General features: G+C 45.2%; 2 protein-coding genes across 3 annotated transcripts; both read left to right on the plus strand.

The window, feature by feature from the left end:
* Nucleotides 1-429: 429 nt before the first annotated feature.
* On the plus strand, nt 430-66,976 carry LOC8027684 (serine proteinase stubble). Of its 2 annotated transcripts, none has more exons than XM_029990641.4 (9): nt 430-471; nt 40,237-40,507; nt 42,938-43,056; nt 46,535-47,521; nt 49,394-49,464; nt 53,878-53,972; nt 57,443-57,711; nt 64,568-64,707; nt 66,616-66,976. In XM_029990641.4, exons 3-9 carry the CDS (start codon nt 42,948-42,950, stop codon nt 66,775-66,777), a joined length of 1,833 nt encoding a protein of 610 aa, XP_029846501.2. In that variant the 5' UTR covers nt 430-471; nt 40,237-40,507; nt 42,938-42,947; the 3' UTR covers nt 66,778-66,976. The 2 variants fall into 2 exon arrangements, with proteins under 2 accessions (XP_029846501.2, XP_002409227.3); XM_002409183.5 differs by having other exon boundaries at nt 46,574-47,521.
* Nucleotides 66,977-85,610: 18,634 nt separating this feature from the next.
* Nucleotides 85,611-133,606, plus strand: LOC8027683 (proclotting enzyme). The gene is made up of 8 exons (XM_040217836.3): nt 85,611-85,797; nt 94,934-95,337; nt 96,635-96,806; nt 101,355-101,428; nt 104,545-104,639; nt 113,054-113,319; nt 125,102-125,241; nt 133,242-133,606. Exons 1-8 carry the CDS (start codon nt 85,686-85,688, stop codon nt 133,407-133,409), a joined length of 1,431 nt encoding a protein of 476 aa, XP_040073770.1. The 5' UTR covers nt 85,611-85,685; the 3' UTR covers nt 133,410-133,606.
* The last annotated feature ends 10,573 nt before the right edge of the window (nt 133,607-144,179 follow it).

Genomic DNA, 144,179 nt, shown 5'->3' on the forward strand with positions numbered 1-144,179 from the left:
AATGCCGCCGAAATGCGTCTCCGGTCGTACTCAGCGAGTTCTGTCATCGACGGAGCCATTCGCCATGCTTGTGCATTTCACCAACACCAGAAAGGACGCCAATAACTAAGTGTCTGCGTGGAAACTAACGGGGAAAGTGGCGGACGCTGTTCATCAGCATGGCCGGGAACGTGGCTTACCGGAAGGGAGAAAGCGTTTTGGGAAGCCACCTATACTGGACGCTTTTTGTCCGGTGGTCTCGACACAAGATTGTTGAAATAAAGATGAAAGTTCAAATATTGATTCGTATCACGTGTGAAGAGTTAAGGCTGATTGCGCACACCGTCGGATATAATGACATCCTGTGGGTGTGCGGAAAACGTGGCGGAAGCACAACCCACAGCGATAAAGTTCGATGTCTCCAGACCGTGCCGTCGGTGCCCACTTTTCTCGTCGGCGCGGGAACCTCAGCTGAACACTTTGGAGTCGAAGGTATGATATTATTATGGGGTATTAGATAAGCTTTATAGTTCTCGTTGTGGCATTATGCGGGCCAATGTAATTTTCCGATGGAGCATTTTACTGGGCTCTCAGACGCCCAGATTTTAAGAGATCTTTCATTTCGTCCTCGTGCACAGTTAATTAGGTTAAACACCTCTAAGAGTAAGTTTTACTACTCTTCGTATTTAGAATATTGCGTATCCTTTATTTTAGAAAGGTACAGCGCTCTTCCGGAAATAAACACAGTGTATTCGACGGAAGGGGAAGGAGGGGGGGGGGGGGGCAAAATTTTCCCCCCGTATTGTTTACATAGAATTTTAAGCATTACTTCGGAAAAGGGAAACCCCCACTTTCGCCCCCCCCCCCCCCCCCCCCCCAAATCCACACACACACACACTTTTGCTCCTATGCTGCTGGCTTTTATTTTAAAAGAACTCAGTAAATTGTTGCATTGTCAAGGAACACCAAAGCAGTAATTTAAAGTTGCCCACGTAACAGTACATGTGCGCTGTAAATGTGTATTAAGAAGCGACATCAGTATTTTCAATCGGTAAGGTTTTCCGCGGCACCGAACAAACGAAGCTACATCTCTTTGCAATAAAAAGTGACGGGCGGGTATTTTGCGGAAAAAAGCTAAAACCACTTAAAATATATTTTAATATGCACCCAATGCTTTTGATAAGACGGTCATATTATCGTGTGTTTGTGTTTGAAGCAAAGGGAAGGTAAGCTCGAAGAGGCATGCATAAGCAGCCAATGCTTTGGAGACGGTGCGCGCATGTTCACGTTCGGACTGTTATTAGACAGTTTTAGTGGATCGTACGCTATAGCCTTGCGTACGCAATAAAATTGCGGGTCGGGAGTGCGCGTGCGCAGAACGCAATAGAAGAACTAGCGTATTGCGTACGCACGCAACGCTGGGGATTTTGCGTGGCGGGCTAGCGGGCTCTGCGGGACGTTCTCGAGAGATCTCGGACCCAACGAGAGCACCAGTTTCAAGATGGCGGTTACCTCGACTGGCGCAGCAAAGGCGACGTGGTGTTTTCGAAGTTCTGTGTTACGTGAAATTGCGTGGTGTTCGACCTACGGCGGTCGAATCAGATCGCCGTGCAGCTGAAGGAGTGCACAGTGAAAATGTTCGCCGCTCGGAATGTGCGTCAACGCTGCGATCTGCTCAACGCTAAGCCTATTCGCACAGTTCATCGCCGATGGACGAGCGACTCTAAAAGAAATCGCCAAAGTTCTCGCTATGTACTGGACATCAGTAGGTCATGAATTTCATTCCGCGATAGCATTGATAAAAGGTGCCGTTTCAAAGGGAAGATTGACGGAGGCTCCGTGATCGAATTTGGCTACGCACTCTTAAGCCTGGTTCAGAAAGTTGCGCTTGACTGCGTTTGACTGCGTTGCGGCAGCAAGAAACCAGGACATCCCTGCTACTTATCTCGCGTGCTAAGATGATTCTTTGAATTCGATTGCACGCTTCACACGAAGCACAGATGTGCCGGTGACTCTCTTTCGGTTCTCGACGCAACGCAGTCAAACGCACTCAAACTCAAGTGTCTGAACCGGCCTTTACTCGTATCCTCTGTACCCCTCAGAAAAGCGCGCTTGACGAGGCAGCCGCGGCTTGGTTTAATTTGAAATAAAATGATTGGACACGTTTTCATTTTCAATATTTCTTTCCAGGAGCATGGTTGCGCTATAAGCACGCGGAATTCTGCAGCTTTAGCAAATCTAACCAAGATCATGCGCGGTGTTCACTCGAAAACGTAACGCACAACTAAATTTGGTCCGAGCAGCTCATTTTTAGCGTACGCTATACTATTGCGTATTGCGTACGCAAGAGGCAGCAACGCTATACTAAAACTGTCTATTATCATGTTCCATACACAAAGTAAACTTAAGGCGCTGTTTAAAAATAATTACTTAAATTAAGCAGGTACGCAATAATTTCAGCCCCATGTATAAGCAAAAATAACTAATGCATGGATAATACACCTTTTACACAGGCACCTTTACCCGCAGTTTAGTCACCTCAAACTGCTAGCTGCTACACGTCACCACAGTTAACACACCATATACTCACGGATAGCTACTTTAGAAAAAGTTAGGGGTGCGTGAGCACAGCTTTGTTGAGTGCTCAAGTTGTTCAAGCGCCCGTTCAAGCGCCTGGACTGCATAGCCGCAGAATATTGTCTACAATTAATGTGTGGTGGTTCATGGTTGAAAAAACCCCGAGGCTGCGGGTAAACAACACAACACTAAAAAGTCTCTAAAATGTGTGGTAATTGTGGCTTAGCGTAACTGCAGTTAAGTGTGCCCTTGTAATTAGGATATAAAAAGTTTCACGCAAGAGAAAATGTTGAGCAGTATAGATGCGCCTTGTGCGCATACACGATTGACTCTCTCCTTCCCCCCTTTTCAACTACAACGCATACTACTACTACTACTTAAACTATTTTTTCTGGTCCTTTTCAAGGAAAGCACAGCTCCCGACTTCAAAGTCCATTCTCCGAATTTGGTCTCGTTAATTTTATATCATAAATTGATGCTTTGTCAACTCTAAAAAACATAATGGGATGGATATTCTTAGGTAGGCAACTCTCACCAGGAACGTGAGCAGGCGACGCATCGCTTCGTTTTTACGGGAAAAGAAGGGGGGAGATTAGAATCATTTTGAACTCTCGCTACTTCTCGCTTGGTCAGCGCAAGCGAGGGAGATAAATATATTAGGAGAGGATACTCTCCACGAGTGGATTGCTCGCCGAAGTTTCGGGGCTGACGTTATTCTTTCTTCTAGTACGCTTAACCTAGGGAGACTTTATGTGCGCTTTGCTACCTTAACCCCCTCGGGTCGAAGCCAGTACAAGCGGCACAAAAATCAAAAGTCGGAGGGACTCCTGAATTTGGCACCATTTCCGAAAATAACTACTTTGCGGCCACATAACCTGATTCAATATTCGCCGCCATTTCCGAAAATTACTGATGCAACCAGCATTGTATCACTTATCCCCAGGGGTACGCACCTTTGGGGCAATGCATACCAGCTAAAAAAGCCCACAGTAAAAAGAAATTGAAAAGGGCATCATAAAAAAAATGCGTTAAAAAGTACTTGTACTTGAATTTGAAAGTACATTGTATTTCTAATACTTTACTTCAAGTACACACTCACTGTACCCGGTGTAGTTACGACTTTCCTCGAAGTACATACCACTTGTTTACTTTGTACCTTACCTCAAGGATCTTTCTATGTGCACTTCACCCAACACTGTAATGCATGCACGTTATTTCTGAAGCGCGTCGAGGCACCCGTAAGCGTCCGTTCAGTTCACGTGAACATCTGTTTGAAATTCTACTCAAGAAAGCCGGTAATAGACCTATTGCTAAATTACCCAGGCATCAAGGAGAATGCAGGGATTGGTATTCCACGCGCAACACGTGCACGCCTTCCCCGTATTAAAGATTCGAAGGAAATAACCAAACTAAAGCGTTGACGAACGCGCGTGCAAGATGCAAATTGTTTTAGGTATTTCCTTTAGAAAATTTACTACTGCTGAGGCCAGCACGTGCGGCGCGTGGAACACCAATCCCTGCATTCTCCTTGATGCTTGGGCAATTTAGCAATAGGTCCACTGGAAGTGAACTCCTAATTATCCGCTCACTTATTTCAGTCGTCGGGAGCACCGCTAATAAACACGCAGCTTACAACAAAGCGCTTGCTCATAAAACGGTCTTCACCTGGTCTGGTTCCGAACATCTTTTCTCCGCAACCATTGAGACACCGATCAGGTCGCCGAAGCCACACCCTGCAAAAGGGCCCCTGAAAAGAAGTAAAATCTGTTTTTTAAACAATCTGGTTGGGACACGCGTGTCAAAAAACTAATTTTACGCGAAAAAAAAATATTTTAGAGCAATATTCAAGGGCGAGAGATTTATTTTAAATTATGCGCGCAAAGTCCATGACGTCACGGAGCTCTCTTTACCTCAACGTGATGGCCAAGCCGATCCACCTCTCCTCCACGCGCCCGAAATGCGGAGAGAGATAATAACTGGAAAGGAGGTGACTACCGACTAAATCGAGACTCACGCCGTCAATATTCAACTCTATTTTTTTTTCTCTCAAAATAATGTTTTTACACGCTTGTCCCAACCAGACTGTTTAAAGAAGACTTTATTTATTTTTTTTTCCTTTTTAGGGGCTTTTTAAACTCTCAGTGACGATAGCCCAAGATAAAAATGAAATGCGCACGTTCGCGCTGCTTGAATGGTTCCATCGGACCGCTGAGGTCTGATTTGGCGTAAAACGGAGATTTAGTCTCAGTTGGTGCATACAGTGAATTCCAATCATAAAGCAATTGCTCTTTATGCTTCATTGGTAAAAAAAAAAGTAAAATAAAAGAACAAGCGTAGAAACTACATGGAGTGTTATCTATGGAGTCGATAACATTTATCGTTGCACACAGGGGAACCTGAATTCGTCTGAATCATGCGAACCTGAATTTGTCTGTAGGTTCCTGGCGTAGTGCCCAACGCATCAATTTTCTCGCCGAATTTAGCGGGGAACCTGAATAAATGCATGGGTCGCCACGTCAGTTTTTACGCTAAATTTATCGGGGAAAATGAATTGGTGCATAGGTCGTGACGACAGTTTTTTCCGCTACATTAAGCGGGGAAACTGTTTCCGTGTCAAGGAAACAGGATACCCATATAGCTGAAATCATGAGTAGTAGTAGCCTAGGAAAGGAATATAGAGGGCATGGCCCCTCTGAAAGTAAGCATCACCCTTTAGTCGGTGACAGGTTAAAAGTGAAGTGGAAGCTCTTCCCACCTGTTTCCACTCTGGCAAAGCGAAAGCTTGAGAGGAGGCGACCTCCTTTCCAGCGTTCTCTCTGCTAAAGTGGAAAGAGGTGGAAGAAGCTTCCACTTCACTACTAGCCTGCAACTGACTATGGACCTTGAATACGACATTGAAAAGAATGCAAAACGTTTTCTGAACCGCGAAACAAAAGTGCACACATGACTGGGCAGTCACTGACCCGGGTGGTCCAATGCGTGGTGGCACAAGGCTGCCAAATTGCAAGGTGCGTTTTACTCTATTTCTCTTTCCTTCTGATGTTTTGGCGGAGAGGTACGTTTACCAGGAAATCGGGAGCGGCCACTTAGACGCTCGAAGAGCCCCGGTTTAGCCACACCCGGGTATACGTTTTCATTTGCTAGGAAGTATGGATCCTGCACATACAGGTTAATATACAACCAATACTGCACATGGTTATTAAAAAAACAGTTTACAGCATATTAAGTTATACATTTAATATTAAATACTATTTTAAATTGAGAGAACGACACGCTTTTATGACTGTTCACGGTGCGTATCTTGCTTATCCGTTTATTAGCCCGTATTTGAATAGCCACGATATGTGTCCATCTCTGATAGACTCCGATATCTTCCAGCTTTCAAACTGCGCCTCGAAGTTTTCTTGAGACGCGCCAAGCAAAAAGTTTTCTCATAAAAGAAAAAAAATTCTTGGGTTGTGTGTATGTTTATACAGCCTAGAGCTTAGTCTGCCTCAAGGGGTGACTTGTCTCAGCTGTGGATGAGGGATCCAGCCAGTGCGGTACAGCCGCTAGCCTGGGCCATTTAACGTGCACCGCGCAGTAGTGATACACGACCGCACGCCGGTACGATGCTCATCCAGATCAAAACAAGCAGGGGTGGGAATGGAACTTAGAATCCTTGGGTTCTGCAGAGCGAGCTTCCGCTCCATGTGCTCGGAGCTGGTGTGCGCTAGACCACTCGGCCACCGATCCCCCTTTTTTAAATTGTTGCCGGCATTGATATAGTGCAACCAAAAAGTACACTAATGTAAAAATGTCGTCAATCGCTTACCGACTGGCGGGGCATGGTTAAAAAATTAAATTTAACAGTTTTTTCATGGTTTGTAACCACTCCGGGACATTTGAACGAACCTTTCAAACTTCGACAATATAACGGACAGACTCGGAAAAGTATTCCTTCACAGGCCTCGTGTCAACACCTGCATGTCGAACCGCCATGCGACATCGCCATATGCTGTGAAGGCCTATAGCAACACGACAAAATGGAAAGGCACAATTCTCGTTTTCAACTTGTGGGATATCCCTTGCTGCTACCCGTCTCGGAGAATGACACAGCACGCCGGTTCAACAACACGTGAACATTTAATGAGCGCTATCGCCTGCGCCGCGATCCCAACAGCCCCCGCGCGTCCGCTGCGACGGCCTTTTATCAGCGGCGGAGCGCCGCTCGCGTGGCCAGTTGCCCTTGGCCTCCTCGTGGTCAAGATGACCACTTATGATTGTCGGAGGGGCAGCCTGGGCCAACCGCTTGGAATCGCCAGGTTGCCCACACATCTCCCTCCTTCCAAAAACGAAAACAGAGGACGTCTTTGATGGTCTTCGGGGGGGCCTTTTTTCTGGGTCAGCAAGGGTCTTCTCAGATGAGCGAGCATGGGTCCGACGTCAGTACTTCCGGACAGTACCGATGCAGCCGTGGGGGGTGGTCTGATGACGGGAGCTGCGTCGCCGCTGTCTGGCATGAGGAACTAGAAATTAAAAAAAAACATGAGGCCATGGCGCGGTAGGAAAAAGTAGCCGCGCACACGAAAGATGCCTGCCCCACTGTGCATGCGGGAGCGGGGACCCTTTCTCTTCGCCCCCGCCCCCGCCCCCACAGATTGCATAAGCACGCAATCTGTTTCACTATCAGACAAGGAATTCTTTTTTTTTGGACGGTCATGTTTAAACCTTATTTAACCGCAAACTGATTGCTGCTCTCATATATACTGTTGTGTCTGTGCCAAATAAACAGTTGGAAGTCTGCGCTCTGTGTGTCGCACTCGTTTCTACCTCTGTCCTCGTCCTTTGCGCAGTTCATTTATTTCTAAAAAAAATATGGCCAGAATTGCAGGAGCATCACTATAGGTTTACATCTCGCACAATAAATGCTGCTGATGGTCTGAATGAATTGGCAGGTTATGTATACTAGTTTTTTTGCATCTCTGTTTTTAAACAAGATCGCTGAAGCAGAAAAGCTGCATGCTGCTCGAGCAACAGGTTAAATACAGCCTGGGCCATGGGGAGAGAATCACAAGTAAGACAGCCCAAGTGAAGGGGCAAAGTAAAAAAAAAAAACAAAAAAAAAACAAGGAACATTTATTATATACATTTCTCGCATTTGACCTTTGCTGGATTCGGATAGTATTTCAATGGACTAAACTGGTGGTATCGGTGGACTTGTTTATATCAACCCTCAAGTAATGTATAACAAACATAAGCCAAGGTGTCTAGCTCGTTATTAGTCCCTTAAACCCTAAAATTGAGATTTTACTTAGATCGAATTGTCCTGAAGCTAAAATACCACAAGCTTTTCTCAGGCAGACTGTCGCTCTTCACAGGTTCCACATCTTCTGCTACTAGTGCTGCATCTACCACTGGACAGACGTTCGAATGCTTGCTTTTACTCCTGTTTTTTTCTGTTGTCAGAGAGTCCAGCTGTAGGCAGTTTGGAAGCTGAGGAAGCTTTTGGAGACCTGCAGCAGTATCTCTTTTAATTAGAAATGACAATTCAGACTAAACGGTGTATTTTCCGAATACCCAAGGCTGGAATAAAAATGTCAAGAAAAAGTATAAACATTCCAAATTACGGCACTATTGCTGTGCATACTTTGGGCAGTTCAATACATATCATACAGGCAACTGGGGCCAATTCGGCCGTTTTTGCTGCTACCATACAAACTAATTTTCAGTAATTGTGCATCTTGTAAGAAATATGCCTGCATACGTGTATAAACTATATAATTAATTCACGAAGAAGTTACATTATGTAAAACAACCCTGTTCCACGAGCACTTCAAAGATAATCAGACACAGGGCCTTTAAAACATCTGTGAACCAGCGCATGCAGAGTGGCAGCGCAAAGTCGGGGTCGCGAGCTAATTGGCCCTGTGATATAAATGCTGTGATATAAACTCAAAGGCCGATGATATAAATGCCACTTCAAATGCCTTGAAAGCGGGATGCAATATCGTACTAAATCATGAACATGAAAGGAACAGAATTCCAGCGTCTGAAACACTTACGCCACCACTTCACCGATCCCTCACAAAACTGCCTTGTGTCGTGTGGACGGACGGAGAGGTTCATCGGCGGAATTGCCTCCGCCGATAGCTTTCGGGATTTGTAACCTAATTTTAAAGGTAAAAGGGATAAGCAGGCTTATAAAATGTACTAAAGCACGTCAATATCGGCCTAACTCAACGTCTTGTACACCGGGTAAACGAAGTCCAGCTCCTCGAAGTGCTTGCGGCACACAACGCCAAACCAGGAAACCGGTGCTGGGAAGCGAGCCGATGCGAGATCGCGGAGCGGAGTCATCCCCCTGACGTCACGGTACACCTCAACTAGGGATGTCGCGAACCACCCTAGGTTCGATTTCGAAAGGTTTCGATATTTGCGAAGCGAACTGAGGTTCGATTTCGAAAAATTTCGATATTTTCGTACCGACCGAGGTTCGATTTCGAAAAATTCGCAACTTTTGACCACAGCGGTGTTTCGAATTCGAAAATTTCGAAGCTTTCACGGTTTCTAAAATTTCGAATTCGAATATTTCGAATATTTTTTTACTTCAGGTTCGATAAATTCGAAGATTTCAAAATTCTTTGTAAAAAAAATTCGAAAACTTCGAACGCTTCGAATTTTTATAGACATGAAGTTCGAACAACTCGAAGATTTCGAATTTCTTTTTGCATAAAGTTCGAAAAGTTCGAAGGTTCGATTCTTTTTTAACGTTAAATTAAAAAAAAAAAAAAAAAAAACTTTGAAGATTTGAATTTCTCTCTAATCCAAGTTTTCAAAGTTCGAAGTTCGATTTTCAAGTTTCTCCACAGTTTCAGTTTCAAATAACGTTTTCACGACTCACTGGTTTTCACAAAATCAAGTTTAGAAAAGTTAGGGTGTGATATCTAGATTCTGCGAAGTTGGTGAGGCAATTAAATGAGGCGACGAGTGTCCCGGCCGGACGTGCTAGAATATTTGCCAGTGCAGAATTGTGACCGCCAGCCCTGGGGGGGGGGGGGGGGGGGGGGGGGGGGGGGGGGGAATCTTTAACCTGCATTACGCAGTAGTGATTGCACGAACACACTGTTTTACGAGACTCATCCAGTTCGAAACGGCCAGGGGCGAGCAGGAGGTTGAGGCTCAGAAAAACCTTGATGCGACCTGGCAAACTACCTCGCCACCCCTTGCACGCTGGTAGTAATCCGATCCGGTGAAGTTTATAATTGTCCTGGAGGTTTATTTTCTGGGACGGAGGAATCGCCTCGCAAAAAGCACAAAAGCCGACACAACTCGAGGTCGAGGAGCGTTCTACCATACAAGTGGCGTCGAAAGAGGAAAAACGGGGGAAAGAGGGTAGCGAATGGGGAGGGGGGGGGGGGGGGGGGGGTGCTTCAGCCTTCTTCTTCCCCTTGCAGGTATTTCGGACTGTTAAAGAAAACAATACGGGGAAATAGGGCGTGGTCGAGCTTATTTTAATCTGAAATTATTTATGCATATGTATAGCTACTGTCGCTCTTCACTCCATAAAAGGTTGCGTAGATGTTCATTGTTAGAAACTCGTTGTCAGAAGGCACTGCTCGTCACATGCTTAGTGGTTCGGAAGTTCAAAGCTGTCTTTTCGACCTAAACACCTGTGCCGATAGTAACAAAAAAAAAGAAAAAAAAAAAGAATAAATGCGGGAATAAAAAGCAGGAAAAAAAAAACTATCGAGAATTCGTCGGAAGTGTTCTATTCTTGCATATTCAGAGGTTCAGAACTTCGAAACAAGTTTCTTTTACCAAAATGTGTACAGGCTAAAAGAAACACGTCCCAGGAACGTGAAGCGAAAAAAAAAAGTTTTCTTTTAATGACGTGCTGAACTTGAACATTATTAGAAATCTTCTGCCATGAGTTAATTTATTCCTTAACGGGAAAAAAACAATGAATATATTATTTTGTATTCTGCAGATGGCAATGATATGTACTGTCTGTGGTGTAAATTTAAATGCGGTACCTCAAACAACTTAGACGAAAATAAATATCAAGTTTAGGTCATAATTGCATGCAGATACATGTTTGGACATTTCTTCGAAACTCACGTTGAATAACAATAATCACATCTTAAGACGGCACTTACCTAGGCTATACATAGATCATTCTTAAAAAAGTATAACATATCTACCATAAATAGCTCCGGCTGCAGCGTGCTTCAAATCTGGCACAAGCGATAATCGTCAAAAACCCGTCGTCCTTCCTCGCCCCTTCGGGGATTTATTTCTTTAAACCTAAGCATGCCAGAACATTGAAATAAACGACATTGTCTTTCGTAAGGAACGCAGCACCGCGTGTAAAAGTTCGAGAAAAAAAAATTACGAATGTACACCACTACCTGAAATCAAATGAAACCGTCCGTCGGTCTTTCGAAGTTCGACGAACGTCGAACTTTTACCCTAAAAGTTCAAAGTTCGTCGAACCTCTGACTTTTCAGAATTCGAAAGTTCGAAACTTTTCGAATTCTCTTGATAAATAAGTTCGAAAGTTCGAAATTCATCGAATTTGTTGGTCAGTCAAGTTCGAAAGTTCGACAAGCATCGAACCTTGCAGCGCAATAAGTTCGAAAGTTCGAAAAAGATCGAATTTTTTTAGCGTAATAAGTTCGACGGTTTGAAAAGCGTCGAACTTCTTAGCTTAACAAGTTCGAAAATTCGACCTCCGTCGAATTTTACGATATAGAAAATTCGAAAAATCGAAATCTTTCGAACCTTTCGAACCGCTTGATTCGATCATCGAAACTTCGATTCGAAAAAAGTTCGCGGCATCCCTAACCTCAACCAATCAGGGCGCGGCGACCGCAGCGTCGTTTGTGTTCGCTCTCGGGGCTAATACAGGAACTCTAGTCAGCGCCAGTCAGCGCGCCAACACGCGTAGAGCAAGATTGATGCACATGCTTTCGCATTCAGAACTTTAAGAAGAGCTTAAATGTACCTCGACCTTTTTTTTCTTTCCGCGTGAAACAGTGAGATGATTTGAAGGATCTTATTTTTAAATTTACCCCGAAGCCGAAGGCGTGATGAAAATAATCCCTGGAGAAGGGGAACAAGAGGGACAAGGGACAAACATAAATCTCCAAACACAGCTAGGTGACTGGTGAGCGACCGAAAAAATCCGCCTGGTCCGGGTATCGAACCCGGGACCTCTCCATTACAAGTGGAGCGCTCTACCAACTGAGCTAACCAGGGGTTAGACGTCAGTAGAGCAAACGGGTTTTATCAGCTGCCACCAGTCTAACACCAACAAGGGTGAAGCTTGCAATTTAATGTTATAATTATAATGCAATTAAATGCAAAGGGGCAAGCGAGCTGGACAGTAATGATGAAAATAATCCCTGGAGAAGGGGAACAAGAGGGACAAGGGACAAACATAAATCTCCAAACACAGCTAGGTGACTGGTGAGCGACCGAAAAAATCCGCCTGGTCCGGGTATCGAACCCGGGACCTCTCCATTACAAGTGGAGCGCTCTACCAACTGAGCTAACCAGGGGTTAGACGTCAGTAGAGCAAACGGGTTTTATCAGCTGCCACCAGTCTAACACCAACAAGGGTGAAGCTTGCAATTTAATGTTATAATTATAATGCAATTAAATGCAAAGGGGCAAGCGAGCTGGACAGTAATGATGAAAATAATCCCTGGAGAAGGGGAACAAGAGGGACAAGGGACAAACATAAATCTCCAAACACAGCTAGGTGACTGGTGAGCGACCGAAAAAATCCGCCTGGTCCGGGTATCGAACCCGGGACCTCTCCATTACAAGTGGAGCGCTCTACCAACTGAGCTAACCAGGGGTTAGACGTCAGTAGAGCAAACGGGTTTTATCAGCTGCCACCAGTCTAACACCAACAAGGGTGAAGCTTGCAATTTAATGTTATAATTATAATGCAATTAAATGCAAAGGGGCAAGCGAGCTGGACAGTAATGATGAAAATAATCCCTGGAGAAGGGGAACAAGAGGGACAAGGGACAAACATAAATCTCCAAACACAGCTAGGTGACTGGTGAGCGACCGAAAAAATCCGCCTGGTCCGGGTATCGAACCCGGGACCTCTCCATTACAAGTGGAGCGCTCTACCAACTGAGCTAACCAGGGGTTAGACGTCAGTAGAGCAAACGGGTTTTATCAGCTGCCACCAGTCTAACACCAACACGGGTGAAGCTTGCAACCCGTTTGCTCTACTGACGTCTAACCCCTGGTTAGCTCAGTTGGTAGAGCGCTCCACTTGTAATGGAGAGGTCCCGGGTTCGATACCCGGACCAGGCGGATTTTTTCGGTCGCTCACCAGTCACCTAGCTGTGTTTGGAGATTTATGTTTGTCCCTTGTCCCTCTTGTTCCCCTTCTCCAGGGATTATTTTCATCATTACTGTCCAGCTCGCTTGCCCCTTTGCATTTAATTGCATTATAATTATAACATTAAATTGCAAGCTTCACCCTTGTTGGTGTTAGACTGGTGGCAGCTGATAAAACCCGTTTGCTCTACTGACGTCTAACCCCTGGTTAGCTCAGTTGGTAGAGCGCTCCACTTGTAATGGAGAGGTCCCGGGTTCGATACCCGGACCAGGCGGATTTTTTCGGTCGCTCACCAGTCACCTAGCTGTGTTTGGAGATTTATGTTTGTCCCTTGTCCCTCTTGTTCCCCTTCTCCAGGGATTATTTTCATCATTACTGTCCAGCTCGCTTGCCCCTTTGCATTTAATTGCATTATAATTATAACCGAAGGCGTCGTTTATTATTATTGTTTCGTGTCAGTATCTTTAATGCAGAAATGTAAACATGGGTATTTGGATGGCATCGCCCCAGCCATTTTTCCAGCCATTGTCCTGGCCATTGTCATAGTCACGGAACCATTCAAACAGTTCTTGAGCAGTAGCGGAAAACAAATAGAGGCGCCGCTGATGGCAGGAGATTGAGGACGATGATGTCTTCGAGGACGGCTGCTCCAGAGGGGACTCAGAGGGCGACCTCAATTGCTGTAGCTTGTGACTGAAAAATGTCGCGAATAATATATACTGGAACTAACTTGAAAAAGCGCGCAGAAAGTCCCGTCCTAAGTGACGTCAGAGGTCGCTGTGGAAGAGAGTAACGAACAGACACACCTCAATGTATATTTGTCGTCACAAAAAAGAAGAGAAAAAGAAAACAGTTTTGAGCGTTGTTCATACATACGCCGCGCGAAGTAGTTCGTACAAGATTTGGTTGTGTGAGGAAGAAGCGATGTTTTCGGCGTTTGAAGCGTGTACGTCGTCATAAAATCACATATCTAACCTAAAGTGCCCCTACATAGATATTTTGCCATGAAACGATTTTGAACAGATTTTTACTGATTACACATCGTTTATGGGATCAAACGAAAACTAGCACACGAGATTGGAAAAGCTAAATCCCAATTTTCGACATACAGTTTTGGAAAACAAAAGGTGGGCTATATCTTACACTCTCCCACTCAAACGCTCGCAAGGAAGCTGAATGTATGAATGGGTAGATTAAGAAAAGAGTTGTGGCGATTTTTTGTTGTTGTTGTAATGGGCGGTAGTCTGCACCACCTAGCAAAGTAACCGCAACATCCACAGTGTCGGAATCTTCTTTTCCCACTTATTTTTTTTTTCGAGCACTTCACTTGAATTTAGTTTCCGTATTGGATAAGAGTTTTGTGTCTTTTGAACTGCGCTAGCAAACAATAAAATTGTCGATGATTACCCTTAACGGAAATGCCCGAGTTCAATGTCCCGTTGCATAAGCCGCAGCCTCAACGAGAACACGAGAGGTTCCAAGAACAATTCCATTAGGAATTTATATTACTTCATTTCTAGCGTTTTGTGTTCGCAGCCGAAATGTACTAAGCGCGCTTCTTGTTGTGAAAACAAGTTATAGTAGCGGCCCGATTTCTTTGGGTGCTCGCTGCGAGGAAACCACGCCACAATACGTCAAACTCTGTTGTCACTTTTTAGGGGTGGGGCTTTCGCGCGCGGTATTGGCTCTAATGTTGGATATTAGCTTTGAGATGCTTTGGTGGTGCCCTCGTATGGTTCACATCCGTGACATCAGGATCTGGATTTGCCTTGCCATGACGCTGCAGTGTACTTGGACCGGCGCTGCTCGAACAATGGGAGCTCTTGAGGCTGCCCGTGTAGACAACGATCGCGGCGCTGCAGTCGACAGGGCAGCAGAAAATCGCTGCCCTGCCGACGTTTGTTGCCGCGATTGTTGTCCACACGTGCAACCTCACAAGCTCCCATTGTCGAGCAGCGCCGGTCCCAACCCTACCCCGTATTCTAGTGCACTGTAGTGACGCCACGAGTTGTGACCCCGGTTATTTATCATTAGTTGCGAATGACAAGTTGTATGATGTGTGTAAAAGACACGGTGGAAGCTTGTTATCACATTATCAAACACCGTCAAAGTTCATAGTCTGACACTGTTCCTATTTCCGCCGAATAATGCAGAATTAATCCAACTGAAGACGTCACACATATAGTGAAATTTTGGACAGAGCCGTATATATAGAGAGTTTGGCCATACATTGGGAATTATAGGAATCGCCATTGGTCGAAAGCGGGCTGGGCGTGTTCCAGGAGTTTCTCGCGACCAGCGCCAGGGTAAAAATACCCCGGCGGTAGTCGCGAGAAACAATATCAATAAGTGGGTTGAAGTAACTCTAGGTGACTGAAAATATGATGCACGTGATTTTTGATCACGGTCATGCAAAATCAAAATCTAGCGGAACGATCGACGTGGGCCGTACGCCAGGCTCCGAGGGCCGGGAATCTGCCGTCCGAGCGGTCAGACTCTGTCCGATCAAAGCAAAGTTCGAGCGGCACATTCGACCCTTACATCTTTTTGTATAATTATAATCGAAACATCACGTGCACCACAGTTTCAACCATGACGAGTTACTACATTTAGCTGTTACGTGCCTTTTAGAACTGTTTCTCGCTACCACCGCTAGGGGATTCTTTTCGGCTTCTGGTTGGCCAAGAGAGCGTGCCAAGCACTCTTTCTGCGTCTGGTGCACGCCCTGGCTCTGCCCGCTCTTTCCATTGATCAAACTCTCTCTATATACGGCTCTGCTTTCGGTCAGTCGTGCAAGGTGAAGCCCTTAATGTTTGTGTTCGTTTTGAAAGTAGCGTGAAATGCACCAAAGCACATGGCTCGTGACTCGTGCAGTCCTTGTAAGCGAACGGCGGCGCAGCCAGCGCAGCACTCGCTAAAGGCACGTGTTTTACGCGTTCGCAAAACAATGGCTGTCGGTATTTGGAAGAAACGCGAAGCGTGAATTTTATCAAAAGGCTTTAAAGGAAGTTGACCGCAGCGACGCTTTTCGCCTCGCTTATCGCCATAATCCATTTGGACAGCAGGGTTCGGAACTCTACTTGGGCCTAGTCTGCGTATAGACCTTTTCCACAAGGGCGCCGCCATCTTGAATTGTCGTCACTTCCAGTATGGGCGAAAGTATTACTTTGCCGTCACCACGCCAATAGAAGACATTTAGGATATAAGCCTAACCGTCACACATTCTCGTTTTGGCTCCCCTCTATTTTTTAACTAGTTACAGGTTGAAACGTTTTACTATTTTGTCGTCGCCCATACTGGAAGTGACGACAATTCAAGATGGCGGCGCTCCTGTGGAAATTGTCTATAAATACAGACCCTTTGCAGCAGCTGTGCATGGGCGCCGCCGTAGCCGACCTTCAGTTTTTGTTTCCTCCTATTCCGTTCACTTCACTTCATCATTATCATAGCAGGCCAAGTTATTTTCATCTCAGATTCTATTCTGTCTTTCTCCCCAGCATTGACCTTTGTGAAAGCTCGTCAACGCCCGTTTCGGTGGCGCGGTTACTCGGCAAGACTAGAGAAAGGTCAGCAATGGCGGCTGTAATCTGGCGCGTGTGCAAAGTGTCTATTATTTAGAAAGTCAATAGTGTTTTAGAATAGGGGTACCCCAACGCTTTGTCTCCTCCCCCGAGCAGCTTGGGGCGTTGCATTGCGCGAGTGCACAAGCTTTGCGCAAGTGCAGTGTGACGCACCAAGCTGTTTGGGGAACCCAAAGCTTGAGGGTACCCTATTTTAAAACTTACTATTTCGTAAATTTTAGTTGACCAGCTCGATAATCATCACGTTAGAATCGTGGTCCAAAGCACGCTGTGGCCTACTGGGTATTTCATTTGCTCCTTATTTCAGCGGCACATTTAACGTAGAACAGGTGACCACGCGACGTGACCACGGTGTTGACGTGGGAACTGCTAAACCCCGTTAAATCAGACGGGTGAGACATCGTCCTCGCGTGTGGCGTCCCACCTCAATCCCATGGGCTGGCGGAAGCGGTCACGTCACCACTGCTATTACCAATGGCGTTCTCGTTGGAAACCGCTGTATGACTCTTGGTGCATAAACGATTGCACCGAGATTTACCGACCCAGAAACGTATTCCGCGTATGACGTTTTTGTCAGGTATGACTAAAATGCTTCGGAATCTCTTATATGAGGAGAGTTGGCAGCCTTTAAAAAATAAAAAAGACGCTTCACCTTGCATACACCACACTCCCGGAAAACACACGTCTGTCGGATTGTTTATATCCCCGACGAAACAACCGGTTTCCAACTTGCGCCCATGAAAGAATCTGGGAAAGGCTGCTTCGCCTTGACGTCGTTGGGATGAATAAACCACGGTGGGTTTGTTTCGGCGTACAATCACGTCAGGAAAGACGAATTAATTTCTACCACGGACTTTTTTTCTCTCCCTAACTCGGAGGCAATGTCATCAGGGAGCAATGGGCTTTCCTAAATTGATATAATCAGCGAAAAACTCGCTACGTAGGCGACGATAAAAAATAAAATAATAGTGTGGTTATATTTGTATCGAAGATATACTGAAGAAGCAGCGACGTTCTTTTTGCCTCACCGCTTGTTACTACTTGTCCTGCTCAGGGGAATATCGTGCCGTAAAGTGCGCTCCGTTTCCTGGATCGAATAATGGCTCATTAAACCGAGAAAACTGCCTTGGCTCCATCGTGTTCCCTTTCATTATTTTACGTATATAGGTTTACGTACTGCTGGCAATACGAGGTTCCAACTTGCAGATAATCTGCTCAATATGACAATACAATCTGCTGGCATGGTCAGCGTGCTGTTTCGGAGTTTCCCTCAAGTGACTCATAATTACAACAAACATGCTTGCCGATCGCATGAACATGAACTTGGATATTGTTATTCTTTATTTACGAGCAAGAACTTTTAATAAATATTAGCGAAACCGAGTAACACTCATCTCAGCCGTCCTCAAATTCGCAGTCACAATTGGCGACTTGTGCGACCGAAAGCGTGGCTGTGGTCCACCTTACATGAATGGCCAAACGCTCAATATACGACATCTTGAGTAGCATTCCTTTTGATCTGGACGGAAATGAGGACTCACTTCAGACTGTCAGCTTTGACGGCGTTGGTGTAAGGAACGCGATGACCCGAAGCTTTCACATTGCTTCTTCGACACACCATCAAACTGGTCGTTCGAAACTCATAATGTCCATCATTATGCCATGGGTGGGAACCGTAAGAGAGATCCACCGAAACATCTCGTCACCAATAGACTCGCATTTATGTTTGTTTTTATTCCTCTACGTTTGGTGATGACCGATGGAACATTTGTTAGACATCCCTCCAAGCTAATCACGCATCAGGAGTTGGCAACGTGACCTTGGGATTGAACTCAGTCATACGGAGAACGCAATGCCGTGGTCACCATACGTAGGGAATGCTCCTCAGACAGATATAACCTAAATATTACTACGCTACCGTGAGCTTCTAGAAATCGCTTTTTTTCTTAGTAATGCATTGTTCTTTTTCGTTACAGTGCCCACACACGGTCAAAAAGGCTATTGATATTTGATTTTTGCCGTTAGCAAAAAAGTTACGCGTACATTGACCAACCTTTGCAAGCTGGGAAACGGGACTTATTATGCCACTGTTACATGGGCACCCTTGACCGCGGTTAACTCAGCTTAACTGCTGTTACACGGCACCACAGTTATCGCACTATGCTCTCGGACAGCTATTTGAGAAGTGAAGAGTTCGCGCGCACTGCTTTGATGCGTGCTCACGGTCAAGTTCACGTGCGCCCATAGTTTTGACTGCATAGCCGCAGAACGTTGTCCGCAACTATTGTGCGCTGACCGGGGCCGAGCGTAACTGCAGTTTAGTGTACCCATGTAATACCCTTGTTACACGGGCACACTTAACTGCAGTACGCTAAGCTTCAGTTAGCGCACAATATTTGCCGACAATATTCTGCGGCTATGCAGTCAAGGCTATGGGCGAACGTGTGCTTGAGCATCTTGATCACCCTTCGAAGCAGTCCACGCGCGCTCTTCACTTCTTATGGAATAGCTGTCAGAGGGTATAGTGAGTTATCAGTGGTGCCGCGTAACAGCGGTTAAGCTGAGTTAACCGCGGTTAAGTGTGCCCGTGTAACAGGAGTATAACAAAGGTAATATACTTGCGGACAACTTTGTGTGGCTATGCGGTCAAACTGCACGCGCATGCGCGGCTATAGGCGCGCGTGCGCTCGCACATTTTGGGCGCCCATCAAAGTTGCGCACGTGCATTCTTCAAAACTTCTGATATTCCACAGAAAGCTGTCCGCGAATATAGGCCTCCTGCGCTGAAGCTTTGAACAAACAGTAGCGCCCTCATTTTGGGTAGTACAAGCTCACCTGATTGAGCCTCGCACTACTTATGACACGTTGATTGAGCTTTTTTTTTAATTCTGTGTGGTGCTGAAAAAAAAAACACTTTTGTACGCCAGAAATCGAGCAAACTCAACGCCACAAGACAATGAAAAGTACCAAATTCATGACACCCCCGCTAGGGTACGCGTCTCTTATCTCTCGGTGGTGACGTCAGAACACCTGTGTCGTGACGCTTTCATTTTTCTTTATCTTTTTCATGTCTACTTTGGAACGCGTGAAACGGCATCTCTTGGCTCACGCTCTTAAGGGCCGCCCACACTAGCGAGAAAACGCGCCCGGCGCGCCGATAAATCGGTTAAGCGGGAAGATAAAGGGCGTATCTCTGCACGCGCTCGTGGCGCTGACTGTGCTTCGGCGACATTTTGTTACTTGCCGCGATCGGCGTGCCACGCGCGTTTTCTCGCTAGTGTGGGCGGCCCTTTAGCGTCTTAGCTTTGACGGCATTCGAATTTTGGTTGTTTCTTTGTATTTCCATCGTGATCTCGCGCTCCGCACCACAGCAGGCACGTTCTGCATGCGTGTCAGTTTGAGACGCGAAAGTTTGTACTACCCAAAACAAATCTTAACAGCGCCCCCTGGGCAACGCAGGAGGCCCATTGGGATCTGGATGAGCATCGTACCGGCGTGCGGTCGTGTATCACTACGGCGTGGTGCACGGTAAAGACCCTAGGCTAGCGGTTGTACTGCACTGGCTAAATTGCTCATCTACAGCGTGTGACTTGTCGCAACTTTAATGGCTGACCAACTACACGCTTTATAAATATCCCCATAACCCAATTTGCTTTTGCAGGAGATCGAACTATAGGGAGGCGCTTTATGGAGCTTGTTGTCCCAACAGCCCACCGCTTACTAACACAACATAATAAAGAAATTAAACCTTATTTGAGCACAATCTGGGCACAAGCACTTCGCTAAAAAAAAAAAAAAAATTGGGTGTGTGTATGCTTATCCTTAGAACTTAGTCTGCCTCGACGGGCGACTTGTCTCACGGTTGTAGATGAGAAATTTTGTCAGTGCGGTACAGCCGCTATAGCCTGGGGTCTTTAACGTGCACCACCAGGGTTGTAAAAGTTACTTAGAAAATGTACCTAAGATACAGTTACAGTTACTCATACAAAAAGGTACTTAGGTACGCACCTAGGTACTTGCTTAAAGATGTACGTAGGTACAGGTACAGTTACTTTAAAGATACTGTATTTATTTATTTTCCGTAAATTAGTCAAAATATATTAGAAGGAAAGCTTTTTATACTATGGAAACACTCAAAAAGGAGTTCGATTAATGTTCTTTATTAGTGTCAATGTGATGTCCACATCAGTGTTGAGTCCTCACGTGCCTTGTCCCCACGCTCCAATTGGTTCACCGAGGCCACATCTTCCACTCTTTACCATGTCACACCGAAACCGTCGAAACTCGCTTATTGACGTTCTTGCCCTCAGAGCCGGTGCTGACGCCGACGGGCCCAGAAGACGTCGGCCGCATGAAGAAACGCATTAGTCGAGTGCATATGCACCTAACCTTCGCGACGACGAGCGAAAGGCATTAAGCTTCCTACTTTTATATTTTCTTTCGTTAGTCAGAAGAAAAATGCGTTTTTTTTTTCTTTATGAACTTTCCCTGTTTTGATAACTGCAAAATTTGAGTCCGATTTTTTGAGTGGAAACTGTATTATATACGCAATGTTACATTGCTTTACGATTGTAATTGTAATTTATTTGCAATTATATTTTATATTGTATTTATGGCAGAGCAATAACACCACCAGGACAAGATACGGGCAGCAGAAACTGCGCGCATAGTTTAAGTTATCTCCTCCCTTGTATAGCTGTGAAGGAACTTCAAACACGCAATGAAGTCGATTTCAGTTTAAAATGAAGGAAGCAGGTCGCTAGTTTCCCTAAACGGAGTTCCGAAACGATTAAATAAATGGGTTCCGCTAGAACGGGATCGCTAATTCACCGTTCGCTCAAATGAACACCTACATTCACTAAAGTTTGTCGTTCGATGAAACATCATTGGCGGGGCTTCGTTCACCAAAACGTCGTTCGATCAAGTCAGTTCCTCCAATGCCGTACCCAACTCAACGTTAATCACGGCACATGGTAGTGTGTTAATACTTCTAGATTTATAGTTTCTACTATTTGAATAGAAAAGTACCTGTAAAAAGTAGCTTCACCTAGTTACAAGTTACTGGAAAATGTACCTAAGATACAAATACAGATACCGAGAAATTAAAGTACCTGGGTTTGTACCTCAGGGACAACAAAAGTACCTAGATACCGATTTCAAGTTACTTGTACCTACGTACTTTACAACCATGTGCACCACGCAGTAGTGATACACGACCGCAACCCGATACGATGCTCATCCAGATCGAAACGGGTAGGGGTGGGGATTGAGCCCATGATCCCTGGGTTCTGCAGCGCGAGCTTTCGCTCCACGAGCTCCGCGGTAGTGTGCGCTAGCCCACTCGGCCACCGATCCTTTTTTTTTTCAAGCAGTTGTTTATTTACAGGTTAAAAACATAAGTAGCAAGAATGAAAGAAATGAGGTATATACATATGTTAGAGCACAAAAAGAACGTTACATAAGTTAGACATTGCATTAAATGACCCAGGTGCAAAGTAAATCAGTTAAAGGTTACAACATTGTTAAAGAGTGCAGTAAACTCGGCTCTGGATGTATATTACACCCAAAGATGTTAAAAGTGTATTAGAGTGAGGCACGTGCGAAGGCGACGGATAGTCTTCCTCATGAAAATTTAGTGCTACCTTCTGACCTTTCACCGGAGTGTCTCTCAGATCCTTTTCTATTTCCACTGGTTCTAAAATTCTAATAGTCCATTCCAATTTGCTAGCAAAGTGTCGCCACGCAGGTTTAGGGTTCAGTGTGCACTCTGTCATGTCTACTCTTGACCGCCATAGCGCATGTAGGCCTAAAACCATGATTATCTCAGTCAGGTCAGTCAGCGTCCTTTGGTCGTGCCGCCGTAGGAATTTCAAAGTACACCAACTAATCTGCAAGTCCAGATCAAAGAAAGACCCAACATATTTCTGCATTGGAACAAAATATAAACACATGCTCGAGTGTTTCTTCTTTACCACATAAATCACAATTGTGTGACCATAGCACGAAGAAACCCTTGGCCTGCTGCCACACTTTGACGGAAAGCATTTCCGTGTGGAACTTGAAAAAGAAGTCTTTTGATGATGTGGCGACTGGCAAACGTTTTAGACGATGAAATACGTCATTGTCGGTTTTCTGGTTTGTCAAGGGCCTGTAAAGGGGAGGAGGAATCAGCGCGGAGACTGTAGCCCAATACAGTTGCTTACGGTTGCTTTTCATAAGAAAGTCCCACGAAAAAGTGTTTTGCAGCAGGCGGATTGACTGGGCGATCTTTTTGTAAAAGCACTCGAGAAAAGGGTGTAGGGGTAGCAGTGGTGACTTGCCATGCCAAAAGTTGCGACGCACCGAGGTGGTGAAATGCAGACAGTATGAAGGGGTCCTGCTGATCTCGGAAGAAGAGGAAACGATGAATGACGAGCTTTAGGCCGACATTGATGAGACCTAAGCCTCCTTTTGCAAGACTTAGAAAGAGGTTTTGACGTCGCATTCGCTCCATGGACGATTTCCATATAAATACAGCCCAGGAACGCTGAACTTTGTCTGCCGTGGTAGTAGAGAAAGGCATCACTTGCGCGGAATAGAGGATGGCTGGATATGATATGGCGTTGCACAGGTAGCTTCTTGTAAAAAAAGAAATGTGCCGGGATTTCCATGGAAATAGCTTCGCTCCTTGTGCTCCTATGCGCTTCTTCCATAAGGACGCCGCACCTCCACGAAGGTCTAAGTTGGTCCCCAAGTAGGTCGTCACTGATTCTGACCACTGAATACCTATAAACTTAGAAGGTTTGGTTCCCCAGTCTCCGAGCTAGGCACCGCAAGACTTTTTTCGATTCAAAGAAGAGCCGGAGTATTTGCTATTGCCCTCTACAAGTTCAAGAGCAATCTGCACTTCTTTCTTGGACGAACATATAAAGGTAATGTCATCGGCATATGCCAGAAACTTCAGGACGTGTTCGGAAAACTGGAATCCAGCGATCGAAGTATTGTGAAGTACAGTGCGACAGAGTGGTTCCAAATATAAAGAAAACAGAAGGGGCGAAAGCGGGCAGCCCTGCCGTACAGATCTGCGCACAAAAATAGAGGTTCCTACATTCCCATTGATGACGAGTTTCATTGTGATGTCTGTGTAAATTATTGAAATCCATTTCTCAATGTAATCTGCCAGTTCACAGTGTCGTATAAGGGAAAATAGAAACTTCCGGTCGACTCTGTCGAATGCTTTACTTAGGTCTAGCTGAAGCGCAGCTAGGTGTGCATAACCTTGTTCTGCAGCTTCGCACATGATGCGCATCCGGTGAAGGTTGTGTGTGATGGAACGACCTTTGAAGCCGTAGCTCTGGTGGTCTCCAACGATATGACGAAGTCCTATCTCGAGTCGTCGTGCCAGTATTCTTGTAAGAATTTTATAATCCGTACAAAGTAAGCTGATGGGACGAAAATCGGATACTTCTGGTGCTCCCTCATTAGGGGCTTTCTTGGGTATTAATACTACGTGACTTTTCCTCATTGACGGTGGCAGGAGCTCTCGTTTCCTGATGTCTTCAAATACGTGCACGAGAGAAGCGCCAACAATATCCGCAAATGTTTTATAAAATTCAGCACCAATGCCATCAGGACCAGGACTCTTGTTTGTAGGGAGCTCTTTTATCACACGCTGTATCTCTCTCGGTGTTATGGGAGAATTTATTATTTCTCTCGCTTCTTCTGGAACCTTAGGGAGTAAGGAGAGCACCTTCTCTGGAATATCCGACAAGGTTTCCGTCCTTGCAAAGAGGTCTTCGTAAAAACTTTCAAACGCAGCGCATATATCCGATTGTGTAGAGGCTATTGAATCTTTATGATGAACCACGGTGATAGCATTACGCTTGCGTCGTACTTTTTCGAATGTGTGAAAAACTTTAGATGACTGTTCCTCGTGTTCTAGTGTCAGCTCTCGACTTCGAATGAACGCTCCCCAGTGTCGCTGTTCAATAAGTTGTTGCAATTGTTTATTTATGTTCTTAATATCTTCAATAAATACGCCTGGGCGTCGTTCTTCTTCAGTGACAAGAGATCGTAAAGCATTTACGAGAGCTAGTTCTTTAAACTTTTTTCGTGCACTCTCCACAGAGCTTCGGATGACTGCTTGCACTTTCACATAAGATTTGAACGTTTCCCATTTGCAAGCGTCGATGGGCTCACTTTCGGCTAGAACGGTTAGCTCCTTACGAATTTGTTCGCGAAATACTTCATCTTCCAAAATTGTATTGTTCATCTTCCAAGATTCAATTCCTGAACTACGTATGGAGCGATTTGTCTCTCTTTTAAAAGAGATGGACACTAGCGCATGGTCTGAGAGGTGAGTGGGATTCGCAGTATATTGAATCTTGTCACTGGGGATTTCACCTGAGATGTAAATTCTATCAAGCCGCGCATGAGAAGCACCTTGCCAATGGGTGAATTTGGGATCAAAACATTTTATGTCTTCTGTCGCGTCCTTGAGGTCGAAGTCATGAAGAATGTTTATCAACTCCACTATGCTTCCATCACTTTTCCATCCAGAAGTTGTGCAATCGTTCCGCGACAGTACGCAATTGAAGTCACCCGCTAAGATAACTTTACTTGGGGTGTCTAAAGTTAAACGTAAGCTTTTGAAAAAAGTTAAACGATCAGAAGAGTTGTCTGGTGCGTAGATGGAAACTATTCTGACTAACTCTTCGCCAACCAAAACGTCTATGGCAGCTGTGCGACCATCTGCTGTTAGCTCACAATCAACGGAACTGCAGTGACGTGAGGCTTTTCGCAGAAAGATAGCGGTCCCAGCACTTAGGCCAGAGGATGGAGCGTGATAACAATAATATGTATCCTGGAAGTAGGTGACAAGATAAATTTCTTGCTCTCTAGTTGAGATTTTGGTTTCGTGTAGACATATTACATCAATTTTGTGTTGATAAAGAATCTCTTTTAGCCATATTTTACGGCGTTGACTTATAAGGCTGGCTACGTTAAAAGTCCCGATTGTAAAAGCACCATAAGGATCGTCGTTCATTGAACGTATTAGGTGATGGAGCAAAGCAAAGCGTCTCTTACTGACTCTTCAGGTCCTTGTGGCCGGACAGGATGGGATCCTGCTCGGTGATGGGAGATTTGGGAGATAGAGATTTTGTTCTCCTCTTTCTTCTCCTCTTTGACTCTGCCCGCTCCCATTGAGCTGTTGAGCCAGGATCTACGGTGCACAGAATTTCGTCTCCCTTTCTTTTCCCGAGCATTTCTTTGTCGCTGGTTTCGTCCATTTCGGATGCCTCTTCCTCTGGTTGCACTGACTCTTCAGCTTGGTCTTCAGGAACGAGAACACTGAACGAGTTGGTGATGACAATATTGCTCACTGTCTCCTTCGTTGCAGAGCATGACGACGCCGACCTGTCTTCGCACTTCTCAGTCCGTGAGGCTGCCTCGACGCAGGCTGTCCTGTGGGCGGTGCTGACTTCTGCCGAAACCTCTGTTTGTGCTGTTTCTTCTGCGTCCATCAAGTAGTCTGCAGGAATCTGGAGAGATGCAGTCGTTCGGTTGGCGTACGTTGGGAAGCAGTCTTCGAGATCATGGCCGAATTTTCGACATGCGCTACACCAGGGAGCGCGGCACTGGCCTCGGACGTGTCCGACTTGCCTGCATCGCAGACATTGCGGTGCTCTGCAAGGCACGGAGACAAGGACGGTTGTTCCCAAAATCCTGAGCTGATGCGGCAAGCTGTCCGCAGTCACACCTTCGTTCAATTCAATTGATAGTATTCTTGTGGTCGTCTCCACATCCTCGAAGCCGGAGTAGTGCCACTTGTCTGGAACGATGCTTTTTATTTTCCCAAACGTAGAGAAAGCGCTGGCCACGCTTGCATCTGGGATGGTAGTTGGAACCCAGTGCACCTTCATGGACAGCGCAGTCTTGCTCCCGTCTATTATCAAACATGTCTTGTTCTTTACATGGATCTCTCGGAGCTGCAGCAGTCTTTCTTTTTCCTTGGCAGAACGCACTGTGAGTAGCCACACATGATTGTATTGGAAGGTCCCAAGCGAAGCTAGCTCATTTGGGTTGATGATTTTCTTCAAAGCAGGACCGAAATCTTCGATGCGGTATGGCCGGGCTGATGGGTCCCCATGAAGAATCAGTGAATTTTCAAGCAGCTTACCGTTGGGAAGGGGTGGCAGTAAAATCTTGTATTCCGTTGTACTTGGTGCAGAGGGGGCAGAAGCAGAAATAGTTTCAGAATATTCCCGGCTAGGCTTAGCCGTTGAGATTTCCTTTACGGAGCCCATTTCCAACGCGGCCATTCAGCTTGTCGTCTTCTTCGAACTCCCTCGACCACCGATCCCCCATGAGCACTTCGCTTTTACCAGTGCTTTAGTCGCACGAGGAGTGGCCTTCGATTCGTCATTTTCGATTTCTCGAATCAAAAACAAACAAGAAAATACGGAATAGGTATAAGGTTTAAAAGCGAAAATAGACGGATACGAGAGGAAATAACGCAAACGACAGGGACAGGCGTCCCTGTTTGTTTGCTTTTTTAAACCTTATAGCTACCATGGACCAACTAGCCCCAACCAAAGTTTTAAAAAGGAAATACGATTTGTTGTCCACAGAGCTGAAGCGTACTGCTAGAGGTGTGACCTGTTTGATCTCCTCCCCACTATTATTCAAATGCTTTCTACGGAAATAGTAAAATATGCCTTGATTTTGGTTTCAATAATTGACATCACAAACTTGAAGAGTCAATGTCATCGTAGAAACACTTTTTTTTGTTGAAAATATATTTCTATAGTTACAGGAAAACTGCTTTTAATCCCTAAATCAGCTCATTAAAACTTAAAAAGGGATAAATTTTATCTTACGTACGTCGAAGGATGCTCCAGCTTTTAAACGAACTACCACGTTTCCGAAAAAAATACGCTTGTATTGCCTAGAAATTTATTGTACACGTATTTTGAATACTGAATGTTTTTGTATTTAGAAACAATAGGCAAATACATTCCCCAACATGCATTGTTGGGGAATGTATTTGCCAACATTGCTGAACGTACTTGAAATACGTATTCCAAATACTGCCTGCCCGTCTCTGACCCGTATGAATGTTCTGTGTAAAACCAGTTGTTTTTTATGACAAAGAGTCATTTAATTTTTTTATGGGGCTAGATGTCAGTTTCAATTCAAAATCATTAACAGTCCATTTATCTATATATATATATATATATGCATGCAATGGAGAAGAAGGGGTATTTACAAAATAGAAATAAGTTAGAACGCAAAAATAGACAGCGCTAATAAACAGTGTTTTGTTTTTATATACAACAGATACGAGTATGTCATATGTTTCGATTGTAAGGCACCTTGCCAAAATTAAACTCTCCAGCGTGTTACAATGAAAACTCAACACAATATAGAAAGATATCTAGAAAACTACAAAAATCAAACTGCCCCAAATAAATACTTATAGAGCTTCTTAAATTGCTTCATAATTTAAGTGGAACTTTTTGTCAAGTCCCAACTTCTATATATTTTTTTCCTTTCCTGGTTTTGCAAGCACCGTAGCTTAAAAAATTATCCCCTTTCTGCTGGAGGCTATACGCCATTCCTGAGCCCTTCAACTTTTTTTAGAATAGAATTTTATAATAAAACAACTATAATCAGTTACAAAGGTGAGAACGGGAGAGACGTCTTTCAGTTCTCTAGCCTCCAACGCCAGCACCTATCTTCGATAATACTTCGGCGCCTCGCTAGCTTCGAGTGTCCACGCGTAACCAAAGCACTGCAGAAGTCAGCAAACGCGTTACTGGGGGTTGGTCGTCGAAAGAGAGGGCCGGCTTTTTTTGTCCTGCCAAGAACCATAGTGCACCGAAGCTCGGAAAGCACGCGCTGCAGAACCCAGGGCTATGTCCAGGGATTTTGCGTTCCATCCCCATCACCCGTGCGCTTCAGTATATGGATGAGCTATTGGCCTGCTGTTTTGTATCACTATTGCATGATGCACGTTAAAGACCCCTGGCTAACGGTCGTACTGCACTAGCTAAAGCTCTCATCTACTGCGTGAATGAGTGTAGTTATTCTATGTCAGATCGACCTCGCGCTGTCAAGCTATTTTAGCGTGAAATTTGCTTGGTTGCTGAGTTATAGCTGTTCTACAAGTTAAATACACCTCTTAGGTCTCAAATACACCTCTTAGGTCTCAACAAAGTTACAAATGAGGTCGGCAACGCTCTTTCCACGCTATCAGAAAGGACTGAAATTAAATTGTATTGTTCAATAATATTTCTGACGCAAGTACCAGATAACGTCAGCTTTTAAATGAAAAAAAAAACCTCGTAGCGTATAATAATTTGGGTTGTGTGGGTATTTATACAGCGTGCAGTTGGTCAGCCATTTCAAAGTTGCGACGAGTCACTCGCTGTAGATGAGAAATTTAGCCAGTGCAGTACAACCGCTAACCTGGGGTCTTTAACGTGCACCACACATTAAGGATACACGACCGCACGCCGGTACAATGCTCATCCAGATCGAAACGGGCAGGGGTGGGGATTGAGCTCAGGATCCTTCCGCTTCACGTGCTCCGTGCACTAGCCCACTCGGGCACCGATCCCCCACGTCGTAACTTATGTGAACCCCCTCGATTGTCTTTTCGGTTTTACGAGAGTTTCTATCGCCGTTTGTCGCCGTACAAACGATTCACAACCTTATAAGAAGTTACAATATTGACGGTGCTATGAAGTCCTACGCGATATGCCGCGTCAGAGAGAGAGAAAGAGAGAGAGAGAGAGAGTGAGAGAAAAGTTTTGTTTGAGAATATAAAAACTACGCTAAAATATTGCTCATATTGTGATTGCATTTTGCTTGAACAAGACAAGGTATACGGCTTATCATAACAACACTCACACGTTCGTGATTGACTCGTCCTCGTTAGAGATTTCTAAGTAGACCGTTCCGATCATCCGATAGCAATACATTGCATCCGCATCGTTATCGGAGCCATCGGGACGGTCTACTATTAAAACTCTATATTGTTCCAATTGCAGCAGCTTTATACATGAACACGCTGTTTCCAAACAATCCTCCCACCCAGGGGGAAGACGACGAAGTGATCTCGGAGTGAGGTTTCCCCACTTCAAGCTCCGCGAGAATTCCTTGAAATTCTGGTCTAAAGACCAAATCCACCCTGAATTCACACTGAAGAACTTACCGGCACACCACCCGCAAGACCGCCGTCGAAATTCCGGCGAAAGAAGTGAGTCTCCTTGATTATTCGAACACTTTCCGCCCAGACCACGCAGTCCGCCGCTAAGACTACATTGAAGCACAGGCCCTCGCTGGCGCGGCGCGCGTTGCGCGCCGAGTTCGCCAACGTAGCTCGCCGCTAGGCACCCAGAAGCCTTCCAACTCAGGCTCCATCGACGACACTCGCCGATCGGAACCCCTTGAATTCACCCCGACCAACGTTTTTCTGCCGTCATGTCTCACTTCGCAAACGAGGACTCCCAAGCCCCGTGGAGCAGTCGCCTGCCCACCATGGCTGATTTACGCGACACCACGCCCTGGAAGAGAGCCCCATCAGCCCAGAAACGATTAAATCAATACGAGACCATTATAATCAAACCACAGACCGGAATTGACCTCCGTCAAGTACCCCAGACCGAACTCGGCTTAGCCGTTATCACGACCGCTAAGCTTACCACAGCCGAGCGCGGAGAAACCTACATCAAAGTGAGAAATCAACAAAACTTGATCGCCGTGGACACATACAAACCGAGTGCCCGGGACAAGATTCTATTGATTGAATCGCTCCCTATACAGGGCAGAGACCACGCGACCCGCACCTACTTGGCCATGAACAGGGACCATGCCCGCGGTGTAGTACATGGTGTTCAGGGATGGTCGAACGAGCGGCCACTCGAGAACATCGGATGCAACGGAAGAAAACTCATATCCGCCCATACCATCGGCAACAGCAATACCGCTCTACTTACCTTCGAAGGACTCTACCCCCCAAAATAGGTCACCATAAACTGGGTAGTTACACGCGTGTACCCCTATAGGCCTCGAAGCCTAATATGCGGCACGTGCTTGAGCATCGGACACAAATCCGAGGTCTGCCAGCAGAAGAACCACCTCAGGTGCTGCCAGAAATGCAGCAAGGAATTTCCACCCGACACCGAAACTGACGGGAACCACCAATGCACCCCATACTGCAAGAACTGCGACAAGGACCATTCTCCACTCGACCCCAGTTGCCCGGCCCGGGTCTACGCCGACGAACAACACAACCAAGGTATCTTATACCGCAAGAAAAGACAACTACTTGCCTCAAGGCCGATGCCCCGACGCCCAAATGCAAGGGCTCCTCCCCAATCGCGCCACTACCTAGAAATAGCCAACCGGTATGCAGTACTGGAAGACGAATACCCGATGCTACCGCAGAAACAGGCGCAAACCAACTCTCCCGGCACCGACCGCAACGCAGGCCAGGACAGGTCCAGAAGACCACCTACCCAGAAGCCGATCCACACGTTGGGGGACAAACTTCCAAGAACCAACAGACGCCCCAGGGCCCGGGCCAGGAGCCTGAGTCTGCCGAGGAGGAGTGACCCATTCCTTCCTCCTCAAGACGACCCCAAAAGCACGTTTACCAAAACACAGTCGTACAGGGAAGCCCTCATCAAAGCGCGCAAGAACCCCACTATTTGTAATCAAGCAAGAGCGATCGCTATGGGGATCCAACAGAGACACACACAGGCCCCCAAACCCCTAATAGCGCCACCATCACGAAATGAACATCACTCCATGAATCAGGAGAGCATGGAGGAAGCGGACTCGGTAACGACGCCGTCACAACCCCAGCCTGCTAGAGAGATAACCCTAACCGCACTTGTGCAAATGGTGCACCAACTAACAATTCAAAATCAACAAATGCAACTACAAATGAACCAAATGGAAACGAAGCTTAATCTTCTCATGAGCCGCAAAAGAGGCTACCAAGACCAAGAGCCACAAGAGGGGACCAAAGTGCATATACAAGAGACCACTACCCCACAAGAACGAGGACATGAATAAAACACAAAACAACAATAGCACCACAATATGGCAATGGAATTGTAGAGGCCTTCGAAGAAAAAAGCCGAACTCGCTCTTCGCCTACAACAGACACAACCCAAACCCGACATTATCCTCATACAGGAAGCGAACGGGGACCTCAACATCCCAGGTTACCAAAAGTTCACTCAACCCAGCATCTGCGTCACACCTAGGAAAAACAAAAAGCTACAACCGCCCAACAAAGTTATTGCCCCAATAACCACGACAGCTACCTACGTAGCGAAGCAAATTCCATCCAACCAAATCAACACCGATCACCTCAACGATCAAAACCAAGAAATAGTAGGCATCGAGTGCCAGCCACCAAACCAATCCCAACCAATTACATTATTCAACGTATATTGGCGACCAAATACCAAGATCGCGAAAACGCAGTGGATCCGAGACCTGGCTCAAAAAACAAAAGGTCATCGAATCATCATCGCAGGTGACTTCAATAGTCACCATCCACTCTGGGGATACGAGAATACAAATCACAACGGCAACACACTACACAATCAAACAGCACAACACAAATTTCACCTCATCAACAATGTCACTGCCACTACAAGAATCGGCAACAGCGTTGAGAAGGACACCAGCCCGGACCTCTGCTGGTCGAACAACCCCACCGGCATAACATGGTCAAATACCGAAGAAACCCTAGGTAGCGACCACTACATTCTCCAAATCGATGTCGCCCAACCCACGACCAATCGCAAGAAGTCTGACAAATCAAAACAAAACCTTCCCAAAGCGACCATCACCAAATGGGAGAAAGTCCGAAGTGACTTAGAAAAAAACGAACCCCCCGACAACTTTAGCGCGTCGGTCAAGGACATTGCAGAAAGCATCAAGAAACACACTGCCACACCTACCAAGACAGTGGAGTGACCCAGCATAGATAGACATTTACTCAATCTATGGGACACCAGACACAAGCTGGTTAAGAAATGGAAAAAGAAAAAAACAAATCGGAACCTCAAGAAGGTCATTCAGAAGATCACCGAGGAAGCTGAAAATTACGCCCAGAAAATCGCCGACGACCAGTGGATTGAACTAAGTAACGGATTCAACGGCCAACTCCACACCGCCAGAGTCTGGAGCATACTGAGCGCACTGCTCGACAAAAAGAAGCCAAAACACTCATTAGAAAAGATCAAACTTGAACAGGGCTACACAAATGAAGAGTTGGCGACCAAACTCCACACACTCTTCTACCCCTATTCTGTACCATACAACCCGGGACCAGGTCAAACCGCCCTCACTGATGACACGCGAATAACCGAAACGCAGGAAGGATCAGACAGCCCCTTTAGCAAAAACGAGCTGTTGACAGCCCTCTACTCCATCAAACGAAACACCACCCCCGGACCAGATAGCATAACGTATACGATGCTTAAGAACTTGCCTAAGAACTACATCGATGCCCTCCTTAATCAGATTAACCAAGCCTGGGAAAGTGGCAACATTCCCCATGAATGGAAGACCGCTGAAGTCATCCCCATCCCCAAACCAGGCAAGACACCCACCGAAATCACTAACCTAAGGCCCATCTCTCTCACATCTTGCGTCGGAAAACTTATGGAAAAGATGGTCCTCCGACGACTGGAGTGGCACCTGCACAACCAGGGAACCTTCCACCATACCATGACCGGATTCCGTAGACACGTGTCCACACAAGACACGATGCTTCGAATCAAACAAGACGTCCACGACTATCCAAGCACAGCTCAAACTCGCACGATAATTGGCATAGATATCCGCAAAGCATTTGACAACGTCAGTCACCAAGCCATTTTTGACAAAATCGCTGAAATCAGCCCAGGCAAACGATTAGAAGCCTACATCAGAAGCTTTCTTTCCAACCGCACCATACGGATCAAAATTGGATAATATAAAAGTGAAGAGAGAGTAGTTACCACCGGGGTACCACAAGGCGCCATACTATCACCCACGCTTTTCAACATTGCCATGAAGGACCTACCTCACAAACTTCACGATATCACGGACCTCCAATCAGCAGTATATGCGGATGACATCTCACTATGGTGCTGCAGCGGCTCCCCAGCACAACAAGAACATACATTACAAGAGGGCCTAGACGCTGTCCATAACTACATCCACACATTGGGACTGTCCTGCGCCCCAGAGAAAACCGAGTATGTCGTGGTCCTCAACTCCAACCAACCGCAGGCAGAAAAAACCCGCGACCTCATCCAACTGAATCTATCAGGACACACCATCCCAAGAAGGATAAAAATCAGAATATTAGGATTTTGGCTGGACCAGAATGGCAAAGCCCACGATTGGGTCCCCAAAACCCTAGTACAGATACACCAGATTACATATATGATCAGCAGAGTCACCCGAAAAAGGCACGGACTAAAAGAGCACGAAATCAAGAAAATCATAGAAGCCTTCATTATCTCCCGGGTAATGTATGGACTCCCATACTACACCCTCACTAAAACGCAATTTCGAAAATCGAAATAAGTATACGTAAGGCCATCAGGATCGCCTTAGGCGTTCCAAAATTCACCCCCCTTCACCTTCTACAAGCCACAGGACTAATGAACACGCTAGAAGAAAAGACGGAAATCCACAAAATTGGGCAGATACAAAGGCTCCAAACATCTCAGCACGGCAGAAAAATCCTTCAGGCACTGGGATATGACATCACCTCACTCCCCCCTATCCCACCGAAACCACCCCCATGGGACACCATACCAAACATCATGGTCAGACCCATTCCCAAAAATATGGACCCGGAGCGCCACCAAGAACGAAGACAAGAGAGGGTCCATATGCTCTGAAAACGACCAGAACCCACCAACTGCATTTACACCGATGCCGTCTACTTACACCACACTCAAGAAGGTGCGACGGCCACAGCCGGCCCTACGAAGAAAACTAAACGAAAACACCGCGAGGCCAAATCACCCACTAGCTTGGAAGTGCAAGCCATCGCGGAGGCCACTCAAGAAAACGCCCAGCTACAAAACATCACAATCCGCTCTGACAGTCAGGGCGCCCTGAGAACATTCAGAGAGAACAACCTACCACCTCATATAAAGACTAACCTCTCCAAGATCATGAAAGACCACCCAGACCTCCGAGTCACATTGGAATGGGTTCCAGGCCACACAGGAATCGAAGGCAACGAGCTGGCCCATCAGCTCGCCCGTGAAGCTATTACTGAACCGGGACTTTCCACTCCATGGCCACAAACATACGACCCTTACATACACAGGAAGACACTTCACACCAACAGAACCAACACACTGTTGGAATGGAGAGAGAACAGGGCCACCCTCCCATCCCCCTCACAATTTCTGACCCGACTGCACTCTACATTGGTACGAAGAGCCCAGACTGGCACCATCCTCACACCACACATAACGCATCATTTGTTGGGACGCGAAGGTCAACCGAAGTGCGTAAAGTGCCACAGATACCCTAATAATAAACATATCCTTTGGGACTGCCCTCACAACCAACAAGCACTACAAGAGACCCTCAAAACAATACCGAAAACACTTCACCCGAGCAGCTGGGAGGAATGGATCGCTCCCCCACCCGCACACAGCACTCTACTCTGGAGTTTGCTTGTTAAACATATAGTAAAATGCCGGGAGTTTATAGATGACGTCCTGGACTAATAAGGACCACAATAAATGTTTATTCTCTCTCTCTCTCCCACCCAGGGCGTGGGTACTGCGCGTGCGCAAAAACTGAATTCACGCGAGGGGGGGGCGACTGCGCATGTGCCATGCCGACAGCAGCGCCACCGCAGTGGGTGAAATCAGAGCCAATGGCGTGGCGTCAAAGCCCTGTGTTGGTCCATATACGCTAGGCACGTTCGATTTACCCGAACCTCCTGCACTGCTGCACCAAAGTGTAGCGCGCGGTGCACTTACGGTCGTATCTCATTACGACCGGAAGTCGTATTGAGATACGACTTCGCCCCGCTGGTCACGATATCACCCCGGCGCGCGCTTCAAAGCATGCTTCAAAGGCTCCGGTAGTGCGATACGCGGAACACGGTAACGGCTTGCCAAAAGTCCCTATTGGCGACGTGAGTGATCGAAAGCGTCGCTGTGATCGGTCTTCTACGATAGGCCGAATGCTGACTATGACTTCAGCAAAGGATTTCCCATCGACGGAAATAAGAGGAATGGAAGAACTTTAATTTGGAGGGTATTGACAGTGTTGGTTTGAGAGTGGGTTGATTTCAAGCTTCCACAATGCTCTTTACAAACACCTTCAAACGTGTTGTTCACAAGGTAATGAAGTCACAAAAGGTAACCATAGGAGGGCGCCACCAAAATCTCTCGCCGCCAATAAGTGCACACGGCTTGAGGATTCGATTTGGGCTGGTGATAAGCAATGCCTCGACCTGGATTCGAGTAGTGGCTCGTTCCAAATCGCTGCGATGACGGCAGGGGTTTCCCCAAGAATTGAATTTAGGGGGGGGGGGGGGGGGGGGGGGGGGGGGGGGGGGGGGAGGGGGGGTACCTAAATATTTAGGGGGGGAAGGGGGGAAGGGGTGCCTTTAGAAATACAAAGGGAGGGGGATGTACACACCTCCAAGGGGGTATGTAGCGAAATCACTGGATGGCGGTAATAGCCGAACCTTAACCATCTCTGAAACTCGGCGCGTGCCCTGTGCTTTGCAAAACTTATGAAGCGCGTAGTTACGATCAGAGCCGTGTATAGAGAGAGTTTGGTCAATGGGAGGCGCGGGAAGAGCTAGGACGTGCACCAGACTCAGGAAGACGGCTTGGCATAATCTCTTGACCAACCAGAAGCCGAAATGAATCCCCTAACGGTGGTAGCTAGAAACAGTTTTAACCATAAATATATGGTTTTAATAAGCGCATAAGAGTTAAATGTAGTAACCTTTCATAATTGAAAATAGGGTGCACATGATGTTTGGATCATGGTCATGCAGAAAGATTAAAGAAACGAATGTGCCGCTCGAACCCTGTTTTGCTCGGACAGAGTGTGACCGCTCGGACGGCAGATTCCCGGCCCTCGTCGCCTGGCGTACGGATGATGTCGATCGCTCCGCTAGTCGGGCCCTTCCACCATGGTTTCGGATGACCGTGATTGAAACATCACGCACACCATATTTTCAGTCACCGAGAGTTACTCCGACGCGCGTATTAATCTTGTTTCTCCCGACCACCGCCAGGTATTTTTTCTGGCTTCTGGTTGGCGACATTCGAATTTGTGAAGAGGTCCTTTAACACACCCAGCCCGCTTTCGGCCGATGGCGCCTCCTCATTTTTCTCCTATAGAAAGTATTCACTGGCGGCCATAGCTTTGTGCACGTCTGCTGAGCGCGTGCTGACGTCGAGCTTCCACAGTTCTTTTGTAACGTGCACTCCGCACCCTCAAGATTGCCGGTCTTAGCGGCTCGTTCTGAGCATGCGCTCTAACAGCACCCACAATTATGGCGCCCAGTGAACACTCCTTATACTTCCCAATGAATGCCAAACTCTCTACATATACGACTCTGATTACAATCAGCACTGGCGGCAAGAAAGGCAACTGACCGCTGCGACATCTTTGCTCGTGCGGACAAACCCGTGCAATGGCAAGCTTTTCAAACATATGTTCACGCTACAGTGTGGTTCACGCGCAAGCTGCACGCGCTTGCACGCGTGGGGCACCGGCCGGGGCGTCATGCTTGCAATTTCCAGATCACGTGACCACTTGTTCTGGCTGGGAGTTGAGAAGGTGAACGCTGCATGTATTTCTCAAATTTTTACGGCAACTTCCCTTACGTAGGAAACCAAAAAAATCAAACACGATATTTATAGGTTACGAACGTTGAAGAATAATTCTAAGCGGTATTTATTGAAAGTGCAAAACTTGCGTTCATCGCCTCGTTATTGGGGTCAGACCTCATTTTCATGAAGGCAACTTGAGTACAACATATCTCTACCGTGATTTTAAATTGAATAGCTACTTTTTAATGCGTTTTACTAGATGAGGCCTCAAGCAATGAATCTCACACACCAAAAAGCAATATTGGATTCTGGGATCCACTCATGCATAAGTGGCGTTCCTGTACGCCGTCACTGAAACCGTTAAGGACGCAGATGCATACGCACAGGAGAGACAGCATTGAGGGGAAATTCTGAGGCACAAGGCCGGCAAACTATGTCCCGGCGCGACCTGACCGAGCGCGCGCGTTTTAGGTCACATCGTTTCTGAAGAGCGGGCCATGATAACCCGCTCACGACCTTGCGTATTATACGCGTATGCCTTACCGAAAATACGCCCTGGCTGACTGGGCGCGCACGCCCCCGAGGCAATACCCGACCGTCTCAATGCGCCCGGTCTACGTGCCGCACAAAAGAAGCAGGATGGCCCCGCATTGGCACAGTTCCACGAACCGGTCTTTTCGGTGGCCGCGGCTTTGTGGGTGAAAAAGTTTATACGGAGCGGGCAACAATGGAGAGTTTGTGATAATTGACGTCACGGCGAAGTATGACGATTCCTGCCGCCGAACGAACTTCAGGAAGCTGAACGCAAATATATAAATAACGTTTTGAGGCCACTATACTTAGTACAAACAATGAAAGATCGAGACGAAAGAAAAAAACAAAAAAACAAAAAACGATGGAAGTGATGAAAGAAAAGATGCAAATGGTTCTGGCGGTCCGCTTATTCACGGAGCCAAAGAAAGGTGCACTCTGTTTAACCTTGGGACGACAGTTAACCGCATTCAGTCCGAAGACGTAGCTTGTTGGTTCAGATTTCTAGGTCAGTCATAGGTCGATCCAACGAACCCCTCCGGATGCTTTTCTGGTAGTATCCTGAAAATGTACAGCACTTTCGGAATTCGCGATTGCAGAGCATTGGAATTAAGTTTCAGGCGTCCATGGAGCGTGTGTTTACACAGACTGAAGTGTTTTTCGGCATAACGTTTGGTGCGCTCGGTATCTCGAGAAGAAGTTGACTTTTCCTCTTTCCCCATATTAAAAAAAAAAGGCTCATTACTCGACCACACGTAAGAACCGTGGATGCGACTATTGGCATCGTGAAACAAAGTGGGTTTTGAGTCCAGCCCACAAACTTCTGTCCCCCTATTCCTGTCAATGAAACGATACTACGGACACCGACGGGTTCAAAAAGAAAAGGTTCGTCAACACAGAAAGCAAAATACATCTTAGCATTAGAATAGTAGAAAGATGAAAAAAGAGTACCGCATTTTTGGGACTATAGTCCGCACCCGGTACGTTATCCGCACCCCGTGCATAGTCCGCACTAGGTGCCTAGTCCGAACACAAAAAAGTGCCATACACAGCGCACCTTGACAAATGATACTGTATTAGCTCACAAAGAAGCTTTATCGTACCTAAATCAACATTTAATATAGTCCGTTACTCATAAATTCCTTCACGAATTGTCACAGTGAACGATGTAGAAAAAAACTAATCATTGCATAGTCTGCACCTGTAGATAGTCCCCGTCGGGTGAATTTTCAACTTTAAAGCGTGTATAGATTACGTACTATAGTCCGGAAAATAGGGTACTGATATTATAACATAATGTATCGCGATAGTAAACAGCAAAATGCGTGTTTGGCATGAGCCCAGTGCAAGTTATAAGGCGGATTAGCATTTTGACGCTGATAGGTATATGATTGCATAGCCTATCTTACTTATTTTAAATCCCGGAAAGAAATTGCGCTGAAGAACGATAAAAATATTTATTGATTAACTAAATAGCAACAATTAACGGCATTGAACGTTGTGTTCACGACGAGCCTTACACAATTTACTTCCGTGGTTAAAATAAACCGAGAGATAAAATAAAGGGGGGGGGGGGGGGGGGGCGGATCATACGAATGTTCCCAAAATGTGTGAATTATCAGAAAAGTTTATCGAGAAACTAGCGTGCGCCGGATTATCATAGTAAATGCTGCCTCTCAACTGAGCATCGTAGGATTGCCGTCGCCTGAGCCCCGTTGGAGTTGGCGATCCTGAGAACATAGCCACAGAAATGAGGTCGATGCGGTAGCCACCGCTCTACATGGACGGCTAGCATCTGGTTGATCTGGGGAATAAGAGCCCATTTACGGTCTATCTTCGTCTTGGCTCTGGCTCTCAAGGGAGCTGACGTAGTTCACCCGATCACCCTTTTTGAAAACCTTGTGATGACTTTTTAAAGGCGATAAAAGTCAGCAACCTCTCCTCTCATTGCACAATTGCATGCAGAGGGGGGGGGGGGGGGAGGGGGGGGGGGAAGGGCGGAAAAACCAGCGATAAACAAAACGCCAGAAACTGAAACTAGAAACCTCTCGATACCACGAGAGGGCAAATCCTTATGGCCGCAGTGAATGAAATCAAGGCACGCAGTGTCACAAAGAAAGCGAGGGGAAGTTGCTGCGACCGTGGCACAGAAAGGTAACCTGAGCCGAGTGAATGAGTCGAGAAGAGAGTCGTGACGGACAAGAAATAAAATAAAAAAAATAATGTCAAAGGCCCGCCTCATCGGAGGAATTGCGACACCGGGGAAAGGCTTTGGAAGGAAAACGAACGGCGACGAAGGGCGCGTGTTTTGCGAGTTAATCTCCCGCATTTTTTTTTCTTCTTTTATCGTATTTTGTTCTTCTCATACGTTGGCGCGTCTTGGTTTCTTTCCGCGTAGGGAGGAGCGAGCCCTTCGAAGAAGCAGGAGAAATCGCTAGACAACATTGTGTAATTCCCGGGGAAACCGACCTTCCTCTGGAATACGCGGCGCAATTTAACGCCTGCCAGAGGAGACCCTTCTCAACGACTCTTTCGGACCAGAGACGGCGGAGCTGGAAGGAGCTCCTCAAAGGACGCGTCGCCGCCATCGCTTCTTTTCCGCACAGCTCGCTCTGCTGTGCGACGCTTGCTTTCCCTATCTTCAGGATAACTAAAACCTGCCACGAGAGGTAAGTCGGTCTATCCTTCGAAATGACAACGACGGTATCGGTCCGAAGCTTGGCGTCACAGCTACGCAGTACCGAGTAAAACGGGTCTCGACGTTCCGACATTTCCTTCTATTAACGGGGTACAGGCGTATAACGCGTACAAGAGTCGTGAAAGTTTCCGCGGGTTTTCTTTCCTGCACAACTCGCGATGATGATGCTTGCGGCTATGTCGTGTGAATCGGGGGGTCACACAAACTACACTTTATGTTTACACCTTTCTTTCGTGGTCGGCCAATTTTCCGGTGTTTGCGTCGTGGTGTTGACGTTAGATCGAACGTAGCTTCCGCGGGCCGTGAATTGTTGGAAGCCCAGCGCCTCTGGTAGCGGTGGCAGTAACGCTAGCTAATGCCGCTGCAGTGGTGAGTGATGATAACTGTCATGAAAACTGTCATGCCGTGCGTTACAGAACGCACCCCGTTTGGCCTTAATATTAGCCCACGCCTAAGGATTAGTCTGAGCGACTCCGTAAGTGTATGTGACTTAATTTCGTCGCGTTCTTTGCGGAAAAGTAAACGTGCAGGAGGTTTTGTTAGTGGAAGTCTTAAGATTGCCATTAGGCAGTACAAACCTAGCAGGTCGGCGATCCGACTAAAGGGCAGAGCGCCTTACATTTGAGTCACTGCTTTTGAGAGTATGCCATTGTGCTGACATATATAGCGGGTATTTCTCTCGTCTTTTTCTTCTTTCTATTGGAATTGACGAACCCGCTAAATTTTTAGTCGCCGATTTTTGTGATTTTATGTCTTAGGTGGTACGGTTGGGGTAGATGCTAGATGAAATACCAAATGATTGTTTCATTTCTACTGATACTCTACATCTGTGTAAGGTAGAGACTCCCGTGGGCTAGTTGCATAAGTATAAACGATTCGACAAATGGTACCGAAGTGTACTCTTCTGAGTAATTTGAATTGACAACGATACAACAGGATGACACTTACCACAGGTGTGGAATCGTGCATGCAGGAATGAAGTATTAAAATAAAAATTAAGAAAGGGTTATTCCCTTGCAAGTGTCTACGATAATTTGTCCAAGAATATTGAAGGCACAGGCGTCATCGCGTAGTGATCTTTAATTATTAAACGGCGTGACTTTTACGATAAATCTTACGGCAACACTTGGAGTGTAAGGAAAGTGTTTTGAAATGTAATTGTATTTATAGCTCGTTGACGTGGATAATCATTTCGTTACTCGAAGGCACAGAATCTCCTTGTAGCGCGTCACAGAATATCGCATGTTGACTTTAACATAAAAAAGAATGAATGACTAGATATAATTTAGAAACAGAACTACCAGATATGTTCCAAAAGAAAGTTTCTTGCTACTTTTTGACAGCTAAATTATATACTCAAGTGCGTTCGCAAATTGGGTGGATGTAGCATAGGATGTTCTGCTGCGCAGAACTTTGAACATTGTTGCTTGAGAAAGAAAGCTGTTCATTAATACAAAAAAAGTAAAAATATTGGTGAATAAGTGACTGCTAGAGACTGCCGATACTCTTCATACATATATACATCGTAGAGGTACAGTTGTATTTTACAAAACCGCAGTTTTGAAGAAAACGGGCACGTGTGACGCACTTGCGGTCTGACGCTGAAGGAAGGAATTTCTCGCGAATATTTCGTCCCGAGGTCGCGCGGATTAGCAATTCAAGAAGTGCGTCAGGGAGAACGTGCTCGTAGAATGTAAAACTCTTGAGCTAAACCTACGCGCATAACGAAAAATAATGACATCACTTGCTTTCGTTGGGCATTTGTAAGATTTTCACGTTTTACCCTTTTGTGGGCCTTGACTCGATAGCCAAAAATCTGGATTTCATTCGATTTGTCTTCAAGTAATGTGAACACCGTCAACACCGTGCCGCCCGTCTCCACACAATATTAATACTTCAGGTGCCATTCTTGCGGAATGATTTAGAATGATTTTAGCTGCCACGCAGAAATGAAAAGGAATTCTGCCGTGTGTCAGACAACTAGATTCAAGGGCGTCTTTTAGACACCTACAGAAATCTAAGCACGCAAAAAGGTTCACGCAATCTGAGGCAGCCTCGAGGCATTCGTCACGTGTTAGACAAATTATGCATTGGCATTTCCTCCAAAGCCAACGCAAAGCAGCCTAGCGTCAGGTCCGACGTAGTAATTGTTCAATCACGTCTGACGCTGCCGCGCAACGTAGACAGTCCTTGAGGATGGGACGGCCCCGGTCCGCAAGGTGAAAACAGTTGGCAGCCCAGAAAGCGAAACAGAAACACAAAGCACCTTAACCTTGGAAACTAGCTTTTGTGCCTAGCCGCCAAAAGCGTATCGAGAGGTCGGAAGAAAGCGCCAACGTTTTGAGGACGTGTCGGGGCTAAAGGAGGAAAGAGCCTCTGGTTCATTTTGGTTTCGTCTCAGGTTCGAAACCATGAGCATGCGGATTGGACTTCTGAGCGCAGCGGTCCTGGTATGCCTCGTGAACACGACAAGCGCCGGCGGAAGCCACCCCACGAGCCTCGTGCGGAGTAAACGGGAAGGTAAGCCGGGTGAAAACATCGGACACGGCTCCGATAGGAACGATGTTTCTGTAGTCCGTTGCACTTAGCCGACTCCACGATCCGATCGGGAAAATCAAGCAGCGCTAAAAAATGAATCGTCACGATGCACATCATCTTGTGGCGTTTACTATGTAACTTACGACACCAATCAGGCACGGTGAAAGGCGCCAAAATCCTGCGCTTTTCTTTCTTTCTTTCGGCGCGCGATTGGTTTAGCCGACGATGGCGAGCCCAGAAAGACAATGAGCGCGGTGATGATGCACTTTTGACTCTGCTTGATTGGATCCATCGAGTCGTATAGCGGCGGCTGCGGTTGGGCTTAAATTCAAAGACCTTTCCGAAAAAAAGCGAATTCTGCCGCTGCCGTATTTTGTCTGCTCTACTGTGGAACACCTTCTGAGCATGCGCTGTTGCTCCATTGTGTGCTATATGAGACGCTGCGCACGCGTCCACAGCTCGGTGACTCAGCGTTTTTCAGCCAGGTGATAAGCTGCTGAGTGAAAAGCCCGAAGTGAAAAGCTGCCGCTGAAGTCACTAACTGCGGACGTGTGCGTGGCCTCTGACGTACGCGCTACAGAGCAACAGCGGATGCTCAGGAGGCGTTCCACAGCCCAGCAGACATAGATGGCGCCAGCCGTTTCCATTGCGAGCCAACGTTACTAAAACACTCAGTTGGGAGACTCACACTTGAAACCCGGATCGCTCGCGTCCACCGAGACCAAACTAAATACGATAAGAGCGCCACCCTTTGGCGACAAGTTAAAACATGAAAGTTCATTTATATATCTACTGCAAAATAACGCTGCGAGATGACGCCACCGGTTCTTGTGCGGCTCGATTTGAACCAATACGTGCAGCCGTGTGGTTCCCGGAATGGCCGCTGCGGGAGAAATGGCGGCGTTGGATCGCCTTTAGTTCGGTTCTCGGGTGCGGATCGGAGCCACTTTCTCAAAGCAGGCTCTATTGCAGTTCCCCAACTGATTTGTTCTAGTAACGTTGACGCTAACTGAAGCGAGTTCATGCCGAACGCTCACGCAGCCCTTAGTTGGGTCCAGTACATGATCCGAGTGCGTGACCAAGCAATGGCGGACTGAGGTTGGCGCGCACTTTTGAAAGGGGCCTATTGTCGAAGCAAGAAGCGTCAATATAACAATCCACACCTGGCGTTTCTTAAGCTCTTAGTGACCCTAGGAGTATGTCCTCCATGTTATCATTGCTACCAGGTACTAATAGTTTATATGATTAAAGGGACTTCCGTGAAATACTCTTGGGACTGCAGCTGTTCAAAATGTACGATGTTCTAGGTGAATCTGGAGACTATAAAAAAAAAAAAATACGGAGCAGCATTTACCTCTACAGGTCGTGGCCAAAACAAGCTGCCACGTATTCTGGGAGTGTTTTGGGCTTGCCGCCAGTCTTCGTCGCAGCCACGTGCATGGAATGATGAAAGCGCTCGGTTGTTGACAACAAACGTGAATCCGAATATTCGCCGACCCACGAAGTCCCAGTCTCCCCACCCTCCTCCGTATGATTAGGTGCACCCAGACATGTACACGTCACTGAAGCGAAATAAGTGACTAAATATTGTTACTCGTTACTCGCTCAAAAAGTAACTTGTGTGCGTTACTCATTACTCGGATTTAAAATGAATACGTTACTTTAGCTCGAAGGTACCGCGCGTTTCTTCCTCGTTACCAACTGTGCCGTTTTTAAGCCGCCTTCCAATATCGCGCATAATTATTAATTCCTTGTTTATTAAAGCATTCGTTCAGTAACTGTCTCTATAACAACTTTGTGCACACATTTTTGTTGTCTGTGTAGCGTTTTTTCCGCCATGAAAACCCCAAGAGCGAGCTGGAGTGATAATTATATTTTTTATCGGTGTTGTACACGATGCCCCAGAAACAACTATACGCCGTTACTTGTTACTCTATTAAAAGTAACAAAAATACCTTACGTATTCCTTCACTTGAAAAGTAATTAAGTCGTTAATTTTTTACCGAAAAAAGTAACTAGGTAAAGGAATGCGTTACTTGTAGCGGCTTGTGTACATTTCTGGGTGCATCCGAGCGCAAGCTAAGCAATGACTGAATGCTCAGGCCAATTGATTAAATGCATTCAACTGTCGTGTTTTGGGGACAAGAGGTGTCACTGTTTGGGTCCGTGGACGCATCACGATAAAGTTAGAGATCAAACTGAGGGAGCAGAGGGAGAAAGGAAAAAGTAATTTCAGCTCTTACCCTACCGAGAAAGCAGTATGACTTTTCAGAATATAGATTTTGGAACTGGAAATCTAACTGGAATTGTTTCTGGAAACCTGAAATTCAGTTTGCAGAGAAAGGAATAATTTCCGAAAACCTAAAATCCAGACAGAGAGAGAGAGAGAGAACAAACATCTTTATTGCATCCAGTCCGATGCTTGCTTTGGTCACCACTCCTCGTCCAGGGTGCTTTTCACGTGCTGGACCAGGAGGGGCCAACGGGTAGGCTCATACTCAGGAGGGGGGTTAATCCAATCCTCCCAGCTCTGGGGGCGATGTGCAGGTGGCAACCTGCTTATGATGGCTTTTCTGGCTGGTATGACGCCTGTGCAAGCCCATAATTGGTGCTCATTGTTCGGGTAGCCTCCACAACTTCTGCATCTGGGCGTACCTGGCGCTCCTGAGATATGGTGCTTGTGGTGTAGCGTAAGGAGCGTGCCTGTTTGTGCTCTACGTATGATGGTGGCATCCTCTCTGTTGAGCATACGTGATGGAGATCTTAGTGATGTGTTATTATGCCTGAGTTCTTTAAGTGCACGGGTGCGCTCCTTGTGTAGGATCTTTCTATGATCGTACGGGTCGTAGTCCTGCGGCCAGGGAGTCGGAGGGCCCCGGGGGGCATGGTCGCGGGCGAGCTCGTGGGCTAGAGCGTTCCCTTCGATCCCTTGGTGACCTGGTATCTACTCTAGGAAAACGTGGAGTTTGGGGTGTTCGTACATATGCTTGGCTAGTACAGCTCTGATGTGAACCGGTAGCGTGTTCTGCCTGAAGTGGCGTATGGCGCCACTTCAGAATTTAGATAGATTTACAGTTTAATAATCTAGATGGCGAAAACTTTTTGTGGGTTTTTCAGTAGGGTATTTTGGAATTTCAAAATGAAAACCGGAAATAAAGATTTTAGTTTGCATTACCCTTACATACTAGTGTGTTCGTGTCACTCCGCGTAATATTGGTAATACCTCAAACCAGGAGATATTTTATGGTTCCTTTCAGAAGAATCTTTCCTTGTCCCGTCTCTCCGTAATTTGAAAGAAGCGGGTTGAATTCGTATTGTTTAGCAAACCGGGTAAACCTTACAACAAAAAACAACAACAACGTGATTTACATTATTGATGACACTGACTGAGTGCCCGTTCGCGAAGCGTGAAGCGATGTTTCAGAAAACGGCTCGTCCGTTGTTGCTTCCTTCCTTCAAGGCATTCTAGGGTCGCTTTTCAAACCTCTTCTCGACCTAGGCAAGCCGCCATCTCAGTTCGGATCCCAAGGAAATCAGAATCAAGGTCCCCAGGCGCCACACCTCATCCACGGATCTCCCATCAAAGACCAAGGCACCATCAACTCGTTCATCAGGAACGTGCAGAACTCGGGTCACGACTTCAACCTGCCCAGATCGCGCAGTTCCTTCTTTGGTCCCCTCATCTCGACACTGAGGCAGTTTCAAATCTGCACGACGCCCACACAAGGCCCCGGAAAGTGCCGTTATGTCAAGGACTGCGTGCTCCCAGCCTTTCTGGAGAACTTCGACATCTTCCTCAGTTACAGCTGTCGGATCAGCAATCGTCATCTGGGCGTCTGCTGTCCCGACGAATTCTTCGGTGGTGGAGGCCAGAAGAAACCGTTGTTCCCCATCCTGTCGGGAATATTAGGAATCAACCAGAACCAAGCGCCTCCGCCGAGCCGGGCTCCTGATTACGACGACTACGACCCCCCACAACCTCAAGGTCCGCCCCAGATACCGCATCACCAGGGGCCCGGGCCACATGGACCACAGCCACATCATCCGCCCCCTGAACAGTTCCCGGATGGCAATGGCGGCCCCCCGAACGGACCTCAAAGACCGCCGTTTTATGAAGACGTGGAACCTCACGGTGGCGTTCCTCCCGTCCAACCGCCTGTGCAGCCACCGGTGCAACCAAAACCGGTGCAGCCTCCACCGGTTCAGCAGCCTCCACCGGTTCAGCAGCCTCCACCGGTTCAGCAGCCTCCGCCGGTTCAGCAGCTCCCGCAGGTTCAAAAGCCTCCGTCTAAGAGCCCCAGCGTGAATGCGCCCATTCATTTTCCGGACGATGAAGAAGAAGCCCCCGTGCAGCAACCGCCTCCTTCTCGTCAAGCCCCGAGGCCCCCGAGGGATCCCAGCAAACCACCGCCGCCCATCCCCAATGGATTATCTCAGCTGCTCACCTGTGAGTACACTATATTGTTTTTCGGCTGTAAAATTTTTTCGTACCATTACGCGATGTTTGTTTTACTGGAAGTATGCCATGTTATCGGTAGTTTAAGCACCTATTTTATCGGGTCAGGTAATACTTGATCAGATTAAGTTCCTCAAATATAATGTTTTTGCCATTGCAATATGTGTAAGCAGATTAAAATAATTTACAGAATAGCCTTATGTCCATTTTGTTTATAGCCCATAAACGTTAAGGCCCAAGTGCGTTCATAAAAATATCAAGGTATGTTCTATCGGAATTTGTTCTCCCGCTTAAAATGATACAAGAACTTAGAGAAAACTGAAGTGCTACCCGAATGGCGTTGTGTGTACACATATATACATATGTTGGTAACAATCTAATGTGAATATATAACACCAATCTTATGTATTAACAAGATATTTAAAAGAAAGAAAATTAAAGACGTTTACTATTATCTGTAATGCCGAATTGGAGCACAGCTCTTGAGGAGGAGGAGAGGAGGGTACGGAAGGGACGGTATGCCCTTCCTGCCCCTCCTGCCTTCCCATCCTCCTCTCCTGCTTTCCTCCCGTTTAGTGGAAAATTTTAGCTAAATTTCCCGCTAAATTTAGCGAAAAATTTCCCGCTAAATGTAGTGGGGAAATTGTTCCGCTAAATTTAGCGAGACGTTCCCAATACGACGTCACACGTGACATCACGTGTGACGTCATTAGGGAGTTTTCGTAGATCGTTTTCGCCGTCCCGCAGCGCTCTCCTAACCCGCTACGATACCTGAAGCTCTACAGTCATGGCCATCGGCGCGCAGGCGCCGTAGCGGCTTCTTTGTTGCGGAAAGCTTAGCAGAGGGGGAAACGCGGTCTGCGAAAACTCCCCAATTATAAAAAAACGTCCCGCTAAATTTAGCGAAGTACATTTCCGCCAAATTTAACGGGAAAATTTTATTCTCCTGACGTCACACTTGACGTCACGTGTGACGTCATTATGAGAAACGTCCCATAATGCAACACGCTGTTACGTCCACGCCGACGACGCGGCCGCTCAACCCGGAAGCGATCACCTAAGAGCTGCTCTCTAAAAATTTCCAAGGACACCTAAGCACTTATGAGTTGTGAATGCGAAAGCATGAATGTCGTTCTTCCGCTCCCTTAGTTCGTCTGGGGAGTACTGCGTGGTCGGCCATTTTTCACTACTGCCGAGGTTGCGGCCGCCGATGATATAGACGCCTCAGGCGCCGCCATGTTCTTTGGCGCCGAGAAGAGCAAAAGCGGCCCCCCCCTCCGGCAACGCCTGACACGAGAGCGGCGGATGAGCGCGCGCTCTCGTGAAACGGCAGCAGCCCTCGCCTCGGTAACGCCTGACCATAGCCTCCTTTATATTGAGGAGACTATGGCCTGACATGAGAGCAGCGGCAGCCAATGGCTATCTAGGAGCCGTTTTGCTCAGCCAATGGGAGAATGGGCATTTATTTTGCGTTTTTTCGCGGTTACAGAAGCTGCCGGCTCCGCTCTATGGGATAGTTAATGCTTTCACATTAAAACCCGTATCAGTACAAATGTTATATTAACACCGATTGTCTATATTTATAAAAAATGATGCATATTACCATTATGATTTTTTATTGATTCATGCATTACGAATGCTCCATACGAGTGTGTTACGCTTTTCATCGGCTGTGTTTCACGTCCGAACACGTGCAACACGAATTCGGACGTGTGACCCGGCGAAGAAACAGTGCGTCTGACTTCCAACTTGATCAAAGAGCAGAATTCGCAGCTTCCGGTATAGAAATCCAGTGACGTCACATACAATGCCTCACATTTCCGCACGTTTTTCTTTTTTTTCTTTCTTTCCATTTCTTTGCAGCGTGTGGACTTAATTTCAAAACAAGAATTGTCGGAGGAACCATTGCAAAGCCCAACGACTGGACATGGATGGTAAGGCCTTTCTCTTGAATCAATGGAGATATAAATATGGTATAATTATGTCTACTTTTAATGATGACCCCGGTTTATGCTTCTCATATTTTACAATACATGTACCAAACAAAAAGCGGGACATGGATGGGTTTTTTTTTTTTACGCTTAAGAGTTTTTTTTTTTTTTTTAATAATCTGTGAAAGTTACATTAACGCGCTTTGTGCAGGTGAGTTATGCGGTCAAATGGACATAATATATAAGGTTAATCGTCGCGGTAAGTCGAATAATAAGCAAAATTTGTGAATTAACTTTTTTCATTAGTTATATTGAACAAATAATTTACCTTAGAAACTTGCTCAGCATCACCGAAAACAACTATATTGGTAATATTTTAGAAAGAATTTGAGCGCGTTGGAAGCGCAGTAGTGAAGTACATTGTAGTAGTGGTCTAAGCTTACCAGTCGTGCAGCAGGTACGAAGCTGGCGGCGAGAAAACCCGGATGATAAGAGACGGAAGAACCAGGCGGGCGCGTTATCGCAGCGGTAGCCTTGCTCCTGCGGCACGAGTGGTAACTGTAGCGCTCTACTGTGCTTCCCACGTGCTTTAGGTCTTTCTAATGTTGACTGAATTCGTGGTTTTCGATGCCGCTCAGCAAGTTTTTATTTAGAAGCATATACTTACTTCCAATAATTAAAAAGTTAATGAAAATTTTTTAACTAATTAGCCGACTGATCGTTACGATTAGCCCCCTATACTATGCCCCTCTGGCCGTATAACTCACCTGCACAAATCGCATTAATGTAAACTTTTAATACAAATCGGTTAAGCTTCAAAGTGCCCCGAAGAGGTATCTGAGATGGCCTAAATATGGCGATAACTCACTCTGCTGGCTCTAAGCATCCTAGAAATCTCTAAATCATGACGATAGGCGGCCGATTTCCCTATTAATGAGGTAACCGAAAATCGCAACACACCGACTTTATCTCCGGCGATGGGAGGAGCATGTTCCGAAACAAGGGCCACTGTCAGCCAATAGCGAGCTAAGGATCCTCGCGCCTCCGACCGGTGGAACCGCGGAGTGATATCTCGAATGCCCGCGGCTTGTTAGCCCTTCAGCCCGGACTACACTCTAAAAAAGGTCTGTGCGTCTATTTTCATGCGCAACACTCGGAGAACCAATCAGCGCGACTTTTTTGGTCTAAACATATGTTTCGGCATCATCGTTCGGTGAGCTGCCACCGTGAGTCGCGCTGATTGGTTCTCCGAGTGTTGCGCATGAAAATAGACGCACAGACTTTTTTTAGACTGTACGATTCATCCCAGTGAGCGCGCGCTCAAGAGCTGACGACCGAACACATCACTCCCCAAAAAAAAGAAGGAAAAAAAAAAACTTATAGTGTGCTGTTTTTGGGACAATTATTGAAGTATTATGTCCCATCTTATTTGTTTTTATCATCTACAAAAGCACATATATCTTATGATAAAAGCGCTTGCAATCTCAACGAAATTTTTGCGTTTTCATTGGTCGCATGTCGTCCTGGCTGAATTTCTAGGATGTTTAGAGCCCGCAGAGTGAGTTACCGCCATATGTAGGCTATCTCAGAAACCTCCTCAGGTCACCTTTAAAAAGAAACACCTCGTATGTACTTTTCAAAGCTCTCCATTAGGTAACCACGCTAAAACCGTAACTGACGGCAGATTCAACTTATCAATAAATTTAATCTGGCGAGAGATTTTATATGAAAATACAATTTTACGTGGTTCTGAGTGTTTAGTTCGAGATATTATAGCTGCCTAAACTTTGAGATATATTCAGTGAAATGTTTATAAAACGAGGTGCTACACGTTTATAAAGTGCCACGTTGTCGTTCTGCTTACGGATCCGCCGACCTCCCTCCACCTTTTACTGAGCTACCAAGGTCATGAACGTTTAAGCTTCGCTCGCTCTTGTTCGCCTCATCGGGTATCCGGCTATGATATTTTTGTTTCTCTTTTAGTTTTTTGTCCTCGTTTATTCGTTTCATTGACTGCTCTTCAACTGTTGTCCGGAGCACTTTGTACCTATTTAACTTCACCATCACAACCTGCTTGCTCTCACACTTCTTTCACGTCGACTCGTCATCCCACCTTTATCTCAGCTCTCACCCATTGCTTCGAATTACGCTTGCATTCTAAATCACATCACGGATTTACTTGCAACCGGAGTTATTGATCAAAATCTGTTCGTACATCAATATGGCGATACCTATATCACTAGTTGTTCGACTAGCTCTTTATCTGCATATGTCAATAGCCAGCCGGTAGGCGAGGAAACTATCGGATGAATATATCTTATTGATATTTCAACACTCGCAAGTTTCGCATATACCTAAGAACCACAGTTTGTCATCTACTTTACCAGAGCTACGTGAACGCACTAATGGTTTAATCGATATATTACTAGCGACATTCAAACTGGAGAATATTTGACACTTTTCATCTTCAAACTGGAGAATATTGAACCTTTTCATAACGAAAGCTTATGAAAAGGGTCAAATATTCGACCCTTTTCATAAGCATTGCTCATAATAGTCGCTTTCCAGTAGGGTGACAGACAGCGTTTTTACATTTTAAATGAAGCAAGTAAAGAATTGATGCCGAGATCAGTTTAGATGCGCAATTTAAAAATGACCGAGTAACCGAAATCAGGCCATACTACAGGTTTTAGTTACGTGATTCACCTATGTTTTTGCTCGACGCACATCCGATCACAGGCGAGGGTTAGAGAAAGATCGATGGTAGTCAATCATTTCAATGATTTCCGACAGTTCATGTAGTTTCCGCATATATTTGTTTTATACAAACGTAAAACACGCGGACTGAAATATAACGTGGAAGTTTATATAATGATAATATCATATCGTGTTCTTTTTTTCTGCAGAACTTCAAGGGACATATTAGAATAAAAAGCTTCAACAATATCAAATCAAATCAAATCAGTTTAGTTTTGGCACAAACAATGCATTTGTGAGAATGGCGCTGAAAAAAGAAGAAGAAAAGAAAAGCGGCAGGATTTTAGTTTGACGAGTTCCAGCGCCAACCCCAACCCCCCCCCCCCCCCCCCCCCCCCCCCCCATTACGAGGCTGCAGTGGCACTGGCGAGAGCAACATGTACATACATACGTATACGCATGCCTATATAGAAAACTATAACCCTTATAGATTTAGATTATAGAAAATAAATACTTTAATATTACAATATTTCTTAGATGGTTATGTCTATTTACCGAAAATTCTTTAATACTACAATATTTCTTAGATGGTTATGTCTATGTACCGAAAATACTTCAATATTACGAAAACAATTTTTAATTTTTCCGGTAATTTGTAACGGTACCTTCGAGTACCAAAATATGTCCTAAGTTCTAACGGGGATAATACGCCAGGCGGCTCGATAGCCTGATGGGTACAGGGATTAATTTTTTTCGAGCTTAGCAAGATCTAAAATAATCATAATATTTTTAACAGCGGAGCTGTTAAGGGCTAGTTTCCCCAGTTCTGTGTCCGTAGACAAATCAATCTCGACACAACCCTTTAGAGATCTACCGCCATCTATGAGCGACAATAGCAACCTGACAAGCGGCTTGCCGGTTGTCTGGTAACCGCCGTCGCTCATGGATGGCAACACGTACACAGTACAACTCCGCTGCTCTACGTTCTTAACCAAGGTGTAAAGGCTGAATTTTCATTTTTTCACGGATTGTTTATAGTGGCGAATCAACGTATAAAATGCATATTTGATGTATAAATAATTCTATGTTTTTCAAAAAGAGGAAAAAAAAAAGACGATAATGAGGAAAGTTTTTAATTACTCTAAGAGATTTTGTTTTTTGCAGTAATCATAACTTGTCCAAGTTTCCCTTTGTGGTCGTTCCCCAAATTGAGCGGGCGTAACGGATAAGTGAATTAAAAGGTGCATTATAAATTCGTTTTTTTTAATGTCTGCTGGAAGAATAGGTGTATAATAATTCGTTATTCCCACAGCTTTGCAACGTTTTTTTTATGAATATATGTTACGTCAGCATTCCAAACCATGTGTTCAAAATATGCTACACCCAGAGTCTTGATACTATCGAGACTCTGGGTGTAATATTGTGGATGATCCAAAAGGCAAATCATACGATACTCTAATTATACCGAGTGCGACATCGAGTGCGTTATAAAAATATTGCCGAGGTGAGTACTTGGAAGTAAGTGATGATAAACACAAAAGTGTTCCAGCATCCGCATGGTACATTGAGTCGACTTAGCGTTGTTAAAAGGGTAGTGGTTAAAGCTTGCAATGCCGCCAAACATAGTGGTTTGATCGTCTAGTTGGCGGATAAAGAGGTTGAGTGAGCGCTGCAAAGTTTCAGGTTTTTTAAAGAGCTCTTCAAATTGTCTTTTTACAGGCGGCGCTGCTGCGACGGTTCGATGACGACCAGTTTTGCGGCGGAGCGTTGATCAGCGAGAGATATGTTTTGACCGCTGCGCACTGCACGCAAGGGTAAGTTGCACTCGACGTATGAGCAAGCTGCTGTATCAACCCCACGTGTTGGATTCGATTGACAAGCAGTTTTGTGAATTGCGAATTTTAGAGTTGGAGATATATGTAGACGAGGTATTACCGGAAGCTTTTCATGCGAACGCATTAAGTGTCTCACGGAGCGGAGCCGATGATGCTGGCGAAAACCGCAACTAAATTCCCCATTGGCTGGACGTTGTTTGTAGCCGCGAGACGGTACCTAAATTCCCATTATCCGCGAAAAAATTCTCAGGGAGGTTCCTGTAAAGAAAGTAAACATATGAATTTGCAAACATTTTTTTTTGTACATTTCGGCCATGTTGGGAATCGGTCCCGGGCCTTCGGGATGCGAGACGAGCACGCTCCTCGACGCCACGGCGGCTCTACGGTTCCGGCCGACTAAAGCGGTGTCTAGTGCGTGCGTCATGATTTCGCATTCCCACACGTAAGCAGTCCTAACTGTCTCTGCCGAATTTTCTTTTGTATAGATGTTTTACTTTGCTGAATGAAATGCAAAGATATCGTCGAAGTACTTTTGCACCAAGTAAATTACTAATTACTTACCAAAATCATTTTGAAAAGTAATTGAATTGCACCACCTATTACCAGAAGCTAAAAGTTCCGTGTATTTCGGCACCCGGTGCATAATCCAAACATGTTGCCTTGTTCACAAAAAAAAAAAAAAATCTTACACAGAGTATTGACAAATGCTTGCTTCATTAGATCACAAAGAAGCTTGAATCATACCTAAATCATCATTAACCTACTCTGCCATTCACAAAATTCGCCACGTCTCGAAATAAGAAACGATCGAAAAAAATATGAATTGTTGTATAGTCTGCTCCTGCAGAATAAATAGTCTACACCGCATAAAAAACAAATGCAAATTTTCAACATGCGTAGTTTAAGGAACTATAGTCGGGAAAACACGATAATGTAGTTACATTATTCGGCGTGTTTCACGACTTGCCGGCCAAACCCTTCCAGCAAGAAAGTACGCACCGAACAAAAAAACAAGTTCTGTGGTATTCATCTCTACCAGAAAGTAAAAAAAATAATAATAATACGAACATTTGGTAAATTGTTATTAATTACTTTTGTGCAAAAGACAATTTTCAAAAGTTCGCGCCAATACCTGTCCGTCATTGCTTGATGAGATACTCTGAGCACGTATTGGACACGAGGCCTGCGTCAGTGTTCGGCGAGGAATCGGGTCGCCTCATATCGAGAGCGAGTGTGACGTCAGCGTTCGGCGAGGACTCGGATCCAATCACGCGCTTCGTGTCCAAGCAATGGCGGCTGTCACCGCTGCTTGATGGACTTTTAGAAAGGGGTCTAATTATCTTTCTAATTATAACATTTAAAGGAGCAGTTTCGATTGGAAACCTCGCAAAAATATAAAGCACGCCCAGCATCGTTCCGAAAAAAACGCTAATAATGAACGCGTTTTTAAGTTTCGGTTTTCTGCGAGAACGCATCTCCGTGCCAGTGGTCCTGCTCCGCCGTGGTCAGAGCACGTTCCACCGCATTGCCTTCGTTGTAAGAGCCAAGAATATGTGGACCAAGCTGACGAAATGAAGCGCCGAGCTGTTCGAATCAACGATCCAGTAACGCTGGTTCGTATGACATTGCCTTTTCGAAAGTCTGAGACGTTGTCTCAAGGTTTAGATTATGGTGCTTCCTAGCCTTACTGCTCGCTTCCATACTTTCGCTTCTTACTCTACTAAAACTCGCTATTATCTATGCACCGTGTCCTATAGCAAATACGCCGACATTACGCTGCCGAGAAATTACGTCATGGCCACTGCGCGTGCGCCGAGCCCCAACTGCGTTTTGAAATGGCGCATGGGGGCGAGGCTATTTCTTTACGTACGCTGTCCTAAAACTGGCTTATGACGATGCCCCCGACACGAGTACGTCACTCTTCGACGCATCATTACGAACAGGAGTTAGCTTCGACACCTGCTGCTTTCGAAATCATTTGAGAAGAACGCGAAAACTGAGGGATGGATATCTCGAAGCGTGTGGGCACTTCGAGAACTGTTTAAATTGGATTAGCTATGAATAGTAACTTCCGTCAATTCTGCAATTCAATCGTAACAAAAAAAAAAATAAACGTTGATTAATTTTAAAGTTAATTAGCCAAGTTACCGTGACGCATATTGCGTCATGAAATGTCCGCCGCTCCTGATAAGTGCACGGTGAAAACTGAACCCCTTAACTCTCATCTCTTTTTTTTTTTTGAGTTTGTTCGAATGAAAATAAATATTCTGCGCATTTGTGCAGTCTTATCGATTCATCGATAAAAAAAAATGCACTTCCAATTTAAGCTGAAACTGACCTTCAGTACATTTATTTTCACTATCTGCAGCCCTTACGAGCGTACACGAAAATATTTTATATTGCGTCCGAAAAAATGAAATAAAAAATAAAAAAGTACAGAGTCACTTTGGGAATGAAAAAAAAAAAAATTCTCGTTCGAAAAGATCTTTATTTTTTTTTTTGTTAGTCCATGTTTTTAAACATTAAACTTTCACATCACTTAAACTCCCTCTCTTAGTTTGTGCTTTCTAAATAACCAGCCATTTAGAATTCACGAATGTATTTTGTAAATAAATGTTTGTCTGCTGTACCCTATATCTTTTTTTGTGTTAGCTTTGATTGTTGAGTAATAAAGCTTTAAAAATCCATTTTGCATTTCTCCGTCGCTTCATGGGAAGTGATTATTTGACTAAAAATCAGCAAGAAAATAGCCTTATATTAAGGTAATGTACATTCAAATTACGCACATATTGCGCCTTGAAGATAAGAACCGCGATTAAAAATGTCCGTAATATAAGTCTTCTTTTTTTTTTTTTGCAATGTATTATTCTACAATGCTTCGACCCTTTGTAGGAGCTTCGCAGCAAAAAGGTTTTTGGCGTTAATCTAAACACGTAGCGGCTCATGCTCAGAAAAACGAAAAAAAAGTGTTTTCAAAGGGTCCCCCCAGAGAGGGAACCACAAGAACTAATAAAGAAGTTACGCCTCAGAGTAACAATACTTCAACCGTTTTGGTATTTAAGTTCGTGGTTGCAGATCCAACTGAATCTTTATCTCCAATTGCAGGAAACGCTTTTCCGTTCCCCAGAAATCCCTGAAACAATCTACAATAAATATAAAATCACTATCACCTGAGCTTTCTAACAACGTTTCTGAAGTTATTGGTGTTGCATTTTTAAATCGTAACTATCGCCTATTCCTCCCGATCTGCATTATCATCAAAATGATGGCGCCAATAAGATAATCGTCAAAGGAACTGCGGATACTTTAAGCATTGTCTATTCTAGGGCTACAGGAACCACACTTCATGAAAATGTTGGATTCACTACGATAACCCTCATAAGCTTATTGACGATGAACGTTGTTTCAAGTTTGTACGCTCTAGCTGATGAACGGTGCCTCTCGCGCAGGCTTCGCCCGCAGAACATCACGGTGAGGCTGGGCGAGTACGACTTCAAGCAGAACTCGACGAGTCGACAAACCCGGGACTTCAACGTGTCCCGTATCCGGCAGCACCGGGAGTTCAAGAAGGACACCTACCAGAACGACATCGCCCTGCTGAGGCTGAGCCGCCGCGTCCGTTTCACCGAACACATCAGGCCCATCTGTCTGCCCAAGCGGCATGAGACCTTCATCGGGAAGCTGGCCACCGTTGTTGGATGGGGAACGCTGTCCTTCGGTAAGTGCCGGCGAGCCACGCCACCTTCGATCGTACGCGTAAGGGGGTACGCAAACTGGCGGCGTGGACCGTGAACGGCTCACCGCTCCGTAAAAAAATCTGGACTCCCTCTCGTTTTTGTTTTGCTTGAATACGACAGCGAGCCGTGGCGAGCCTTGGTGAGTCGGAGAGGGGAAGCGATGTGACTGGCGCACCGGCCTACCAATGGAAATGTCTCTGTCCACGTGTTCGGTGCCTTTCGCTGCATCCGGTATTGCCTTCGGGGCTCGCCTGCACGACCTGCATGGTAGTCTCGTCCTCACTCGGGAAGTAGGGAGAAACTCACTCGACAAAGCGGGTGACGCCGCGACGCGCGACTCCCGACCCACGCGACCCTTGCCGAAGAATTGACCTCCTCTCCACCCCGCTCGTGAACGTGATTGGTAGTGTTCAGTGGTTTCGTCGTCGAACACGTCACGGGGCGGAACGCCGCAGCTTGCCGGAACGTGTCGTGACGAAGATTGAAGTCTCCCCGGCTTTGCCATTTCACCTTTTACGGCTGCCCACGGCCACAACGCCAGTTTGCATACCCCTTAACAAGGGCTGTCGGAGGCAGCTTCTGTACACCTCACAGCAAGTCATGTCTTGGAGCTGCCGAATCTAGTTTTGTCACTGACAGAATGAGAATGGCAGGGCGTTTATTTTTTAGGATGCACGGCCTCCAGAATGCGCTCGTTTCCTTCTGCCGTGCATTGGCTGCGCGTGCACGCTTGAAGGTCAGAAGGCGCCGAAGAGTTACCGAAGCTGTGAGGCTCGCGGGCGGGGCAACTGAAATACTTTCCTGCCGTTCTCATAGAATTATTAACTATACTACACCATTCCAATATTTACAAGTCCTGAGCCCAGCGTGCGATCTCCTCAGCCCAGCACGCGCATGTTCGTCGTTTCGGAAAGCGAGCAAATCAAGAGCACCATAACCACGAACACTTAAAATGAAACCGGGTAGGTCTATAGTTAGCATGGCAGTTCCGATGTAAATTCACGAATCACACTCTTCCTGTGCGAGATCTTTTTGAGGAACGTCTCTCAAATGTTACAACGCGATACGCTGGTCTAAGTACACGCCCGAGCTTCTTCGTGGAGCTGGTGAGGTGCTGTTCCTCGTGCTTCCTCACGTCCTGTTGTTTATCAACTGATCCATGTCTGCCGGGGAAAGATTCGTACGCGCTCATATACGTGAAGAGTAGGCAAGTATTCGCCTTGAAATATGAACTGTCACACGGGTGAACAGTGTGTAAGTTGGCTTTGTGTTTTATCTCTTTTTGTTCTCTCGTTTTGGGGTTCTTGAGTATGAATATTGCTCTTGTGGCATCGTACTACTGGGCGAAACGCCACTAGCTTGTCGAGATGTAGGGCACGTTCTTATGCGGTGGGAGGGAACCAAAAATCCTTAAAAGAGATAGCGTAAACATTTTGCAGTGTATCGGCTCATTGGTATGCAACAATATGTGTCACAACCAGCTTCAATAGGATATACTTAATTGGTGTTTCCATTGATGCGTCTCTTCGTAAAAGCTCTCCTATATCCGTCCCAAGCTGGAAGTTCGGGACAGTTTGGCATTCGGAAACGCTCGTCTGCTCTTACACGCGGAGGGAGGTTTCCAGGTCTTAGGAAAGCTTCCGTTGTACGTATATCGTTCCGTAGACCGGGATGTATCTCCCGGTCTACGGAGGCAGACGTTTCGTTCCGGTTTACCCTCTTTTCTTCTTTTCCTCTGCGACACCCCTTTTCCTCTTCCTCCTATTCGTGCCTCCAGCCTAGCAAACGGCATCGAACGTTTTAAATTCTAAGTTGCCTGGCGAGGGTCTGCCCTGATTCGCCCTTTTTAAATAAATATCTCCGGACGCGTGGCGGATGAAGCCAAACACCTCTTAAAATAAGAAGGCCGCAGTGCCGTATTTCCAACGTCATCTAAGGAGGCGAACGCAGGGCGCGGATTGGACACGACTGCTTTGTCAGCGTTCGGCTGAGACTCGTGTCCTTGCTGATTGGAGGCAAGTCTCAGCCGAACGATGACGCTGCAGTCTTGTCCAGTCCGTGCCCTGCGTTTGTCCATTTAGGGTGACGTGGAAAATTTAGTACTACGGCCTTCGTATTTTGGTGGTGTTGATAAAGCGATAAAGCGAGAAGCTGTTGAGTCAGGGCCTGTGACCTCTGCGATTGTCGGTGCAAAAGGCGCTCCTTCGGTTGTTTTATTCGTCTGGTGAAGCCGTTATTGAAAAACATAATATCCGTGAAAGAGCAGCAGCAACGGTAACAGAAGGTAAGACGGGCACGTTAAATGCTTTTCGGACAAGCTTCTTTTAAGATCAGCGAACCAGCGCACGCTTATGGGCGGGAGATCGCGAGCTGGATCGAGAAGTCCTTAAAGAAGTTCGTTCTGAACATCCTTAAGTTCCCGTCTGACAGGAGTTTTAGTTAGTATCATGCCTCCTAAAAACTCAGTATTTTTCGGCATTGTTCCTTCAACTAATTTTTGTAGCATCGGATTAGCGAGACAAAAGACTGGAGGCTAGTGCCGCAGCGCCGTGGCACTTCTTTTCTGGAGAGGTCGCGTGCACACAGGTCGTCTGTGACCCTTTGGGGCGGCTGGGCGTTTGGAACGATCGGAGGAAACCCCTGTTTCCCCTGCAATCGCGGAGGCCATGAGGGCCTGACCGCACGTACTTAGAGACGCGCTCCAAACACTTTCAAGCTGTCGTCATCCTTTTCATCCGCCACTCGACCAACAAAATGTTCTTGTTAGACGAGCGAATCAGGGCTAAAACCCGCACTGGGGACCGTTATATGTATAACGGTTTATGCTGTTTGCTTGCTGGAGACGCGGATACGGCAGTTTTAGCAGATCGGGTTGGCAGTCAAGATACCTGTTCATTCATGCACTTGCTTTAAAGTAGTGCTTCACTGTGTCAATTGATACCGCGAAATCTACGCCCTAAATGTAAATACAGTTACGTCCCGTTAACATGGTTTCCGTTTATATGGACACCCATTATATGGACAAAATTTCCGGCGACGAACTGTGTAAATACATGTGAAATTTTGTCTCGATATATGAACAACTCACATTATGAACGATTTTGTTTTTGGGAAAGGTCATTTTAACGGGACATGACTTTAATAACCCCATTACTATATGAACATGGGTGCGACAAAGCAGCGCAGCTACTAGCCAATAATTGAAGCTTCCTCGCCTAGTTCGTTTAGCCCGTGGTAATATCTAGTAGCGCTGCCTTGCAGAGAGTCACTACGTGAATGGGGTTTAAGCTAAATTAAGCACAGAGAATGTTAGAAACGTGAGTTCATAATACATCTCATAAATTACGTGGTTTGAATCGCAACCGGAAAGTGGATCCGTTCGTTTTCGACACAGAATGCATGAGAAATTGATCTGGATGTTTAGGCGTATGCGCTAAAATCCGCTAAGTGGATGCGGTTAAACTGCCAGTGTGAATGCAGCGTAGCAACACAGCTTCGGTGCTGTTAAGTTTTATTCACATTGGCAGTAGGAACACATTGGCATAGCAGTTGCGAGAACCGCACCAATTCACTTTAATTTCTTGGTGCGAGTGCTCCAGGAAAGAAAAGATTTTAAATCCAGGTACGCTTTACTGTTGTCTGTGCTTATGATTCCGCTTCACACAATTTCAATTGGCGATGAAGAGCGTTAATGCTAGCTGCTCCAAAGCAAAACACGAACTTCTGCAGTGGGTTCTTGCATCACAGACAATATCACAGCAACTTTAAAACACGGGCTAATGACTTAATCTCCCTGAATTTTAGCTTATAGTTGCTGAAGTGCGGTGAAAGTTTAGATGCCAGTATGTAATTTCACGAGCATCGCCAACATTTTTTTTTTTAGTTTTACCGCCCTTTTTCAGAAGTTTTCAGCAAAGCTATGTGGATAATTGAATTGAGTCGGACATCTGCATAAATTGTAAAAATTCATGAAATAACTAAAAATGGCGATAATGCATTATTAATTAATACCAACCAGTAATTCAGAAAGGAATACTTTTCAATCTTAGGCGTGACAAACGTGTATTTGGTTGCCCTCGGTCCTAGGGACAAATCTGAAGAAAAAATATTTAATTTCTACCCACCCTTTCAGTGAATCACAATATTAGAAAAAAATTGAATAAAGTGAGACTCGTAGCACATATCAAAGTTAAAGCTCCATCTTTCACTAATACATTTTAGTTCTCGGGAGCTTTTTGATTAAACATAATTCCCCTGTAAAGGTATCCTTCCCGCGTTCACTGATGCAGTAAGCTTGGCCAAACATCCTCTAGAAACGCTCTCGGTGAGAGGATCGATGGCATGATGAGACACATGTAACACAGTCAAGAATTACACACCACTCGAGGCCTCACAGTGAAACTGAAACGGAATGCCTTGCAATATTACCAGTGAGAGGTCTTGCTTGCTCCCGCTCCGCGGAGCGAGGCATTCTTTTTTTCTTCTTCGTAAGATAGCTTTGATATTATTTATACCTTAACCGAGATAGCATTCACATAATTCCTATTTTGCTTAAACACACTCACTTGTTTTCGCTTGATTACACCAAAAACGACAGCAACAACAATGATCTACATAGCGGGATTTTATGTGCTCTAGGTTTAGCATGATATATTTTTAATGAATGCCGCTAACCTCTTTTCAGAGGTTGTTTATATTGTTCAAGTTGGGGGTTACAAACGACATTGCATTACTTATCTCAGTTATCTGACCTATTTGAGAAATGCCACGAAGTGGCGACGTAGTAGCTGTTTCTTCATCAGCATTGCTGATAGCCTAACGAAGCCATTGCACCATAATTTTGAACAAATGTTGTGGGAAATTATCCATGACGCGTGAGAGAAACTACTTCACACTTCATCTTTTACACTGGATAGGATGCAGTTACGAGACGATCAGACAAACAGCGTCATCAACAAAAATAGCTAAACTTACGATGGCTGCTTCGTCTTGCTAACGACTCCACACGCCATTTAGCTCGTGTTTAATTTTGTTCAAAACGACACGTGTAATCTTCAAAAGTAAAGTTAAAGGAATAATAGGAAAGAAACCGGTTGTTTAGCTCCACGCATAAACCGGACAAGCTCGAAGCCCTTCATCGTGTGTTACGTTCGAGGGGCGCCTACAATTTTATCTTCTTTAAATTTCTTCAAGCTAGTTTGTGCGCTTCAATCGTATCTCTGTCACGTAACTCTTAGAACGACATTGAAACGCTTGGATTGCGTCACGCGTTTTGTGTCATTGGCCCTAGGTATTTTTCCTGATTGCGTCAAAATGCTGATAAGCGTATTCCTGGAGAAGCTCAGGTGTTTCCAATCCAATCGCGGTCAAGCTAAGAACACTGCCAGAAATGTCCCAATGACCACATAGGTTGACACACGTTTGTGTCGTTTTGTATAACTTGCTTCATTTACAAAACCTTCGGGCAGACATACTTTAAAGAAAAGTGTGGCACTTCGTCAAACTCCTTTTTTTTTTTTTTTTAAGAAAAATGTATGGTACTTAGCCCACACAAGTGCATTACGGCTATTTTGTTTCTTTTGAAGTAAATTCTATAAAAAAATGTGTTCAGCTTATTTTGTGAATTGAATGAAGATGGGTGTTCCAGCAGGGGGATTATTTCATTTGTTGTTGAAGCAAAATTATGAGGATCATAATTATGAGAGGCCACACAAAGTATCTGTTTTGTGTCTTCGAGCCAATCGAGAACACGTCGGGTTTTGGAGGTCACGCACTTCCTGTATTCGTAAAATGTCATTTTTTTCGTTGCAGTGCATGTAAACGTAGGGAGACTTCAAGTACTCTTGTGACAAAGGTCGCTGGTAAATTTTGAGCCACTTGAAAGCACTCCGGACTTAAGTTTTTAGGACTCTAATCGCAGTTGATTCTACGCGCTTAAAGATACAGGGATTCATAAACAAGAAACATAATTTAAAGTTAAGTACAAAACGAGCGTGTTGGTAACTTCGCAAACTGTTTGAGGAAAGTACAGAATTAGTTTTAGCGTATAGCTTTTTACCGCGGGATGTTAAAGAAATACTGAACCAAAGAATTTAGAGCCCATAATAAGTGGCGCACGTTCTTTACACGAGCCAGCAGCCGCCGGTGTGCGCGAGCACACGCAACAAAAATGACGTCACAGACCTCCATTTGCGGTTGAGATGACAGTGAAATGCATGGGCTTCGGACTAAAGGAGAATAAAGACAGGCTTTTCATCTCTACAAGTGGAAGCTACGTGCTTGTTAGACCAATTCATCGCTTACCTTTTACACCAGACACCACTGTGTAGATGAAAAACTTGTCTTTGTTCTCCTTTGGTCCGAAGCCCATACATTTCACTGTCATTTCAACTGCGAATGGAGGTCTGTGACGTCGTTTTTGTTGCCTGTGCTCGCGCACACCGGCGGCTGCTGGCTTGTGGAAAAAGCGCGCGCCACTTATTATGGACAGTGAATTCCTTGGTTCAGTATCCCTTTAAGAGGTAAATCCTAGTAAAGGTCACCCAACGTCTATATCATTGCTGTGTGCGAAAGCCGAACTTGTGGGAATCTTCCGGAACCTCCCGAAAGCAGAAAGAAGCCATGAACAGCGGTCCTCGCGAGAACCCGTTACGTGGACGGACGTATCAAAGAGGCGCGAGGCTGACGAGGCCTGTTTGTTCGGCGTCGCTTGGGAGCAGCCAGAAGTATACGCTCGACACATTGGGGCGCTCTGGTGTCTCTCTCGCTGAGCGAAGGGGCCGCTCGCTGTCTCGCTTGTTTGCAGACACGGACTTATTTTACGGCCTTCCTTCGCAGGCGGTCCCTCCAGTTCTATCCTGCGGCAGGTAACGCTTCCGGTCTGGAACAACACGGAATGCAAGACCAAGTTCACCCAGGCCATCCCCGACATCTTCCTTTGTGCCGGCACGAGGGAAGGAGGCCAGGACGCCTGTCAGGTGAGCCCCCGAGCGCCGTCCCAGACCGAGCTTGGATTCTTGAGTAGCGGTTCCTTGTTCCTGCATCGCACCCGAGACCGTACGCAATGGTTTGAGTCTCAAGATGCCTCGAAATAACGTAATAGAAAACTTTAGAACGGGATTGGCCCCACTTTCGGCGGATGTTCTGTGGTATATGGAAGTAAGATGGGTCATTACAAACATGCCGTCACTGGCTTCACTAAAGTCACGTCAAGTATAAGAAAAAAGCTTTTTGTTTAATTCAAATAAAGTAAAATACTCATTAAAAAAAAGCAACTGGCACATAAAAAATGCAATGAAGGGCGATACTGTTTATTTTCCTAGAAGATAATAAATTGTTGATTAGAGATGTGGAGACATGAGAAGGAAAATGAACATAGTTGTTTGCGGTGCTATTCAGTGTGAATGTCGCTGTCAGTACGGCAAGGCCAGGGTAAAAAAGGGGACGAAGAGAGAATCAGAAAAGGGGATTTGGAGATCTAAACCTGGCGTTCAGTCGTCGGCAGTTGGTTGACAGTCGTCGTTTTGGACAAGAGCAGGCTTTAGCGTTCGCTATAGTTTCTTGTTGATGTCTCGGGGAGAACCACCGCACAATGAATGGAGCGCTTGTCACCTCGGTGCTGCGCAAAGTTCGGCCGATGCCGAACTTAGCGCAATACTCTAATTCATTACAACATGATTCAGCGCAAGCATGGATTAGACAAGAGTTGCTTCAGCCTTCGGGTGGTAGTCGTGTTCAATCACCGGTTGGGTGGTAGGTTTCGGAATCGGGCCCAATTACCACGTTGGCACCGTCAATTGTGAAGGCCTTGCCTTGCCCAGGTTATCGGCGTATACTCCGTTGAAGCATAACTTACCAAGGGACGAAACCTGCGCCCTTTGCGAGCCAATGAGATCATAGAAGCGAGACACATGAAAGCGTACCGTCGCTGTACCTCTGTAAAGAGTGGTCGCAGGCATCCCTCTGTCGTTCTAATTGGCTTACCAGGGCTGTAGGTATCGCTCTTCGTCAAGTGATACTGAAACGGAGCGTACCTAATTGCTCTTCCATAGTCAGGTTTGAACTTGAGCCTTTGCGCGCAACAAATCTCCGCCACTCCGTCTTTAGAAGCGTTCAGTTCATATTGTATCCTCTTGGGTGTGATCGAATCTAGCAAATTACTTGAATCGCAGACACTTTGAAGTCCAGTGTAGTGTCAGCGAAAGTCTAAATTAATAATATAAAAAAAAAGAACTGACCATTCGTGATATGCCACGCTCTTCATGATTGTTATGTTTGGTACCTGAGGGCAGACTGTGTTAATAAATCGGACGATCTAAAATTCTACAGAAAAGAAGGAGAGTCGACATTCATTGACGTATTTAGGTGTTCGCTAGGGTCCACACGTAGCAACCTGCTCAGGTACATGTAGGTGTTGATACGCAGTGACATGTTGAAGCAACCTAAAGTACTCATAAAAAAAAAGAAATCGACATCTATATAGTTATTGGTCGAGGTTAAAGTGTATACGTGTTGAAGTGTATACGTCTATACGTGTGCGGGGGGATTGTATTATCGGTTAATGTTCGAGACATCAAATGCCTCTTCCAGTCATCTCATATTTGAGATGACTCCAACGTCTCCAATGTTCGCGATTGTGTTATAGTCACTGACAGCCGAACGAACGCAGGCCGTGGTGAGTTCCGCGCATCTCATTATCTCTCCGCGACCATCCAGATCGCGACTTAAGCCACTCAGAACGCCAAAAGGCCAATCACGAAGCAGAATATTATAAGCCACGCCCTGCTTTCTTAATTCCGCTGTCAGTATCTTGTTTTATTATCTGGTGCTGAGAAGTATCACCTCCGAGACTTCATGCACGAGGAAAAAAAATCTTTCCATCGCAGGGAGATTCCGGAGGGCCGCTCATGTTAGAAGCAGAGAGCAGCCAGTGGACTCTGATCGGAGTCGTGTCCTGGGGCATCAAGTGCGCAGAGAAAGGTCTTCCGGGAGTGTACACGCGCATCACAGAATTCCTCGACTGGATCTACGAGAACGCCGTTGACTGAAAAGCCGAGGAGGACGATCTGTTCAACAAAAGACTCTTAGTGAAATGTGCTCACCTTGTAACGTTCCTCACGATCGCTTTTTTCTTCTATTTTTTTACTGCAGAGGGTTTGTTTATACTTTTTTTATCGGTGACGACCACGCTCTTCCAGAGTTCAGCACGAGGTCCGGAAAGGTTTTAAATAAATACATCGAATTGTTTTTTTTTGTCGGTGTTTTTAACTTACTTTAGATATATTCTTTGTGGAGAACTTAATTCGCTGTGGACACTTCACACCGTTTCTCACTGCTCAGTCTGTCGATATACCGAGTCTTTAACCGAACAACCGCCAAAATGTGCGTGTGAGAGCTACGCCTTGCAAACAAATGAGATAAGGGTCGCATTAATTGGTCACTATCAAGGGTCCTATTTATTGAGGTACCTGGCGTTTAGAATAATACAGTTTTTGATTATAATCGCATATTTACTTTTTTATGTAGTGATAATAAACTCTGGATTCTATGTAAAAATATAATTGGCACCATCTCAATCACTTAATCAGTTAACTTAATAAAATATTTGAAACGCGTGCTTATTTTTTTTTTTTTTTTCTGGGTCCCGGACATGAATTTAATCTCGACTAGCTTGAGCGGTGTACCTGTTCTTCATCCGCCTTGCGCCCAAACGAAACTTTGCGCACCACCATGCTTCCCGAGAGCGCCAAGTCTTTATAAAAATGACGGATTTAGCAGTCTTAGATGACGTTCAGCAAGTTTCCAATTTGAAATTATGAGCCTATTTTTACAATCCAGAAAATTAATTATGCCAACACTAGTGAAACACCTAACTGTCTAAAAAAAAATACCGAAATTAAAAAAAAAACAGAAAAAAAACGTGTTTTTTTTAAAGAGACATAAATTTGTAAAACAATTGCTAACATTTTTTTAGCATTATTTACGGTATTAGATTCAATTCTGTAGAATGTGGAGGTCGCAGCCCGCTAAGCCCCGCCGCGTGCTTACAAGGTGCTACATCTCTCATTGGCTGGAGAGATGACTGTCGTGTGAAAGGTTGGTTGTAAATTTGTATATCCGTGTGGTAAAAGTATCTTATTCGTCTATGTTTTTTATGCTTGAGGAACACATAACCTTGATGGAGTCCTTACTGCTTTCAAAAATGTCCCTTTCTCTTCGGTTTCAAAAGTTAAGAAACATAGCTACCGCCGTTTCCGGAGTGCTGAACGAGGGTGGCTCGTCGAGCTCGTCAGTGTTTATGAATGCGGGTCGTTTCAAGCTCGCAGAGTTGTTTAGAGGAAGATCTCATCAACCGACATAGTTTACAGCAAACAACTCTCGCGCCTACCTGCCTTCGGAAGCGCTTTGCGGGTGCTTGTTTTTGTAGCGGGACTGGACCAAGCCTAGCGTCCCACATTCACTATTTCAATAGATCTAACCCGATTTCTTTTTTTTTTTTTTTTTTTGCGCGTTGCGATGTAGAATAAACATGTTGGTTTTCGTAAAAACGGCCCCGCTGCTCTTTAAATTGTGCTACCGTCGGGATTGCGACCATCATTTTAATACCAAGAAGATACGAGCCATTTGGCTAGAGGTATCTGGGCGTTCGGCTCGTATCAAGTTAGTCCCGGTATACACTCTAAAAATGTCTGCAAGTCTACTTTTACGCACAACACTCGGAGAGCCAATCACCGCAACTTACGGAGGCAGCTCAGCGAATGACGATGCCGAAACATATGTTTAGACCAAAGAACGCAGTCTCAGTTGTGACATTCAGCAATGCAAAACGTCACGCTTGCATTGCTTAATGTCACAACTCGGACTGCGTTTTTTGGCCTAATGTATGTTTCGGCGCCGTCATTCGCTGAGCTGCCTCCGTAAGTTGCGGTGATTGGCTCTCAGAGTGGTGTGCGTGAAAGTAGACGCACAGACTGTTTTTAGAGAGTATGTTGCCGTCATTTCGCTTCAAAAGGCAAGCAGCTCTCAGGATTTGCAGTGACCTGGATTGTCAAGGAGAAACATTTTAGGTCACGTTTTCGTTGTGCGTCATGACGCTCACCCACCTTGCTTGCAAATGCCATGCAAAAAAAAAAAAAAAAATGTTAGTAAAAGCTGAAACGATTGCCTATTTATTTTGTTGCTTTTCTTAGTCCACTCAGTCGCTTTTTACCGCACATCGACAGACGCTGGCAGACACCTGTATTGGCCCGTGGCACGTGAATGATGTAAGGCTAGAACGCCGCTTTCACGGTCGAATCTTGCGAGTGTTGTAAAAGGGGGGGGGGGGGGGGCGAATGGGCAGAAGGACGAAGGTGAAAGCGGACGCCAACGGGCAGCCATGTCCGCGTTCTTCGGGTATGGCAGCCGATAGCCGGTGAAATAGCAGACGATGCCTGATAGCGAGTTCGTTTCACACGCACTGGCACCGTTCGAGTTCTCTCCCAGAATGCATCGCACTCACAGAGTGTTGCACGGAAAACTGGACTCAAACGAACTCGCCAAATGCACCGAGTGCAGAAGACTGACGCTGCCGCCATCTATGTTGTAGAAAAGGTACCGACTTCAAACCGAAACTAGCGCCTTTCTGTTCGGAGCGATGCGTGGGAATGCGAGAATGCAGTCGGCTACCAACGTTTATCTACAAACGTTGGTCGCTGCAACCTGTAGTTTATAGATGCGATGACTTCAAGCAGCTAGGCTGCCGTAGAGATTATTACAGACGGCGTAAATTTCCGCACCCAGCTGCCTACAAAGCAGCTGGTTGCGATCTTTCAATTCTTATAACCGTTTACACAGAAGAAAACTGATGATGCTGTCCGAGCAGAAGCTTGATCCGTTTGAGCATGGTATTATTCGTGAACCACTGAAAGGGTACGGCTTTTAAAACTAGCCTGTTGGAATATCCAGCAAAACTGGGACTTTCGATTTGGATCGTCAGGATTAGATATTAGCCTTGGTGAGGGCGTCGAGAACGAGAGCTTTCTCGAACAAAATGCGACGGGGCAAGTTAGCTGACGTAAGTAAATGTTAAACATGATGATGCTGCCCAATCCTCGGTTAAAGTCTCCATCTTTAGCTTTCTCTGATGCTTATTGGGCAGTCAAAGGTTTCTGCTGGGGGAGTTTTGTCGACAAATGTTAAATTTTTCACCGGCACACGGATGGTGATAGACATCTCGGGGGCCGCTGTTGCGTTTGTTCTGAGCATTTCTTCACACACTGGTATATTTCAGTGTTAGTGCGGCAACAGAGCGATTTAAAACCTGCAAATAAATCACGGGTTGTCAATGGCTTCCTTCCTGAAATAGCAGACGCTCACAATTCAAGCTCGCGTTTCATTTCATTGCCCGCGGGACGCAATTTCTATAAGAAAATCTTTTTTCTTTCTTTTTTTTTTTCTTCTATTCGGTTCCGCGACACATCGTAGCAGACGAACCCTCGTCGTCTGCTCCCGCTCCTCGCCGGCCCCAACGGAGCGAGGCATGACGGGATTGCATTTTGGCGCACTCCCGATTTTCTCGGTGCAGCGAGTGCATGCACGCGCGGGGTGTCAGCGCTGAAACGAACTCGGAGAGTGCAACCGCTCGTGGAGTGCCTCCCGAAACGAGCCCGTTCCACGCTGCGAGTGGGCACGCGTGGGCACGAGTGCCGTGAAACGAACTCGCTATGAGGCTGCCGCGCTTCTGCTCGCACAACTAGCAGGCGTTGTCAGACGCCGGATGTCGGGAGAGGGGGACACCAGGCTTGTTAGTGTGCTCGGCCGAGAAGCCAAACCAATCCAGCAGTAACGGGCGGAGCTTAGAGCGGGCCGTGACCTCCACCTAAATTGCATCGAACGGCACAAATATAGCGAAAGTTTTTCTTCTTCTCGTGGAAAAATTACGGAAAGATAAAACACGTGTCCCATTAATGCTTTTAAAAAATATTTCATTGCTGAGTCCCTTTAAATGCTATGTACCTTATTGCGTCTCGATACATCGGCCCTTCGGCAATGCCTAATACGGCATGAATCGTTTTTGTCTGCGATGCGTAGTTTTCGCAGGAAAGGTTTGCAGGAAAGGCAGGTAAGGAGGACCTGTCTCAGAACGAGGTCGCAGTTCTGAAAACAAATCTTTCCATTATCTGATGAATAGTTGGCAACAACGCGATGGGCCCATAGTTGGACAGAGCTTCTTTATTCCCTTTTTCGTAAATTGGCCGCACAATCGAAACCGCCATTTTATTAGGTATAGATCCTGTTTAAAAAATCTCATGGTCATATCCTGCCGGTTTTGTTGTCACTATATTCCTAGCCATATGCTGTAGATACTTCTGTTATTCGTGGCAGCTACGCAGAATTTTGTGTACTGCTCCGCAGGTAAGTTTTTCTGGTAGTTTTGTTTGCTTGTCTATGAAAGTCTTGCACCCGCTTAACAAAAGCGTATTGGTGTTATCACATAAAATATACAAAATTTGTTGTAGCAAAGTTTTTCTTAAAGATTCACCTGCGTTATCTTTGGAATGTTTGCCTATAATTTGATCTACAGTATTCCACGTTTCCCTCGCGTTCTTTCAGCACTGTTTCAGCTGTGTTGTACGGAAATTGTTTTTTTTTTTGATAGCCGGATTTTTTCGGTTACCTTGTCCCTTAGTCGCCTATATTTTTCCTCCAGTTATGCATCTTGCGGGTTTTGCCTAAATCTGTTCCATGTTTTTTCTCAAAGCTTAACTCAACTATATTGTTATCCATACATTTATTACAATATGTATATATATATTTTTTTTCAAATTTGACAATTTTCTTGGAATCTTCGTATATACTCCAAGGTTTCTCGACAACCGCTTTATAAAGAGCTATATGTTTAAGATGTAATAGTTGATTACAGTTAAACTTTCTTGTACTGTAGTCCGCTCTGGTTGACTGATTTGTTTGTATTGACTTTCTTCCTTCTTATGTGTACAGTTTTTGTCTAGTATCGTTAAAGCAACGAAGTTATGATCTGCTACTTTTTTATAATTATGTCACCAATGAACATGAAATTGCTTTTTCGAACTACTGTATAATCAATGCTACTTTTTGTAATTTTATCTGCAAGATGCTCTTCACTAGTGCAATCATGGATCACATTTTCTAGCGCGTAGCTGGACAATATGTTCAGGCTGTCCGAGACTCCGATTTTTCTTTATTCAAGACATCGATGTTTATGTCGCCCGCTATTACTATATAATCGTCAATGTTAAATCTATTTATCAGTTTGCCAAATTCTTCGTAGAATAAATGTGAATTCCCACAGGGTGGTTTATAGAGGGCAGATATTGTAAACGATATGGCAGCTTTTTGTACATTCGTCACGAGAGCCTTTGGTATGTTGCAAAGATACTTTAATACGGCCACAAAGCCAATTATGTTTAAAGAATGCAAGTATTATATAATTATATTTATTTGCCATTTTATCTTGGGGTGGCAGGGACAAAAGTTGTAATAATACATCTGATCTAGGTCCCGTACAATATTCAGGTTTCAGAACGGCGCAGCTTTGACAAGGATCACATAATATACACACAAATGAAACATAGAACAAAACAAAAATTAAAAAGAGATATGTACATTTCTAACATATTAAAAGGAGTGTCAGAATTTCTACACAATATTTCATATATGCTCGAAAATGTAATCCCCGTATTCTTTTTGAAATGTATCTGCAGATCTTGATTTTGTTGCTATATCAGGAACTAGTGAATGCGAATTTAAAAGTTGTGTTAATTGCTGCTTCAAAGTTTTTTCATCATAATTAGTACGTATTTAGCCTCTATCAAATTTCACACGTCTAAAGGAAATTGAGTAACAAATGACTCTGTATTGTTTTCGAGAGAATCGAAGATTACTTTGGCAAAGTTGAAAAGGATTAACTGTTGGATAGGGAATAAATTATACTTTTTAAAAATAAATGTATGTGTGATCATTATAGCACAATCATGCAATGGACCGAATTGGTTTTTTTTTTTTTTTTGAGTACTAGAAGTTTTTCAAGGTTGCTTTTTGATGTCGTTCCCCAAACCAATGAACCAATAAATGTAGGTGAGAGTGCACAAGTGCACAGTATAGTTGGCGCTTAAGCCATGTTGGTAGTAAAAGTCTACGTTTATGTAATATGCTGATTGATCGTGAGAGGTTAAACATAGCTTAGATACATGAGATGTCCAGTGCAAACTTTCGGGAAACCATACACCCAAGAACTTAAATGATTCAGGCTTCTCTAATTTGATAGAATTACATTTTATATCAATATCACAATTAAGTGAATAGGCTTTTTCCCCTGAAAATAATATATTTAGTTTTAGAAATATTCAATTCGATCTGGTTTGTCACTAGCCACGTGGATAGTTTATGTGACCAACCATTTGATACACTTTCAAGATGGCTGAGGTCATTGTGGGAAAAAAAAACATTGGAGTCGTCTGCAAATAATACCACGTCCGCAAAATGAGAGATATGCACAATATGATTCATGTAAAGAAGACACAATAATGGTCATAGAATTTATCCTTGTGGGGCACCATATGCGATCTGTTGAATATCAGACTTAACGCCGTTATAGATGGTAAATTGTGAACGAGTGCTCAAGTAACTGCACATCAACTCTGGCGCTTTGCCACTTACACCATAGGTACTCAGCTTTGTCGACAGTATTTCGTGCTTAATTGAGTCGAAAGCTTTCGAAAATCAAGAAATGTTCTCATCACGTATTGCTTATTTTTTATATTGTCTATAATTTTATCTTTAATGTTCAGAAGTGTCATTTCCGTCAATTTATTTCTTTGAAATCCGAACTGCTGTTCTGAAATTATTTTAGTTTTGCGAAAAAAGCTAGTTAGTCCGCTATTTATTATTTGTTCTATTATTTCAGAAAAATCTGGTAATACAAAGATTGTCATGTAATTATTGAAAACATTCTGTGCACCAGCCTTGTGTATAACGTAAACTCGCGCTACTTTCATCCAACTTGGGAAACGACCAGCTAATAATGGAATGTTCCATATATATGTTAGCGGAGTGGATATTAGTTTAAAACTATTCTTAATTGGTTTAGATTTGAGGTCGTCCTCTCCTGCAGCAGTACTGTTCCCCCTCCTTTCCTGCCTTTGCGACGTTCTGACATTTCGTGGTACCGATCTAGGGGGAAAGGCAGCGGTTCGTCTACCTCAATATTTATTTCGGTAAGTTTAGGCACATTTATATCTACCAGTGAATCTGCCATCTAAAAATCCAGTTCGTCACTGTGCTTCCTGAGGCTTGCAACATTTATTTTAACGATATGTAGGATCTGGTGTTTTTCTCTTCTTCATTTAGTACCTTTTCGATGTTATTATCCCATTCTTTAAATGTATCGAGATATTATTGAATTTTGTACAGGTCACTTTCGTCATCAATTCTAGATGCAACCGCTCCCGTCTCTTTCTCAAAAAAGTTTTTCCGTTCTTCATCCCGACGTATTTTTACGCCATTTCCCTCGCACTATCCTTTGCATTCCGGAACAATCACCGTTGTAATCCGGTCAAGTTCTCGTTGATATAGACGAGTTCGTCCTTCATTGCGGTACGTTTGCTGACGCATCTGTCCCATTCCGATCTATTATTGAAACGTGCTGATATGAGGTGTTTTACCGTCCCTCGCTTTTAGTCTGTGCATAGACTCGATATATCTTATCGGGCTGCGTCACAGGTACGTTCAGTTTCGTTTCTAGGTTTTCCATGACTGCTGTCAAGTCTTATCAATCGTGTGATGGAATTTCATGAATTACTGTTTGTTCTTCGAGAGTATTGCTCAGCGTTTACTATCCACTCCGAGCTGCTCGATCTCATATGTCATTTTTCTTTTTTAGTTCGGTCGTGACAGCTGTCAATGAGTCTGCCCTTTTTATAAGATCATCGTACTGTTTGGACAGCATGGTTGTCCAGGCTTCTACCGTGTGGATAGTTTTTTTTCGTGATTATCGAGTTTTTCAATCAAGGTGTCATGTTTGAAAGACTAGATGTTTAACTTTCGTACGATGTTCTAGAATCTAGATTCTCGATATGACTTTTCCTAGCTTCTGGTTCGTTTTCAATATCTGCTCCATCATTGCTGCCGTGTTTCTGCTCGTCACTTTCGCTTGCCAATGCTGTTTTTTGGTAATCCTTTTGAGGTGCTTGCGGTCGAGTATGCACTCTACAAGTGGCACAACTCGAAGACAAAAGTTTTTTTTTCTTCATCTTTTTAAGTTTTGTTTTGATGAGGCCTGCAAACATTCCGATATGATAGGTGTCCCAACATTCTGACCATTTTAGCGCTTGACTGTCTGCTGCAATTGACTTTAAGCATCCCAAACGTTTGTCTGACTGTTCCGCGTTGTACATGACGACAGTGAAAATAGAAAAACGTCCAGCGGAATAAAGGAGGATGCAAATTGGCGGCGTGATCCGTGGAGGTTCCTTTTAACAAACGCGCCGCAAGTCAAGTACATAAGAAGACATCACAACCGCTACTTTCAACTGACTATTTACTGAAACGACACAAAAAAATTATACACCAAATCAGACTTCTCAAGCAGGAATTCAAATTCTTTATTTGTTAAATAAACAGTCGGGGCACTTATGCATCTGTCACCCCTTTGCATTCTGATGTTGAACGACTCATACAATTCTCTCGAGATCTCAGTTCTTAAATTCCCCCAAAGTTTTGTTTTTTTACAGCTTAGGGGCACAAGGGCATCTATAACAATGAATAGCCAAATTCATTGTTTAAGTAAGGAATTCCCAAAGGGGAATTCCTTACTGACAGCGCGTGCTCTCGTGCCATGTCGTTGACTCACCTGCCCATTTTAATTACGTACGCCTTACGGCAAGTCATGAAAATTTCATACACGACCGAGAAGGCACAATCTAAGAACTGCTTCAAGTGTTTCTTTTTAGACATGTCGCCCTCATCTTTTTTGTTGCTGATTTTGCGGCCGACACCAGACAGCTCTCCTGGTGTCAAAAATGCTACCGGCAAATCAAAATGTGACGCTACCCTTTTAGGTTGGGTTACCCTGCGTATTTAAGGCACGACGACGGGTCTAGATGATGTTCTAGACCTAAGTGCTTCTTCATCATTATTTTTTCTCTTCATCCAAAAAACAACGGTTTCGGCCAACCCCCGAAGAAAACGACCAGAGTACCCCGACGATCTCAGGCGTCCTACTTGGTTGAAAAAGCTACTTTTCATGATCTGTTGGAACAATTTTACAAGGATGCATTGATTAGAAAGGAAACGATGCCTCTTTTTACCAACTTGGAATGGGCTGAATTGAAGGGCAACACACTTTTCTTTGAACGTGTCTACAGTCTCCAGCAAACGTGCTCTTTTTGAAAATCTAACCTCAAATCCAGAAATTGCAGTTTTTTTGACGTCATTGCTTCGTAAGTGAAAGCAAGGCCGTGCGAATTCGATGAGAAAATTTCTAGCACTCTTTGCATAACTTTGCCATTCAACACTGTTGTGGGCTGCGATACTAGCATCATGAAATATTTTACATAACTTAATATCTTAACATTCCATTCTGTTTCTAAGTCGTTGCGCACGCTCCGGCTAAATCCCGCCAAGAATATCACAAAGAACATGGGGGACACGTGACCCGACGTAGATTCCGTGCTTTTTTACATACATGTAGCCTTCAAAAAACACAAGGGTGGAATCTAGGTAGCATGTGAGCAGTTCAATAAATTGTTCCACACTAAGCCCACTCGAGTTCCTAAACGCGATCTTGTTGTTACCTTCTATGCAGTCTCTAACCGCGGGGATTAATTGATCATGCTGTAGGGAATAGGTCTTCTACGTCGATTGAGAAACCTCCCGAGTTGTAAAAGTCTGCTGATAACTCCTCAATGACCGCCTCCGACCTCCGATTCAAGAACGGATCCTTTAAGGTAAGACCTGCAACCAGTGTGAACAGGAACCCATCGAATTATTGTTGCCATTAGTACGCTCTATGGGCAATTTTCTTTACGAGTCTTGGGAGAAAAAAAAAAAAAAACTTCCAGGCTGAGCTTCTTGGACGCCTGAAAATTCTTCGCTAGTTTGTTCAGTCCCAGTAACCCACAAAGCTCCTTGGCCGCCGTCTTGATCTTGGTAAGTGACACCTTTTCCACTTACCTGAAGTTCTTGAGGGTGGCCGTCTTTGACTTCTCCCTGAGAAAGCCCACGATAAGCGCCACAAAGCCATCCTTTTTGATCCGCAGTCAGCAGCTTGGGTTTGTTCACCTGGACGTATAAAACCACTGGTCTCGGGCGTATTGCCTTCTTTTGCTTGCCCGCTTGTGTCTCAGGATGTCAACAGCCTCCAAGATACACCTCTCCCTTTCTTCCGGTTCGGCCCTCTCAGCCAGAACTCTTGCCATGCACAGCATCTCGATCGGGTTGGGGTTCGGTTGGAGACTGTACTTGGGTCTCTGTTCGAGCACTTCTGTCACATTCTTCGGCGCCGACGCATCCCCCAGAAAGAGAACCGGGTAAGGTGCTGGAGTGCATGCCTTCATCTTTCTGGTGAGAGCAACACTGAGGTTCTCCCACAGAATCTTCGTCACCTGCGACGCCAGCCAAAGGTGTTCCACGAAGGCCTTTCCAGCAGACCTTTGGTTGGGAATCGACTAATGACATAGCATCCGCAGAGGGTCTCGATACCAAGCCCCTTGTTTTCACATCTCCGGGCGCGTGATTCGGCACATCCTTTTCCGTGCCCCGCCGAGGGAAACTTCTGGCTCCGTCAAAAAAGCTGGACCCCCTTTTCGTTTGTCTGCTTGAAGAGGGCAACGAGCCGTGGCGAGCCCTAGTCAGTCGGAGAGGGGGAAGCCATCTGACTAACCCATTCCCCCCCCCCCCCCCCCCCCCCCCCCCAAATGGAAATGTCTGTCTACGTGCTTGGTGCCTTGACTCGCTCGGGAGTTGGGCGACGCCGCGATGCCACCTGAGCCACGCGAGCCTTGCCGAAGAATTGACCTCCTTTCCACCCCGCTCGTGAACGTGATTGGTAGCATTGAATGGTTTCGTCATGGAACATGTCACGGGGTGGGACGCCGTAGCTTGCTGGAACGTGTTGTGGCAAGGAGTGAAGCCTCCCCGGCTTTGCCGTGAACTTTCTCTGGCTCTCCAAGGCCACAGCGCCAGTTTGCATACCCCTTTACAGGTAGTGCAACTGATAGGCAAGAGCCTGTACGTACCTGAGGGCCAAAACGGAACGTTATGACGGCGTTATGCACTCCGCTGGACTGTGTCCCTCCTTCGCCCGGCACCGGTTATGTGCTCTGTTTGTGCACCGCCTGGAAGATGTTGGGCAGCAAGAGGACGTTGCTCTTGATGGTGGCTTGGCGTCGGCAAATGCGCTGCCTTGTTATGGCTGCGATAAGGAAGTAGCTACATATGGTCCCAGCTTCATTTCCTGTGCATCGAAATGGAACGTTATGACGGTGTTATGCGCTCCGCTGGACCGCCAATGACTGCACGCTGGTTTGAGTGGCAGGTCTGCCATTCCTTTTCGTGTGTCTTGCGCGTTGCGTGACGCGTCACAGTTTTAACCCAGGCAACAAAATAATCATTATGATCGTACAACACTTTGGTTCCATTAACCACGTCGGCGTCTGCTATAAACCCATGACAAAGCTTACATTGACCAGTTTTAGTTTAATTCGTACAGGGCGAGCCTCGAGTTCGAAGCTGAAAGTGCAGCAGAGCATATTATAGACAAGTAAGAAAAATATAACAGAAGATAGCTGACATACCTAATGCTGGTTGACCTCTACATGCAAAACCCACGTGTCGAGCCTGCTTTTACTATGCTCGCAGCCAGCGAAGACCTCCGATAATTACAACATTTAGATAATGTTTTATCGAGACCTGCGTTTGCTTTCTTATGAAAATCAATATTTTAACATGTCCATTGACTCAACACAAACCATACTTTTAGAGGGAGTAGCCATAAATCTGAAGGGTTTTGGCGGGACAGTAAATGGAAGGATTTATGAACAAGTATACTTTTTGTCTGGAACTAATATTGATTAGAGGATAGCCACCAGAAGACGAGCACAATATTTTTAGCCCCCAGAAACCACAAGTGGCTCTCGCATCGCAATTAGGCCACGCCTGTGGTAGAACGATAAGCGCTTTTCTTTTAGTACGGCAGCGGTTATTTTTGTTATTCTGTCTCTCTCACCTGTGCAGCGCATCAATATGTTATCAAATCAATACGAATATTCTCCCATGTCTAAAGCTACATTTGTTGTTCGGGTTTACACCATATTTTTCAGGAAGCCATATTAGATCGTGAGCTCTAGGAACTAACATAAATACTTTGATGACACTGCACCTTTGTGGAAAGAGGACATAGTTTTCAGGACATTACTTATTTCACAATACTTCTACTTTTGGTACACACTGTCAGATTCCCATTAATTATTGTAGAGTATGGAGCCTCGGTTTGCGCTTTTCACCAAGACGAGTGTTATTGTGTTCTGGGCGAATGTGAGGAATCAGAAAGATTAATGGTCTCGTTCAGATCACACGAGCGAAATAGTATGTTCAGCATAGCGTAGGCGATTGCAGCTGTCAGCAGAGGGTCGTTTACATAGCTGGAGGTCTTCTTGCAGCAGTATTGGTCAGTCGGCGACACTCTCGGCTAGACCAGGCACGACTGAATGCAAGATATCAAAACAGGTGCAACTGCTGTGGAATTTTTCTTTCCGCATAAGCGATTACCCATACTCCTGAAAGTCACTTCCAAAAATAAATAGTTGCGAAAAAAAAAAAGTTGAGTAATACAACAAGCTTGCGGTCTGTCTTTTTGTGAACCCGTATCGTCTATAATTTCATTTATATTCTTTTAGACGTATCCTTCATATTGGTGATGGACACTACAACTTGACTATAAATTGTGAACGGATAGTTTGCTATCGACGAAGACGCCGAACACCGAAGTGTTTATATGGCACGTGCAAGTTCGTCTGCTCTTCGCGCACCCCGGGCGTTTGTTCACCCTATAAATGCGTTCACGTGCTTTTGTTTTTCTCCAGTCTCAACCAATGAGAGCGCTCGCTTGCCTTGTCACGCGCCATCTTTGCGCGCACTTATATATATATATATATTTATTTATTTATTCATTTATTTCAAATACTGCTAACCTTTTCGGGTTACTGTTGGAGGGGGTGCAATAATATGCACAAAGATGCGTACACAAACGTTATACATTTGATAATCATAAATGCACTGCTACTGAGAGTGACAATAGAGAGATGGAGCTAATCATCAGTAAACCGATCCATCAACCTTTCCTCAAATGTGTCAACAGAAGAGACGCTGGAAAGAACACTTGAAGGCATCCTATTTAATTCTTCAATGGTCTTCACAAGGAACAAGTATTTATAGATGTCAATATTGGGTATACAAGGATCAACTGATAATTAATTGTTTAAGCGTCGGGACCGTCTACCAGGAGGTCTTATGCAGTTTTTGCGTGTCGATATTAAACTGCTTAAAATACATTAGATAAACAAATTTTAGTCGTGCAATTTTATGCCTTAATGCTAAAGAGGATAACTGGGCATCACTTAAGAGTGCCGAAACCGACTCTTTTCTATTATATCTAGAAAATATATACGTGGCAGCAAGCCTTTGAATACGCTCCAACTTGTTCATTGGGGTTCGTGTGGGGGGGTCCCATATTATTGATCCATACTCTAAGGCTGGGCGCACCAGGGTTTTATAAACATTCGTTCTGACATCGGAGTTCGTCCCTCTAAGAGATGTCCTCATGAAACAAAGTTTTCTAGATGCAGAATCACATACATTTCCAACATGCGTGTTCCAGTTGAGATCACTTGACATTGTAACACCGAGATACTTAAAAATGTTAGAACGGTGCAGGCTTATACTACTTATCTAATACGAAAACATTAAAGGAGACTTCTTTTTGGTTATACTTGCGACAGTTGTCTTATCAACATTGATGCGCATATTCTACCTCTCACACCATCGCAAAATAGTCAACAAGGGACGATTTAACAAGATTTGATCGTCAGTACTTTCCACAGTAATGTAAGCCAAACAATCGTCGGCAAACAATCGTACTTCCACAGTTGAATTAATATGTTGAGAGATATCGTTAACATAAATTAAAAATAAAACTGGACACAAAACAAAACCCTGGGGTACGCCAGACGAGACAGGCAAAACAGATGACGCTGGGCGTCTATTTGAACATACTGCATCCGATCAGAAAGATATGACTTGATACAAGAAACCGAGTTCTTATCAACACCGAGACGCAGTAATTTCTTCAGTAACTTGCTATGTATGACTCTGTCGAATGCCTTAGATAGGTCGATAGACACAACATCGACTTGGCCACGTGCGTTTAGTTCTTCACCAAACCGATGCGTTGATTTAAATAGCTGAGTAATAGTCGAGGGCTTCCTGTGGAAACCGTGGTGTTTGTTGTAGAAAAGATTGTTGTTTTCTATAAAATCTACGAGCCGTTTGCAAATAATGCGCTCGAGCATTTTGCATGAATTTGATGTCAACGAAATCGGTCTGTAGTTTCCTACGCTAACAAGGTTGCCCGATTTGTGAATTGGTACAACTTTGGCGGATAGCCAGTCATTTGGTAAGCGACATTCGTCGAGAGATTTCTGAAAGATGGTAGTTAGAAAGTGGGATAGCGGTTTGCAATAGCGTCTCAGGAATTCGTGTAGAATTCTATCTGGTCCTGGCATTTTCTTTATATCAATATTTAGCTGTAGAGCCCTTACTTCCTCAAAGTTAATTTGAATCTGTTGCGTTAACGAGTCAGGCTCAGCGCTTATTAAAGTATTCGCAGAATTGTCACCTGAGAAAACCGAATGAAAATATTTGTTGAATTCATCTGCCATGGCTGGTGGTTATTGCATATAGTTCCATTCCCAATGATTTTCTTTACACCTTTCTTTTTAGGTGACAAATGCTGCCAGAACTTATGGGGTGATGTTTTCAAAAGCGTATTCACGGTGTTTGCAAAAAAAAAAAAATGATTTTGGCGCTTTTTATCTTCTTTTTTATGTCCCGGCTTAAAGAACTAATTACAGATGGGCTCCTGTGCTTACATAACCATCTACGTTTCAATTTGCATTTCAAATGGATGATCTTGCGTGTAACCCATGGATTGGTTTTATTAATTTTTTTTTAGTCTTTGTGGGACATATGATGTCAAGCAGTGATTTATTGTTTCCTTGAAATGCTTTCAGAGGTTTTCCACGTTATCGCTCAGACATAAAAACTCAACGGAGCGTTCAAGATAATCTAAGACTGATGTGTCATCAGCGGTTGCGAAGTTATAAACGAGTGCAGTATTATTCTTCCTTTTTGGAAGTGGGCAATCACATGTTACTGTCACGTGTACCATTTTGTAGTCTAAAATTCAGTCTACAACCTGTATCTCGTAATTGAAGGAATCTATCGAAAGAAAGCAAAAATCTAAAATACAATTTCGTGGTCCGCATGTTCTGGCGGGTTTCACCACTATTTGATCAAGACCGTTACGACATTACTTCTAGCATGTAGTCTGCCGCCTGACATTTCAACAACTCTTTCTCCCCAGTTAGTGTATGGTAAATTAAAATCCCCAATAATAACTAGATTAGTACATTCATTAACATGTTGCGTCAGAAAGTCGTCCATTTTTTCAATAAAACTAATTTCTGAGGATGGCGGTCTATATATTCCACCGACCAAAATGATACAGTTTTTTAGGAATATTTTGCACCATACAGTTTCGTGCGATGGAATATGTGTTACAGCCTGATAGTTCAGGAACCGCTTTATAAGCAACGCAACTCCACCACCTCCAGTGTCTCTATCATGGCGTAAAATATCATATCCGGGCGGAAAAACTTCAAAATTTGATACATCGTGTCGCAGCCATGTTTCTGTAATTACTAACAGGTGAGGGTTGGTGGTCCGATATTACATTTTCTTGTTGGTCAGTCTTGTTCATGACACTCTGTTCATTTAGCGTGACTATGATCAATAATGGTTCCTTCCTATGTCAATTTTGCCCCGAAGCATGTTTGGAACTGGGCCGTTGGGGGGCATTTATTGATACCCTTTTTTTCTTTTTCTAGGTCCCACGCATGCGCTGCATCGTTAACGTAAAGTATGTCGTGAACAAGCTTAACCTTTGCTCCCCTTATTTTTTCCTCGCGGGTCGACTCCCACAGCTTCTTTCTTGTCAGCAAGGTTTCTTTTGAAAAGTCATCGGAAAGTGACACCGCAGTTCCTTTTAGTTTGTTACAGTTTTTAAACCCCAATAGTTTTTCATTGTATTCGAATACTCTAAGGACTACAGGTCTGTTTTTACCCTGCACGATCCGTCCTATCCTGTGTGTCCTCTCTAACGACGTCAGTGACACACCTAGTTGCGTATTAAAGACGTCGTCAAACACCTTTTGCTCCAGACACCTCTTCGTTTCTCCGGGATTCTCGGGAATAACAAAGATAACAAAGTTGTTCCGACAAGATTGATCTTCGAATTCTACTAGCCTTCCGTTCTGGTGAACTAAAGTGTTCTTCAGCCAGTTGTACCTCGCTTTCTAATTCAGGGATTTTGTTTCCATTTTTGGCCACCGACTTTAGAACCCCGTTCTGTCTGTCTTCAATGCTCTTTAGTGTCTTGTTTATGTTTTGGTCATTAGATCTCAGTTCTTTTATGTCATTTGCGATTTCTTTCTGGTTTTCCAGTATTTCTTGTAGTATTTCCACCGTCTTATCGGGGCCCGGGTTTAATTCAACATCACCAAATAGTCCCAGAAGCAATCTACTAACGGCAAAGCATTAACATATGCATTGCAACAACACTAGGGGGCACGGCAAGACAATCAATCGAACAAAATTGCTACGATAACCTTTATCATCACTAACCTGGACGAGAATTGCAGTAGTCATGACAGTTGAAGCACTCAGGGCAGAGTTGCCGTGCCCACTGAAGCCCGGCAGGGACAGATATTAGCTTTTATTGAACCATGAAGGATCAAACTGTCGGCACTCCTTGTTGGTGATTGGTCGTAGTTGTCGCTTTATCTTCCAACACGTGGCGGAGGTTGACGATGCGAGACAGCAGGGTGGCGTTGCTTGCAGCCACGGGAAGTTCCGGCTGCGGTGGTCTCGCGATCGCCGGTTGCGCGATGCCGATCAGAAGCAGCACCTGGACGAGAATTGCAGTAGTCATGCGAGTTGAAGCACTCACGGCAGAGTTGCCGTGCCCACATTGCCCTTTGACTGGTGTTCACTCACTTGCGCTACGATGCTTCAAAGACGCGTTTTAAAACATTTGCTCTCCGTATTATCTTCGTCAATTGCGAACATCCAATTGAGAACTAAACGTTATCCGTGGAATTAAAATCTAATTTAATCTAAGCAAGCAGTGTTTTATTTTTTTTTATAGAATATAAAAATAAATAGTCTCCATTTAATAAATTTTACAGTTTCGTGAATTCGGTGAGTTGAAGTTTTTAAATAAAATGAAATAAGGGTTAAAGTAAACTGTTGCTGCTTCCATACACGCCGCCGCTTGGAGGTTCATTAGACAGTATTCACCGTTTTTTTCATGCACCATTTTAATATTAAAAAAATATTCTGAAGAGAAAAGTAAAACGAGAAGGTGTTACCAAATAATCATTTTTCATTACTGTATTTTTACATTGTAATAAATTATTTTAATACAACTGCCACCTTTAGAACAGGTGCGCGGATCAAAGAATAACAAATAAAAAAAAGGGCGTCGACCTTTATCTTTGAAGTCCTGCAATTCACGAAATGCCTTACGTAAAAATGTTTTTAAGTTTGGTGAAAGAAAATTAAAGAGTTGTTTCACGAAATAAGAAGAAACATATTTATTTATTTATTGATACTGCAATCCTTGAAAGGGATTGTTTATTAATTGCAGTTACCCTACTCGACAACATCATCATGCCCCATGGAGGGTATTGGCGAGTGGTAACTGGAGTAGGAGATGCACTTCAGCCGTTGCACGTTGAAGGCCATCGTGTTGGCGCAAAGTTGGATGATCAGGCTGCGGGCTAAGATATTCTCGGGTTGATTACGGGTTATTATATATTGGTTTAACTCGAAGGAAGTGCTTGGGTTTAATGTTTTGATTATGTTGGCATGGTAAGAAAACCGGTCGTGCTGAGATGTCCTGCCATGGGGTGTGCTCTGACGGAGGGGGGTACGGATGGATGGACCAATTTCTGGGCATAGGGGGTTTCATAATTTCTTGTTTAGAAAATGTATAGCATATACATTTTTAAAAACAAAGCCTTCAAAGTGTACAAAGCCGGCATGCTCGTACGTGAGATTACTCTTAGTAGAAAAACATGCTGGTCATAGTTTACTCCGATACCAAGCGCGCAAGTGTCGAAAGCGCTGCTGGATCTTTGTCGGGTGCGAAAACAGCCTTCGCCGTGACCATAATTGATGAAGAAAATTGAGAATCAAAAAAGACAAAAGTGCGCCTTATCGGGCTCCGGTGACGTCGATATTTCCGCGACTTCCCGAGAGGAAGCCAGCGTGGAGGACACCCGTCCTCGCCCGTTGCGTGTGTTTGCGCGCAACCGGAGGGCAACCAGCGAGCGAGCCTCGGGGTGTAACCCACGTGGGCGTCGCAGGAAGGAGGACGCGGAGGAAACTCAGCGTCGTGAAACGCCGAGATAAAATTATTTTTATCGGCCTTGAGGGAGCGAGACTTCCAGCCCGTACTTCGGAGGCAACTTGACCGGTCGTCGGAAGCCGCCAGGCAAGCCAGTTCGAATCGAGGTACCGGCAGGCTGCGATGCGCACCACGACTCGCTCCGTTGACGCTTCGGAGACCAGGTGACCGGACAAGGAACTCAGGGTTACCATGCTGGCTCGCGCGACGTCGCTCGGTCTCGTGACCGCCCTTTGGATGCTCGGAAGCTGCGCGACCGCTGGAGATGCGCTCGCCCTGCAGAACAAGCTCCAACACGCTCCTGGTAGGATGTGCCTGCGTCTACATTCCGTGTCATGCGTGCGCAAACGAAGTTTGTTTTTCTGGATTTTTTGTTTTACTGTGGTTGTTAACGAACGGGTCGTGGTGTTCACTTGAGATATCACTGGCAGCACAGGCGGTTCGGCGGACGTCCTTAAGATGTCCTAAGGCTTCACGGATGCTTTTTGAACGTTCACACAAGTACTGTCTGATATGACACCGACCATACTCTATTGAACTCTAAATCGGTATCCACAGTAACAGTGCGGGGGCAATCAACAGGTCGCGAAATCTTGATTTTAGGATTACGACTGTTTTTAGTGAAGGAAGTGCCCTTGAATTACCAGGTGTTATTTTGTTTTCAACGCCTTGTGTAGTTTTCTAAATAACTTATCTCAAAGGCTTTGTTAAGGGGGTCTAAGGCGAAATCTAAACTACCGGCTCAAGCTCGATGGCAACCCTTGTGATCAGCTGCATGGCCAGTTCTGACCAGTCAGGTGATATGCTACGGCTGTTTTACTGCTTTGCTTCGTAGACATGAAACTTACGTAGCAAATATCAATACATATTCATAAAGTTGTCGGCTGAAAAGCAAGTTTGCCACGATGAACGCAGGCTTAGCGCAGGTTCAGAACGAGCACCCGCTCATCTTCTGAAAAGAACTACAATCTTGGTTTTGTACAATGCACGTTGCAGAAGCGTCGTGGGAGCCAATCGCAAGCTCGCGCTGATCAGGAACGAATTAAACTGTCGCCGCCAGCGAATGCCACCTTTCCCACAACAACGCGCTTGAGCGAGCAGGAATTTAATAATCTTCGTGTGCGAATGCTGAGCAGCACTTACAAACAACGTCCGCTAAAACATAATGGAGAGTTTAGTATATCGTATACAACATTTCAATATTTTCAAGTCCTCAGCCCAGCTTGCGATCTCCTCAACCCTACACGCGCATGGTCGTCGCTTTGGAAAGCGAGCAAATGACGTGCCATACACACGAACACTGAAAAAGGTACCGGCCAGGATCCCTTTTTTGGAAAGGTCTATTCGGCGAAAAGCGGACCCAGCGGGCGCGCGCTCAATCCATGATTCAAAGTGACGGCACGAGCTCCCGCTAGCAAAGCGGAGCTCTAGTTTACGGTCTAAAAGTTCGTAATATATCAAGCAGAAATCGTTCGGTAAAACAACTAAAAACGTAGTAGAAAAAAAAAAAGAAAAGAAATGGCGAAAGAAGTGTTAGTATACGATCAACAAACCTCCTCGAGTACGAACATGACGACATCGGGGCACAAGGTTGCTTGACAAACACCCAACCCGTCGAACTTTCTATGAGAAGCGTGTGGTAGCATTCTTAATATCGGTTTTAAAGTGGATCGCGGTTCTCCCCCATAGTGTAATATTTTCGCAGTACTGGTATTTAGCCTCCGTAAATCGATATCAGTCATTTATTTTTGGTTTGAATTTTGACCAGAGTTGCATTCTTAAGTGGTCTTTGAGCCTGCTCGTGTATATTATGAGAGTCTGTTTACTTCAACATGAGGTCAGTGAGCGCTTGAGCGCTCTTTCTAATCTCCGTGCATCGCAATACAAGCGCGAAACAAGAACTACGTTGGCTTAGCGTCGCTTAGAATCTCTACGAGTTTGTCGGCAATCGAGGTACACTTCAACTATTTGGGCCGAAGTGGGCGGTGCCAAATCTACAGCTGGCTCCACGCAGGTGAAGATAAGCGGCGCTAACCAACTGCGGTACCTTAACAGAGAGTTTTAGTAGGTCGTGTTTTCAGTCCACGCTATTTGTAGCGGGAGCTCGCGTTGCCACTTCGATGTATGCTCTGAATCGTGCGCCCGTAGCGATAGCGTGCCTTTGAAAACGATATACAAAAACTTCCTAATGTGTGAGAAGGTATTTCATAGAATCGTATCCAACGACACCCTCCAGTCGCAAGCGGATGTCGAGGCCAGTGAACTTTCATTCGAGCGCGCAGACGCTCACGGCCGATACGACGGAGAAAAATGTTCTGTTTGCACCAATCAAAACTGAAGCGCACTGAGTTTGATGACACTTGATTTTCTCATTCAACTCAAGCTCACCGAAAGCCTTCCGACCTATAAGCACATTAATCTCGCTAGGGAACTATAATAAATTCCCGGTTCCTTGCGCTGCAAACGAACTGCGGCGACAGCCTAAGCCGTGCAAACTCTTGTAGAGTTGCCGCGCTAATTTGTTTAGGCTCTAATTTTTTCTTTAGTTTAGGTCAGCATGGCTTTCGGAAATCATTTTCTTGTTAAACGCTGCTGTTGTGCTTTACCCACAATCTTCACTTCATTCTTGACCGCGGCTCCCAGCTACGTATTTCTCGATTTTTCCAAAGCTTTTGCAAGGTCGCTCACTCCCGCCTTATTGAAAAGCTGAACAAACTTAACTTAGACTACAACGTCATTGCTTGGTTACGCTCGTCTTTTACTAAGCGATCGCAGTTTGTTAATGTTAATGATGTTGACTCTCAACCTTCTCTAGTAACTTCAAGTGTTCTCCAGGGCTCTGTTCTGGGGTTCCTTCTTTTTCGAATCTATATTAACGACCTATCTAACAATTTATGTTCATCCGTGCGTTTGTTCGCAGATGACTGTTTTATTTATTGTGAAATTGACAATGGACTCTGGTATATCTGTCCTCTAGTTTGATGTTAACTCTACCTCTGAATAGTGTAACACGTGGTGCATAGAATTAAATACTCCAAAATGTAAACACATGCGTGTGGCCTGTCGTAACACGTAACATTCCGTTCACTCCATGGATATCATCATTCCTCTTGAATTTGTATCTTACATGTATCTGGATGTACATATAATGTGTGATTTGTAACGAAGAACTCATGTAGAATATATAATTAACAACGTTAATCACATGCTTGATTACCTTAACAGAAACTTTTTTCCTTGCACGTCGTTGAAACTACTCCTGTACAAAACCCTTGTTCCCAGTAGCTGGAATATGCTGCATCTATCGGGGTACCCCAGTCTCGACTCACTAATTTTAGAATTGGAATCTGTTCCGGATTGTACAACCATCCTTATTCTTTCTAGTTATCATCGTACCGCCAGCGAACCACAATGGAAACCAATTTATCGTTACCAATTCTTTCACTGCATAGGAAAGTTTCCCGCTTATGTTTGTTTTATAAAATTTATCATTACAACTCATCCCTCAAGCAACATGTGGGGCAAACGCATAATATTCTTTTATTCCCAAAACCTCTTTAAATTGGGATCACCTTCCCATGCCTTTTGGCGAAACTGTTACATTCAGAGCTTTAGAAATGCCTTGATTAACCTGTACTAACCCGTATTAACCTGTAATACTTCACTTAGCAGTAATTTAATTCTCAATGCTGTTAAAAGGTTTTCCTATGTATTAAAAAAAAAAAAAAAAACTACTTCCTTCTAACACTTTTGACCCTGAGGGTGAATAAATAAGTAAGTAAATAAATACTTAGCGTACTTAAGTTCCGTTAAAATTTAGCGAATGGTCTTTATATAATACCATGAAGTCTTGTAATTTTATGACATCATGTGACACTGACATCAAGTGACGTCAAGTGACACTAAATTCCCGCGAAGTTTAGCGGAGAAATTTTCGTCCTAAATTTCGCGAATAAAGTTTTGCACTGAATTTAGCGGAAAACATTACTCCGCGAAATTGTGACGTCACGTGACATGACGTCACGCGACACTGTGACGTTACAATGTCATGACACTATTTCCCCGATAAATTTAGCAAATACATTTTCCCGCTGAATTTAGCGGCATACGTACACGAAACACAGTCGGCATTCACTGCGATGCCTCGCCAGTAAGGGCTATGGCTCATATAATAAGCATTTTGCCATCCCCTACATCTCAGTGCTCCTAAAATTGGCTTTGTATTACAGTGATGTATCGTTAATATGAACATTTCCGTTCCGCCAAAACATCATTCATAATGTGAGTTGTTCATAATGACGAGACAAAAAAGGCAAGTATTTTCCCAGTTTGTTCCCGAAAATTGTGTCCGTTTAGTGCGGTATATTAACGGGGTTCATATAAACGAGATATGACTGTACCATACTTCTATTTCTCAGCAGCATGCACTAGAACAAAATGTAATACAATCAATAAAAAAATGCACCGCAATGGTGTACATTGCACTACAAAACCTTGTAGCTTTTATATGCTGATACCATAGCGTAGGAGTGATCATTTTGCTTTGGTGCTATTTGTAGGCCATGAATGTTCATGTAATTGGAAAGGCAACTTCCAGAATCATTACGTTGGAAATCTCATTTCGCTATATCGGGAGCCCTGGTTTGAACAGCGTTAGTGGCTCACAAATCGGAAAATCATCTGTATTCGCACATAAACTGTGAATAATGTGATCTCCTTAACTTTCTTCGGGAACAAGGACGTGGGCTATTAAAGAAGGTGGCCAATGAGGCATAGCTAACTCTACGATCAAGAAGAAACGTGGTGTGTGCCTGAACCCGATTTTTTACCTGAAATGTTGCTGTTGCTCATCCTGCATAGGCTATACATTTTCTAGAAATGTTTTATGGGCCTTATAAATTATTGGAATTCTTTGACTATTGTAATGTTTTGCCGTGTCTTCTAAAATGTGTAGGTGGTAGTCACTTTTTATAAAGTAGGCGATACGTGGTTTCACCGTTTTATTACCTGTGTATGACCGCTCTACAAAGACTAGGTATTCAGTGCGTTGAAACATTCTCTCAAGTGAGGCACTAAATATATGCAGGGAACCAACAAAATTGAAGATATTCTAGAATATAGAGCAAGCCGAAAAGAAATTAATCTTGACAAAACGAAAGAAAAAGTACGTGTAGATGGTTAAGCGTGTTGGTGTTTAATTTACGACAGCGAAACAGAGATAGGGAGGACAAATCGACAACACAGGTTTTCGACTTGCAACAAAACGTTTACTGCTTTCACTTCGCCTCCCGAAGCTCGGCGTAGGAGTGTTGGGGAGGAAAAAATGGAGGGTGGTGGGTGAGAGAAGCGGGAGCCACGCGGCCCTGCCAGCAGCTATGCGTATACGACGGAAGGTGGGGGTCTGCTGTGGGTCGTTTGACACTTCACCGTTACATGGAGCCCTGAGTGAGGTGGTGCCTCCGTTAGGAAGGAAGGGAAGAGGGGGGTGGGACTCGCTGCAAGAAAGAAGAAAAAAAAAAAAAGATGATAATTTTGCCTTTCTTGTGTCTTTGGAGGAGCCCTCTCGCCTCGCAAGAACCTGATCTCCCAATCCGGAAAAGGAAGGGAAGGGCTGGACAGGTTCTAGACACGATTTAATGTGTAGAGTCTCAAGGATTCCCCTGCCTAATGAAGATCTGTGCTCTTCGAGAATTTTGTTTTCCCAAAACTCAGGGTGCACGAAGGACAGTTATTGGCGTTAGCCACGACTGGATGGAAGGTGTCCGGGGAAGGAGGCAAGACCTCCTTGGCGTGCTCACGGAAACCGTCATTCACGCAGCGCCCCGTCTGACCGGTGCCTCGTTCTTCATACTGCATATTTATCCATGTTGACGACTACCTCGTTCTTCATCCTGTCCTTATTTTAGATGCTTCCATCCTTCAAGCACTCAAAACTAACGCCAGCGGCATCACCTCCACAAAAGAAGACCCCACTCAGAAGGGTCTACAATTTCCCGATCTTCGACTTAGCCACTCATCTCATGGCCTATGCTGGTCTTTTCAACAGCACTCCCAGAAACCTGTACCCCCCCCCCCCCCCCCCCCCCCCCCGTTCTTCTAGCCATCATTCAAAACCGTTAGGTCCCAAATTGGTCAGTCTCTCCTTTCCTCCTTTTGCAAAAAGTCCTGCTGTCACATGATCGGAGGGAGCCTGTCGCTGCAGGCCACCAGGCTCCGGAGGGTGGGTTATTCGGTGGACCTCCTAGGAGAACATCAGCAAGAAACTCATTCTGCAGCCTAGGAAACGTTCATAGGAGGCCCCCTCTGGATCCCGGTCTTCCCGCCCCGCGTGCATCTCTTACTCCCACAATACGGCACGCCGATTGCGCTCGCTTGAACATCGATTCGGCACTAGAGTTCTCTTCACACGTAAATTTAAATTGGGAGGCATGTGCAAGACAAGTCATCAACTCAGGACCTCCACCCACGTCCACAAAAAAACAAAACAAAAAAAAACAAAAAAAAAAAACAAAAAACACGCGCATCGCTTCCAGCCCTGCACGAGAGAGAAGGTGTACAGTATTTCTCTTGCGTGCGGAGCCGTGTGCATCGGCTCCGCAAGCAAGCTCCGTATACCGTGCACACCGCTTTTAGTTTTGCGAGCCAAATCCAGCAAAGCAGTTTTTCTCTTAGGAAACAGCGCGAAAAACAGACGAGGACGGAGAAGCTACATCTTGTGTTGACTCGTGTTTGCACACTGTTTTGCATGATGTATGAGCAATATGACCCCGCATTAGTGCATGTATGCAGGGCCTGGCGTTTATCAAGCTGCATTTATATAGTTTCACTATATAATGTCCATCGTTCCATATCATAAATTAGAAACCAACACGCTTAACCACCGACATAACTGCTGGCATGCAGCTTATAAAAATATTACAATTATAAGGTACGCTACCAAAATAGCGATTTCATAAGGCATCCATTGAGTTGGTAAGGGATCCTGTGTTTGTCTGGTTAAGAGTGAGAAAACATTTAACATGTTATTTGTATATGTACTACTAGAACGCGAATCATCTCACCTATATATACGTAACTTTGAAAAGTATGAGTTGACAGTCAAATATAATTTTTGACAGAAGGCACTGAAGGCTCACTTAGTTTTGTTTCACGATACAGACCACCTTAACCAGCTTAATTTAATAGACACGTACCATGGGGGGTAAGCGAAGGGGGAGGGGGACTAACTAACTATCATAACTGTATTTATTCCTCTTCGTGTTTTTTGTTTTCTAGTATAATTTTTTTTTATAAAGTTATCTGCACGAGCCTGAAATGGGCGAGAAACCCGAACGCGTAGTCTGTTTGAGTTTTCCTACCTTCTTTGTGGAAGCTGCTCGATCGCCTGTAACATCCAATTTTACGTACAGCCAAAATTTGCAAGGTATTTTTTTTTTATTTATTGAAAGTACCTTTAGGGCCCGAAGGCATTACAGAGGGGGAGAGCACATACATGAAACAAAGATAGTAATATAGTAACAAGTCAACAATATTAAATATACAACAAACAAAGAATAATAATAATAATAGGCCATAGGTCACTGCTAATATAGCTAATGATGGAATTTCTAAACAAGTTAGTATCAGTTATAGTAGCAATCAAGCCGGGGAGGTGGTTCCATTCTTCGGCTGTGCGGGGTAAAAAAGAAGATTGAAATGTTGTGGTAAACGAACTTGGAACTCCAACTTTATGCTGATGGTCAAGACGGGATGAAATGTAAAAGGGGGGAGTAATCATCCGTTTGCGTAGGAGAGGGTTATGAAAATACATTTTATGAAATAGACATAGGCGTGAAATTTTACGTCGCAAGGAGAGAAGTGGTAAACATAAACTATTTTTCATTGATGTGACACTAGCAGTACGATGGTAGTTGGAAAGAATGAAACGGGCTGACCTATTCTGAATGGATTCCAATGCAGTGATTAGAGTATCGTGAACGGGATCCCAGATGGAGGCTGCATATTCTAATTTAGGCCTGATTAATGTTTCGTAGAGGATCAATTTTAGTGAAATAGGTGCCAATGAAAAGTTGCGTTTTAAGTAGCCCAACATGCAGTTAGCACGGGTAGTAACATACTGAATGTGGGGTTTCCATGAAAGGTTATTTGTTAAGTGAACACCAAGGTACTTGTACGTTGCCACTTGCTCCAAAAGGTTGCCATCTAGGTGGTAACAGGGACTGTTGTTAGGCTTGCGGGACACTCTCATCTGTTTACATTTACTAGTGTTTAGTTTCATTAGCCATAATTCACACCAACGAGAGACAGAGTTAATATCAGACTGAAGTGTAGACAGGTCAGAATCGTGACAGATTTCACGGTAAATTACACAGTCATCGGCAAAGAGACAAACGGATGAAGACACATTAATGGGAAGATCGTTAATATAGATTAAAAATAGTAGTGGGCCTAAAACTGACCCTTGAGGAACTCCAGAATTCACAGACGCAGGAGGAGAATATTCGTTGTTAATTGATCGCAATGGAAAAAGTCTCGCGCTGGTGGGATACAAATAAGAAAACGCAATGAGAAACAGTAATTTGTTTCCGTAAAGACGTACAAACTCCAAGATAGAAGCACAATTATACAAAAAGATTCGTTAGTGTCATTGGCTAAGCCCTGCTATGCCTCCGAAAGTTTGCGAGCCTCCGACTCATGTGATGGCTTAAACATAGAATCATAATTTTTATAATTTTCTTTTGACATCGCGAAACCTAACAGTTTATTTCAGAGAAAAATATATGTAAGGCTTCTTTGTTCGTCTCAGAATCTCTAAATAGGTATATTCCCGGTGACAAATATTGTTAAAAAGCGTTGAACTATTACAATATATTTTTTTATCATTTGATTGGCGAAGTAATAAAATAATATTCTAAATTAAGAAGAAATTAAAAACCAATCAATTGGCTGTAGCTCAAAGTCACCCACGTAAAAAACGAGCTTCTAAAAGACGGGAAATCAAATGCACAAAACAAAATACAAGCGGGACATTCATCCCCATATCGCTCGTATTAAACTTTTATTAAAAAAAAAAATAACGTCACATAAATCAAAGAAGTTTGCAATACCCAGTGTTTCAAGGCCGATTTAGAGTAGTGCTGCAAGGCAGGTTCGCTTACACGTGGAACGAAGGTCTCGACAGTTTTGTTTTCAGACACTGTCGGTAAGCGGGAAATTTCCATAGGTGATTGTGCGAGGTTCTTTCAAGGGTAGCGGCAACAAAGACGGGCAATGGAATCACCCTTTCAGATTCCCGCTTGCAGGACAAGGATGCACGTAATTTGCCAATAAACTGCCTGTAGATTGCACGTATGGTAGAGGCAAATGATTCTCACACGCGCCTATCGACGGAGGCAATTTACTGAATGCGCAATTTTGTTTTATAACTTTTTTTTTTTCAGAAATGTTGGACAGCGTTCATGGGTCTCTGAGCCCTACACACAGCGATGGCGTCATCCCTACGAGCGAAAGTGTTTTCCATCGTCAAGAAGTCATCGACAAGTTTGTGGATAAGCTTCGCCACTCGTTCGACGGGCCTTATGATTTGGAGAAATCCGAGGTCTGCGCCACACCTAGTTCAGGCAGTGGACGCTGCGTCACTCTGAGACTATGCATGTTTCCGAATGTGACCGAAAACCTAGCGACTTTCTTAAAGTATGCGTGTGCTGTGGATGGTTACCTCATGGGGGTGTGTTGCCCAGAACCGTACGTAAATGGGAGTCGGTCGAACGCTTTTCCCAGCCCGGTCATCGAAACCAAAGACAGCGACGAGGATACGGTCGGAGAACAAGAAAGGAATCAGAAGGTTGGGAACAGTGAGGGTGCTTACTACTTTATATTCCTCTTTCTGCGCGTGTACTGCATTTCAGGTTGACATATCTTTTTGTGTGTGATTTTATTTTACTAGATATTAATTTAGAAGGTTTCCTCATGAACACTAGTAATACCTTTAACATTTGGGCTTCTATATCGTTCGAGTTGTAATCACTGACAGTTTAAATGTGCGCCGAAAAACTTTCAGTCCTTATATTTTTAAGGTGCTAAATTATAAAAAAAAAATAATGCCGCGAATGGTATGCATCTGTTCCGCACTTCTCAATCAAAAACGCAGTCAAAGTTTCACAAGCTTTCACCCTGTTTCTCCGGGAATAATCCTCCCACAGGAGGAAAAGAAGCAAAACACGGCTTAGTTGATACACTGAGCGCGTGTGCACGCGCGCACGAATGTATGTGTGCGTGCGTGCGCGCGTGTATATGTGTATGTGTGCGTTTGTGTGAGCGCGTGTTTTGGCGAATGTGTGTGTGCCTGCCGGCCTACGTTCAGTGCTAATCACACTTGTCTATAAAGCGCGAGAGTGCGGCTTTCTCCAGGGAGCGCTAGACTGTTAGCATTCGCGGAAACTAAGCTAGTCACGTGGCGCAACATGGAACGGCCCGCTCGAGAGGTGTCCTGGCCACTCTATCAGCTGGCGGCGAACGCGGAAGGCTGCTCGCACGCTTTTTACAAACATCATTGCTCGTACAATAAACAAACTAAAGCATGAAGGCGTATCAACGATCTCGTCATCAAAAAACAAAAATATATCACAAAGCACTTCACTTTTATCGCTTATCAAGCTGATAGAGTGAGCAGGGCACCCCTCGAGCGGGCCGTTCCATGTTGCCCTACGTGACTAGCTTAGTCTCCGCGAATGCCACCAGTCTAGCGCTCCCCGGAGAAAGCCGCACGCTCGCGCGTTATAAACAAGTGTGATTAGCACTGTACGTGCGTGTAGTGTGCGGGTGGTTGTGTTTATGCGCGTATGTGTACGTGCGTGCGTGCATGGGCGCGTATGTGCGTGTGTGCGTTGCCTGCTTCTCGATTGGGGTCTGCCATTCGGCTTTCGACGCTCGAGCGACAGACCATTCGCAGAAGCAGACGACGCTCTTGCTCGCACTGATTAGACGGAGAGAGCGGGCAGAGAAGGGGGCATGTATAGCCTTCCTGTCTACCCACTCTCTTTTCAATCCGAGCTCGGCGCTCTAACGTCACCACTCACTCTCATCTCCTCCTCTCCTTCAGTTTCCCTTTGTAAAGTGGCTTCTCGTCTTTTCACGTGCAGCCTCAGGAGAGGGCGCTGGTAAGGCGGGAGAGGCAGGTGAAGTCCCCTCCGAGCAGTCACGTCAACGACGGCTGCATGGTGATAGTGCACCAGGTGGGGGCAGATTCCCATTCCCTGACCAAGAGGACCACGGCTAGACCGATGCCGCCGGACCTGGTCAGCCTCAGTGCAAGTAAGCAGTCGCGCCCCAACCGCATTTTGTCAGGCGAGTTGCCGTTCTAAGCCAGAATGAGGCGGAAACGATCAATCAGATTGTCAAGCTTACATGTCGCGGGAATTGAATCATCACTGTGGCGCAGTGTTGACGGTAACGAGCTACTTTTATAGGTAACAAATAACGTACTCGTTACATAAAAAAAAAAGAAACAGATAACGAACTCGTTAGGTTTCAAAACAGTGACGTATAACGTACTTACGTTACTTGTTTCGACTAACGTTTAACGTAGTTAGGTTACTCGTTACATCTTGTTCCCAAGATTTAAAACAGTAAAGTTTTTTCGTATTTCTTGGCGTTAGATGTTGTGAATTCTTGAACTCGTACCAAATATATTCAAAACTTTGCCTATTTTTTTTTCTACATTACCGCTTCCACTTTAGAAAGAAACCCAACGCCCACGTCTTTTGTCTCAGTGTCGAAACACTCTGCCGCCGTCAATGGTAGGCAGGGTGGATGGGCGCAGTCTAAAAGTAAATTGCGTTACTTTTCATCTGTAATGCAAATGGTTCCGGGTTCCTTTTATTTGTATGCAACGTAGGTCAATAGCAGTTTTCTTTTACTTGTAAATAACGAGTAACGTGATTCGTTATTTTTCTTTGGTAATGTCTACAACACTGCTGTGGGGCCTTCAGAAATTCACCTCAAATTATTCATTTGTCTATAGGGTTCCTTGCTTTTGATAAATACTGATAGACTTTGAAAATTAAACCACGAGCACACTTTTTCAGAACAAGGGAACACAGGGAAACTCCAAACTGGAGCTGTTTATGCGTAAGAAGAGGTCTAGGCTTTACGGGGGCAAATTTTTATCTACAGCTTTATTTTGTGTACTGTCGACTCAAGCGAAATCGACCACAAGTAGCGGCTACGAAAGAACGTCTTGGTGGCACGTACGCTCTCCAGCCTTTTCAATAGAATCAGATATTCCCAGCGACTGATGGTCTAAAAGAAAGAGCCGTGAAAGTTGGTTAAAAAGACGCGATGAAAATCGCCAATAAACATAACATCATTCTCAATGAGCTGTGAACGAAGCGACTTTCTCCGGGGTTCACAACACTTATCTTGTCTCTTTCTTCTATCGCTACCGGGACGTTTTTCAGGTACTCGGGGTCACCCCCGTGTTTTTGAACGGGGGAATAACGTGGCCGTGTCTGGCTTTCATTATCATAACCCCTATTAAAAAGCAAGTGTATGTCTGGCGCACAAAGGAGAAAAAAAAAATACACATAATATATATAAAAAAAACGAAAACACAAAACCTTATTTTAAACCTCATAGTTTGCGTTTGCAACATCGGCTGAAAAACCACCCGACAATTTAAGTCACAAAGTTCAAAAAGAAAAGCTGAAATTTGTGTTTTTATTTTTTGTTAACTTACAAGGCCATCTCCAAGCACGAATAATGTTCGTGTATTGTTGAACAGTGTAAGGTGAGTGCCTGAATTGCCACGGTAATCAACTATATAATATCAAAATATTATTTGAGACGTATTATAAATTTTATTTGAACTATTACCATGAAGCATGTCTGATGAAGTAATATTTCCACCTGATATTTGTTTTTTATGTTAATTTGGGACTAAATTTTTTTGCGACCCATTACAAGATAATTAAAGTACAAAGTTTGAGGGTTTCCATGGAGTATTGGGGAACAGAGTAAAAGAAAGAAAATACATATTCAGCTTAATGAAGAAAATGTTGCACATACCGACAATCTGCGTTCGGAGGTCAGAGTAAGGCAAAAGAATTATAGATTTTTAGAGCGCAGCTCTTAGGCGCCTGTTTCCGGCTTGAGCGGCGTCGGCGTCGCCGTCGCCGTCGCCGTCGCCGTCGCCGTCGGCGTAACCGCGCGGTGCATTATGGGTAAATTTTCCCGAAGGAACCCGAGGTCCTCCCGAGGTCCTCCCGAAGGAACCCGAGGTCCTTCGGGAGGACCTCGGGAGGACCTCGGGTTCCTTCGGGAGGGCCTCGGGAGGACCTCGGGCTCCTTCGGGAGGACCTCGGGTTCCTTCGGGAGGACCTAGGGGGGGTCACGTGATGATGACGTCATCAGTGACGATGACGATGCGGATGCCAATGACGTCATCAGTGACGTCACTGATGACGTCATCAGTGACGATGACGATGGCGATGCGGATGCCAATGACTTTATCGGTATCCGCATCGTCATCGTCATCATCACTGATGACGTCATCGTCACGTGACCCCCCAGGACCTCGGGCTCCTTCGGGAGGACCTCGGAAGCACCACGGGTTTCTTCGGAAGGACCTCGGAAGGACCTCGGGTTCCTTCGGGAGGACCTGGGAAGGACCTCGGGTTCCTTCGGGAGGACCTTGGGAGGACCTCGGGTTCCTTCGGGAGGACTTAGGGGGGGGGGCCACGTGACCTGGGGGGGTCACGTGACGATGACGTCATCAGTGACGTCACTGATGTCGTCATCGGCAGGACTTCACTGATGACGTCATCAGTGACGATGACGATGGCGATGCGAATGCCAATGACTTCATCGGCATCCGCATCGTCATCGTCATCATAACTGATGACGTCATCGTCACGTGACCCCTCCAGGACCTCGGGTTCTTTCGGGAGGACCTCGGAAGCACCTCGGGTTTCTTCGGGAGGACCTCGGAAGCACCTCGGGTTCCTTCGGAAGGACCTCGGAAGGACCTCGGGTTCCTTCGGGAGGACCTCGGGAGGACCTCGGGCTCCTTCGGGAGGACCTCGGGTTCCTTCGGGAGGACCTAGGGGAGGGTCACGTGACCTGGGGGGTCACGTGACGATGACGTCATCAGTGATGATGACGATGACGTCATCAGTGACGTCACTGATGACGTCATCACTCATGATGACGATGGCGATGCGGATGCCAATGACGTAATCGCCATCGTCATAGTCACGGATGACGTCATCGGCATCCGCATCGTCATCGGCATCTCTAAAGACGTCATCGTCACGTGACCCCTCTCCCCGAGGTCACGCGATCTCCCAGGTCACGTGACCCCCGAGGTCACGTGACCCCCTCCCTTCCGAGGTCAACTGATCCCCCCAGTACCCTTCCCTCCTCCTCCTCAAGAGCTGCGCTCAAATTCGGCGTTACAGGGAGTTGTAAACGGCTTTCATTTTTTTTTATGAAATCATTATTAATATTTTGGAACATTCCGTGGAATGATAATTTTTCAGGGAAATATAAAAATTCTTGTTGATTTGCGTTTTATGACACCCAGACAGTTACAGTCCTTGGGAACATAACGATATTTTTTCAAGAAAAGCAGAAATTAATAATTTTTGAATGTCGTAGAAGATGCAAAGCAAACAAAACTTTGTAGAACCGTCGAATAAAAAACTAGACGCGTCCAAAAGTTTAATTACTGCTTAATATTATTTTTTATGACTGCCATCTAAACTATTCCTGGGTAACATTGAGTGGTGTGTGCTTGTTCAGTTAAAATTATGATTTTAGTGCATGGTTTTAAGGCGTTGATGTCCAAAACGATGAGATTTGTCTGGATAATTTTAAGTCATTGTAAAACTTTTAAGATATTTTGTGTCATTCGTGAAATTATCTTTCTTTTTCTGAGCATAAAATCAATACCTTTGTACATTAGAATCGATAAACTCACAAGTGGCAAGGAACAAAAATCTCGTTGGATTTAAAATTTGCCTTAAGTATATTTTAATAAATATACCTTTGCCACCTTGAAACAAATGAGGGTCGCCCCCCACCCCCCCCCCCCCCCCTCAAAAAAAAGGAGCCTCTTTATACAATGAGGTTTAATATGCGTATGTTCAGACAGATAACAATATTTAAAAAAAACGCCGCGCTTTTTACTCTTTCTATTCCATCTTGCTTAGGACACAAAAGAGTAGCCCCCTGAGCATGAGTATTGTTTAGAAAATGTTCTTCACTTTGACTTTGAGCACCTTAGCGAGAGCTTACGCTAGGTGAATAATTGAATGCAATACACAAATTCAGTGTTTCACACCTCAGCCACCACTGGAAATTTAATGTTATTTCTATCGAATGTCATTCAATGATCGGCAAGTCAGCTCTCGATCTAGACTACAAGCGTTGGATGTGCATTGCGCTGCCCCAGGACTGGCGCGAGCTGATTGGTGGGTCAGATAATAACCTTCTATAGGACATTACATTTTACCGTGTCAAAGTAAAAATTAGGGTCTTACGTCTCAAAGCAATGAAGGGCATCTGGTACGCCCCAGTGGAGGATTGAGGATTATTTTTGACCCCCTGGCGGATCTTTCGAAGTAAAACTGAAATATCGGAATCACGGAGCCTCCTCCCCAATAAGCCTCCGTCAGATGGCGGGCACGTCGGCCGGGATTCGAACCCGCCACCTGTGCATCTCCAAGGCCGGAGCGTTGAGTAGGAGCCATTGAGACGGCTAATTTAACCGTGGGGCAGGGGAAATAGCTTATTTCGAAACACAATAAATATTTTATAAGCGACTTCCAAAAAAGTAGCCTGTCCTCTTTTTTTTTTGTTTAGCTTGCGGTACACCTAACCTGAACAAGAGAATCGTCGGCGGAGAAAACGCCAACCCAGACCAGTGGACATGGATGGTAAGTGTCAACGAAGACCCTTCCCGTTTTATTTTGTTTACCGGCACAGCTTAGTGTGAAATCTACAGCAGACTGCTTTGAAACGCGCACTGTCACTACTTTGTTTTGGTCCCTTGGCATGGAATCTTCATGAGCAAAGGTGCCCCGAAAAAGTAAGAAAGGTTTATACAATGTCACTGGACGACATATTGAAGGTGATGCTTAGAGCGCATGCTCTGAACGAGCTCACATTAATAGCCTGCTAAGACCGGCAATTTTGGTGGTGCGGAATGTACGCTGCAAAAGAACTGCGGAAGTTTGCTGTCGGCACGCGCTCAGCAGCAGCGCATACAGATATTCACCCGCCCTGACCCGCCCTTAGTTCGCCTCCCGCCGTTTTAGGCGCCATTTAGAGCTTCGTTTGAAAACTCTGTATTCCATAAGGGTACGATACAGCGCCATCTGGACGCTGTCCTTCAATACAGATGTATTTCATAGAATGCGCTACAGTTACCTGGCAGTTACTATTGGCGACGTGAGCGATCGAAAGGCGACTATTGGCGACGTGATCGGCCCATCACAATAGACCGACCTCACCAACTAGTTTGAGTACGCCACCGCTGCCGATATGCATCGTGGGAGCTGTAGTCTTTCTGCACGCGCGACAACCCTGCTGGAGGTTTGCGCGAGCAGACCACGAGGCAGCACGAGCTGTCGCATGAACTGGCGTCTGCCTCCTACGAACTACAGTTATGGCGGCGTCACGCATGCGTGGAACGCTTCGTGGGATCGGTCTATTGGCCGAATGCTGACTATGGCGTCAGCAAAGGATATCAAATCGACGCAAATAAGAGGAATGTAAGACCTTCAATTTTGTCGGTGTTGGCAGTGTTGTTTCGAGAACGCTATGATATCAGGCTTCCACCATGCCCATTACAAACACCATCGAACATGTTGTTCACAAGTAATGACGTCACAAAAGGTAGCCGAACGAGGGCGCGACCGAAACATCTCGCTACTAATAGACGATTGCAAGCAAGGCCACTGGCCGCCGCCATGTCTCTGCTCGTTCAGACAAGCACGTGCTATTTGAAACTTACAAAGGCTATGTTCACGCGCAGACTGCACGTGCTTGCACTCATAGGGCACCAGTCGGGGCGCCATGCTTGAAGTTGTCTATAGCAACCGTTCTCTGACCGATGGCATATCAAACGACGGGAGGCGGGGGGTACCCCTTTTGTAAGCAGCGTCTATCGGTAGGTCCGTAACTGAGTTGTTCTTATAACGTTCGCGAACACCAGCTTTTTATGACGTTATGCTGCGATGTTAGTAAGGTAACGAAATTGGCATTCAGACAGAAGATTTGCTGGAAAAGTGCATGTGATTCTTCTGATGCTATTCAGCTTGTGATAATCGCTCACATCCTCTCCTCTAGCGCAATTAAATCTCATGTTCGTCTGTATCTTCAGATGAGTATAAAAATTCCGGGCTCTCTTATTAAAATGAAAATCATTCGTGCTGATATGACATGCACTTATCGTTTCGGTGCTCTATTGGCCTATTCCTTCTGGGTCATCAGCATATAATAAATTATGCCCGGACATTTTGTACATATAACTATATTTTTACAGTATTTCTAGTCTAATACACAAGTTTACGAGCGGATGATGCGAGTTCAAAAATAGTTTGAAATATATTACTGTAACTCAAATAACGTAAAAAAGGCCCTCACCGCCAAATAGCCTTCTGACTTTTATTAATAACTTAGAGCACTCCCACCGCTGTTTGGTTTATTCAACTATATTTACGCGGTAAAACTTGTTATACGACATCTCGCTTCGGGGATGAAGCTATATATATCCTATTTTGTTGACATTCGATCTTCGGTGTGTTCTTGGTAGTATTATGCACAAAATACTAAACAATGACAAAGAATATGTCGCGCAAGCTATGGAACAATGTTAAGAGTCTCCAGTTTTATCCTTAGGGCACTTCTGGCATAAGTAACGTTGTTATTTGACGAAATAAAATAAAATAGTATTTATTTAAAATATTGCTTTAATCTTTTCTCATTTTTTAGAACACTACATTATTGAAACATATATGTTGGATTTGTTTTCTTGGTCTACAGGAAGAAAGACAAGGAAGAAAATAAAAGTGTCTTATAACTGAATATTGAATTCAAAATATTGAACTGAACAGGCTTCTGATAAGAAGCGCTGTGTTTGTTCGCTGCTGCTTGCTTAATGTGTCTTCGAGCTTTTTTTATTCTGTCTCATATTAGAAACTTTTAGGGAACCGTGTTTGCACATGCGATACGGTAGGATGTGCCGTCCGGTAAGAACGGCGCATGTGAGAGCAGTAGCGTACTAACTTGTTCTTGAGTAAGGGGGCAAAACAGACCCCCCTTGGGTGCCGCCGGCCAGTGTTGGCCCTGCCCAGTGCCGGCTATTTCAGGGGGGAGGGGGAGGGGGCAAAACACAAAACACATGCCTTGCCCCCCCCTCCGAAAGCTGAGGAGGCAAGCCCCCCCCCCCCCCCCCCCCCCCCGGTTGGTACGCCCATGTGTGAGAGTCTTCTGCTGTAGCGCATGCGCAGTTCGCACCGGAGGGTACGAACTGCGCATGCACTACCGCAGAAGACGCTGCATGATTGACTTTGTCGGATCGCAGCGTGGGTTGTGGTCGTACTCAGTGCGAAACGGAGTATAGGTATAACCGTGAACTCAGAGCGAACGCAATTATACGCTGCCATTATATCGATCGATGGAACATTATTGTTTCGGGGGATTTCCTTAGATCCCTTTCGACACAATCGACTCGATTGGTGTGTAAGGCTCATTGCCTTGGCTCATTGCTTCCACAAAAGCGTAAAAAGCGCACCAATCTATTTTCGACGAATCACGAAACTAGTAAATTATATTTGCGATTTTCAATCTTGTGCGCCCTGCAAACCCGTGCCTGCAAAAAAAAAAAAAGTTTTGCTGCTTGGTGGAAGAAATGTTTAATCGTGAGAAGTATTCATACTGTGAATTTGATACAGCAACGATAGGGTGTACATTTTTTATGAGCATACTTCAAAACGTTAAAGTGAAAGCATTTTTGATAATTATCGTCTATATTTCTTTTCTCTTGCAGGCTGCCTTGCTTAGGAGGGAAACAGGCACACATTACTGCGGAGGGGTCCTCATCAGCAACAGATACGTCATCACTGCAGCACACTGCACGGTTGGGTGAGCTGAATGTTGTTGCGTGTAATTGGTTTCCTTGATCAGCTTTCACCGTAAGGTACCTACATGGACCACTGAAGCCCTCAACTAAAGCTTTGGTTCTTCATTCTAAATGTTTTCTTACTTTGCTGTGTAAATTTTTATTCTGGAAGCCGCATTCGGATTTTGTTTCGTGTGTCTTTGTTCTCTAAATCGCAAATTAGAGACTGTTTGGGCCATAAAAACACGCAGTAAAGATATTATTAAATAGAACTTTCATTTCATGTTTTAGAGACCGCAAGAGTTAAAAGCTGCTGTTGCAGATTGACGAGGTCCTGGCGCCAGAAACATTCCGTCAAAAGAACAACATCGTTAATAAAAAAAAAAAAAAACTAAAACAAAAACACAAATACGAGCACCATTAGTCACGTGATTGCGCTAATACTGTACATGTAAATAAGCACTTCCAATTAAGAAAGCAGTTTCACCTGTTTCTTAGATGATACTACACATTTGACGTAACACGCAGTAAAGTAGTCTGGCTGCAAAACAATATTAGTTAAATTCATTTTCCCAAAGACGTTCGTAATATTGGCTTCCAGTTTATTAAATAAAATGACTAGGCATGTATTTTAATTGTGTAAGACCATAATTACTGATTATTACCAAATGTTATAACTCTCCATGTTTCGCGATGACCTGTGAAGCCTTTTTGACCTGGTTTGAACAAGCAAAAATAGTAAGTCTGCAACCGAGCAGGTGACATTCAAATATAACTAAACCCTCGAACCAAGGAAGCAGCAATAAGACACAAAACAGGGTCACACGCGTCCACAAGTTCTACACAAAGAGAAACAGTTTTGTTCGCGTGGTTCAAGTTCTAAGTTCTTTAATTTGTCAGATTATGCACTGCAAGTTTGACGCTAATATTTTGCCAAATGTGCTAATTAGCATTATTTCAAACTCATACAATAATTTGTACCAAATGTTCCTTCTATATATCTCAAAACAATTTGCAGTGCAGTCGCCAGCCCACCATCTTCCGCATAAATTTCCTATATTTTGCACAAAAATTGTATCTGCATTAAACATTGAAAGGGAAGAAGAAAAAGTTTGAAAGTAACCTGTTGTGCACTGTTTAAGATGGGAGCAAGTTAGTCTCCGTCTTTCTGCAAATAGCACGTATAATTTTAACAATAAAAATAGGACAAATCTAGAACTTTTCGGGTACAAAACAAGTAAATTAGAATAATTATTAGTTGTTTTCATAACTATATTTGATTGCTGCTATTTTTGCAAGTGCAGTGCCACTGCTTACAGGAGTGTAGACTCAAATCCCGACATTCTGCCCTTTCAATGATAGCAGTCACAGCGTCAAGCTGCCAAAAAGATATACCCTACCTTTTCTTTCTTGTTTTTGCGCACGAGTGTTTATTTATTTGCATATTTTAAACGATTTCAGTCACGCTGTGCTCAATAAACAGTGACAAACAAGAATTTTATTTGACGGAAATAAACGCCAATTTATTAGGCCGATTTGTGTCAGAAATAAACTTTCCCAACTGGAAACTGTACCTCTATTGAAATTATATAATATCGTAGTGAAGTGTGCATCATGCGGCATCCTTGAGTTGAAGCTTTCTCGAGCTTTTTATGGCGATGGAAGCGAGGTTTCATCAATGCCGCAGGTTACAGCTTAAAGTAACTGCGCGACTTTCCGAGGCGTACAGATTCAAGGATCGTAAACATGGCTTTGACTTACGTCAAATCCGCTCAAATATTAATGACCTTGCTTCTGAACACGTATTGGTTTGCAGCATACGTTTCGCATCAACAAATTTGCTTTCCTCGGAAAGAACAAGTATGATTTACCACCAGCATAACGATATGACCTCACGTGCAAGCCAGATATATAGCAGCGCATATGAACGACCGAGTCAAGATTTGGCATACTGAGTGCATTTTTGTGTGTTGGGGGATTTATTTCTATGACGTAAAAAATAAAATATTCTAATCGAAATATTTGTCGACATACAACACTGTTTGAAAGAACTGTAAAAAATATTAGAACTCGCCATGCTTGTTGTAATCGCTGTGCAGATTCTGAGCCATGAACTCTGAATCTAGCAGTTGCATGGAGTCAAACTAATAAAGAAGAGTCAAGACGAATTTGTGGTACGAATAAAACAATTTAGTTTAAACATATTTTCTGAAACGTGATAAACAACCGAGCTATCCCCACACTTTTACTTGAGATGTACGTACAAGTTCATCTGTTTGTTTATTCTCATGCAAGGGTATACAAATACAAAATAAAACCATAATATTGTAATTATAGTGATTGAAGGAATGGCAGTTTAGAAAAATACGGGAACATGTGGCCTTCCTAGGAAAATTCTAATATATTGCAAAAAAAAACAAACAAGCTTTTTATGGAGGTGGAGCTTAACTTGCTCTCATCTGGAATATGCTCAACAAGTTCCGGACTTCTGTTTACCTATCAACGTTCAGTGCTACTATAGTCAGTCACAAGTGTATAGCTATAGTATGACTCAAGAAGTGATACACAGTGTGGTTCGAACTTCTTGTGTACTACTTTGATAACTACATGTTGTAACCCCCCCCCCCCCCCCCCCCCCTTTCTTGCAAACCCCCGAGAGGTTTGGCAGTATTCTAAATAAAATAAGTTAAATATCCGCCAGAAGCTCTTTCCACATACTCACTACCGCCAGTCACTCTCCCTCCGCGATGCGCAAATACTCTGTTATGACTGCGCATTGACCAAGAACGCAGCCGATTTGGGAAACATCGCGCTTACGTCACATAACTCGTCATGGCTATTGCGTTTCCTGGTTGGTACGCGGAGCGATTGCGTAGTAGTGTTCAATCGTTGCATTATTAACATGTATCCGACTATGTGAGGGAATCAATGGTCATTTAACGATTGCAACAAAATGTTTAGCTGGGCTTGTTGGTTCATGACTGGAAATGAGCTCCAAAGGAAAGTGTTGTCGTCCACTTCTTCACCTGCTCCCGTTCCTTTGGTGCTCATTTCCAGTCCTTTAACGAATCACGATCTGGCGCAGTTAGCAATACATCGGATGTCAATATGAGAATTAGCAGCAAGCCTCTTTCAGTGCTCTTTCTATCGGTTTCTATTACATTTCTACGTCAAGCGCGTTAACGGCAAGCTTGGCGAGTTCGATCCGCCGTCTACGCCGCGAACGCATCGCTGATGCACGTTCGCCGTATTACACAAGGTCGGACCCTAATGACGCAGTGGAGAAGGGAGCACGACCGGTCGGCGCTTGACGTCAGACGGTTATTAGCCAACGTCGTCTGTACGCGCGCGCTGGCTACGTCATACCAGCACGCGCGTAACTTGTGACGGAACTGCGGTGATCAAGTTAAAAACAAACAATAAAGCATTAAGTTTTGTGCACGTTTGAACAACAACGCTCTGCAAAATCAACTCTTCTTCAACCCTTTGTATCATATTCTTAACAAAAAAAAATCATTAGTAAACAATTAGTAACAGTTTACTAACCTTTTTACTAGCTGTTTGTTAAGTCAAAGGCAACACAAGCATCTCATGCTCTGACGGGGAACCAGTCTGTTAACCGAGGACGTGCCTTAGCAAGGTTTTAGCCAGGGGAGGTGCCATATTTTTGAGAAAGTTGGCCGCAAGCTGGCTGCCCGACACCAAAGGTATATTAGCTGCCATCCATTATTCCATTCATCTAGCGCCAATAGATAGATGACTGTTGCTCGAAAATTTCCAAATCTGTGCCCAACAGCAGAAAAATGGCAGTGCTTGGAGTTCGTACTTACAAAAGCACGTTGTACAATTTCTGGGCGTAGTGTACATGAAAGTGCAAAATGTGCAATTCGCAACACGTCTGACGATTTACATAATTATATAATAATTACATAATTCCTAAATTTTTAAATAATTCCCAGAAACGGTAGACTTTGTTACTAACTGTCAATCGCCTCGAAAATTCGAAGACTGACTTTGCATATTAGGTCCTCAACAATAACAAGTCTCCCATCCTCATCCTTCTCATTCTTCCTGCCTTTTTCTTTTCGTTTTCCCTTTGTTTTGTATAATTGATAGCATATATATCATGCCACTTTACGTTCATATACAGTATATATATCTTAGTTTGACATTAAGCCATTGTTACAAGCGCACCATTCGTTGCATGTCTGTAATTATGTCTATTGTTGCTCTGCTGCTGTAGCGCTGTAACGGTGACTGGAGCCTTATCAGGCGGCTTTGTTCACCTTTTGCTCCAGCCTCCCAGATTTCTGATTTAAATAAAGAATAAACAAAGAATAACTTGATTTCGGAAGGGTGTTGGAGGGCACAAAAATTTAGAGCTCCGTTAGTTTGTACACCCCAGTTGAGTACTTCCCACCCCACTATCTAGCAGAGTAGTCACGAGGTACATTGATACGGATCTTACAGGCTGAATTCACTGTATATCGAAAATCTTTTATAGCCCTGTGCAGCAATCGGAATCCCATTTCAAATGCAGAACATTGTTTTAGTTCAACTCATTGGTGGTACGTGCAGCAAAACTTTAGAACAGCCTGCTTTGTTGATTTCAATTGGAAGTAAGGGGGAACGGAACAGATAGGCAGATTGTTGTTTTTACAGCATTCATTTGTGTTTTAAAGCATCGACAAACGGCATATCAGTCGATTCGGAATTTAAAGTTTTATTCTTACTTTAACGTGTTCTTGGATTCTTATTTTTACCGTCTAATTTTCTTGAATACTTTTTTAACGGGGTCTTGAACGTCCTAGTGAGGAAAACGAACCACAAAAAAGCTCATAAAAAATAAGATAAAAAAAAAACATTATCGTAACGATTCAACGATTTTTAGAGCGCAGCTCTTAGGCGTTCGTCCCCGTTCCTCGCGACGTCGCCGTCGGCGTAACCGCGAGCTTTGCATTATGGGCCGTCACAGTCCAAGACACCAATTCAATTCTCCGCTAAATTTAGTGAGGAAACTGAATTGGTGAGTAGGTTTGTGCCGTCCCCAAATAAAACACTGCGCATGAAGTTTCCCGCTAAATTTTGCGGTAACACTGAAGTCACATGACCTCAACACCAATTCAGCTTCCCCGCTAAATTTAGCGGGGAAACTGAGTTGGTGTAGAGGTCCGGTGACGTCAATTTTCCCGCTAAATCTGGCGGAGAAACTGAATTTGTTCATAGGTGACGTGACACGAAGTCATGTGACGTCATTTTCCCCGCTGCATTGAGCGAGGAAACTGAATTGGTGTTGAGGTCGCGTGGCGTCAATTTTCCAGCTGAATTTAGCGGGGAAACTGTGGGAGGAGGGGAGGTTAGGAAGGGGAGGAAAGAGGAAAGGAGACTCTCCCCTTTCCCCTTCTTCCCCTATCCCTCCTCTTCCCCTCGTCCCCCTCGCCTCCTCCTCCCCTTCTCGTCGCCCTCCTCCTCTCCTCTTCCTCCTCCCCTCCTCCTCCATACCTTCCCCTCTTCCTTAATGCCCTCCCCTCCTCCTCCTCTGTACCCTCCCCTCCTCCTGCGTACCGTCCCGTCATGGCAGTGCTGGGCAGAGATACTGCAAAATGTATTCGGAAATACAAATACTAAGATACCTGTGTTTTAAGGCCCAAATACAGATACTGAGATGCATTTATCGTTTATATAACGGGATATCCCGAAGATACTTTTGCAGAAACGACGGAAAAGTATTTTGGAGTACAGATACAGGTACTTATGGAAATACATTTGTTTCCAAACGGTGCTACGTGGGGAGGGTGTAGCTCATGGCGTATGTGTCAGACATGTACAAATTACTCAGGAAAGGTAGTTAAGTTAAGTTACTGAGTATCGACGCCAAGAATAATTGGAATAGAGTAGAAATTACGCATTTGTAATAGTAATTGAGTAAAATACTAACTACTGTAAAAAAAGTAGCAAGTTACTTTGAAGTTACTTTCGAAGTTACTTTTTTATATTTTTGTGGTAGCGAAATGAACATCAATTTTGATCCATGAAAAACCCAGCGAGCCTAAAATAAATGCAGTCATTTAATGGCTTGCGTTTTCACCAAAATAGATTATTCGCCCGCAGAAGCAAGTGACTTTCAAAGTTCTTGATATGGGAGTTTTCCCCTTTTCCTCCTAAAGACGTCCCCAGCCAAGCTAAAATGCGTTCCATCGACGCGCTGGATGGAACGGCATCGTTGAATTTGAGAAAGAGGCTGTGCAGGGTCGGGTAAGCGAGTGTCGATCTTAGGTGTCCGGGACGAAACATGTGAGGTTTGCCTAGGCTAGACGGTCTTTTATAAGAAAATCTCGTGCTTTTTCGTTTTTCTTCGGCAAGTTGAGATTGTTATAAATGGCCCGTCTTTATCCCACGACGTTCGGAGAGTACGCTGAGCGAGTGCATCTGACCGTCAAGGGTTAAAGTCTCGCGCCACGACGGTGAGATCATTCGGACGACTGTGCAGTGCTACGCTACTGAAAAAAAAATTGCTTTGGTTTGACAGAAGATGAAACGAAGTATATTATGCCGCTGATGTCGGGTCCAACAAAAGGATCTCCCGAGGGTGACTCGCAATCCTCGCCGGCGACTACGGTATCTTGACGCACCTGACACGCCTGCCAAGTAAATCGTTTTCAACAAAGAGGAGGTCTCCTTAGCGTAGAAAGTCGGAAGGACGAGTAGTCGAACTACGTGAACAAGCATCGTCGCTCGTACAGTTGCAGCTGGAAGCCGGAACGTGCTCCCATGAACGGATGATCCGTGTCTGCGTTTGTGCGCGGGGGAGTCGGGCTTCGCAAGGGACCACGCGCTGACGACAAGGCGACCATGGGAACAGGGGCCCAGCTGCGAGGCCATTCCAGTGGCGCCTAACTTGGAACCCCCAAACAGCTTGAGCAGAGGTCACTAAAGAGAGACAACATGAAAACAACAATAACCCTGGGAGTGTCCCTGTCTTTCACGGTTGCAGCTGGAGGCGGGCGCCTGCGTGCATTACCGGATTAGGTCAATACACGACCAAGGCTTGTTAAGCATCTTTGCCTGCGTTCGTGCGCGACGGTGTTATGTTTTGGCTGCTCGTCACCACCTTGGCCCAAGGACGCCTTTGATGCAGTTTCTGGAATGGGAGGGGGCCCCTTGTTCCGGAATGCCACTTCAACTGCTGGTGTCTTATTTATTTCTGCGCTCAAACTTTTGTGATGAGCAAAATTAGCGGTAGATTTCGGAAGTAATTAGTAGTTTGAGTAGAAGTTACCTGAAAAATATAGTTAAATTAAACTACTAATTACCCAAATAATGTTGTAATTGAAAGTTACCAAATTACTCGGAAAAGTAGTTAAACTACAGTAGTTTGAGTAGAGTAGTTGAACTACGTCCATGTCTGGTATGTGTACGGTAATTTATGCTTGTGCTCCTATTTTTGTGCCAATTTATGCACTAACCTTACCTCGAACTCTTTAATTATCATTAATGCCGCTAAAAAACATGTCACTCCCGTTAAACCACATAGTTACAGAACGGTAAATACTGCATACCATATGCTTGACAAAAGGCGGTAGCCTGAAATGAGCCCTATTGGGCCATGAGGGTGCTTCTCCAATTGTCGTCTTATATGCTTCTGTGTCACCCATAGTGTGGGGAGATTGGTCAACAGGGCCGTAAATTTCTCCACTGAACTCCTTTACAGAGTTCGCTCTGCTGAATTGGAATGGGAAATATTGGAGGACTTTGTGAGAGGAGCTGATTTTGTTATTCTTTCAACTAACCTTCTTTAAACCACAGATTATTCCTATGTTGGTAACCGAGATGGATCTTGTTATCGGGCGGGTTCATATTATAAATTCGGAAGCAACTTGCACCAAACAAATGTGTTTTTTTTTTAATATTTTATATTTATCTAAAAGGACAACAAATGTAACGAGAAACCTAAGTATGGCAATGTATCGCGATAGAAGCGATACATCTGAAATGTATTTTACTATTGAGATATTGAGATTGAGACATTTTTCAAATCTATCTAGATACAAAGATGCAGATACTCGAAAGTATCTCTAAGATACTATCACGGTACATTTATATCGCGATACTGCCCAGCCCTGCGTCATGGTATATCGAAAAATCACAATACCTCAAGAGCTGCGCTCTAATTTCGCATTACAGAGATTTGTAAACGTCTTTCAAATTTTACGTTGAGTGAACTTATTTCATTTAAGCAAACGCGGTGTTTACAAATTTGCACGTGAGCTTGTCTTCAAATCTGGCAGGAGACCGGTGAGCCTTTCTCGGCATACATTGGCTTTGCTATGAGATTTTCTATGGTGAGATTTCGCTCAGTGAATTTGTCTCCGGTTCCTTTTCTTTTTTAAGCTGTTTTCCGTTTTTGGGAGTAAACGGGTAAATAAACTCGTCGCAGACTGAAGGCGAGCAACATCACGATCCGGCTTGGCGCTTACAACATCCGCGAGTCGGAGCCCAACGCCTTGGACATCGAGGTATCTCGGATCCGGCAGCACCCCCGCTTCATGCAGGACACCTTCATGAACGACATCTCAGTGCTCAGGCTCAAGCACTCGGTCAAGTTCAACGAGCACATCCGTCCCGTGTGCCTTCCCATGCGCCGAACGGACACCTTCTTCAAGAAGCAGGCCACCGTGCTCGGATGGGGCACGCGGGCATTCGGTATGCTTTCGATGCCCGCCTTCTTTGGGCCCAATTCGGCGACAAACATTCACCTACTGACCGCCGCCATATCTGCTCGCCCGTGCAATCGCAAGCTTGTCAAAGCTACGTTCAAGCGCAAGCTACGCGTGCTTGCACGCACAGGACACCAGTCGGGACGCCATGCTTGCAGTTGTCTATACACCATTCCAATGTTTACAAATCCACAGACCAGCGTGGAATCTCCACAATTCAGCACGCGCATGTAAGTCTCTTCGGAAAGCGAGCAAATAACGCGCCATGCACATAAACGCTGGAAATAGCACCGGCCTGAAGCGGTTTCGGGGAAAAATTTATAGTCATTGATATGATGCGAACTACTGGCTGGATGTTCCAAATCTTACCCAAGTAGATCCGAGTTTCACGTTGCAACACAGCTAAACCGAAGTTGAACGCGGGTAGGTTTTCGAACGCCATGGTACAAAACCCTTATCCTCTAATAAGATGGAGTACATTTTGAACACGGCCAGGGAAACGTTGCACTTCTCCAACGTCCAGCGCGAGTTTTCTGCCTTCGATGACTCTTTTTCTTCTCGTAAGCTTTGAGCAGGCGCGTGCAGCAAGTGAACGACGGGAGGTACCGAGAGCGTGCTGTACGCTGTGCGTCCTAAAAAAACGCCCTGCCGTTTTTACCTCGACAGGGACTATACGGGTAGGAATTGGGGAAGAGGAGCAGATGAGAGGGCGCGGAGAAGTCAGAGCGCCGAGCTATGATTGGAAGGATTAGGGGGTAGAAGCAAAGTCCAGTGGCATTCGTCTCTACCCATTCTCTCCCTCCAATCAGAGCGAATAAGAGCGTCGACTGCTCTTCGCGCACCGTCTGGCCTTGTAACTTCAGACGCCTGTGTTTGACGCTCGAACGCGACTAAACGGTGGGTAGAAAAAAAGAAAAAAAAAGGCGGCTCTCCTTTTCGTTAACCCTCTAATCATTCCAATCAGCGCTCGGCACTCCGACGTCTCCGTGTGCTCTCATCACCTCCTCTCCCCCAGTTTCACACTGCATAGTAATGACGTAAGAGGAGCAACGGCGGTGGTCCTGTCTTCGAGGTATTTCCCGTTTGTGCCGGCATCACAAAATCCGATGTTATGTGGCGCAAGCAGTCTTCACCGGTGTTGCTTGTGCGATAATAGAGAGTTTTAGAATATCGTTCCAAACCTCCAATAACGCAACCGATAACGGTACGATGCGTGCTCACAGGCGTCGCCGGAGTATCGGAATCGCTACCAGAGTCGTCGGAGTAATCTAATAAAACTCCCTAATAAGTTCTTTGGCGGTCAGTTGGTGACCCTCATGATTACAAATGGTTTCTAGCAAGGTGTGATATGCTCGAGCAGGTCGCTGTTAGCTGGCTGCTTTTGGGGACTCTCGGTGATTTTCGGAGAATCCTCGCGCCGAATCGAACATAACGAGTGGGTTGCGTTTTTATTTTATGTGTTCCTCTTTAATGTATACTACTTTTAGGTAAGGCTGTTTTTGAGAGGGCGAAAGCTTCTTACCTATACGTGTTGGCAGAGGTAGAATATGGTAAACTACGTGAAAGAAATATCTTAAATTTCTCTTGAAATTTAAAAACCGCATTCTTTTTTTAGTATTAGGATTACATTCCTACGCTGCTTCTATTAAAAAAAATTCAATAGTGTTGACGATTGGGCTAGTTGGTCATTCATATTAGCGGAAAACAAACAGCGCAAGGACAAGGACAGAGTAGAAGGCGGTAGACAGATACAGCGCTGAAACACTGAATATGGCCCGTTGTATTAGAAATGAAATTCAGTAGTGTTGACGATTGGGCTAGTTGGTCATTCATATTAGCGGAAAACAAACAGCGCAAGGACAAGGACAGAGTAGAAGGCGGTAGACACAGACAGCGCTGAAACACTGAATATGGCCCGTTGTATTAGAAATGAAGTTCAGTAGTGTTGACGATTGGGCTAGTTGGTCATTCATATTAGCGGAAAACAAACAGCGCAAGGACAAGGACAGAGTAGAAGGTGGTAGACAGATACAGCGCTGAAACACTGAATATGGCCCGTTGTATTAGAAATGAAGTTCAGTAGTGTTGACGATTGGGCTAGTTGGTCATTCATATTAGCGGAAAACAAACAGCGCAAGGACAAGGACAGAGTAGAAGGCGGTAGACACAGACAGCGCTGAAACACTGAATATGGCCCGTTGTATTAGAAATGAAGTTCAGTAGTGTTGACGATTGGGCTAGTTGGTCATTCATATTAGCGGAAAACAAACAGCGCAAGGACAAGGACAGAGTAGAAGGCGGTAGACAGATACAGCGCTGAAACACTGAATATGGCCCGTTGTATTAGAAATGAAGTTCAGTAGTGTTGACGATTGGGCTAGTTGGTCATTCATATTAGCGGAAAACAAACAGCGCAAGGACAAGGACAGAGTAGAAGGCGGTAGACACAGACAGCGCTGAAACACTGAATATGGCCCGTTGTATTAGAAATGAAGTTCAGTAGTGTTGACGATTGGGCTAGTTGGTCATTCATATTAGCGGAAAACAAACAGCGCAAGGACAAGGACAGAGTAGAAGGCGGTAGACAGATACAGCGCTGAAACACTGAATATGGCCCGTTGTATTAGAAATGAAGTTCAGTAGTGTTGACGATTGGGCTAGTTGGTCATTCATATTAGCGGAAAACAAACAGCGCAAGGACAAGGACAGAGTAGAAGGCGGTAGACACAGACAGCGCTGAAACACTGAATATGGCCCGTTGTATTAGAAATGAAGTTCAGTAGTGTTGACGATTGGGCTAGTTGGTCATTCATATTAGCGGAAAACAAACAGCGCAAGGACAAGGACAGAGTAGAAGGCGGTAGACAGATACAGCGCTGAAACACTGAATATGGCCCGTTGTATTAGAAATGAAGTTCAGTAGTGTTGACGATTGGGCTAGTTGGTCATTCATATTAGCGGAAAACAAACAGCGCAAGGACAAGGACAGAGTAGAAGGCGGTAGACACAGACAGCGCTGAAACACTGAATATGGCCCGTTGTATTAGAAATGAAGTTCAGTAGTGTTGACGATTGGGCTAGTTGGTCATTCATATTAGCGGAAAACAAACAGCGCAAGGACAAGGACAGAGTAGAAGGCGGTAGACAGATACAGCGCTGAAACACTGAATATGGCCCGTTGTATTAGAAATGAAGTTCAGTAGTGTTGACGATTGGGCTAGTTGGTCATTCATATTAGCGGAAAACAAACAGCGCAAGGACAAGGACAGAGTAGAAGGCGGTAGACACAGACAGCGCTGAAACACTGAATATGGCCCGTTGTATTAGAAATGAAGTTCAGTAGTGTTGACGATTGGGCTAGTTGGTCATTCATATTAGCGGAAAACAAACAGCGCAAGGACAAGGACAGAGTAGAAGGCGGTAGACACAGACAGCGCTGAAACACTGAATATGGCCCGTTGTATTAGAAATGAAGTTCAGTAGTGTTGACGATTGGGCTAGTTGGTCATTCATATTAGCGGAAAACAAACAGCGCAAGGACAAGGACAGAGTAGAAGGCGGTAGACACAGACAGCGCTGAAACACTGAATATGGCCCGTTGTATTAGAAATGAAGTTCAGTAGTGTTGACGATTGGGCTAGTTGGTCATTCATATTAGCGGAAAACAAACAGCGCAAGGACAAGGACAGAGTAGAAGGCGGTAGACAGATACAGCGCTGAAACACTGAATATGGCCCGTTGTATTAGAAATGAAGTTCAGTAGTGTTGACGATTGGGCTAGTTGGTCATTCATATTAGCGGAAAACAAACAGCGCAAGGACAAGGACAGAGTAGAAGGCGGTAGACACAGACAGCGCTGAAACACTGAATATGGCCCGTTGTATTAGAAATGAAGTTCAGTAGTGTTGACGATTGGGCTAGTTGGTCATTCATATTAGCGGAAAACAAACAGCGCAAGGACAAGGACAGAGTAGAAGGCGGTAGACAGATACAGCGCTGAAACACTGAATATGGCCCGTTGTATTAGAAATGAAGTTCAGTAGTGTTGACGATTGGGCTAGTTGGTCATTCATATTAGCGGAAAACAAACAGCGCAAGGACAAGGACAGAGTAGAAGGCGGTAGACAGATACAGCGCTGAAACACTGAATATGGCCCGTTGTATTAGAAATGAAGTTCAGTAGTGTTGACGATTGGGCTAGTTGGTCATTCATATTAGCGGAAAACAAACAGCGCAAGGACAAGGACAGAGTAGAAGGCGGTAGACACAGACAGCGCTGAAACACTGAATATGGCCCGTTGTATTAGAAATGAAGTTCAGTAGTGTTGACGATTGGGCTAGTTGGTCATTCATATTAGCGGAAAACAAACAGCGCAAGGACAAGGACAGAGTAGAAGGCGGTAGACAGATACAGCGCTGAAACACTGAATATGGCCCGTTGTATTAGAAATGAAGTTCAGTAGTGTTGACGATTGGGCTAGTTGGTCATTCATATTAGCGGAAAACAAACAGCGCAAGGACAAGGACAGAGTAGAAGGCGGTAGACACAGACAGCGCTGAAACACTGAATATGGCCCGTTGTATTAGAAATGAAGTTCAGTAGTGTTGACGATTGGGCTAGTTGGTCATTCATATTAGCGGAAAACAAACAGCGCAAGGACAAGGACAGAGTAGAAGGCGGTAGACAGATACAGCGCTGAAACACTGAATATGGCCCGTTGTATTAGAAATGAAGTTCAGTAGTGTTGACGATTGGGCTAGTTGGTCATTCATATTAGCGGAAAACAAACAGCGCAAGGACAAGGACAGAGTAGAAGGCGGTAGACACAGACAGCGCTGAAACACTGAATATGGCCCGTTGTATTAGAAATGAAGTTCAGTAGTGTTGACGATTGGGCTAGTTGGTCATTCATATTAGCGGAAAACAAACAGCGCAAGGACAAGGACAGAGTAGAAGGCGGTAGACAGATACAGCGCTGAAACACTGAATATGGCCCGTTGTATTAGAAATGAAGTTCAGTAGTGTTGACGATTGGGCTAGTTGGTCATTCATATTAGCGGAAAACAAACAGCGCAAGGACAAGGACAGAGTAGAAGGCGGTAGACACAGACAGCGCTGAAACACTGAATATGGCCCGTTGTATTAGAAATGAAGTTCAGTAGTGTTGACGATTGGGCTAGTTGGTCATTCATATTAGCGGAAAACAAACAGCGCAAGGACAAGGACAGAGTAGAAGGCGGTAGACAGATACAGCGCTGAAACACTGAATATGGCCCGTTGTATTAGAAATGAAGTTCAGTAGTGTTGACGATTGGGCTAGTTGGTCATTCATATTAGCGGAAAACAAACAGCGCAAGGACAAGGACAGAGTAGAAGGCGGTAGACACAGACAGCGCTGAAACACTGAATATGGCCCGTTGTATTAGAAATGAAGTTCAGTAGTGTTGACGATTGGGCTAGTTGGTCATTCATATTAGCGGAAAACAAACAGCGCAAGGACAAGGACAGAGTAGAAGGCGGTAGACAGATACAGCGCTGAAACACTGAATATGGCCCGTTGTATTAGAAATGAAGTTCAGTAGTGTTGACGATTGGGCTAGTTGGTCATTCATATTAGCGGAAAACAAACAGCGCAAGGACAAGGACAGAGTAGAAGGCGGTAGACACAGACAGCGCTGAAACACTGAATATGGCCCGTTGTATTAGAAATGAAGTTCAGTAGTGTTGACGATTGGGCTAGTTGGTCATTCATATTAGCGGAAAACAAACAGCGCAAGGACAAGGACAGAGTAGAAGGCGGTAGACAGATACAGCGCTGAAACACTGAATATGGCCCGTTGTATTAGAAATGAAGTTCAGTAGTGTTGACGATTGGGCTAGTTGGTCATTCATATTAGCGGAAAACAAACAGCGCAAGGACAAGGACAGAGTAGAAGGCGGTAGACACAGACAGCGCTGAAACACTGAATATGGCCCGTTGTATTAGAAATGAAGTTCAGTAGTGTTGACGATTGGGCTAGTTGGTCATTCATATTAGCGGAAAACAAACAGCGCAAGGACAAGGACAGAGTAGAAGGCGGTAGACAGATACAGCGCTGAAACACTGAATATGGCCCGTTGTATTAGAAATGAAGTTCAGTAGTGTTGACGATTGGGCTAGTTGGTCATTCATATTAGCGGAAAACAAACAGCGCAAGGACAAGGACAGAGTAGAAGGCGGTAGACACAGACAGCGCTGAAACACTGAATATGGCCCGTTGTATTAGAAATGAAGTTCAGTAGTGTTGACGATTGGGCTAGTTGGTCATTCATATTAGCGGAAAACAAACAGCGCAAGGACAAGGACAGAGTAGAAGGCGGTAGACACAGACAGCGCTGAAACACTGAATATGGCCCGTTGTATTAGAAATGAAGTTCAGTAGTGTTGACGATTGGGCTAGTTGGTCATTCATATTAGCGGAAAACAAACAGCGCAAGGACAAGGACAGAGTAGAAGGCGGTAGACACAGACAGCGCTGAAACACTGAATATGGCCCGTTGTATTAGAAATGAAGTTCAGTAGTGTTGACGATTGGGCTAGTTGGTCATTCATATTAGCGGAAAACAAACAGCGCAAGGACAAGGACAGAGTAGAAGGCGTTAGGCACACACAGCGCTGTGTGTGTCTACCGCCTTCTACTCTGTCCTTGTCCTTGCGCTGTTTGTTTTCCGCTAATATGAATGACCAACTAGCCCAATCGTCAACACTACTGAACTTCATTTCTAATACAACGGGCCATATTCAGTGTTTCAGCGCTGTCTGTGTCTACCGCCTTCTACTCTGTCCTTGTCCTTGCGCTGTTTGTTTTCCGCTAATATAAAAAAAAAAAGTTAGCCTTCATGTAATGTGAAAAAAGCTACAGCTGAAACGTTATGGGATAAAATATACGGTTTGAAATTGTCTTAAAGGTACGTTTAAGCGCCAATTTTATGCTATACTTAGCCTCTAAATCATTACACGCCGTTTTGTATAGATACATTTCTTGTGGCGAAGACATGTCGGTATATGAAACTACTCTACAGAATTTCTGAGTGCTACAACTATGGATATCATCATAATAGACCGATCTCATTAGCCAGTTTGACTACACCGCCGCTGCCACATAGCATCGAGGAAACTTTAGTTCTTATGCACGTGCGACAACCTCGCTGGAGCTCTGCGCGTGTAGAGCATGAGACGGCACGAGCTTTCGCATGCAAGGCCGTCTGCCTCCTGTGAGCTAAAGTCATTGTGGCGTCACGCATGCGCCGAACGCTTAGTGAGATCGGTCTATTTTGAGCATTAGCGAAACCGTGAAATATGTCTTCTAGTGTAAAAAATACTTCTAGTGTATCAGCATGCTGAAATCATTGTATTTATAAATAGGTATTTTTATCTTTCCGAATAACTTAAGGGATCTGTTTTCCTCACGAGTGTATACCCACGACTCGAAATGTACGTGTTCCCCTCCCCCCCCCCCTTCCTCCCTGCCCTCCCCCCCCCTCCCTCCCCGCGTTCCGGACCACATGCCAAACTTTCAGGACTTACCGTTATGTCGTTCAAATGCTTTGTGTGAATTCAGAAACTTTCAATGGAAAAATTGGGCCCCTTTCTTCTCAGTTTTCATCATTCAGCACCATGTATTCGTCGGGTTTGTCTGCCGTCATTTTACCATTGAAAAGAGCCAGAAATCACTTATAACATTTGAATGAGATAATGATTCATTTTGAAACTATGGCGTCTGGTTCAAACCGCTATCGCCAGATTTGGGAAAAAACGGAGTACTGTAAACGACTTAATTTTTGCGAGAACCTAATTTCCGCGCATTTCGCAAATCGCCTATAATTCGCGAAAAATAGGTCCCGCGAACAATTCAGGTAAAATGTAAGCACATTGGAATCTATATGAAGATCTCACCGCGTCGCGAAAATTAGAACCCGCGAATCATCTCAAAACTTAAGTTTTGACTCACATCGCGAAATATTGAGCCCGCGATCAAGAAGCCATTTACAGCGTTTGACGATGCCTAGTTTATTTTTTAAATTAAAAATCATTTAGGGATGTGCAAATCTTCGAGTTTGGAATTCAGATAAAATAATAATTGACGAAATAATTGCATTCGAACTTCGGACTGCTAGTATTCGAACAAAAAATTTAATTAATCCAATATTAGAACTGCTGGCGAAAATTCAGGTGTATTCAAGAACGCTGTTCATATGAAGAAATAGTCGTCACAGGCCTGTGTTGGATATAGATAAGCCTGCATTCAGCAGCTTTTAGTAACGAACCATTTCGACAAAAAAAGTGAACAATAGCTTGTGTTTTTAAAACGAAACAGCCTTGCCCCAAGCTTCTTGGACGCTCTAATCGAAAACCACATAAGTCGCCCTTTTAAATTTATTTATTTAAGTACTTCAAAAGCATTTTCAACAATTGCATTACATGAGGAGAGAAGGACAAACATTTCTAAAAAAAAAAAATCTGAAGACGACAGTAAAATTGTGAGAGCAAAACATATAGAACAGTCTACGCACGACCGAACAAATCGAAGTAAAATAAACACACACAAATCAGTCATAAGCAAACCTAATCCCAGAGAACCACCACAATCTTGAACAGGAAACTTTCTAATACAAATCATATAATCCCCCAATGAGTAGAAATGAGAGATCGGAAACGTTCAAGGTTGCTCTTGGTGGCAATGAAATTAGGAAGATAATTCCACCAGATGACAGATTTGAGGGGAAAAATTACTATAGAAAACGTCAAAACGTCACTTGATTCAAACGGATAAGTCATATGACTTATCCGTCTGAATCAAGTGACGAATAATAATTGAACGGGCATATGCCCGTTCAATTATTATTCAGCACGCTGCGTACCTTTATCCACACGTGGATGGGTGGTCACATCCATCAGCTATGTCTTAAGTTTGTCGTTTTGGTGGGGTCATTAATATGACTTTTATTCATCTAGATTCTCTTTTATGCGACGTTCTCTTTCTTCTTTTTTGTTTCTCTTTTGTGCGGCGTTTTTGTTTAGTTTCGTGAATAACGCGAATAAAATGTTTGGTATTCGTATTCGCCTTTTTGGTCATAATTCGGTACTATTCGGTTCGAATTCGGTCCCAGTTGAAATTTTACTATTTTCATACCTCTAAATAATAAATTGGAGGGCAGTTTGTCAACGCCGCGTTTAAATGACAAGAGTGTGCAATCACTCAGTTGAAAAACGACTCCTTCCAGTTTTTTTTTCTTTTTTGTGTGCTCATTTCGTTGTTTGGATGATTTTAATATTTTTTACTTGTTTATAGATTAAAAAAAAAGTTTTGTTGGAAGTTTTATCATTCGATATTTCTCGTCATTCACACACTTCTAGGGCGTAATAAAATGCACGCCTGAATGCGTGTTGGAGCGCCGGCTGTCTTGCACGTAGCTCCCTTGCTGGCCACCGACAAGATTTATTGTTTTTTTTTAAGGGTTTCAGGAAGTCTGGAATCGCAGAGAGGTGTGCGGCGAATAAAAAATAAAATTACACTATATACCTAAAAGGCAATAACAAAATGCCATTTTGGCGAGGAACAATAAATTGGCGGATGATAAGTTTTAAACGAGCGATCATCCCAGGTTGTGGTGGTCGTCAAATCCTATTAACATTTCTTTTTCTTTGGGGGGGGGGGGGGGGTATAAACGATTGGAGAATTGTGTTAGTGGTATGTAATGGTAGGCCTACATTTAATCGAGACGAGGTGAAGGGTAAAATGTTCGTGGTAAGAAGTGCTAAACCAGAATGAAGCTAATCTAAAATCTCCTGTTAAAAAGAAAACAGAAGTTTTAAAAAATGTTTGCAAGCTTTTCTGTAGCGCGAGACAAGGCTGAGCAAAAATAGGTTAAATGGGAGTTACAAAAAGTACACAACGTCTTTTCAAAATTTGAAATAAAAACGTAAAACTGGATTGGTTCGTAGTGAGGCGACGTTCATGACTAATACGAGCATTTGTAGTCACCCAAAATGTAAGCAACGCAGGGTTTGGCGGGTCCGTAGCGTCTGATTATCGCTTCATAGTCGATAAGATCGCGGCATTGGATGATAAGAATGCCCAAGAAGGAATAAAAAAGGGAAGAGGCACGAACATTATAGTACACCCTGAGTTTTTTAAGCTGTCATTGAATATTTTATTAACACGCTAATGACGTTGAAAAAACTTTTCCACAATTTCTTAAAGGGATGTCTGCGCGTCTAATGTATGCGCTTTTGGCACTCCCGATTGCACGCGGAGGGCCAACCTGCGCTATCAAAGAGCAGCGTGCTGCAATGACGAGGGCTAAAGTACCTAAAGAGCTCGGGTCTCGCACAGGGACGACAACCATTTGATGTAGCATGCTCATTGCTCCTGCCTAATTTGCATGTTCCAACCACGCAGCGTTTTCTTGGTTCGTTTCGCATTAGACAAAATGACCACCAACAAAACGCTTCGTGGTAGAACCTTCGCCTGCACCGGAAGTGCCAAAGTCGCGGGCATTCCTTAGTGTGTATACATTTGATACGAGTATTTCGAATGTATTTCGATCCCAGATTGAGGCGGTCAGCCTGGCTATGCTGCTTAGGAAACAAACAAACAAGGAGAGACGTTGGCTAGCAATTGGCATGGCTCTAATTGTCTATCAACGTTCCGGCACTATATGTTCGAGTAGTCTGCGCGTGAGCGATCCCAGATGAGTGCACGTATGGTCGACATATTGTTTCTTTGCAATGGAGATACCAGTCTGCGCAGTTCCGAGGCAGATTAAGCTCCTTTTTTATATAACGGGTGTCCCAAATAGCGGCCAGGCTCTTTAAATCAACCGCAAAATTCGGTTTCTTACTATATCGCGCTACGATTTTGTGCAGCGTTGCCCACAGATGGTGCATTTTTTTTTTGTGCAAAATTTGCAAACAGCGAAGCCGCCTGTCTTTAAACACTACGGCGGCGTTTCGCACGGGAAACAAGATATCGTGCAAGCGGTCACGACGCCAACTTCCGCCAACGAACGAGCAGAGAGCCGGCGTCTTTAGCAGACGATCTTTTCGACTCCAAAGCGGCGCGAGCTTTTTTGATATTCGTTGCCAATGCATTATTACCTATCCTTACTAATAAAATGTTGCTGTCCTCTAGGTCGTCCTAGAAGTCGTCCTCAAGGTTGTCCTAGACGTCGTCCTTGAGGTTGTCCTGGAGGTCGTCCTAGACGTCATCCTTAAGGTCGTCCTAGAGGTCGTCCTAGAAGTCGTCTTTGAGATCGTCCTAGACGTCGTCCCTGAGGTCGTCCTAGGCGTCTTCCTCGAGGTCGTCCTAAACGTCGTCCTAGGCGTTGTCCTTGAGGTCATTCTAGACGTCGTTCCTGAGGTCGTCCTCGAAGACGTCCTTCAGGTCGTCCTACACGTCGTCCTCTAGGCGTCGTCCTTGAGGTCGTCCAAAGCTTGTAACAGTAGAAGTCGTCCTTGAAGTCGTCCAAAGATTGTAACAATAGAAGTCGTCCTTTAGGTCGCCCCACCATAGTACAGCTTCGCTGGTCTTCCTTCTTCACCAGAGTGGAGAGGCTGAAAGTTTTTATAGTTTGCGAATATAATTTATTAAAGACCACCAAAAGCGACTGAGATGCATGTTCCTGAGACAAAACTGTATGCACCAGACTAAAACAGCCAAAAACAACTTTTGTTTAGTGTAATGAATGAAACATCGTTGCTTGTTCGTTTGTTCTATTGTTTCAGGAGGCCCTTACAGCGCAATTCTTCAACAAGTGAAGCTCAGAGTCTGGAATAACAGCGAATGCGACACAAAGTTTGTGCAGCCAATAACCAAGGCCTTCCTCTGTGCCGGGCCACTGAAAGAGAAGGGCGACTCCTGCCAGGTGAAGATACTTCATTTTTTAATTCTATTACAAAACACGAAATCACGTGTCCTTCCTCAGAGAACAGTACTGTGAACGATTCCCTCCTCCGAAAATATAGTATACCTACCACAGGGTCGCGATATGGGTCAAAGAGTTGTTTACAAATAAGACTGCGTTTCGATCCCTTCACTGGCAGATCGCAACCTGTTAAGGATACTGTGCTACTACGATGCCCAATAGACCTTTTTCCAGCAAGCTTCTGCGCATTCGAACATTCCCTCTCCTGGCCTTGCTTCCCGATGTCGCCATTTTCGCAGGGCAAAGTTCCGGTCGGCCAATATATTCAGCAAGTATCTCTGAGCGTATTTCGTCTTTTTTGGCCATTCTTGTTTGATTATACGCTAGTACGGGTCATAAAAGGCAGCGAAGATCAATACAACAGCACGATCCAAATCCATTCTGAAGGGCAGAGGCAAGTTGGGCTGCCCTTCACTTGTAGTTCGAAGACAACTCCGCAGACGGCGCATGTTACTAGAAAAAGGTTCATTGAAGTGATGTAGAAGTAGCTGTTTCAATGCTACGAAGCGGATACTGGTCTTAAGTCGTCTCCGTGCAGTCTCCCTGGTGTTTTTGTGCCGTATTCTTTTATACACGTGTGCGTAGGGTTACTTCGTGGTGGCGTGAAGTGGCGCAGTAGCGAGACCATATGGCAGTCTGACTAGAGAGCAGTGCCCGCGGTGCGATGATGAGCCATGGGGCTATTATCCAACGTTGTTAAACCTGGATATTTCACGGAACTGATGCTTACCGTGCTACAATTTCCGCCGACGACGCGACACATGAGTCGGGTATCGTAATGCGAAGCTCTGAGAAGCCGTTCGAGTTGAGCATTGAAATGTTTTTTTTTGGGGGGGAGCCGCTGTACGTCGGTGCGTGCGTGACCACAATTGGCGCTCCATAAGATCCACACATGAGTTCGCGTTTATTTTTTTAAATTTATCTTTATTTACTTAGTGCTACAACAAAATAATATATACGTCATAAGTGACTATCGCGAGGCGCAGAAAACAAAATAAATAAAATAAAGTAAAAGGTGAAATATAAGGTTATTTTCATTTAGGTGTGTGAAATGAGTCTGGGGCTCTGGAATAAAAAAAACACATACAAAAAAACGTGATTCACAGTTTGTTTTGTGCTACAGTTTGTTTCGCCTTGAAGGCTGATCTACAAAATCATTTTCCGGAAGCTAGAAAAATCCTCCTCGCTAATATTTGCCTTTCCTCCTCATCTTTACTGGTATCTTGATAGCGGGGAGACTCCTTCTGTTGATGCACCTTAAGGAAGGTCAAGCCAGGAGCTTATTCAGGCTTATCCAGCTCCAAGTTGCTGCATCAAAAAGAGTCCCCCTGCCGTCAAGTTAAGAAAGGGAGAGGGGGAAATGAAGAGGGTGGCGAGAAGAAGTTTCCTACCTTGCGGAAAAACTTTTTTTAGGTCGGGCTTTTGAAGGGGACATGAGACGATATCAAGTTGGAATGTTCATGACCTTACAAAGGCGTACTGGTCCTAGTCTTGCCCAAGTCTAGTCGCACAGACCCCCCCGATTCAGAAGCTTCTTGGTCGCGATAAAATTGCGAGGATAAAAGGAGGCTAATTCTTTCTGTCTTGCCTTCGCAAAGCTTGATGACGTAATTGTAGGACCGAAACCGCCCGCCTGACGACATTTGAGCGCGGCTCATGAATCGAACATGAGAACTGCGTAAGCACTCGGCTTCGGCTCGTAATAATCAATGCCTCGGCGGACACTCGGATAGTGACTCGTGTCCAACCACTGGCGTAATAAAAATTACCCGACTCTAAAGCCGGGGTCGCGTTGCTTATGCCCGAGTCCCATGAGAGCGACAAACAGAAACAAACGGCAGCGAAAAGTCTCGAACACATGCAGTATGCTCGCGATGGTACCTTTGGCAGGTGTTTAGTCGTTCGGTGCTCGTGAAGTAAGCACGAGTGATTGCAAGCCTGCCAAAGATTCCCTCGCGTGCATGATGCTCATGTTTGAGTATTGGCAACGTGTACGATCGAAATCGTCGCTGTGGTCGGCCTTCCACGATTGGCTGAATGCTCACTATGACGTCAGCAAAGGTTTTCTCATCGACAGAAATAAGGGTAATGTAAGAACATTAATTTTCATGGCGTTGGCAGTGCTTCTTTGAGAGCGCAATGACTTCAAGCTTCCACCCTGCTCATTAAGAACACCATCGAACTTGTTATTCCCAAGGTAATGACGTCACGAGAGGGTACGATAAGAGGGCGCCAAAAGAACATGTCGCCGCTAGTAGCCTGTTTTATTCTACAAAGCCTGTCAAATCGCAAAAGGCTCTGTTATACCCTTCTTACACGGGCACAGTTAACTGCAGTTACGCTAAACCGCAATTAGCGCACAATACTTGCCGACAACATTCTGCGGCGATGCAGTCAGAGCTATGGGCGAACGTACGCTTGAGCATCTTGAGCACCCACCAAAGCAGTGCACGCGCTCTCTTCACTTCTTTTGAAATAGCTTTCCGAGGGTATAGTGCGGCATCTGTGCTGCCACGTAACCGCAGTTAAAGCTGAATTAACCGCGGTTAACTGTGCCCGTGTAACAGGGGTATTATACCCCTGTTACACGGGCACACTTAATCGCGGTTAACTCAGCTTAACTGCTGTTACCCCCTCACCACAGGTACCGCACTATACTCTCGGACAGCTATTCCATAAGAAGTGAAGAGCGCGCGTGCACTGCTTCGATGGATGATCAAAATGCTCAAGCGCACGTTCGCCCATAGCTTTGGGTGCGTAGCCGCAGAATGTTGTCGGCAAATATTGTGCGCTAACTGTGGCTTAGCGTAACTGCAGTTAAGTGTGCCCGTGTAACAGGGCTATTAGAGGCTTTTCGCTGTTTGTTTTTGTTTGTCGCTCTGGTGGGACTCGGGCATTATACCATCACACAAAAGACAGCCTACAAACATATTTGCCCCTGAGTCACCGCGAGATCCATGATTCGAATGTCGAAGGGCAATGAGTTCGAGGAGATACTTCGGCACGCGGCTTCCAAATCACAGATATTGCGGAGACTCGTATTTGGAGACTGTTTCTTGTATAATCATAATGTATGGGCAGTGTAGCCCCGGCATGACAATAGACAGTTTTAGTGGACCGTACGCTATAGCTTTGCGTACGCAAGGATATTGCGGGTCGTGAGTGCGCATGCGCAGAACGCGATAAAAGGGCTAGCGTATTGCGTACGCACGCAACGATGGGGATTTTGCGTTGCTGGCTAGCGGGCCTTGAGGAACGTTCTCGAGAGATCTCGGACCCAACGAGAGCGCCAGTTTCAAGATGGCGGTTGCCACGACTGACGCAGCAAGGGCGACGTGGTGTTTTCGAAGTTCTGTGTTACGTGAAATTGCGTGGTGCTCGGCGATTCTTTCTGCGACCTACCGCGGTCGAATCAGATCGCCGTGCAGCTGAAGGAGTGTACAGTGAAAATGTTCGCCGCTCGGAATGTGCGTCGACGCTGCGATCTGCTCAACGCTAAGCCTATTCGCACAGTTCATCGCCGACGGACGAACGACTCTAAAAGAAATCGCCGAAGTTTTTGCTATGCACTAGACATCAGGGTCATTAATTTCATTCCGCGATAACATTGATAAAAGGTGCCGTTTCCACGGGACGATTGACGGAGGCTCCGTGATCGAATTTGGCTTCGCACTCGTACTCGTAGCCTCTGTACCCCGCAGAAAAGCGCGCTTGACGAGGCAGCTGGGGCTTGGTTTAATTTGAAATAAAATGATTGGACACGTTTTCATTTTTAGTATTTCTTTCCAGGAGCATGGTTGCGCTATAAGCACGCGGAAGCCTACGGCTCTAGCAAATTTAACCAAGATCATGCGCGGTGTTCACTCGAAAACGTAACGCACAACTAAATTCGGTCCGAGCAGGTCATTTTTAGCGTACGCTATACTATTGCGTATTGCGTACGTAAGGTCGAGCAACGCTATACTGAAACTGTCCAATGCCTGGAACTCATCATGCGTTTTCTACTTTGCCGACCCCAGCGCGTGCCTATGGTTAACGTTGGCGGCACTGGATATGCAACCAGGCCACGTGACCGCTTGTTCTGGCTCCGAGTGGAGGGGTTGAACGATGCTCCTATTTCTAGAGTTTTTTTTTGCCGACTGAATTTGCTTAGAAAGAAAAACTAAGGCAAGTTTATTCTGTTATTAAAGTTAGGAAGTGATTTTGAGTAGTATTAGGCGAAAGTAGAAAAATCGTTTCATGGCCCATTTACGTCCAGACGTGACCGACGCTACGAGCTGATGGGGGCTTACTAGACACTATCCAAAGCGCGGAATCATAGTCTTGGTCATGTTTTTGTGCGTGTTCTATAATCAATGAACCAATCGTGAACAAAAAAGGCCCAGTGCCTTGCTTTTTTTGAGGCAACTTGATTGGTCCTATTAACTCATAACGTCGGCTGCGTCTTTACTTAAGCTGAAACTAAGTGTAGCTGGGCAAGGACGTTATCATATAATTGCGGCATTCAAATAGAAGAACTTCCCGTGTCGGTGACACGTATTTACACAATATAAGAATTTTAACGTCAATCGATGGGCGATTGTTTTCTTCTTACTGGTATAGCCGCAAAATGATAACAAACATTGTTTTTGTGGTTTTATTTACCTCCGAGATGAAATATCTTCCCGACTCGTAATGACGCTGAAAAATTTTCTCTCTAAATACGTTGATTGCATGGGTTCTGTTCGCATAATTTAAATGTTAGAAACTATTTTCTTGTTACCAGCCTCTGTTTTTCTATATGAATAATGCGTGCGTTTTCGAACGATAATATTAGTGATAATATTTGCAATTCACATTGGAACCAACATTGTAACGTTCTCTCTTTTAATTTTAACCGATTCTTTTCGAACTTAATAATAATAATAATGTTCTATTATTTTTTAATCACCACAAAATTCACAAATTCTAGGAGGATAAAATGGTAAAAAAAATGGCGACTAGCTCTGGAGGGCACATTAAAGTCTATATTCATAATTAAACTTTTAGTTCTAACAGTACCATGCACTATGTGAGGTAAATGACCTTATCAAGAAAATGAATGTCTCTAACAGCCCTCCTCGTTGATAGCCTTTCAAGGCTAAAGAAAGACAGCAACACATCGTAATTGAAAACCAGTCTCCGACCAGTGTGCTGGTCATAAATAATTTGCATAAAATTTTTCTGCACACGCTCAATCATTTCAACTTGTGTTAAAGATTGTGGATTCCAACTAATTGAACCAAATTCAAGTCCTGAGCGTACAAGGCTACGTAATTGACGCACTACAGAGAGTAGTGAAGTGAAAGAACTTGATAATCGAGTGATCATTCCCAACTTTCTTATCGCTGAACTAAGGATCTTAGAAACGTGCGCAGTAATTGATAGAGTACTATCAATATAGACGCCAAGGTCTTTGACCAGAGATACACGATATATCATAATTACCTCGAGCACATAAGGGTAAAAGAAAACGTCCCGCTTTCTCGATAAAGAAGTCAATGTAATTTTTTCAAGATTTAACAACAAGGCGTTTTCTCTACACCACTCGGAAATTGCACCAATATCAGTTTGCAATAAATTACAATCAGTATAGTCTTTGGCCTTTAAAAAGAGTTTTATGTCTTCAGCAAAAAGAAGGATATTCGAGTGCTTGACGGATGACACCATACCGTTTACAAACAAAGTAAACAACAGTGGTCCCAGGTTCAAACCTTGGGGTACACGAGAATTTGATGTAATACACTTCGAAAAAGGGTTGCCATCACGAACAGTATTACCGCGTAAACTCAAGTAGCTCCCGAACCATTCACTAAGTTTTGGGTACATGCCATGAAAAGACAGTTTGCCAAGGAGACAAGTATGATGTACACGGTCAAAAGCCTTCGACATGTCAAAATATACGGCATCAATTTGGCCTCTGTTTGTGACTATTGGCACACAGAAATCTAGAAAAAAACACATAGGTGTTTCAACGGGCTTTCGCTTTAAAAAAACATGCTGACAATGACTAATTTTTCGACTGAGGTAATTTGAGATGCGGTTATGCATAACCATTTTGAAAGCCTTCGCGAAACCACATAATAAAGAAGCGGGACGATAGTTACTAACTAATGACGGATGACCAGCCTTGAATATGGGCACAACTATAGAAGACTTCCACCAATCAGGGAGAGTACCCTTCATGAGAGATAAGTTTAATATATGTTCCAAAAGGGGAGAAAATATATCAGAACAAGCCTTAGTAATAAAAGTAGGTATACCGTCGATTCCCGCCGACAACTTAGGTTTTAATTTTTTTTATCGCCTCAAGAACTTCTGAGACGTCGACATTAAAATCAGATAAAAAGTATGTTGTTGATGTTGCCTGATGCACCGGCAGTTCTCAAACTAGAATAGCAGTGACTAAAGTAATCGGAGAAACCATTAGCTATGTCAATTGGCGAGGACAAATATGCAGTTGATTCACGTAAGCATAAGTTTTGTGCATTGTCGCGCATTGATAAACCAGATTTGCGTAGCTGTATAACTGTCGTTGTTAAGGACGTCGATACAAATTAAGCAATGCGGAAGTATCTTCAAACGTAATTGAATTACATTTCTAAGCATTTGTACTTTACTCAAGATAATTTACAGTGACATTAACTTGAGTAGTATTTTAAATACTTTATGAAGCAGGTATTCAGTAATTAACTTAAATACTTTTATCGAGTATTTTGGCCAACACTGGTTTCGGGTACATGTAAATGCGAGTCCTGTCAAGTTTTCCGTAAAACTTATGAAAAATAATCCCCTCGGGCCACAGCTGTGGGAGGTTAATCTCTCAAACAAAGAGTAGTCACATTCGAGATGAAAAGACACATAAATGTTAAATTTACGTTGTAGCTGCGTGACGGTTAAGGCCGGTTCTCACATGCAGCGAAGCGCTGATGTAGCACTCCTCACGTGCGGTTTGCTACTTATCGTCTGCCATGAGCAACAGTTTTGGCGGTGCAATACAAAGCTGGTAAACGCTGCCGTCAGCACGCGCTTAGCGCGAGGTGAGCGCTATGCTTGTAGCGCTCCGCTGCATGTGTGAACAGGCCTTTAGAGACCTGCCGCCAAGATGGTGCTGGACAAGATCCATTATGTCATCCGCTGTCGTTCTCGAATGTAGTCTCGAGAGAAACAAGGCATTAGGTTGACGAGGAGCAGACGTCACCTTGAGTGACCAGGCCGTTCCAAGCTTCGGAGATTTGGCTTCTTTCTCACTACCATGGCGAGGCCGTCACCCTCCATCACATCAGGCGTTTCAGGCCAAGAAGCACGTGCAGCCATATGCACATAAGCACTGTGGCTGGCACTTCCTTTCTTAAAAGCAGGTTTCAGGCCGGAGATTACACTTGCTGCTGGTGGATCGGGAACAACCGATGTAATTTTCGAGGATGCCAGTGCCGCTTAATATAAGCTGAGAGGTGGAGACACAGAGGGAAGGCAATCGAGCACCCTCCTGCTCAGCAACGTCAACTCGGAACGCAATTGTCGATTTTCAACCCTTAGGCCATTTACCTCTGTGGTGAGTGCGTCCAACTAGACAGACAAAAATCTGAACAGCCGAAAAACAACGGGGGGATAACGCTTGCCCTCAAGTTGGCCGGCTAACAGCGGTGACGGAGCTGAACCCTACCGAGTGGTTTGGTCGGCATTCATGTCACATCTTGTCGAATTTCGTCGTTGCCGGGTACAGTAAGTTAGTTTGTTATCCAGTCGATTCGAATCATGGCGGCAATAGGTAAAGGACATTGAACAGAGATTGCTGGGGAGAAAAGGTGCTTGTTTTGGGACCTGAAGGAAACAAAAAATAACAAACCGTGCAGTAAGTGTAAAAACAATTGCAAGGACACAAAAGGGACTCAACGAAATATGATTTCTATCACTTGCAGGGCGATTCCGGCGGTCCTCTCATGGTTCAAGACAAGAACACCAAGCAGTGGACGTTGATCGGCATCGTGTCCTGGGGCATCAAGTGCGGAGAACCGGGCATTCCCGGAATTTACACCCGAGTCACCGAATACCTTGATTTCATCTACGAACACGCCGTTTCCAACTGAGATCCCGACGTCCCTCCGAGGTCAACTCAGTCATCAGAGCGAACCGTGACACGTGCCATATTTATAAACGTGTGTTCAAAACGTCGCTCGGCGGCAACGGCAACGTCGTCGTCAGCCGGCAAAACTTTTTTCTGCACATCCTTTACATCCAGGTTTTTTTTTTTTTTTTACTCGACATTAAAATAACTGAAACATAACTTCGCCAAAAGACGGCGTCTGCAAGTGTGATTGATCGATGTTAGCGAAAGCGCCTTGTCCCTCCCTCTCGGATAAAAATGAAAGGTAGCCCGTTTTGTTTCTTGGCTTGTGCTTACGGTTGTTTGAACTTTCACTGGAGTGTTTGCACTTTCGGCGCGTCGTCACGCTAATATTTTGTTCCATTTCGTGGCTGTTTTCACGGCTTGGCTTGGCTCGGCTTAGCTCGGTCGCCTTCCCAAGATTACCCTTTCTCCGCCCCACAGTTGCTGAGACGATTACGACGTGGTGGCCATTGAACTCGTTCCGCGTAATCGATAATAACCAAAGGCCACTCCGAACAAACGAGCGGGGTGCAAAAAGGGCAAACATTTCTAGTGTTTGGTTAACGAACAAACCCGGGGTTCCGTTCAACGACGAGCGGGAAAGATTTCTCATGAGTGCAAATACGGAAATAAGTTCGGCTCCGAAATTGCTTTTGTGTAACGTGGCCTTCGCGCTCCGACGCCTGTCTCCTCAATGCCAAGGGGATTAACGCCCCGGTAAAATCTTCCGCTGAGTACGCTGACCCTGGAGTGGATGCGTCGCTTGTTTTCCCAAATGTTTTTGCGTGCGCGATTCTTTTTTTTTTTTTTTCTGGCGCGAGCAGCATTGCGTGAAAAAGTGAAGAAATATAAAAATGGAGAGCGGGGTATTTGAAAATTAAACTGTTCAGAAAATATAATAGGTGCACGCTACACACGGAGGAGGAGTATTCCTTGAAGGTAGCACCAGTTTATAGCACGTTCTGTGTTGACTAAGCTAATACCTGGAATACTGTACAGGGAAGAAAAAAAAACGTGAAGGATGCTTAAGCTTCGCCTTTAAGAGTGGAACGCAGCAGCGTCATCGTGCCCCGGTCACTTCGCCTTCTCATTCGCCGTGGGAGCATGCCTTGCGTGGCCTAGTCAGCTGTCTGTCTTGCTCGCAACCATAGGGTCGTGGGTTTGGATCACGCCTAAATGTATTCACATTTTTTTCTTTAGGGCAAAGGAAAAACTTTATAAAGTAAAATCATTTAAAATATGCGACGGCGTTTAATTCGTATTACATGTCATGACTTCATGACTTCCATTACCCGCGTGACGTCACGTTTCACGTGAGCGTTGTGGGTTTGAAATTTCTGCGCGAGGTCATGTGGCTGTGACGTCATGATCCTATTGGCCAAACGGGATTTTCTCGTCACGCCACCAACGCGGGCGTTTCTGCCAAACGAGCTCCATGACGCTATCGCTTTGATACACATAATATCGTAAAACGTGTAGCTGTTCTCCCCTGCAGCGATAAACCAACATCGCCTAGAATAATCAAAGCCTGAGCACTACATTTTTGAAGTCGTCACAGCGAGATCGAGCGAAGACACACATTGGATGAGAGACTCCGTCAGTGCTCGGTTGGGCCTTGTTTCCTACCAGCGCGTCGGGGGACACTCAGCGTCGGGCTCGGATCCAGTTGCCGAGTTGGCGCCATTAGAGTCACTAAATGAGCTACACTTAGAGTATCGGCACTCCGTTCCCCGACATGGTTGTGGGCGCCGCCATTTTAATTCGTATGCAGAGCAGACGATCGTCATGATTCAAAAATTCGACTTCCTCAGCATTACATTCGGAGGTAGGAAGGTCATGTAATATTGCTTTGGTCTGTCGCGAACTGTTTAAACATTTGAGGAGGGCGGAAAAGCGTTTATTGTGATTTCACATAAAGCATCAGGTAACTGGCAACCATACTTTGAAGACACAATATGGCCAAGTGCCGCTACTCTGAAGCGTAGCTTATTTAGTGGCACTAGGCGCAATCATAAACCGCGATGAGCTTCCATGGAGGAAGGGTGGCGCGTTCGGAGGTCTTTATTATTCTAGACGGTGTTGGATAAACAGTGGCCCGACACTCTGGTGCGTTTCAGTCGTTCACACACTTAGCCGGGAGTTGGATTGAGTCAATGAGACTCTGATGGTTGCTTCCACGCACGAGCAGATGCTTTTCAGTCTCACCTTGCCTGTGCTCATGATTTTTTTTTAATTCAATAAAAAGCGCCGTCCGTATTTGAACGTCAAGCGTGCAACGGCTATGAACGAAAGTAATATCAAAATATAAATGTGCCTCGATCACTTCGATAAATCAGGGGAGCATAGAGCGTGTCGTGCGAGCATTATCCGTACGTTATGATTTGTTCTGCTTGGTTAAGGGGTATTCACACGAGGGAGAAATCCCGGGGATTTTTCCGCCGTGTGAATACCCCTACGGGGAGTTTTTTTGTGGTTTTGGGTGCACGCGCTGCGCACACGGCGCAGGTTTGTGTTCTACAGGTTTTTCAGATCTATCGAGACAATCTTTCATTTATTCAGGACCGGAGTATGTCACGAGCATTCTTTAACGACAATTTTTATATAACGTCTATTTCTTTTGTGAGTGCGCGTAGGCCCTTCAATTCGTAGTGTATCTAGATCGCGAGGAACCCCGTGTGGTAACTGAACTAATCGCAATGGGACTAGTTGCACCGTGCCCTATACGCTAGGTATTAAATGTTATCTGAAATTATAACATAAAACATTCTCTGCTCAGCCCCTTGGTACGTTATGTTTCACTCCGTGATGTCGTGAGTCCACGTGGGAAGGTATACGCTTCGGTATTCGAGAGCCAGCCACACGTGCCGATGGTAGAACGGATTAAGTATGCTGGACCGAATACTACACGCCACTGACAGTCGCATGCGGACTAATTAAGTCTGGTCAAAGTATAATTCACCGTCGACAGTCGAACTAAATATGATGACCTAAGTATGAATCGTCGCCGATGCTCGGCTACTGGTTAAGTATGCTTAAAGGGAAGCTACGGAGCTTCTTGAAAAAAATGAGTTAGAAGTGGATTCTAGTGGATTTTTACCCCGTGAACCCGAATATCCAAACCATTTGCTGCGCAAGTATTGTTAAACGCGAGAAAAACGCAAAAGACAGTCGTTGTCCGTGACGTCATCGACGGATCTTTAGGCTGCCCAAGGCTAGGGAGGCGGGGCTTCAGCCCTATTTTGAAATTGCTCGTATGGCTCTCCGGCGCGTCGCATTGAAATATAATTGTGATATCTGTTATTCTAAAGGCCAAATGAACGCAATTCAAGCGTTTTTTCTCAAAAGTAGAAGTGCCCCATCTTCCCTTTAAAGATGGCCATAAAAGGAATTTTGGGATGGGATAAATTAGTTTAAATTAGGACTTTACTAATTTGATATCGTTTAATTGGCCAAAAGAAAGAGGGTAGAAAGTCAAAAGCCAGCTTTTCGGTACGAACATTTGAAGACATAGCGGACTATTTTGTACCATCTTTCCTTCGAAAGCTGTCCACCTTTTCACTACGATACATCCGCGGTTCTTAAAGCACGTCAGCGGTGCCAACCTGACGCCATTCGAGCCTAGCTCACGCATTGGACACGAGAACTGCGTCACTCGGACGTATGCGCTCATCAACAATCAATCCGTCGACGAATATTCGGATTCGCGTTCGTGGCCAATGAGTGCCCTGACGGAACTTATCGTCACTGGGGAGTGACAAGCTCTATGGTGTGCATAAAAAGCACGGTGGAAGCTAAGAGTCATCGCACCGGTGCCGAAGAATGTCACGACGACGTGATTTCACAATTCGCATTTGAATTGAGGATTAAAGCTAAGGAAGAAGAAGAAAGAAAATCGTTTCAGACCCGCTGCCGACAGTCGTCTGCAGACTAAAGCGGGTTTCACATGCAGCGATTTTGGCCCCAGAGCGGCGCGATTTCTGCCGTCGCGGCGCTCGTGCCGCAGAATTGCTGGTGCTGGCAAGAGCGCCGCGACGGCAGAAATCGCGCCGCTCTAGGGCCAAAACCGCTGCATGTGAACTAGGCTTTAAGGCCTGTTCACACATGAAGCGGAGCGCTACAAGCAGAGCACTGACCTCGCGCTAAGCGCGTGCTGACGGGAGCGTTTACCAGCTTTGTATTGCACCGTCAAAACTGTTGCTCATGGAAGACGCTAAGTAGCTGACGACACGTGAGCAGGGCTGCATCAGCGCTTCGCTGCATGTGAGAACCGGCCTTAAGTATGCTGTATTAACTATGACTGGTCTCCGACGGTCGGCTGCAGGCTAAGGATGCTGGATCAAGTATGACTCGCTGCTGGCAGTCATCTGCGGATTAATTATGCTGAACTAACCACGACTCATCGCTGGTGGTGGGCTGCAGGCAAAGTATGCTGCACTGAGTATGACTAGCCGCCGACAGGTCGCTTGCGGATAATTAACGCTGGACTAAGTATTATTCACTCCTGACAGTCGCCTGCGGACTAAATAACGGTGGACTAAGTATGCCTCGTTTCCGGCGGTCGGCTGGAGACTAAGTATGCTGGACTAAGTATTACTCACAAACGACGGTCGCCTGCATGCGGACTAAGTTTGCTGAACTAAGTTTGTCTCCCAGCCAGCTGACTGTCGCCTGTGAACTAAGTATGCTAGACTAAGTTTTATTCACCAATGACGGTCGTCTGCGGACTAAATATGCCGTACTAAGTATGACTCGTCGCAAATGGTCGGCTGCTGGCTAAGTATGACTCATCGCCGACGGTCGGTGTTTTGCGAACTATGTTGGATTGAGTAAGATTTGGCGTCGACAGTTACCTGCGAAGGATTTAACGCTGGGCTATGTATTATTTGCTGCCGACAGTTGTCTGCGGACTAAGTATGTTGAACTAAGTATGATTCGTCGCCAATGGTCGGCTGCTGGCTACATACTATGACTCGGTAGTGACGGTTGGTTGCTGGCTAACTATGCTGAATTGAGTATGGCTCGGTGCCGACAGTCACCTGCGGACTAATTAACGCTGGACTAAGTATGATTTGCTGCAGACAGTCGTCTGCGAAACAAGTATGCTGGACTAAGTATGACTTGTCGCCAATGGTTGGTAGCTGGCTAACTATGACTCCTTGGTGACGGTCAGTTGCTGGCTAACTATGCTGGATTGAGTATGGCTCGGCGCCAACAGTCAATTGCGGAATAATTAACGCTGGACTAAGTATGATTCGCTGCCGACAGTCTTCTGCGGAATAAGTATGCTGGACTAACTATGACTCGTCGCCGAGGCGCCATGACAGAACAGCACACGACAAAACAGCACGCGACAGAACAGCACGGTCGAAACAGCACGCGTCAAAACAGTACAGCGTCAAAACAGCACTGCGACAAAACCGCACGGCGTCAAAACTGCACAGCGACCAAAGCGCGCAGCGTCAAAAGGGCACAGTGACAGAAGAGAACGGCGTCAAAACAGCACGCGAAAGAACAGCACGGTCGAAACAGTACGCGTCAAAACAGCACAGCGTCAAAACGGCACAGCGAGGAAACCGTGCAGCGTCAAAAGGACGCAGCGACAGAAGAGAACGGCACCAAAACAGAACGCGACAGAACAGCACGGTCAAAAAAGCAGGCGTCAAAACAGCACGCGTAAAAATAGTACAGCGTTAAGACGGCAGAGCGACAGAAGAGCAAGTGCCAATACCGCACGGCGTCAAAACCGCAAAGCGACAAAACCGCGTAGCGTCAAAAAGGAGCAGCGACAGAAGAGCACGTGTGAAAACCGCTCGGGGTCAAAACAGCAGAGCGTCAAAACAGCACGGCGACAAAACAGCACGCGTCAAAGTAGCACAGCGTCAAGACGAGAGAGCGACAGAAGAGCACGTGCAAAAACCGCACGGCGTCAAAACAGCACAGCGTTAAAACGGCACAGCGACAAATGCGCAGCGTCAAAAGGGCGCAGCGACAGTAGAGAACGGCGTCGAAAGAGCAGGCGACAGAACAGCACGGTCAAAACAGCACGCGTCAAAACAGCACAGCGTCAAAACAGCAGTGCGACAAAACAGCACGCGTCAAAATTGCGCGGCGTCAAGACGGCAGAGTGGCAGAAGAGCACGCGCCAAAACCGCACGGCGCCAAAACAGCACAGCGACAAAACCGCGCAGGTTCAAAAGGGCGCAGCGACAGAAGAGCACGTCCCAAAACCGCACGGCGTCAAAACAGCACAGCGTCAAAACGGCACAGCGTCAAATGCGCAGCGTCAAGAGGGCACAGCGACGGAAGACAACGGCGTCAAAACAGCAGGCGACAGAACAACACGATCAAAACAGCACAGCGTACAAACAGCACTGCGACACAAAAGCACGCGTCAAAATAGCACAGCGTCAAGACGACAGAGGGGCAGAAGAGCACGTGCCAAAACCGCACGGCGTCAAAACAGCACAGCGACAAAACCGCGCAGCGTCAAAAGGGCGCGCAACAGAAGAGCACGAGCCAAAACCGCACGGCGTCAAAGCAGCACGGCGTCAAAACGGCACAACGGCAAATGTGCAGCGTCAAAAGGGCGCAGCAACAGAAGAGAACGGCGTCAAAACAGCACGGGACAGAACAACATGGTCAAAACAGCACGCGTCAAAACAGCACAGCGTCAAAACGGCACTGCGACAAAACAGCACGCGTCAAAATAGCACAGCGTCAAGACGACAGAGGGGCAGAAGAGCACGTGCCAAAACCGCACGGCGTCAAAACAGCACAGCGACAAAACCGCGCAGCGTCAAAAGGGCGCGCGACAGAAGAGCACGAGCCAAAACCGCACGGCGTCAAAGCAGCACGGCGTCAAAACGGCACAACGGCAAATGTGCAGCGTCAAAAGGGCGCAGCAACAGAAGAGAACGGCGTCAAAACAGCACGGGACAGAACAACATGGTCAAAACAGCACGCGTCAAAACAGCACAGCGTCAAAACGGCACTGCGACAAAACAGCACGCGTCAAAATAGCACAGCGTCAAGACGGCAGAGGGGCAGAAGAGCACGTGCCAAAACCGCACGGCGTCAAAACAGCACAGCGACAAAACCGCGCAGCGTCAAAAGGGCGCGCGACAGAAGAGCACGAGCCAAAAGCACACGGCGTCAAAGCAGCACGGCGTCAAAACGGCACAACGGCAAATGTGCAGCGTCAAAAGGGCGCAGCAACAGAAGAGAACGGCGTCAAAACAGCACGGGACAGAACAACATGGTCAAAACAGCACGCGTCAAAACAGCACAGCGTCAAAACGGCACTGCGACAAAACAGCACGCGTCAAAATAGCACAGCGTCAAGACGGCAGAGCGGCAGAAGAGCACGTGCCAAAACCGCACGGCGTCAAAACAGCACAGCGACAAAACCGCACAGCGTCAAAAGGGCGCGCGACAGAAGAGCACGAGCCAAAACCGCACGGCGTCAAAGCAGCACGGCGTCAAAACGGCACAACGGCAAATGTGCAGCGTCAAAAGGGCACAGCGACGGAAGACAACGGCGTCAAAACAGCTGGCGACAGAACAACACGATCAAAACAGCACAGCGTCAAAACAGCACTGCGACACAACAGCACGCGTCAAAATAGCACAGCGTCAAGACGACAGAGGGGCAGAAGAGCACGTGCCAAAACCGCACGGCGTCAAAACAGCACAGCGACAAAACCGCGCAGCGTCAAAAGGGCGCGCGACAGAAGAGCACGAGCCAAAAGCACACGGCGTCAAAGCAGCACGGCGTCAAAACGGCACAACGGCAAATGTGCAGCGTCAAAAGGGCGCAGCAACAGAAGAGAACGGCGTCAAAACAGCACGGGACAGAACAACATGGTCAAAACAGCACGCGTCAAAACAGCACAGCGTCAAAACGGCACTGCGACAAAACAGCACGCGTCAAAATAGCACAGCGTCAAGACGACAGAGCGGCAGAAGAGCACGTGCCAAAACCGCACGGCGTCAAAACAGCACAGCGACAAAACCGCGCAGCGTCAAAAGGGCGCGCGACAGAAGAGCACGAGCCAAAACCGCACGGCGTCAAAGCAGCACGGCGTCAAAACGGCACAACAGCAAATGTGCAGCGTCAAAAGGGCGCAGCAACAGAAGAGAACGGCGTCAAAACAGCACGGGACAGAACAACATGGTCAAAACAGCACGCGTCAAAACAGCACAGCGTCAAAACGGCACTGCGACAAAACAGCACGCGTCAAAATAGCACAGCGTCAAGACGACAGAGGGGCAGAAGAGCACGTGCCAAAACCGCACGGCGTCAAAACAGCACAGCGACAAAACCGCGCAGCGTCAAAAGGGCGCGCGACAGAAGAGCACGAGCCAAAACCGCACGGCGTCAAAGCAGCACGGCGTCAAAACGGCACAACGGCAAATGTGCAGTGTCAAAAGGGCGCAGCAACAGAAGAGAACGGCGTCAAAACAGCACGGGACAGAACAACATGGTCAAAACAGCACGCGTCAAAACAGCACAGCGTCAAAACGGCACTGCGACAAAACAGCACGCGTCAAAATAGCTCAGCGTCAAGACGGCAGAGCGGCAGAAGAGCACGTGCCAAAACCGCACGGCGTCAAAACAGCACAGCGACAAAACCGCGCAGCGTCAAAAGGGCGCGCGACAGAAGAGCACGAGTCAAAACCGCAGGGCGTCAAAGCAGCACGGCGTCAAAACGGCACAACGGCAAATGTGCAACGTCAAAAGGGCGCAGCAACAGAAGAGAACGGCGTCAAAACAGCACGGGACAGAACAACATGGTCAAAACAGCACGCGTCAAAACAGCACAGCGTCAAAACGGCACTGCGACAAAACAGCACGCGTCAAAATAGCACAGCGTCAAGACGGCAGAGCGGCAGAAGAGCACGTGCCAAAACCGCACGGCGTCAAAACAGCACAGCGACAAAACCGCGCAGCGTCAAAAGGGCGCGCGACAGAAGAGCACGAGCCAAAACCGCACGGCGTCAAAGCAGCACGGCGTCAAAACGGCACAACGGCAAATGTGCAGCGTCAAAAGGGCGCAGCAACAGAAGAGAACGGCGTCAAAACAGCACGGGACAGAACAACATGGTCAAAACAGCACGCGTCAAAACAGCACAGCGTCAAAACGGCACTGCGACAAAACAGCACGCGTCAAAATAGCTCAGCGTCAAGACGGCAGAGCGGCAGAAGAGCACGTGCCAAAACCGCACGGCGTCAAAACAGCACAGCGACAAAACCGCGCAGCGTCAAAAGGGCGCGCGACAGAAGAGCACGAGCCAAAACCGCACGCCGTCAAAGCAGCACGGCGTCAAAACGGCACAACGGCAAATGTGCAGCGTCAAAAGGGCGCAGCAACAGAAGAGAACGGCGTCAAAACAGCACGGGACAGAGCAACATGGTCAAAACAGCACGCGTCAAAACAGCACAGCGTCAAAACGGCACTGCGACAAAACAGCACGGGTCAAAATAGCTCAGCGTCAAGACGGCAGAGCGGCAGAAGAGCACGTGCCAAAACCGCACGGCGTCAAAACAGCACAGCGACAAAACCGCGCAGCGTCAAAAGGGCGCGCGACAGAAGAGCACGAGTCAAAACCGCACGGCGTCAAAGCAGCACGGCGTCAAAACGGCACAACGGTAAATGTGCAGCGTCAAAAGGGCGCAGCAACAGAAGAGAACGGCGTCAAAACAGCACGGGACAGAACAACATGGTCAAAACAGCACGCGTCAAAACAGCACAGCGTCAAAACGGCACTGCGACAAAACAGCACGCGTCAAAATAGCACAGCGTCAAGACGACAGAGGGGCAGAAGAGCACGTGCCAAAACCGCACGGCGTCAAAACAGCACAGCGACAAAACCGCGCAGCGTCAAAAGGGCGCGCGACAGAAGAGCACGAGCCAAAACCGCACGGCGTCAAAGCAGCACGGCGTCAAAACGGCACAACGGCAAATGTGCAGCGTCAAAAGGGCGCAGCAACAGAAGAGAACGGCGTCAAAACAGCACGGGACAGAACAACATGGTCAAAACAGCACGCGTCAAAACAGCACAGCGTCAAAACGGCACTGCGACAAAACAGCACGCGTCAAAATAGCTCAGCGTCAAGACGGCAGAGCGGCAGAAGAGCACGTGCCAAAACCGCACGGCGTCAAAACAGCACAGCGACAAAACCGCGCAGCGTCAAAAGGGCGCGCGACAGAAGAGCACGAGTCAAAACCGCACGGCGTCAAAGCAGCACGGCGTCAAAACGGCACAACGGCAAATGTGCAGCGTCAAAAGGGCGCAGCAACAGAAGAGAACGGCGTCAAAACAGCACGGGACAGAACAACATGGTCAAAACAGCACGCGTCAAAACAGCACAGCGTCAAAACGGCACTGCGACAAAACAGCACGCGTCAAAATAGCACAGCGTCAAGACGACAGAGGGGCAGAAGAGCACGCGCCAAAACCGCACGGCGTCAAAACAGCACAGCGACAAAACCGCGCAGCGTCAAAAGGGCGCGTGACAGAAGAGCACGAGCCAAAACCGCACGGCGTCAAAGCAGCACGGCGTCAAAACGGCACAACGGCAAATGTGCAGCGTCAAAAGGGCGCAGCAACAGAAGAGAACGGCGTCAAAACAGCACGGGACAGAACAACATGGTCAAAACAGCACGCGTCAAAACAGCACAGCGTCAAAACGGCACTGCGACAAAACAGCACGCGTCAAAATAGCTCAGCGTCAAGACGGCACAGCGGC

This window comes from Ixodes scapularis, unplaced genomic scaffold (genome assembly GCF_016920785.2).
Source record: "Ixodes scapularis isolate PalLabHiFi unplaced genomic scaffold, ASM1692078v2 PGA_scaffold0__279_contigs__length_252992795, whole genome shotgun sequence".
In the NCBI taxonomy this organism is placed as follows: Eukaryota; Metazoa; Arthropoda; class Arachnida; order Ixodida; family Ixodidae; genus Ixodes; species Ixodes scapularis.

What these genes read in the sequence shown, in the direction of transcription:
- LOC8027683 (XM_040217836.3), top strand. Translation starts at nt 85,686, where the DNA reads ATGCTGGCTCGCGCGACGTCGCTCGGTCTCGTGACCGCCCTTTGGATG. An exon ending in CCTGGTCAGCCTCAGTGCAA is followed by an intron (nt 96,807 to 101,354) that starts GTAAGCAGTCGC and finishes TTTTTTGTTTAG; the next exon opens with CTTGCGGTACACCTAACCTG. An exon ending in ATGGGGCACGCGGGCATTCG is followed by an intron (nt 113,320 to 125,101) that starts GTATGCTTTCGA and finishes CTATTGTTTCAG; the next exon opens with GAGGCCCTTACAGCGCAATT.
- LOC8027684 (XM_029990641.4), top strand. Translation starts at nt 42,948, where the DNA reads ATGAGCATGCGGATTGGACTTCTGAGCGCAGCGGTCCTGGTATGCCTC. An exon ending in ATTATCTCAGCTGCTCACCT is followed by an intron (nt 47,522 to 49,393) that starts GTGAGTACACTA and finishes ATTTCTTTGCAG; the next exon opens with CGTGTGGACTTAATTTCAAA. An exon ending in ATGGGGAACGCTGTCCTTCG is followed by an intron (nt 57,712 to 64,567) that starts GTAAGTGCCGGC and finishes CTTCCTTCGCAG; the next exon opens with GCGGTCCCTCCAGTTCTATC.